The sequence below is a fragment of the Sinohyriopsis cumingii genome, chromosome 10 (assembly GCF_028554795.1).
Source record: "Sinohyriopsis cumingii isolate HCF-2022 chromosome 10, ASM2855479v2, whole genome shotgun sequence".
NCBI classification, from domain to species: Eukaryota; Metazoa; Mollusca; class Bivalvia; order Unionida; family Unionidae; genus Sinohyriopsis; species Sinohyriopsis cumingii.
Window position 1 is genome coordinate 52046683 of NC_142970.1, and position 144179 is coordinate 52190861.

General features: G+C 36.3%; 1 protein-coding gene and 1 long non-coding RNA gene across 4 annotated transcripts; one reads left to right on the forward strand and one right to left on the reverse strand.

Annotated features, from left to right (window-relative positions):
• Window positions 1-11155: 11155 nt before the first annotated feature.
• On the forward strand, window positions 11156-90397 carry LOC149790154 (ubiquitin carboxyl-terminal hydrolase 37-like). 3 transcript variants are annotated; one of them, XM_089972143.1, is made up of 23 exons: window positions 11156-11249; window positions 21311-21515; window positions 27662-27836; window positions 31220-31361; window positions 32126-32203; window positions 36052-36174; window positions 40383-40523; window positions 41385-41519; window positions 47221-47347; window positions 48468-48673; window positions 52766-52831; window positions 55982-56113; window positions 59842-60006; window positions 65697-65774; window positions 68625-68745; window positions 71148-71243; window positions 72574-72669; window positions 75646-75748; window positions 77952-78575; window positions 82544-82599; window positions 86005-86074; window positions 89186-89324; window positions 90214-90397. In XM_089972143.1, the coding sequence occupies exons 2-23, from the start codon at window positions 21336-21338 to the stop codon at window positions 90272-90274; spliced, it is 3114 nt and encodes a 1037-aa protein (XP_089828269.1). In that variant the 5' UTR covers window positions 11156-11249; window positions 21311-21335; the 3' UTR covers window positions 90275-90397. The 3 variants fall into 3 exon arrangements, with proteins under 3 accessions (XP_089828269.1, XP_089828272.1, XP_089828270.1); XM_089972144.1 differs by lacking the exon at window positions 11156-11249 and adding an exon at window positions 11398-11722; XM_089972146.1 differs by lacking the exon at window positions 77952-78575.
• Window positions 90398-128379: 37982 nt separating this feature from the next.
• Window positions 128380-130256, reverse strand: LOC149790155 (uncharacterized). The gene is made up of 2 exons (XR_016424024.1): window positions 128839-130256; window positions 128380-128632 (listed from the first exon to the last, which is right to left on the reverse strand). It is a non-coding gene; the product is annotated as an uncharacterized LOC149790155 (long non-coding RNA).
• Window positions 130257-144179: the final 13923 nt, after the last annotated feature.

Genomic DNA, 144179 nt, shown 5'->3' on the forward strand with positions numbered 1-144179 from the left:
TGTGAATCTAAATGGTTTAGTCACTAACTTGCATATCACATTCCGTTCGAAAGTTTCATCTTGAACTAAGTTTACATTGTGTAAAAGATTTTGGTAATGCTTTAATCTTCTTATGGAATCCATTGCAGGGTGTCTACCTTGTATTGAAAAGAATGAGTCACAACAAACCAATCCTTCTCACCTACGTCCAGTTTAACAATGTCTAACCACTGGAAAACTTTCATATGACTCAGTCCTGTTATATCATTTAGGTACCAATGGTTTAAACATCGGTGACGTAACGGATGCAATTGCTATTTGCGTTTCAGTTGTTTTCTGACCAACTCTCGGTGAATGCGTTCTCTCAACTTCACAGGCAAACCAAGAATGTTCTCTTGTACAGTATCCATTCAGGATCCTCCAAGAATCAGGAATCGCTGTGTCGTTGCCAATAGCTTCGTTTATATTTGTGACGGAAGTAGTGTCCTCCCATAATCAATCTTCGTTTACTTTGCAAAAGACCAAAGTTTAAAAATGGAGAAATGATTTTGAGTTTGTGTTTCACTTGTATTTTGACCAACTCTCGATAAATGCGTTTTTCAAGCTCCACAGGCAAACCACGAATGTTCTCTTGTAAAGTGTCCCTCCACAGATTACTGGTGTCGTCCTACTAAAGGAAGGTAGTGAAAGTTTGGAGACCATCGAGCACGTTCCAGGTAAGCCGAATCTTTCTGCTCCTATTCGTGAAGTGACATACTACAACTGAAGCACTTGACTTTCTCCCCTATGACCAAGTAGATAAATCCGGCCCTGTCTAATGTTTCGGGGGAGGGGGGTAGGTCCTCCCACATATTTAGGCCATCTTCCTATGAAGGTTTGGAATCGACTTTCAAAGTTGCAGTATGTAGGCAAACACACAGGGTACGTTGAAATCCGTAGGAGTTTACTCGGGGTTTGGATGACATCCGTAGGGGGGTCGCTGCATGGTTTCACGTGGAGGATGACATTGACAATGAAAACCAGTAAAGTGTCCACGATAACGAGTGGAATGGCTTTCGCATCCGACAGGTTTGACACACACATGATCACTTTCCATGGTAGGTGTTGTGGTGGTATTCATATCAAAGTTTCCATGATGTCCTACTGAAGTATTCATAGCAGAATTCCCATGATGTGATATTGTATCCCTAAGGTCATCGCATATGGCATCCCTGCAATCGCCAGGGACAGCATCGTACTCCGCTTGAGAGTCCCCGAATTTGAATGATGGGTAGAATGAACTATCGGTCTTGGACATTGTCCCTTTTACTAAGCTGACTAATATCGATATGACCGTACGGTAAAGTGAAGTGATTGGGAAGCCGCACTCGTTTCTGGTACACAATTTTCTAAAAGGCGACTGACAATTTCTTGTGTGGGTAAACGTACAATCTTGTGCGGCTCGTACGTGGTCAATTTAAAGTTTCCATCCTGTCCTAACTGCAAAGCTTCTTTCAGCACGCCAAAGTTCACCACTCGACTGGTGCGATAATTGAAAGTCAATCCTTTTACTTTACACTCCGAGTGCACTTTTTCTTGTTGGTCCCGGTATTCGTAGCCGTAATATTTGGGACCGCCAATAGCAAAACTGAGAATCTTGTCTTTGGGGTGCTCGTCCGTCCAGGCTTCTAAACGGTCTCCTTCGATTTTAGGGTAACAGTGACCCAGACGATCGATGTAGATTCAACTGTCCGTGTCAAAATTTAACACACCATCTCCTAGCAGTTCAAAAGCTTCGTACAATTTTAAGCGAGCATGGGCTTTCACGTAAGCCGCAATGATGACATTTCCAAACTCGCCGGTTTCTACAAAGTCCAATTCGTCTTCGTAATTGACTAAGATTAAGTCCTCAAGAAGGATGTCTACGTGTTTCATGTATTTGATTTGTCGTGAATCATTTCGAAGTAGCGGGAAGGATCGGGTAAATACTCCGTCTTGGGTAAACACGGTCGTTGTGCCATTTTGCCCCACAAGCAATTCAACATCATTTTGGCAAACGATCGTCTTCCTTCGTTTTTCTCGATGTGGTCTAAAGCGATGCCTTTCTGCTCCCAGTATTTCTCTTTAAATTTATTTTGGTCTTCGGGAGTCTGGCACCATGAAGGATATCCGCTGACGTCTTGCTTCAGTATCAAAAAGGTATTCACGTAGTTTTGTCACCCTTGTGGTATTTTTCTGTCTTGGGAAAGTGGTAAATTTCGTACACTTCTAACAGTTGGTATCCCAGGTCCTGCGCTTTGAACAATACCACGCTGACCCGCGATCCTGTCAGGGCGCGATCCTGTCAGTTCGCGTTCTTCCTGGGTGTGTTAACAAGGCTGGTCTTGGTTACACGTTTCTGCACAAGTACGGCACAAGGAAACACCAGTTTCCTTGGCAATCTTGAGGTAAAACGTGATGGTACAAGTCAGTGGAAGGCAAGACTTTGCACTTGATCAATCCTTCGTATTGTCAAATATTGTCCTGGTCGATGTGTTCCGTCATCAATCATGGAAAAGTGACAACAATATTTCCACACGTAAGGATACAGCGAACATATGTCCAATTATTTGATTTCTTTCCTTTGTCTTCGTCGGCGTGGTACAGCAAACAGGTGGCATTTGTCTGTCCTCCGTGCAAACTGTGTCTCGGGTTCAGTGGGTCCACCAACTTGTAACTTTCCAATATTAGTTTAAACTCGCAATCGGTTTTCAAACGGTGATTGTACTCGTGTTCCCACATTTCCACCACTTGGTTTCCTTGCTGTTCTAACTTCCAGCAATTCTTCCATGGTACGTTGAAAAACAGATTTGTAGTATGACGTTGAGGGTAGAAGATGGGACATCCGTGAAATCATCATCCTTTAAACTCGTACACGTTCTTGGGATTTTCTATGTCCCAGCCTTCCACCGAATATGTTCCGATGGTCTTTTAATCTCCTCTGTTGGATCCCTATTTCTTCCTTGTCACACAAGTAATGTAGGCAGCTAGGGCTTTGACCGAGTATTCACGTTCACAAAGTTTGACAACTTTCCCTTGTCCGTAAAACAGGACCAATATTCCCCATGCTAAATTCCCATTGTCTGTAAACGTGCCCAGGTGTGCCGAAAAGGCTTGTCGGTAAGCGTGCCGGGGGGGGGGGGGCTTTAATGTATTTGTCTATTGTTCGCAAAAAGCCCACATTAACTACTCATGTCACAGAGACTATCGAATTTAAGGTTATTGAAGAACTATTTTTATCTTTGTATAGTCTTCATGGATGATAGTATCTCATGCCGTACAAAATACGTTTATATCGTGCTCTGTAATCGCATTGATATTATTTCGCATGCAAGTTTTTGTTGCCATTATCATTATTTCAGACACCATCCTAAATGATATTTTGGCTTGGCAGGTGGGTATTTTGTTATATGCACAAATCTCTAATCACTGTCTAAAAGCAACATATGGTCGAAATACATCTTTGCCATGAAAACACAAACAAAAACACCTAAAAAAAAACCCCATTCACAGCTGAGTTTTATCTAGGTACTGATGAATGGGAAACACGACGATGTTTCTTCTTTCCGGGTCACACTATGTACGTCTGGCTTCTTTTATTTCTCTCACACATCATGCTCTCCTTTGGCAAGAAACAACTCATTATTCCTCAGGTCGTTCCAGAAATGTGTACAAGCTTAACTTATTACTGAGGTAGGAAAAAATGTTCTCTATAAAATGTTTTTCATTGAGAAGTAAATACTAAAGTGTAGGTTGCATTTAATACTTGGAAAGGCCACTTCCCTTGGTCTATGTCTAATAAAATAACACTGGAGCACTGTCAGATAATCATCACTATATTAAAATATGTGAATATTTCTCGATCCACTCCGTTTCTGCAAAGGATAACTGAACTTCAAAGTCACTGTATCAGTGCGACTGGATGAAGATGTCTAATCTGTATAGTTAGTTGTGCAGCCATGTTGGTAAGATCTCCATGTTTGTCCCTCTCATACCTTCAGATTAGGGGGAAAAAAGCCGATAAGCATTATAATTTTATGTTTTTCACTGGGAGTTTTTCTTTCAGATTAGTCTAATTATGACTCAAAATACAAATTTAATAGTACTTTTTTAATTAATGTCATTAATAACCGCTTTTCATTAAGCATACATTACACCAATTTAATAATTCTTTCGTAATTAAATTAATTAATAGTCTTTAGAATTATGCATACATTACACCAATTTAATAATTATATTCTAATTTTCATGAACGAACTTTTTCGTTAAGCATACATGACACCAGTTGCATAGTTCTACTGAAAATAATTTCATGAATGACTTTCTTCGTTAAGCATACATTACACCAGTTTCGACGGTTGAAATACTATATATTCAAGTCTCGGTGACACCAATAATTACTTATGTCATTTCTTTTTTCAGCATATTACACCTTGGTCTTCCACGTTAAAATGTTCATGTGTGCTTCAAAGCTTTGTTTCACTGGAACATCTTAAGATAGTATTGGCCTATTGCAAGTTTTCAAAGTTCATTACTTCACTACCACGACCACTTTTACTAACATTCTACTCACACCAAAAAGTAAAAAGAACAGCAAAAAAGCAGATTTGCGAATGAAAAATATTGTGGTCTGTAATGCGTATGTATGTATGTTTACGTTACCCCAGTACACTGCTAGCTAATTAGTTCATATGACAATTTAAGTATAAAAAAATAATTATACATCACACATATTTGAAAGTGGAAATCGATACACTCGACAGCAGTTGGTACTACAATGGTAACGCTTTTAGACGGACTACATTAGTGAGTAAAGATTACGGAGAATATTGTACAAATCTTGGTCCCTTCATTACCGTTACAACTATCATATACTTTTTACTTACAAAATTAACATATGGAATGCCCAATGAAATATTTTGTAAAACTATGACAGTGCAATTTACTGAAAATTAACAAACTATCTAGCCATATAAATATTTGATGAAAGGAAAACTTTAATCTAAGGGAAATATTAAATGATATAAACTTAAGATTCCATTTTCAATCGAACGGCGTGATATCAATCTAAAATACAGTTATCAGTATCGTTTATATTTTTATGAAATTATATTTGGAATAAATGTTCATGACAAAGTGTTGTAATATGTTGTTGTGAGTTTAATACCATTTTCCAGGCTTTACATGGCGACCTGAATATGTGGAGGAGGAAGAACCCGGCGAAACCTCGGAAGAACCACAACTACTGGCAAACTCACTCACGACCAAACGCTAGCCGAACCTAAGACACGAACCAACGCAGACAGGAAAGATGATGATCTGTGAAGGCGAGCGCTTTACACCACTCTGTCACGAGCGGGACCCGGCCGCGCCCCCGCCCCCGCAGTAATATGTCATTTACCCTATGAATATTAAAATTCTAACGTTGCTTTTATTAAATATAGGAAATGAATTGAATATTACCTCACACACCCAACTATCTCTATTAGTCCTGTAACAATTTAATGATGTGTTATTTCACGAAAAACCTACTCCGTTGGGAATGATAGCATTAATTTTGTTTTATTTTTTATTTGACGATATATACAAAACTGTACTCTTACCCATGCTTTTGAGATCGTTTTAAGAAACAAGAGAGAGAGAGAGAGAGAGAGAGAGAGAGAGAGAGAGAGAGAGAGAGAATAATCTGTCGAAATGTCTCTTTAAATCTTTAAATCTGGCCTCTTTCATTGTGATGTGAGATCTTTGCAGTATGAAGACCTCAAGCAAAACAACATAGGCCCTCTCCTGTTTAGCCAAAAGAAACCTCAGATTTGTAAAGTGGATTGATTCCATAGGTTTTGATATAAAAAAAGAATCAGCACAAAATTCCTACGGAACAAAGTAGTACTTGTGTCAATTAAAAATACACAACCTAAAATATGCTGTTTGTTAAAAGTAACATATTTATATTACGAAAAAAAAATTTATTCATATACAGAGTGGCTTAGTATTTCGTTGCGTGATAGATTCTATCTTATATGGTTCTGCTCAAGAGGTTTGCCTTTGTACATTATTTACTCAGGTTTTCAGAATTAAAAAATAAGATATACCCCCGAATTTTCCCGTTGGTAATCATTCATATAAACAAGAGTCCCCCAACAGGACTGACTGGCTGAAATAATTTTCAGGAATCTGAGATCCGTTTGTTCTTTTTAAATGCTGAAGCCATCTGTTTTGAGAAATATCCAAAGTTTGTTAAAGAAAACATTATCTTGCATGTATCACTTAACCTGTTCACCAAATACATGTAAATGTAGGACAAATTTCATCACATGGCTATTGACCTTGACCTAGATATATTGGATATAAAATCATTTTTAAAAAAAAATTCTTTGTGTATTCATGTGCTAAGTTTGGATAATTGTATAAATTAATATTTGCTTGAAAATAAATCCCACTGATTTAAGTGACTGCATTCATTGTACTCATCAGGTGTGTGTGTGTGTGTGTGTGTATATAATAATAATAATAATAATGAGGACTTTGTATGGCGCCTAATCTTTAGAAGCTCTAAGCGCTTTACAACATTAAACAACACCTAAAAGATAAAAAAACATATAATAAAATTATTACAAAAACAAACACCATAAAATTAGAAAAACATACAAAAATAAAAAAAAAACATGCTGAGAATATTTCAGGTAGGAAACATTACTAGGTCTTTAACTTTGTTCTTGCAGTCGAAATAAGTGAGTTTTGAGAGCCCTCTTGAATGTGATCACTGTGTCTTTGTGTCCAAGTTCAGTGGGCAATTCATTCCACGTTGCTGGGCCCTGGTATGCAAAAGAACGCTGTCCATATGACTTTGTTTTCATAGTGGGAATAATGAGTATACACTTGTCAGAAGAGGAGCGTAAGTATCTTGCTGGTGTGTACACCTGGGTGAGGTCAGATAGGTATGTTGGACTAGAGTCCGACAGTGAAACGTAGCACAGAGAACAAATTTTGTGTTTGATTCTGGATACATTGGATAGTCAGTGTAGGGTACAGAGCAGAGGGGAGGTGTGCTCTGATCGTGGTACTCTAAGTATGATCCGAGCAGCTGTGTTTTGAACTTTTTGAAGTTTCTGGAGTAGATATTGAGATGAACCAGACAGAATTAAGTTACAATAGTCCAGTCTTGAAAGTACTAATGATCACACAGGTGTTTTACTGGCATCAACTGAAAGATATTTGCGAATTGAGCTGATGCGTGTCAGCTCAAGATATGCAGCCTTGCATATGTTCATGACATGTTGGTGCAATGTGAGAGTACTGTCCAGAGTAACACCTAGGTTTCGTACTGATTGTGTGAATTTAATGTTGGCGTTGCTGATATTTACTGTTTGAGGTAAAGGATGTGAATGAGAAAGTCTTTGTGTTGTGATCAGAATATATATATATATATATATATATATATATATATATATATATATATATATATATATATAAATATATATATATAATAAGAGAAATAAGAATGGCTCTAAAACGGTAATGACTCCAACTGCTTTGTCAGTTCCTTGTGAACGCATTCTATTACGGCTATATTTCAGAATGTACCCATCTTGACAGATCTAACTACTCAATTTATCTCGAATTGCCTATTAATGTGATCAAGCGCAAACAAAAAGAAATTACTTATTTTTTCTAGAACTGTCCAAACTCCATCTGCGAATAAGAAATTAATCCAAAGTCATTATCAAGTCTTATTATTAAGATTATTATTAGTACTTGTCGACAAATGCATCAGTATCTGTTTATAGATCGTTTGTAATTTTACGCTCTTAAGATTCCTAAAACAGACCCTAGTCAGGCAGGCAAAATCCAACTAAAGATAATTTGTACAATTTACTGCCATGAATAAAAGACTGATATATATATATATATATATATATATATATATATATATATATATATATATATATATATATATATATATATATATATATATATATATATATATATATATATATATAACTCATTGATATCGATACATAATGGAATACAATCATTTATATCGCAATATATCGGAGTAAGAGGTCGACTGGCAATAATCGCCCCTAGGCTGAAGTGTCAGCCATACTAGATGTTAGATCAGCACCATCTTCATTTCGGAGCAACTCGATATCACAATAAGTTTTTTGGCGAGAGTCCCATATCGATCTTATCATCCATTCTGAGTGGGCATCGATTGCAAGACAGAAGGATTTTCAAAATGACCGCAATGGTAAATACTGAGGGCAAAAAAGCTACAATGTCCTCATGAGCAAAGCGAATACGTTTTTGGCCAATGAGTATAAGAACAAGTTCTAATGAGCATGTTAACTGGCGTTAGCTTTCTTTATAAAATAAATATAGAACTTCACAATGTAACCAATTGTATACACTAGATTTTAAACGAAATTGAATATAAAGGATTATTTCAACATTCGTGTACAACTAGGCTTTATATGGACCACATTATTTATTAAAATGATCATTCATTAATGTGAAATCATTGCCTGCTTACTGACATAAAATTGTATTAAAATCAAAATATTACTTAGTCATGGCTTTTGATTAATTAGTATAGTTTTGTGCATTTATTTAGCTTCACTCCCGACTTTAGATACGATATTAAAATGTCCGTAGTCACTAGCATAGGATTCTACATTTCGAGTGTGCATGTGATGGCGAGGTGGTAGAATAGTGAATGGTGGGAGAGCTTACCCACTACTTAACGTTTTTGGTTCTCGTTATCTACGAGATTATCGACCACCGTTTAAATGCCCGGATCGAGCAATTAATAACATAAAATATGAAATTAAGGGATGAAATAACACAGATCTGAACAGAGATATATAATAGAATAACAGGAGCACCCTTATACAAAATATACAACAATTTAATTAATTACATAAACAAACAACAACAAAATGAGACGAGAATAATTCGCTTTCTCTCAGAAACAGAGTTAAACATTATGCGAAGTTCATTTATCCAGTCTGATGCTGATAGAACAAATTTCATCATAATGATCGAGTAACAGATCGAGATGAAATTGCTGGCATGACAGCAGTACTTGGTGTTTCCGGTCGTTCCTAAATCACTGCTAATGATCTCTCTCTCTCTCTCTCTCTCTCTCTCATTTTCCTAACTACGTTACTTACTAATTATCGATTCATTGACACATACTTTCAGACATAAAATATTAATCGTCAGCATAAATGATACAAATCATTTAAGACAGATAGTTTACATATTTACGCAATTTACTTCAGAAGAAATAAATGGAATCTTATACTACATGATTCGTATTACATACCAAGCCCCTAAATCTGAACTCACTGATATCAGCGAAATATGGTATGACATCTTACACATATAAACCATAAAACATGCACTTATTTTTTTCTGAACTCAAGGCAAATTGAAGCATGAATTTAAAATAACTAAATTCATCAATAATTACAAACAAACATAAATTAGCACACATTCCATGCAGTCGATACTAACCTTGTGCTTTATCCGAGCTCTCGCTGTTTAATCATCACAGAATTCCCCGTTCTTCTCTAGATACAGGTCTTAAAAATATTCCGGACCCTCTTGTCGTTTCGACAATTTTTTTAACGAAAGAAATTACTTATAAATTTTCTTGGAGTCCCTCGGGTTACCATAACACTCTCCTCTGGTTCGAACCGTTAAACAAACGAGCCGTAATTAAAAATCAATTAAAACCCAAACAGACCCGATTAATTATTACATGATGTCAAGCTATAGCCATCATAACCAATGCAATCAGTTCTAATGATTACGTGTCGCGCTGACCCCAACAAAATGCTCTACGAAATCTCTACCAAATATTTTGCACAATTACAATGCATACTATTTTATTTTTTAAAGATTGTGTTTTCTCCCCATCTGTTACTTTGATTTGTAATCGAGTTGATAATGGGGATTCCTACATGTGCTACAGGGTAGTCCTTATGATGATCATAAAGTTGTACTGCAACTTCGAAATCAGCTTCTAAAATTCCAATCAATTATCATCGTCTTCCGAATGCGTTATATTTTCCTCATAAGAAAAAGAACAAAAGTATTTTTTTTTACAATAAGAAAGGCATAAAAATAGAAAACAAATACAACCATTTCGTGCTCTGGAGACCATATTTTACTCCTTTCGAAGTTTAAATGTGATTCAATGCAACAAAACAGACTTGTTATATATATATATATATATATATATATATATATATATATATATATATATATATATATATATATATATATATATATATATATATATATATATATACCACATACATTAAAAATAACGTTGCATTTAAAGTGTTGGTTTAAAGCATTTTGATATACCAAATTGTGATCCGCCCATGGCGCAATAATACGCATACATGAACATTATTGCGACCGTGTGCAATTGATTCTAGATCAATGATCAATCTGCACACATTAATCATTGGTGACGTATGAAAATAACGATAAAACGTATTAATAATACAAGTTTTCTAAATAAACTTAATATGGAACACATTTTCATTGCGATCTTTTTTGCTTTCTGTTCCTCCTCCCCTCTCATGTGGAATGAGAAAGAAAATGAGTTTGGGATGGATTAAAATCTTGAAATAGAAATTACACCAAGTAACCTACAAGAATACGGTTCGTCATAACGATATGTGTGTGCTTTCTTTGGGATTTATCTACAGTGTTTTTCAATGATACAAACCATGTCGTCATTATACAGTAAATTTATCGGTTACGTGGTACACATATTATGATGTATTTAATGTTTTCTTCTTGTTGTTGTTTCTTAAACATATAATGTTCTAAAAATCGATTATTATTAATTAAATATGACAATGTTCAAAGCCCCCCCCCCCCGTCTCTCTCTATCTCTACCATCGAAGCAACACTGGCTAAAATATGTTAAATGACGGGCGTAGAGGATTTTCGTTTGTGTCATCGCACGATGAGAGAGAGAGAGAGAGAGAGAGAGAGAGAGAGAGAGAGACAGAGACAGAGACAGAGAGGGAGAGAGAGAGAGAGAGAGATAGTTGACTTATATCGATTTTTAACAAATTCTTTGTACATCGAGCACGGGCACCGGCACGGTATCGGCATTTGTTATCCATTGTCTGAAAGTTCCGGTTGTTTTCGCGCGAAATCGACCATTTAATATATCTGGTTCAGGGCGGTGGAGATATGTTCGACTGCCAGAATTATTTTGTGTGGTTAGCATTTTATCTTCGTTTAGTATAGATATAATATGCACATTTCTTTTAATTTATTTATTTATTTTTGTTATTAGAATAACGTATCGCTGATGTAGTGATTTAACTATTTTTAAAAGTAGACTACAAGGGAAGTGGGTGGGTGTGTTGTGTACGAACTGATTATATTCTGCAGACGACGAAGAATCAAGAACATAGCTTGAATGGGATGATTTTTTTCCAGAACTTATTATTAAATTTCAGCATCGCTATATTTAATTAGTATAAATTATACATTGCAGATATGATAATTTGTGTAAGGGGTTTTTGTGTAACACGTATTTTCGCGAGTTGGATTTTTTTTTTTAAAATCTAGGGAACAGGGAGCGCTAATTATTTTCCTTCTACCGGAATAATAGGTTTATTATTAAGGACATACATTTTTCAGGACATAATTTAATGATGGATGAGTGAAGATAAAGGGATTTGTAAAGGTAGGAATGCTGCATGGAAACGTATATCAAGATGTATAAAGTATGTACATATATCATAATAATTGGTCAGTTTCAAACATGTTATCCTGATTCCTTGCTGTATGTTTTTATTTTAAAGGAAGATAATTTGATGTTTTAAGCCTTGTTAAAATGTTCATGATTTCTGTATCCCACTTTTTTTAAGGTGTTTATTATGATGGAAAATATTACAGTAATAATGAATGAAAACCAGTCAGTGTGTTGTCAGTTAATTGAAAAAGGTAGGAGTTGTATATTTCGTTCAATGCAGAGATTTTTAAATATGTATGCATTTTTAGCTTCCTTCCCAAGACATTGACTGATAACCACACTTGAAATTTTCTGCGATTTAAGTTGGTGTCACTCTGGCAAAGTTTTTCAGGCTCCAGGCTTCAATTCCAAGTTCACATCTTAAAATTAATTTGCTAGAATTTTTTTCTTAATTTGTAACTTTGACTTTTACATAAAAATAGACAGCTGATGGGAACCTCTCAGGTTGATTTGGCCCAAAATGTTGCTTGAACTACATCATTTACTTCTAAAGAAACACTTAAAGTAAGATTTAAAATTTATGCAAGTAGCACAGTTCTGTTGTCAGTTAAGAGCCTACAAAAACATAATTGTGCATGTCCAGGAAGCAGTGTATCCCCCAGGGGTGTAAAATTGAGGGTACAAAAAACCCCTTGGTGTCAAAACTAGGGGTCAAATACAGAATGTGGGGGTCAAAAATGTATTGACAAATTTTCATACGACTCATACTTTTTCAGCTCGAAATAGGATATTGCAACTTGCACAACATACTCTCTCTCTCTCTCTAAACATACAAATACACCAACATGCACAATTAACAAACAAATGCATTGTCCATTCAAAGAATAATTTTATTAGTTCATTTTTCTTTTAAAGTTGTACTTTTTTAACAGTCTCCTCAAGCAATATTATAGCCAACACATTACATATAAGCCAATACAAAAACCCAAATAAATCTTTTTAACCAAATGGGAGTTAATGTACTGTCTTTCATCAAATGTGTACTATCATAGGTTTCATTGTACTTCGTCTTAGAACACATTTATCCAAATATCAAGGAGGATACTGATTCATCTTCTTTCTAATAAGTTACACTTGAACTTTAAGGTCTTTCTTTTATTGCAACCAACAAAATCTGCACTGACCCGCTGATGTTGTAATCCAAATAGCGCATTTGTCTCTGCAAGTTTACTGATTTCTTTGTTGTGAAATAATGTCTTAGGTTATGTGTTTTCCAGATATGGCGAACGAGGGCAGGTTTAAAAAAATTCTAAAATCTGTCACAAAAGATTATTCACTTTTGCAGTCTTTGCAATCACGCGATCAGAAGTCACACCGGTAATCATAATGAATGTGCCTTATTCCAGTCAAGGGAATTATTTTCTGCATTTTTCATTAAAGTTAGATCCACAGTTACTATTTTGTGTTCTGCTTCTTTCACTTTCTTCGCTAATGCTTTTGAGTGCATGACGTTTTAATCTGGAGATCACTTTCTAGTGCAGCATGCCTTGAGGTTAAACATCTAGATGACAGCTTGCTGAACTTGATGGAAATCGCGAGATATGGGGAAGCTACTCCGTCATAACATTGCCTATGCTAGTCTGGTTCATTGTTTTGTATGTTCCCTGCATTGCACTTTGCTATATGAATAGAGGAGCGCAAGGCAGGGAGCAAACAAAGCAGGGAACCAGTCAGTGCCTATACTCGAAGTATATACGATGCCATCCATCGTCCAATGCATTGGGTATTAAATAAATCCTGATCATATTATGAAAATCCTTTGCATCAAAAAAACACACGGCAACAAAATGTGTATGTCAATTTTCTCCAGTGTGCATCCCTGATGCACAAATGTGTGTAAAGGGAAACACTGCCAGGAAGATAATCCAGTCATATTATCCTTTTTTTGGTGTCTGATTTAGATTTGTAATGTAGCTTTAACAATTGTTCAGTCGTATCCCTACGACATCTGTAGTGTTGCAGTTTATTGTGATGTTTAACATTGGGGCATAATGTCTCAGACATGTAACATCATGTCCCACTCAGTCACATTGTCCTGACATCGGGTCAACCTCTTAATGTTGAGTGCCAAGCAAGGCAGCTTATAGTACCATTCTTATAAGTCTTTGACAACGATTCGAACCCGTGACCTGCATCAGAGGTGGTCTTTCTAACCATTTAGGTCACTGGAATGGTCATCCATTTTTTCATCAGGTATACAGGGATCACACTAGAAGCCATCCATTTAGTACATATGCATGGAGGGGGGATAACTCAAATGCATATGCTTACGTATGGCATAGCTGCCAACCCTCACGAATTTGGTGTGAATTTCACAACTTTTTCAGCGATTCACGGACTCGCGCCGTAAGCCAAAAATTCACGAATTTTCCAATCCTCAATTATTTTAAATCTTTGATAAAATAACCGATTTCCCGTTAAACGCTAGTCATGATATTCGCAGTTGCCGAAACGGTCCGGTACTGCTGGTCACGATATTAGTAGATCTACAGCCGATTAGTACAGTTGGCCCGGTAGCAAGCATTTTAGCCTATTTTAATCTATATGTATAAGAATAGTTTTACAAATGCTTTTGAGAGAAACTGGGGCCTAACCGGAAATTTGCTCCGTGCATGCGTCAAAACACTGATTTGAGTTACTGTTCAGCATCGCATGTAACATCTTGAAAATGTCTTCACCACCAAGGAAAAAGAATGTATTACTCAAAAAGTGAACTTTAATTTGGAATATATCAAATATTGGCCGTGCATTCTGCCATTAAACATTGATATTCGTTCATGCTTTTTGCACTCAGTGTGCCATCGCAGAGACAATGTGAGGAAGAATGTCGGTTGCAAAAAACATGTAGAAGTTGGGAAAATTAAGAATTCGCAGATTTCAGCACTGGAAAATTTTAAACCATTGGCAGAAGACCTGCAGGCTACCAACGCTGAAGCATTATTTGTGAGTTTTCTTGTCGAACACAATCTACCTTTATCAGCTGGAGACCATGTTAAACATTTGTTCTGACAAATGTTCCCGGACTTAAAAATCGCTTCCAAATTTTCCTGTGGAAGAACCAAAAATGCTGCAGCTCCTGTGCATTCCTCACAGCAACCGAAAGAGTATTTTCTTTAGTGAGGAAAAATAAGACAGACTTTAGGGCCTCCTTAGCTGCAGAAAATTTGTCAGCAATTTTAGTCCCCAAGATCAGCCAGCAGGCAAAAAGTCGGAACTGTTTAGAAAACAAATTTACGATCAAGCAGTTGAGGAAGTTCAAGTCTGCCACAGTATCATGTCTTGATAAATAAATATTTCTGCATATATGTAGTGTTTTATTTTTATTTTGCGAACTTGATACAGTGTAGTATTGACAGTCGGAGTGGATGGAGTTATTGTCATGGTATTTTTCATGAATTCATGTCCAAATTCACGACTTTTTATCCCTATTTTCACTAATTGTGAGCCTGGAAGGTTGGCAGCAAATGGTATGGGGGGTCTATTGATTATGTATGCATAGGAAACGGGTGGGTGGTGAAATACCAATAATAATTTGACTAATACGTAACCTGTTCGACTGGGTTCAGTCTGCATTTGTATTTTAGCAGACAATAGACAAACTCTTTAAAGTTGCACAGCTTATTTCTTTGATGCAGCCATACATTCGGTGTCAGTTGACTATTTGTTTTACGAAACATGTTAATATTATTAATCCTTTATGGTTTTTGCGTGGATTAAATATATGCTGTCTTATAGAATTGTTGGGTGCATCAAACGTACAAACGCAAGTGGAGGGTGTGAAAAACAGTATGCATGTGTATGGGCGGGGGGGGGGAGTGATCAAGCTTTGCCAGAGTTTTTGCATACCAATTGAATGGATGGCCCCCTACCAGGCAAAGTGGGTGACTAAGTTGCCTAAAAAAATGTAAATATACAGACTTGTTTTGATACTTTAACAATAGTATGTAAATAGTGACTGGCGTTTTAAGAACAGAATTGGTGATCTGGATATTTTAATGTGCAAGTTTTTTGTTTGTCAGTGTAATTGATAAATAGATTTTGCTATAACACAGCACTAGAACTAACCTGACTACGGCGAGGGAGCATCTCCAAAAGTATGGTCGGTCAGTGTACCTCCAAAAAAAAGTTGTTCTCGCTTTCCTAACAGAAGGCAAAGTTTACATTTTTTGTATGACTTTGTTGTCCAGTTGGCATGGTAGCATGACCCCTGCAGTAGTTTATGAAAAAAAGGAATCTTGTTTGGTGGTATAGTTAGTCTGCTTCCCTGCTTGGTAGACTCACTGCTTTGCACTAAACTATTACATATCTCTCTGAGAACCAGACTAATCAACAAAACAAAAAGCAGTGATTTACTATGCAAATGTTTTCTTGATGGTTATTGAAACCAGTTGGAATAATGTTGGCTTTCTTTCAGTTGTTGAACATTTTGAACTTCATTAGAATAAGAGCTTTATTGACAATTATTATCGACATGATTGTAAAACGAGGATTCAGCCATTATACAAATCTCTCTCTCCCCTTCCCCAATGGTTTTCTCAAGGATTTTTGTGAGGTCCCTCTGTAACTTGTGCAGTTACTTGTAGTGTAGTCTATGTATTTTGGACTCTGTGTACATTAAATAATGAATTGATTACTAGCAATAGTGTTGAAGAAATTTCAGCAGCATCCTGCTGATACACATTTCTTATGTGTTGTCGATCCAAAGCTGATCTTAACTTACATGTGCCAGTCTGTGCAGGTCCAATTTACTCCAATTGCCTTTACTGGAATTGTAATTGTTGCAACAGTGCTCAAAGATTATTTTTTTTTAAACACAGGCCCAGGGCTGGTGACGTAAAGCATTTTATCACAAGCTCTAGCTTTTACAAGCCTGGACTCCAATTTCCATGTGCCCTAAATTTCCCATTTTTTAATATTATTTGTCTCGCAGTGTTGCAATTGCTACAATTCAAATATAAATTCAGATGGGGATTTGACGGTAATGCAGCTGTCATTAGTGTTTGTCACTGCATTCACTAGAGACTGGATCGTCCTGGTGTTCAAACTTTGCTGGATTCTGTGAGCGAATCTGGGTCAGAACCAAGTTGACATATGTTGATATGTTTGCAGTTTGTGCAAACAATTATCTCTTCTTTTGTTTTTTGCTGGTAAAACTCCTATGACCAAGAGTTCTGTACTTATTGTTAATGGGTTTGCTGATAGCGAATTGCTGCCTAAATTGGCTTCAAAATGGTTTCACACTTAAACGTTACTCTGACAATTTAAATGACCATGCTTTGCATTTTATATAAGCTGTATATATATTTTATATAAGTTGTAAAATCTGACTTCAACTGAACATTGCTGCTGTTCACACTTGTCAAAAAACTACAATACATATGGCTTAAACATTCTCATGACCACTCCAGTGGCCTTGTGGTTAGAGCGTCCGCCACGGATGAGGGAGGTTGCAGGATCGAACCCTGGTAGAGTCATACCAAAGACTTTTCAAAGTGGTACTAACAGCTTCCTTGCTTAAAGAGCATAAAGAGGTTAGTGTTAGGACTGGTCAGCTTCGTGTCAGGATAATGTGACTGGGTATGACATCGTGCTGCATGTCTTTGGCATGATGCTCCATTGCTAGACATCACTATAAACTGCCACACTACATACATCATAGCGATATGACTGATTTTTTTTTAAAGCTACGTTAAAAATCCAAATCACACATACACACACACTAAACATTATCATTCCTAGCAATGATTTCTGGTAACTTTTGTTCTCCTACACTTATCTAGCATCTCTTTGATTTATGTGTATTGGGTTGTTCCACATCCAGATCATACCTATTGGGGGTCAAGGTAGACTTGAATTTAGGGGAGAAGTGACTTCTCCTTGTGTACAGAACAGGGAGAAGTGAGAGCTGAACAAGGAGAAGTGGGAGCAAAGCAAGACAATTTTTATATATAGTATCTTATCATTGTCCTATATATTTCTGACCTGCATAATAGCATTTAAAGCTAAATTTTCAATAACGTAATATTTAGACTGCTTTCTATGAATCATATTTTCCTAATAGATTTGCCCAATGTTTTGCAAAAAGAAACAATCTAATAAAGTGGTACTTCCCAGACACAGTGATGTTTGCCATTATTTCTCCATGACAGTTTCCCTTACAGTTCCAAACTGATTTTTATCAAGAAAATAATGTACATGCAGCAGTTAAAATATTAGTGTTACCAATTCTATTTGTAAAGCACAAATTGCCATTTAAATAAGCTTACGTTTTGAAACACAAATTGGTATATTTTTATCGTCAATGGATAACTGCAAAAATTCAGCAGTAATAATAGCTAACCTACTCTGGAATGGCCAATCAGCTAACAAAGCACTTGTCTCTGACTGCCAGTTTCTTTATCGGTACAGTTGATATCAACATCTATTTGATGGCTTGAAGCCTACATTTTGCGTTGAGCTATTTAATATGAACTGGAACTAACCTGGTCAAGGCAAGGGAGCATCTCAAAAAGGACGGTCATTCATTATTACTCAAAAATATCATAGTGTGAAGTCGTCTACTTTGCCTTGTATCATGACCCCTGACTTATGCAAATTAGCATGGTGATCTCACCCAATGGTCTTTTTAAAAAAAAAGTGGACTAAGCCTGACCGTTTTTTCTTTTAATTCCCGCTATTTAAAGGATAGTTTTACATGAGCTACAATCATTAGTGTTTACCATTTATAAATCCAACATGTAACAGGCATATATTGAAGTGGTACGCTTTTTTCTATTTTCGAAGATTACAGAAAAATGTGTTATCACAAAACACAACTGTGTCTGGGGACTTGGGAGTATTACAAAATCGTGTGGGCTCCAAGTGGCAGTGATCTTAAGTGCTCTCCGTTATCAATCACTGTCATCTCACCTCTGTGTGGGTTTGAGTCAAGGATTCGGTCAATGTGGGTATGTGAGAAAGCTTGCCAGTAGCTTCTCGTGGGTCGGTGGTTCTTCCCAGGGTTCTTCCTCTACCATAAATACTGGCCGCCATGCATAGCCTATCTTGTGCTGAAAAATGGCGTTAAACCCGACTACAACAAAACCAACAAAATCGTGTTTTAGCTAGACACCTCATGTTACAATTTGAATTAAAATCACATCTTCGCTTCATGTAGGATAGTGGTGATCTGATTTTAATTAGAGTGTGCCTTATAATGGCAAGTATGTCAACATCTTGAAAATACATTTACCCATTTCATCAGTGCAAAGTTTTCTCGGGCAAATTCGATTATTTTTTTTTTCCAAGCCCAACAGGCACCTCTCTCAGAATATTGGACGGGCCTGATTTGAAATTAATGGGGCTTCTAGCATCGATTGATTAGATTTTTTAAGTACTATTCAAGAAGTTTCAATTATGGGTCATGGTGTGCTAAATAGTAATTCAGTCTTTTTATCTTGGCACAATATTAGCAAGAAGAGGTCATCAGCATTTTGTAGATTGAGTAAATTGGTAAAAAGAATTGCAAGGGACTTGAAAAGCCATAAGGTCTTTCCATGCCAAATTATACAGAGATCCCTAGGTGACCATTTCCAAAAAGCTAAATTAACTTCAGTATGAGATTCAAATTTTTTGTTTAGATTTCACTAGTTTGAAAATGCCCTTTTGAATGATTATTTTTTATGGTCCCTTTTTGCAAGTTCTTTATGTCTGTTGCAGAGATCTCGGAAACTCTTAATTATGCGTATTTGGATGCCAATTTTTGATCTGGGACACAGAAAATCACTGAGGCGGGAGTCCTCCGTATGCATGTAATAGGTGTGCAGTAAAATTCAAAGACTTGCCAGTCCTGCTTCAGCCACCTGCTTTGTGGGAAAATGTGTTGATCAGTTAGATGTGCTGTTATTTACAATGACAGAATTCAGTGACTGAAAGACCTCTTGATACATACATGTTGCCATTTTATAAGAGTACATAAAAAGAACATGATGCAATAGCTGGGCGGCAAGTTCAAAGGCTTTGACTGGTGGCCGGGTGGGAAAATGTGCTGATATTTACAGTGATTGAATTCGAAGGCAGAAAGACCCAGAGATGTACATGTGGTCATTTATAAAAGTACATCAAATAAACAACTTTAGCTTTCGTTATTGTGTTTATTTCCGAAAGTAGCGCAATAAGCAGTGCACGTGGCCTCGGTATCAAGACATGTTGAGACTTAGACAAAATGCCATTCATAAGTGGGTGACAAGTTGCCTAAAATGTAAACTTCGCCTTCCTTCTTTTAGGAAAGCTAAAACAACTTCCCCCTGTGATTATTTAAAAGGTACATTGACTGACCATGCCACATTTTTTTTAAAATGCCCCTTGCCTTAGCCCGGTTATTTCTAGTGTCGTAGCAAAATGTAATCAAGGCATCAGTAGCTAGGCCTAGTTTATATATCAGTAATGTTGACAAACTCTTGCTCATTCATAAGCATTATGTTTTGATAGCTGATTGACCATTAACCCTTTTCTGAGTAAGGTAGCAAGTATCAATTTCCTGCATGTTGTCCTTTGATGATAAAACATACAAACTTTTGTTTTAAGATCAGAATCGGTGATCTGGATATATATTAACTGCCTTTTAAACACTATTTCGTCATAAAATTAGTTTGAAACTGTAAGTGAACCATTAGGCCTAACGGGAAATAATGGCGGACTTCGCTAAGTCTGGGATGTACCAGTTTATTAGATTGTCTGTTTTCTTTAATCATCGGGCAAGTATATTCAGAAAAAAATATACAGATCATTGAAACCAAAGCCTAGGTATTATTTTATTAAAGATTTAACTTTAAAATGCAAAATTATGTAGGTCAGAAACGTATAGAACAATGCTGTGTTGTGGAATTCGCGAGATGCGCTTTAAGGTCTAAGCTGTTTTCTGTCTTGACAAGTGTTTGCGAAAATATGGGGAAAAACAGCAAATCAGATACTATTTACTTGCATAAAATTACTACAAGTACATATACAAATAAATAAGCCATAAATTTGATCCTGTCAGTGGACTGTTGTAATGAAGCTATATTATAGTGAGTGATTACATTATGAAAACCTATCCATCGAAAAACAGATGCACTCACTTCTGTGTTGATTCTTTAGGAAAGAAGGGACTGCATCTTTTGATGGTGGGACTCCCATTTTTACCAAAATGGGAGTCCTGGACTACTAGTTTTAAAATCCTAGCGAGACCTCTGTGTTGATTGTGCTGATATTTCAAACCTAGAAACAGTACAAAAAGAATTTGGGGTCTAGGACAGGGGTTGGCAACCCATGGCATGTGTGCCACAAGGTGACAGGTCGAGAGGTTTTGTGTGGCACATGAATGGCAGCCAAAAATCTCGATTTTAACAGTGTTACTCTCTTACTGGCGGCACACACTCATTCATTTGGTAATTAATACAGGAAAGAGTGGCACACTATGTAAAATAGGTTGCTGACCCGTGGTCTAGTATCTTTGGATAATTGAGCTTCTTATGTAATATAAAAGTTTTATTATTTCAGATCCAGAGGCGGATGTAAGCAGAAGATGCTTTTAGATAGTGAGTCCAACCAACGACCTCGTGTTCTGGGGAGTTTTAAATATTCTGGCACAATTATTGGCACAGTAAAATGGAGAAGTGGCAAGGTGCAAGCAAGAGAAATGAATGGATCATGGATCTTGGAGTTTGTCCTTGACACCAGTGACAAAACTGTTTTGACTGTCCCTGTAAGTCGTTTGTGTATCAAGCTTCGGTCTTTAATGCAAAAAATGTTACATGAGTGTTGTATGTTTGCAATGATTACAGGTTTTGTTTGCATCTAGGGGCTTCAGTACAGTTGCAGTTGAAGTGCCTCCACCATCCAGTTCATTGGGGCCGGCTTAAGTGGGTGGGTCACAGGGGACATCAGCCATCCTAGTAATGGACCCCTTCCCCCATCCACCCCAGATAAAATTGTGTGTTTAAGTAAACCAAGTTTAGACCTAGACAGACTAATACTTAATCTAACGTAGCTATAATAATTATACGCATACAAAGGAGTGCTATTGAGGTGGATTTGTAGATCTATAACACCCCATCCTTAGCCCCTCCACCCAACCTTATTTTGGTACCGCAGTGCATTGTTCATAATGGCAGTCTGTTTAAAGTAAGTTTGTATCACAGGAGTGCCAGCTGAAATCATATTGCAAGATAAAATGCAGGATTGAAGTGTTTTTAATTAGACTTCCCAAAGTAAAGCTCATATGTTGCTATTTTTTAAAACCAGTCAATGCAAATGATGGATGAATTATAGTGAACATTGACTTTGTCACCTGGAGGTTTTTTGTTTGTTTTTTTTTTTTGCTTAACGGTTCCATCATTTTTGTATCGAGACCACTCTTTATTCCAAATGCCCACCGTATCCTGCTTTTTGCAATGATTCACCTGTCTGTGAGCAGTTCAGACGGGTCTGTCTGTCTTAGATCTGTGTCCAAAAAGTCTAAAATACGGACACAAAATCGGTTTCCAACCACTAATAGGAGTTCCAGTTAAATTGTCCATTAATCAGCCACAACTTTGTTGTATAGAGCATAACAAGCAGTGAGTTTTATAAATGTTGATAAGTAAGATAACCGATTTCTTTTTGGTAAGATCAAATGCTAATGTTGTTACTATAGAACGCTATCATGTTCCAACCCAACTAAAGATGTCGCACAAACCGGTGGCATGGAAATAATCAATAACATATCCACAGCATGTGGAACAGGAGGTTAGGCAACAAAATTCAGACTCCAGCTGTACATAGCAGACAATACAAAAAAAACCCCCCAGTTTTACTAAGGAATTACTCAGTTTTGTGTACATGTATATGCACTCTTTGAAATAAAGATAGGCTATACATGGCAGCCAGTATAAATGGTGGAGGAAGAACCCTGGAAAGAACCACCGACCTATAAGAAGCTACTTGCAAGCTTTATCACATGCCCACATTGGCTTAACCTGAGACTTGAACCCACGCAGACAGGTGAGATGTCAATGATCCGTAGTGGTTAGCGCTTTCTGCCACTCTGGGGCCCCCTGGCCAGATTTCCTTATTTTTTTACATACATGCCAACCATTACGCTTTTGGTGTAGTCATTACGTTTGTTTTCACTAAATTACCATGTAAATGTATTCAGATTACACGTTTTTGGTATATCCCCCTCCAAAAATATTATTAATTTTTCTCATTTTTATGAACATCCCATTAATCCCACAGACCATATTCTAGAACAGGCGGCTTCTATGTAACTACAACATAAGAATACGCTTATCTGTAGACTTGCGTGCACTTTCCTAACAGTGTTATGTTCTTTTTATAGCAGCTGCCCTATTCCCAAGAAACATGCTGGTTTCTACTTTCAAACTTTTGAACTCTGTTTCTGTTTATAGCAGCTGTATGTCTTAGTTAGGAGAGAACAGACTGGTTTTCTAACTTTTAATCTTTGCTCACAGAATCTTTGTTCTAATTCATATCTGGTATAGAACCAGTCTGTATGTGTTTGGTGCTAAAGTCAAGTAAGATTTATTCTAGTTATGCAAGTGCTAGAGCAAAAATGGTTTTCAAATAATTTCACAGATGGATTAGGAAAAGGCGAAAAACTAATTCAGAGATGAATTACACAATACAGCATTCCATTCTAGGGCAGCTTCATGCCCCTTGCAGGCTGTGTGGAAAGGATTTTAATATTGGTTATGGTGGTAAAACATAGAAACCTTGAATTGGCTCATTTTACAACTCCAACACTAAGGTAACTTCTTTTTCACAGCAGAAGTAAATTGTGAAAACGAAGTTTATAAATGCAGTGGCATTATGTACCGAGTTCTTAATAGAACATGGAATACCTCTAGCAGTAGAAGACTACATTGGTCCTTTCTTCAAATCGATGTTTCCTGATTCCAAACTTGCAGAAAATATGCATGTGCAAGAGCAAAATCATCTAATATTTTTAGGTGTTTAGCAGTAGATACTTCACTTAAAATTGCAGAAGCCATGAAAATTGGGCCGTTTAGTATTGCAACAGACAGGATCAGTGATTATGATGACAAAAGGTTGTAACCAATCTATGTTAAGAGACTGACAATGAAAAGGGCATAGTCAGAGTGCTCTTCTTTCATTACCAGAATTAACAGTACATTCCACTGGAGAAAACATTTTCCTATTTGCTTGATAATGCTTTGAATAAAAGTAAGTTGGCAGAACTGTGTGGGGTTTTCAGCTGATACTGCATCAGTGATGACTGGAATTCATAAAGGAGTTGCATTCTATATTTTGAAAAATGTCTCCATCATTGTACATATCTGGTTGTCTCTGTCATATGATGCGCCATGCTGCAGGAAAGGCTGCTGATAATTTAGAAGGAGAAATGAAGTATCAAGTTGGCACTCTACCTGACAGTGTACTTCATGCGGACCGAGTTGGATTTTTTTTATCTTATTCCTCAGCTAAAAGACCCAATAACTGTAAGATATAAATTTCCTCTTCTTTGTCAGGTTATGAAAAGAAATATTGGTTCTTTACCATTCTGATGCTGACTGTGAGAGATTGTTTAGTATAGTTAACACAAAAAAACCTGAATTCAGATCTAGGCTATGTAACCCAGCACTTAGTGCTCTACTGCAAAACATTCAGTCTCAGCTGGTACAAAGTGTTTTGAAATGGGATATGAGTGTCTGTTGCTTTTTAAAGCTCTATATATGAAAACTTGCAGCAGTAATTGATGCTAAAAGTCCAGAGAGATGGATATATATAAATACATATATATATATATATATATATATATACATATATATATATATATATATATATATATATATATATATATATATATATATATATATAATTTTGTTCATATACTCATTTAATTTTTATCATGTTATATGTGGACTCCTATTTTTCTGCTCGTATTACTCTATTTGTCCACTTGGATTACACTTTTTCCTCGCCAGGGGCTGGCATGTATGCTCACATGCCATTGACACACAAATTGACACCAAGTGATGTGGTTCATAATATTGCCCCCTGCCATTTCAAGGGTAACTAGTTTATTGCCCTGTCATTTCCAGGGTAACTAGTTTATTGCCCCGTCATTTCCAGGGTAACTATTTTATTGCAACAACTTGTTTTACTTAAAGTTGTTCCAGTTTATTCTTACCACAACAACCTTATTTTTGATATTTGGATATTTAAATTGGGGTTAGAGTAAATTGCCTATCGAAAAGTTGTGAAGTACATTAGATTATTGAAACTAGGAAAAGTGTGTGTGAAGACGCCATAGGGTGATTTTGAGACTGTTAATGGTATTAAATATGAATACAATGTACGTGCTGGATGGACCAAAAAATAGAAAACCAAACCAAATTAAAATAGAGACAATTCAAAAGTTGAATGCAATTTTCATTTTTTTTTCGCAAACAATTTTGTGCTGTGGGATCATGTGCTACAAAACTATATTTTCAATCAGGTTTGAGATAAACTGAGTAAATAAGAATGAAAAAATTGAAATTAAGAAGTAAAGATGTTTATTTGATCAAAAACATGCTACATGTCTGCGGCATGATGCTCCAGTGCTAGACATCACTATAAACTGCCACACTGCAGACATCGTAGCGATATGGCTAAAAAATTGTTAAAGCTACGTTAATAACCAAAATCACACATCACATATTTGATCAAATGTTTGGCATGGTGGCTAAAGTGAATCCTGTGCCTTGTCAAATAGAGCATCCTTGTATGTTAAATGTTTAATACAAATCACTGACAACTAACCGGTAATCTGTTTGAAAGTATTTTATCTTGTTATGGGTGAGAATGGCATATAAATAGATGCTAAGTTTATGTCTGTCTGTAATCTGCACACTGGAAATGCATCCAGTAAATCACATAATAGGGCACCACCTACCACTGAAAGACACTTTAAAGATGGAAAGACCATCAAGTTAATATGTGTATTGATAATGTATCGAATGTAAGGGCATGTATCATGAATTGTATGGATACATGGAACATGTGCCGCTGTAGTCAGAATTTACAGGCTGAAAATGGTCAGAATAAAAGAACGTTAATAAACATCCGATTTCACCTAATACATTGTAATGGCTAAAAGAAATTATCATTTATTTTTTTCTTCAAATGGCTATTGAGGTGAACATGTGTGCTGTTAATAATTTATTGTTAAGCTCTTTTAATTGCAAAATCCACTGTACTTAATTTGGACATGACCAGAAAGTGTTTTAAAGTCATAGTTTAGCTCTAATTAACCATTGTTGTATTTAGGTATGGTTAGGATATTGTATTTATAACAGGCTATTGAACATATGAAATTGCCCTTGTCTCTGATAAGCCGTAATTGTCATTGGTCCGTGTCAACTATTGTATTTGGGTAAAGTACACCTGACTGTCTAATTTGCTTTTAGCACTAAAGTCATCCCAGCAGATAAGTGACTGGTTCTCTGTAAATACGCTCACTTTATAATACAGAAGACAACTTATTGTCAGCTATTGTTTATTGATAAATGGAAACAGATCACAGAAAGGATTAACATCAGAATGTCTTCAGAACTTGCGTATGTTTCTCTAATCTACAGAAGTGCAGCCCAGAAGAGATAGATATTCATTTGCATAATATAGTTACAGTACAAAGTTTATTCAAGCAATTAAGCGTCCCTTTCCAGTGAAATCAGATTTGAAAGTGAGTTTAGTCTTTAAGTATTTACAAGTGAAGACATTTAATCCTGCAGTGGAGACATCCAGGATGTGATGTGATTTTTATTTTTAACGTAGCATTAACAATTTTTCAGTCATATCGCTACGATGTCTGCAATGTGGCAGTTTATAGTGATGTCTAACACTGGGGCATCATGCCGCAGACATGTAGCATGATGTCCCACCCAGTCACATTATCCTGACACCAGGCCGACCAGTCCTAACACTGACCTCTAAATGCTGAACGCCAAGCGAGGCAGCTGTTAGTACCATTTTTTAAGTCTCTGGTATGACTCGGCCGGGGATCGAACCCACGACCTCCCGCATCCGAGGTGGATGCTCTAACCACTAGGCCACCGGAGCAGTGAGACATCCAGGAAAAGGATAGCTTACTTTGTCAATTAGTTTGTGATTTTAAAGGATCTGAGGAGGATGTTGAAGATGCTAAAATTTGACGATGTTCAGCACTGAATCAAAATTTTTGATGGCTGTCCCACTGTTGAATGCAAGACTGATACTGACATTGTCCAGTTCTATCTAGGCCCTAAATGAGAAAATTTAAAGTTTAATGTATTTTCTTTTGTTAGGGTTGACTTGTGACTTGTAGCAAATCGGAACTGACCAAAATTGTGCATGAAAATTGATCACTTTTGCGGGTCGTTTCTTGTAAAACTTCTCTGAGATGGACATTAAAAGTTGCATTGAAGAAATTTACCAGAATTTATTGCATGTAAAGGTCCATAAAGTTTCTGATCTAGGATGTTGCTCCTGTGTGTGTGTCGGTATTAGATTGCAAGTGGTGGTCAAAAGTTGGTGGGTAAAATGTTTGAATCTTTGCAATGGCATCAACTGCATTTTGATTCAAGACAAATACTAGACATTTGAATGAAGTGTTGGGCGTTTATCAATGAGACCAAGTGTCTACTGTAATTGATATCTTCAGTCTTCATTTTTAAGAAGCTGAATGATGAGATAAATTGTGTAATAAAATTTTTAAAAACCTGTATGAGACGGATTATGTAATAAGATTTTTAAAAACCTATTTGATGAGACGAATTGTGTGATTTTTAAGAACTTGTTTCCATTTTAAAGCTCAGATGAAAAATGCTGTAAAGTTTTGTATTTTGAGTTCTGCATTTTTTATTTCAGCTATCTGCCCAGACAGTGGAAAAAGTTGTTTGTAAATCCAATCACTTGATGTTAGAGGCATGTACAAAGCAGCATGGACAGTTCCTTGTTCAGTTCAAGCCTCAGGGTGACAGGGCAGAGACGGAGCTGAATAAGATTTATACCATCATAATGCAGGCTCAAAAACCATTCTCGTGTAAGTTTATAAAGTCATTAATTTTCTTTTATTTACAGGAAACAATATAAATAAAACAAATTCACCTTTAGTTGACTGATCATATTGCTTTGCTTACAAACGTTATCTATCCTCAACAGGAATGTACATGAGGAATCATTCCTTGGACAGTTTTCGTCTCATTGCTTTGACTGGCATCTGCATTGTCAAAAATATTATTTATTAGTTAATCACAATTGCAATTAAACAGATTGGTCAGCAAAGCAGAATAGTCAAGGATTCATTTTGATTAGCAGTAATTGATTATCAATTATAATAGTACAGTATAGTTGTTTTGACAATTTTAATTTGAACATTTTCATGGCATCACAACACAGCTTGTTTGTTAGAGGGATGGTCCATTTTAGACAGGTACTCAAATTGGTTGCTGATCATTGGTGCTTGGTCGTATTTTGTAAGATAACCAGTAGGGAGTAAAAATTATGTGAATTCACTGACACAGAAATATTTTCTAGTTTCATAAATGATATTGTCATGAGATAGAAAATATCTCTAACTGATCAAATTTGATGGTTGCTGATAAAGTGATCTTCAGTTCTTGAACCGATTCCCAACTCGTTCATGGAGACCTATTATACTTGGAGGGTAGCAGAAGGGAAATGGCCCATTAATATTTATCCCCCTTGACCCTGCCCAGTATTCTCCTCAGATTATTACCCTACATGCAGTAGTTGCAAGTCAGCCCTGATACAGCTTATCAGCAGGCCCTGCAACAGCTTATTAATGGGCCCTGGTACAGCTTATTAATGGGCCTTGATATAGGTTATTAATCAGTGCAGCCCTGATACAGCTTATCAACAGGCCCTACAACAGATCATTAATGGACCCTGGTGCAGCTTATTAATGGGCCTTGATATAGGTTATTAATCAGTGCAGCCCTGATACAGCTTATTAATGGACCCTGGTACGGCTTATTAATGGGCCTTGATATAGGTTATTAATCAGTGCAGCCCTGATACAGCTTATTAATGGGCACTGGACAGCTAAAGTTAAATTGCATAACAACTCTAGCATCAATAAATTTCCATGAAATTGGATAAATGATAGATATTATGGATCCTAGTCCTATCAAACACATTTGCATAAAACAAACAATCAAAAATAGAAGATTGTGTAATTCAAATTGCCTACCTTAATGCTGTTCTCTTTCAGAAATTGTGTGTCCTAGCACTAAAACTTGTCTTTTCGTACAAGACAGCCACCTGGTCCCCTTTTCTTGTTTAATGAGGAAAGCACTATTCTTTTTAGGCTTCCTTAGAGCCAAACTTCTCTCAGGAATTTTCAGACTAAAGAATTTCGACCAAGGTCGTCACTTAAAATTCACATTACTTCCAAAGTGTCCACCTTAATTTACTCTGCCTAATCGTAAGCAGTGGTTCCTAACTTTTTCCCAAGATAATCATTTCTTTTGTCAGATTTTGGATGGTCTAGAATCTCAGAACTAGGTTGGATATCAACTTCCCTTTGAAAATTACTATTTGACATGGGTTCCTATCAAGCGGTTATAGTTGATAGCTTCAATGTTTACTTTCTCAGGACAGCGTTGCGATGCCCCAGTCAAATCTCAATGAGTCGTAGATGCTGGCCTTTCTACTTTAACAATGACATGGAGGGAGAAAAGAAGAAAAATCGAAGTGACCCTGCACAAAGACATTTCTGGCTTAATTTTGATAAAATTTAATGCTCAATGCGTTCAACTTTAAGGTTCAATACTTATTCAAAATTCAACACTTTACAAGGATTATTAACCTAGTGCTGTTTTCAGTCAATACAGTAGGATTTTTAACCTAGTGCTGTTCATTAGCAGTCTGTACAGCAGGATTGTTAACATAGTATCTTTATCATGTCTGTAGAGTATGGTTGTTGACATAGTGCCATTCATTAGCAGTCTGTACAGTTTGATTATTAACCTAGTGCCATTCATTAGCAGTCTGTACAGTTTGATTATTAACCTAGTGCCATTCATAAGCAGTCTGTACAGTTTGATTATTAACCTAGTGCCATTCATAAGCAGTCTGTACAGTAGGATTATTAACCTAGTGCCATTCATAAGCAGTCTGTACAGTAGGATTATTAACCTAGTGCTAGCCCAAGACTACATGACACTAACTTTATTGTATGCACGATGAATATGCTCTTAAATAGTACAGGAGAAATGGCCTTCCCTTTACATAAATATTGAGAAAGATGATTCATATTCATTTAGAAACAAAAACTTCTAATGTTGGCCTTAATTTGGTTTGGTTATAATGTAACAAGTTATACCTAGAGTGTGTTTAACAACAAGTATTTGTTGGATGATCCCCAAATTGTGACTGCTGTGCATCCCCCTGTGTGTGCTATTTTAGCAGAAAAGAGTGAAACATACACTATCCATCAACATCTGTTGTTGCTTACAAGGGCCAGAGTCACCACAGGAGGAAATAACTCCTGACAGTTAATCTCCATTTTAAACGTGTTTGGCAATCTAAACTTTCCAAGTTAGTTGTAATTTGGCGGGTTGTAATGTAAAGTCTTCGATTGCCACTAGTTTAACATACTTTTGAGGTTTAAGGCGCACTTTAAGATTTAATTTATTTAGAGGTTGAAGTGGTTACAAAGGGACATAATTAATGAAAGTATGCATTTTATCAGGTATTGAATGAACGGTTTTAATTTGTGTGATGACAAGAGTTATTAGGTATTAATTTGTCATAACAAGAGTTATTAGGTATTAATTTGTCATAACAAGAGTTATTAGGTATTCATTTGTCATGACAAGAGTTGTTAGGTATTAATTTGCATCATGACAAGAGTTAATATCACTATTTTAGAGTAGGTGCATATTCACTGAGAGATCTAATTTTGCTTTGGCATTGATTATTGTGTTGAGAAATATTGTTCATGTAACGTGTACTGAGGTCAGTTATATTACAGATGCATGAACAAAGGGAGATCAGTATATTTTGGTGTTTGGCATTGCAGTAACAGGAGTAGGTTATTTAAAACCCAACCGATTGAAGTAAAGTATCTTTAACGAGGATATGCCATGATAGCAGACCCAGGCTTTTTTGAACCCACACTTTTGGTTGCAAACCTGGTGTCTTAACACTGAGCCACTGCAGTTGCTTGCATACTAAGAGAGATAACCTGTATTTGTAATTCCATAACTCTTAAATCTTAAGTTCCTTCACATTGGTAGGGTACCTTTGTTGTACTGATGCTATAATTTAGTCACATTTCAGAATTGTCTCAAAATCATTTAGGTGGAAAGTGAGACATTGTGGCAATTTTTATGGTTTTCTTGTTTGCAGGTCCGCGCCATGTTCTAATTTTAAGTGCTTTTACAATTTCATTCACTGTAGCTGGTACATCAAAAGCAGAAGTAGGCCTTGGTCTGTTAAACAAGAGTCAGCCGCAGGCAGCAAAGCCACTTTTCTCATCATATGGTGGAAATTCATCCAGAAACATTACGACTTCATCCTCATCACCCCCGAGGTTCACAAGGTAAATGTTACACTAGAATTTCAGATCGTTCTGATTAGACCCAGAACAATCGTCCAGAACCTTGTATAAACTTACGATGTTCAAGAAACTTTCAGGACATGTTAGTTAATGATGACTGCATTCTGCTGATGATTGATGTTTGTTATATTTAATACAGAATCAGTAATTATGAAATAAATGCAATTTTATCTTCATTTCACCCAAAACAAATTAAAATAAATTTTTTTTATATTGGATTTTCTATTTAGAAAACAGCAAAATCCAAAAAGGGATCACCTGCTGAAATTCTTGGACTGCTTTTCTGCAAAAAGTTTCATTTAGCAATTTTTTATATTGATAGGTCATTGATGTTTTTTTTTAAACATCTATTCTTAGTTCTTTAGTTTCTTTCTTTTGTCTGTTATAAAAATGGATTCTGCTGCACCTCCTGTATCCTGCTATATGCACAGTATCTTGGAGACAGTTTTTGTCTGCAGTTAGTATGTATTAATTCCTTCCACACTTTGTGGGTTTCTGTTACATTGAACATTCATAATTGATGAAGATTTATTTTCCATAGTTTCTTTATTTTCTTTCGATGTACACATCTGTTATTTTCCATTTCCCCTTTCATTCAAGGTATCGCTTGACAACAAGCTTGTTGGCCTCATTCCTAGTACAGCAAATGAAGCTAATAGGTCATCGTCTATACTTGCAGAGAAATTGTTTTAAATGCAGAGAAATTTAAATGGTACCTGTTACTAAACACATGCCATCTTTTTTAGCATGAAAGAAAACAGGAAGCTGGCAGAAAGGCATAATGATGCAAAGGATGAAGAAAGTAAAGAAAACCGAAATACAATGTATGTATTTTATCATTGAGCTTTGGCAGTGTTTCTATTCTTATTAAGGTTTGTAGTAAGAAGAGGTTAACTGATGTGTGGTTTTATTAGTGTCAGTGTTAATTAAAGTCTGTTATATTTATTATTACTTTAAACCTTTTCTGTTGTGAATATTGAATGTTCATGAGCCCCCCATGTGTTTCCTATTTCGCTGTTTTTAAAATTAGTGTAGGCAGGTTTAAAAATATTTTTTTTTAAACATTGTGTATATTATAATGATTACTATATGTAATGTACTAAGTGCTTCAGGTACTGGGCAAAACCGTCGATTTCAAGAATTCAGAAACTAAATGCCCCCCTCCTTTATGGTTAGCATCACAAAGTACATCTCTGTCAACCAGGACTTCAGAAATTTGGTTTCTGAAAAGATTTATTTTTGCATGACATGCTAGAATAACTGTACGGTATTAATTAAATTTATTCAATGACTAATTGAATTCTTTGGAAATCTTTCTGTATATTTGAAATGTCAACACAGAAGGGACATTTTTTGTTGGAACGTGTTCGGATTTCATGGAACTATTGGATATGAAAAGACTTTTAGGAAATAGGAATTCATTCACCATGCTGTAAGTTAATTGAATTCTTTCACTTCTGTATTTTGAGAAGTGAATTATTTTCGATCATGCAAAACTTGTTTTTTTTGTTGTTGCTATTTCTTGTTGCATAATTTAAGTCCCTGGATTCGTAACACGGGATAGGTGGCAAAAGTAAAAGATCAATGAGCAAAATTAACATATATTACTTACCCCACCTGGATTCATGTTTGGTGACACACTACTTCAATATATCACAGCCAGTTATAAATGAATTGACGACTTGTGCCTTGATACATAAAACACAGAACATCTGCTTTATCATATCGCAACCATGGAAGCCCAAGTTTCCAGCTGCCGAGAAATTTTAGGGAACTTTTGACCTGTTCATCATGATGTGATGTTGGACTGTCAGGTATAACATCAGGTTCAGGGACTGCGTTTGATGAATTTTTCAGGTTTAGGGACTGTGTTTGATGAATTTTCACCAAGTCCTAATGCTGTTAATTTTGTTAACTTACTCTTAGGATGAGATGATGAACATGCAACGGTATGCTTTCATTTACCCATGATAAAGTTTCACTGTTGATCGTATATAATTCTGAATGTGATTGTTTACCGTTAGCTTTGTATTTATACACAGCAATTGGTACTTCAGAAATGATCAGTTTTCTCTGAAATTTCAGCAGAACTATTTTATTGGTACATTTAAGAAAAACAACAGAAGGATTAGCCATCATTCAATTAATTGTAGCTGTTTCTGTTTGTGTCTTCAGAGGTTGGTCGATTGTAGGTATAGTCCGGTAGCATGACTGAGTGTATCAGTGATCAGCATACATTACTCAGGTCAGATGTTAACATAAGCAAATTATGATGTAACAATGCACTATAAAGATGGGGTTGTCAATACGAACAAAGGATTTGTTTGTATAACAGTTAGATTCCATTGCATTGTGTATCCAAGTTTGTGGCTTCCTTTTGTGGTCCCTTTGAATGGCTCCACTCCAGATCGATGACTGTATGTACAAATTAAACATCCAAAAGGGTTATCACCAAAAAAATCATCAGTTGGTATAATTTGTCGCCAGTAAGGGGAAAAATTGAAATTTGAAACATTGGCGAGGCCCAGGACGATCCCTTTATTTATTATGACTGTTCTACTGAAGAATTGCAGTCAAAAAAGTGTTGTCATTAAAGTTAAAACAAGGAACTTAATATTTCTTTTTTGTTTATTTAATTTTGTTTGAAAATAAAAACTTCTAGAAGTTAGTCAACTGGAACAAAACCCCTCTTTCAGACACTGAAGTGGTAACTGAGTTGATCATAAGGGGAAAATCTCATCTGTTCTTGCCACTCAAAAAGGCAAGGATATTTCAACGCAGGCTCTTATGTCCTGGTTCCATTTGATTAAGCCTAAAAGGAAGTAACTCGAGACATAAATTACTTATGCATGTCTTGTCTTCAGGTCTTCTGACCTGACAATATCATCATTAATGCTGTGGAGTGGGGTTCCCATGTAGGTCTGGAACAACATTCTCCGGCTTTCATCTTAAATCGCTGGGTTTGACCTGGTGGACCTGTATCACCAGAGCAACAATCCTTGTCAGGTCACTCAGCAGACAGTAGCTTAATAACGACTTGGGTTACTCTGTTTGCAAGTACAAAATCATATTCAGTAATTAGTGCGGTTCCTACTATGAGTCTGCGTTGTGTACATTAGGAGACTATTATTAGGGCCAACTCTGAAGTAAGGGGATGTTATTCCTTCCAGCTCTTGCTTGTTCTCTTTAGACTGCTCCGGTGGTCTAGTGGTTAGAGCGTCCATCTCGGATGCAGGAGGTTGTAGGTTCGAACCCGTGCCAAGTCATTCCAAAGACTTATAAAAACGGTATTAACAGCTGCCTCGCTTGGTGCTCAGCATTAAGAGGTTAGTGTTAGGACTGGTCGGCCTGGTGTCAGACTAATGTGACTGGGTGGGACATGATGCTACATGTCTGCAGCATGATGCCCCAGCGCTAGACATCACTATAAACTGCCACACTGCAAACATTGTGGATGTATGACTGATTTTTTTAAAAAAAAATCCAAATCACACATGTACACTTGTTCTCTTTATGTATTATGATGGGTAATGTATTTGAATAAGAAACCACATTTTGGTATATGTAATAATACTTACCTGATCCCTTCCTGGTTTTATATTCTACAAAGAATACACATTTCTGTTCAAAATAATAAATGGTGAATGATGTTTGGATTTTGTACAAATCCCTGCATCTGAGGGGAGACAACTCTCACATGACTTAGCACTTTATTACTGCAAGAAGCCAAAAAGACATAATAATGTCTTGTGTTTTGCATGGGAGAGCTATATATGTGAGGTAGTGAAGGTTTTCCCAATCTGCCTATGTATAATGATTAGGCAAGAATTAATACAAAAAATATTATTTACTCCCCAAAAGAAATCTTGGTTCTATTTTCTTTCACAAACCAATAGTAGCCCTTTCTCATGTACCTACTGCCAATAGGTCCAGATGTGTGCATATGTACATGGTCGGATTAGATATCAATCCATTACAGTAATTTTTCTATCTTTCACATATTTAGAGGAGTTTTAACATTTTTGTAAGTGAACATTACTAAAGACTATGGAAACCACATTAGGTAGACAATTGTAATTTGCGTTGAAACCACATTAGGCAGACAATTGTAATTTGCGTTGCATGTTTGTATAGATGACCTAATTAGATTTAAATGCCATTTTTTTAAAAACATCCCAGGTTTTGGAAATTTTTGAATTTGTTGGTCTGCAAAACACTCTAACAACACTGCAGCTGTGTGGTCATACATGCATTTCAACAGTAACTGCTAGCTAAATATTATGGTGTGGTTTGAATTTTTTTCTTCACTATAGCTTTTTAAAAAAATTCAATAATATCGCTACAATTTCTGCAGTGTGCAGTTTATAGTGATGTCTAGCACTGGGGCATTATGCTGCAGACATGTATCACTGACCTCTTGATGCTGAGCGCGAAGTGAGGCAGCTGCTTGTACCATTTTGACAAGGCTTTGGAATGACTTGGTCGGGGTACGAACCCGATGCCTCCTGAGGTGGACACTCTAACCACTAGGCCACCAGAGCAGTCTGGGTATTATGGCAGAGAAATACAAAATTAATAGTTATGATGTAGAAACAGAATTTATGAGGTTATCAATATCATGTTCAAACATTTAAAAATGATTATAAATTTCTATATTTTGATTGATGTGTAGGTCTGCATCCCCCAGCGACAAGTTCCTTCAGAGAGGCACTGAAAAAAGCAGAGAGATTTTATCATCATTTGGGACCTCTGGTTTTTACAGTAGTACACCATCTAAGCCTACAGTGCTTTTCACGTAAGTATGTAAGGTTTGAATTATAGCTATATTGTAATTTACCTTGGGGCTGTTCCAGTTTTAAAAAATACTTGGGACACAGGGAAGGTACTTTTAATGTGAAGTAGTCACTCACTGATGTAGTTTGGAATTTTATATCACTTTTGTATGAACTCTTAGAGTAATTGGAGTACCCAGGCATATATTTGTTAGAAACTGACTTTCCTTACATTTTTAAATGGAGCAGTCTATAAGAATTTGGAAATCTGGCCAATATATTGTGATTTGACTTCATTGTTTGTATGTCTACCTGTTCTGTTTGCAAACTGGTCTCAAGCTACCTTGATTGAAGGGGCCACGAGTGGCCGAGTGGTCTAAAGTGCTCACCTCTGTCTGCATGGGTTCGAGTCTCAGGCTCTGCCAGTGTGGGTATGTGAGAAAGCTTGCCAGTAGCTTCTCATGGGTTGTTGTTTCTTTCCGGGTTTTCTCGGGTTCTTCTTTCACCATTAATACAGGCTGCCATGTATAGCCTATCTTGTGCTGAAAAATGGCGTTAAACCCAATAACAATAACAACTTTGAATGGATGTAAATTTTTATGAGAATGATTAAGATGACAATTAAAGTTTTGAATGGGGATGCAGCCTGGGGCAACAGTGCTTGGGAGTCAGAAGTAACATTTATTTATATGGGAATATGGACTCTGAGTTGGTAATATGAACTCCATTAACAACAATGACAGATGCATGATGTTTAATTAGGATGAAGAGACAAAGTCTTTTGGATTAATGCCACGGGCAGATGTGGTTAAGAAGTCACATCTACTTAAGAAATGTGTACTCTTCTTTGTAACCTGAACTTGATCTACACTGATTGAGGGAGGGTGATCTTACAATCAAACCAATTTATCTCAACCTTGGTTATCTTGAGAACCTGTGTATGTTGAGCATTTTCGTCAGGTCCTGAAAAAATCTTTCTTTGTTATGCTACGTTTTCGCTGCTTATATCGACCACCGTTAAGTCAATAAAGCCATTATGTCGGGCATAAGTTTTTTGGTCTTGAGTAACCTGGACCTGCTTATTTAGATGAAATGCAACTTTTAATGTCCACCTTGGAGAAATTTTACAAAATTGATCAGCGGAACAATCAATGTTTGTGCATCGTTTTGGTCAGTTATGTTTTGCTGATAGTCAAAAGTCAATACTAACAAAAGAAAATATGTAAATTTTCTTATTTGGCCCCTAGGATGAACCGGACAAATTCAGCATCAGTCTTGCATTCAGCAGTGGGGCAGTGCTGATAAATTTTGATCCAGTGCTGAACTTTCTCATACGAGTTAAAATGTCCCCATAACACAGTTTTAGCCTCTTCAACATCCTACTCCTAAAATACTTAAATATCACAATTCTATTGACAAAATAAGCTTTCCTTTTCCAGGATGTTTCCATTGCAAGATTAAATGTTTAAATACATTCATAAATATTGATAAGACCCAACTCAGTTTTGAATATGATTACATTGAAAAGTGACAACTGTTTGAATAGTCTTTGTACTTTAGGTACATTATGTAAGCGAACATTTCTTCTAGGCTGCACTGCAAAAGATTACAGAAAGCAGTGGCAAGTTCAAAAGACGTGGCTGCTAATCCTTTATGTAATTTTGTTCCGTGTATCAATAAAGAATGGTCAACAGTAATCTGCTCTTCTGTATAATCAAAAAAGTCACCAATCTGCTGAGGTCGCTTTCGTGATAAGGACAGTTAGTCACATGTACTTCAGCCATATACGATAGTTGATACGGACCAGTGACAATTATGCTTGTTAGAGACATGGATAATTTTGGGTGTTCAGTAGCCTGTAGGGTCTACAGTATCTTACCTGAATACAGAAGTGGTTAATTAGAGCTAAATGATGACCATAAAACACATTCTGGTAATGTACAAATTAAGTACGGTGGTTGTTTAAAAACTCTTAATAATAATACAGATTATTTACAGCACATGTGCTTATCTTAAAGCCATTTGAATTTTTTTTATATATGGTGAGGTCAGATGCTTTTTGATGTTTTTGTTATAAATTCTGATTTTGTCTTCAGCCTGTAAAATTTGATTATAGTGACTCATTACAGTTTATCAATTTCCATTAATCTTCAGGAGGTAAGATTATTTTATTTACTGAGGAATGTTAAAACTAGAAAATATGCATTGACTAGGGGATTAAAAGAAAAATTAGATTACATGTTGTTCCTTTATTTCAGATGTGTACGTATACACATAATTTATGAACAACATTTCATTTTGTATTGTCAGCTTTGAACAGCTAGAGTCTGAATTTTCACTCCCCTGACATAATCAAGATAACCTGGTTTAACTATTTGGTATGATTTTAATTAGGATGAGCAGATGACAGTAAAAGTTTTGGATCAATGACACAGACCCTGAGGGGAGGAGTGGGCGGGAGTTAAAAGTCAAGGTTATGTGCACTCTTACATGTAACTAGAAGTTGATATTGAGTGTAGGAGAGTGATCATATTTTGTATGATATCTCACGGGATGACAAGAGATTTCAGATTCTGAATGGACCCTAGAGTTAGAAATAAGATAGGGTGCAGTCAGAATGTTTTTAAAATGTGCAAATATCTGCAATTGGTTTCACTTGGAGTTTTTTCTTGGAGCTTGTTTTGGTAGAAGCTTGATATAGTGATCACTTTGTCATCTCCTTGGATATCCATATGTCCACATTAGCCTTGATCAAGCTCAGTGTTGGGACACCTGGGTGGCCAAGTTGTTGTTGGGACACCTGGGTGGCCAAGTTGTGTCTGCATTTACAGATCACTAACATGTCTCACCTTGCCTGTAGCTTTCCATTCATCTGGGTTTTTTCCTATAGTCTTGCTGGGTTGTTCCTCAACCAGATGTACTGGCTCCTTTGTATAGTCTAGCATGTGTTAAACCTAACACTAACCTTAGTATTAATGTGTATTATTTTTCTTTTTATTACAATTTTACTACCTCCCCACAGACCAACCCCTTCCAATGGTTTGGTGGAGTTCAACACATGGGCCATCTCCAGCTTGTTTTTTTAATAAAAAATTGTGAGGAAACAAGGGTCCAGTGGTAAGCTGTGTATTGCCTCTCAACCATGCTATAATGCATTTCTACTATATATCTGACAAACAAAAACTTAGCCAAAAAATTCAAACACTTCATCGCCAATGTTGATGGAATTAAACACAGACCTAAGTATTTAATATAGAAGGTGAAACAACAATATTGTTGAAGTTCAAGATGTGTGTAAAACTGACTACAGGAGACATCAGAACCTTGCTCATCCAAAACTTACCAAATTTATGCTGTATCTTAAAGTTAGCTCTGAATGAAGTGGAAGAACTTAAAGCCAAAAAGCTTCGTCTTGAAGCTGACATTGCCAGCCTGATTGCTTCCTCTGTTTAGAAGGCAGAAGAAGCAGAGTTCATTGAACTTAGTGTTCTTGTCACAGAGTCAAATGCTCTTAGAAGAAGAGCAGTGATAGAGAGGACAGTGATTGCTTGTCTTTCCAAAATAATTGAAGAGAAACAGCAGCAACTATAATGACGCATTTAAAGCAATGCTGATGATGTGATAAGAGAACAGTGTCTTCAGTTTATTTTGTATTATATTGGATGCTTAAATTACATATTCGTGAAATAATACTGATTCTTTACCTGCTTTTCAGATCATTATAAAACAGTTTAACAAATTTAATTATGTATAGTTTGAATTTCATTAAACAATATTTTGCATTCATGATTTTCTCATAAAACAAACCTTTTATACAAAATGTTACCTAAAATAGGTCTTGTAAATCTTTGTTCGTGGTCTTTGAAAGTTTGGGAAAAGTCTTTGAATTTGTTATTCATATTTCTGTATGAACCTGCCATCAGCTTCTTGTAGCCCACTAAGATCAATTTGTATTACATGTTCCATTGGACACAAAAGCTGAAAATGCTTTTGTCTAAAATTTAAATAAGACTTAAATCTTTCTGGTGGAAACAAACTTCAAAATTCCTCTATGGGTGATTATTGCTGCTGATTGATCCCACAAAAACCTATTAAACAAACAGATGTCTGTGTTTCCAGGTTTTTGTTATTTTGTTTCCCCTCCAAATAAAAGTATAATTTAATTACCAATTTGTATTTGTCACATTGAAATTACCTACATTGATGGATACATTATTTTTGGAATTTTCAGATACAGCAAGAAACGTACACCAGGACTGATGCCTGACCCCAAACCAAGCAAACCTCTCCTGTCAGAAAATATATCCTATAGCTGGAGTCAGCAGAAAACAAGTCAACAGTCAGAAAACAAGCCAATTCAGACTCTTCATGGGTAAGAAAATGACAGACAAATCATGTCAGGTACTTTAGATTAAAAAAAAGAACAGTGAGCCAATTCAGCCACTTTAGGGGTAAGAAATTGACAGACATGCAAGCCAGTTCTCACTTTTAGTAGTAATAAAATGACAGAAAGTTAGCCAGTTTAAATTTGTCACAGGTAAGAAAATGACAGTCACTAAGAAAGTTGGGACTCGAAATGGGTAAGAAAATGACTGACAAACCCAGTTATAGTTATTTGTCAGTTGGAGCCATTCAAGAGTAACCACATACCAAGTATGTCATAAGCATGTCAGTGTAGTAACCACATATCAAGTATGTCACAAGCATGTCCATGTAGTAACCACATACCAAGTATGTCACAAGCATGTCATTGTAGTAACCACATACCTTGTATGTCACAAGCATGTCAGTGTAGTAACCACATACCAAGTATGTCACAATCATGTCAGTGTAGTAACCACATACCAATTGTATCACAAGTATGTCAGTGTAGTAACCACATACCAAAAATGTCACAAGCATGTCAGTGTAGTAACCACATATCAAGTATGTCACAAGCATGTCAGTGTAGTAACCACATACCAATTATGTCACAAACATGTAAAGTGTAGTAACCTCATATCAAGTATGTCACAAGCATGTCATTGTAGTTACCACATACCAAGTATGTCACAAGCATGTCAGTGTCACATTAATGAATGTTGTACTGAAGAACACTAAACAAGGTACTTTTTCATCAGTAGAAAGTTCAAATCAGTTAAATGTAAAAAATAATTAATAAATTCAAGTAATGATAAAGGTAAAGTAAAGAGTTCATTATTTTCATTAATTTTAGTTTTCTTATTTGCTACAGCTTCTCCAATCTTGGAAATACATGTTACATGAATGCCATACTGCAGTCACTGTATGGGCTGGAAACGTTTGCCACAGATCTTCTGTATACCAACCACAAGTTGATGAAGAATTTCACACCACAGTCTTTGTACTAGTAAGTCTTTGCAATGTCATCTTAAAGATCTTCAGCATTAGGTCATAAGTGGATAGCCACTTTATGTGTCATTATTGGTTGAATTGGTTGTAATTTATATTTATAGCATGAAAGAAATATAGAATAAAATGGTACTTGCAAGTTTTAGTATTGCACAATTCCTCCATTTGCTTTTAGACTGAAGTTGCTTTGGTAGTTATCTTATAAAAGGCTTTGTTTAGCTTGACTGTTTGTCAGCCAGAAAAGCTAAATGAATGGCAGACATGCCAACCGTTACGATTTTGCAGCAGTCTTTAAGAAATGACCCTTAAAATACAGACTTGTGGAATAATAGCAAAAATTATGGAAATATGATTATTTGTGGTAAAACCCTATACTGGTTTGTCTGTGTTTGATTCAGATTTGGCTATCACATTAGGTTCATGGAGTTGATCAGGAAACCAGTCTAACTTACACAAGTACCTCAGATGCTTTAAACAGCATATAATTTTTCAAGCAAAATATCTGCATGATCAAGTTGTTGCTTATAGAATTTTACCATTGATGCATCAGTCTCTGATTACACTTCTTAATTTTTAAAAGCATGTTTTCCAGCTTGAAAATATCAGTACATGACATTTTATTGCACCTTACTGAAAATTGGTCTAACAGAAAAATATTTGTTTATCAAACCAGCATTCTGAACTCCAGATTTTAAACCAGAAATTCTGAATTCATACCATATCATGCAAGTTTAAATGAAAACAAAACATGATATGAAATTTGCATTAATTTTCATAGGTGTAGCCCTATTTACCATTAAATCTTGTTTGTTCTTGCTTAAAACAAAAAGTTCTTATATCTTATATCATGTGACTGGCACTTTGCATTGCACATTAGTAGCCAAACAACAATTTTCCATATCTTTAACTTGGATCAGGTTCTGACGATAATGTCGTAGGCAGATAATGTAACAAATGGGTCACTTGATATGAAGACTAAGAAGCATGTCAAGGATACAGTGAAGCAGAAATACCATGGTGAATAAACTGGTGTTTCTAGATTTCATAAGCAGTTCTTGATTAGGTGCAAGGTTGGATATATAGCCATATGTTGAGGAGTAGGAACTAATATCTCCAACAAACACTTATCCTAAAAATCTGAGGGGGGCCCCGAGTGGCTGAGTGGTCTTCAACGCTCTCTGTTACGGATCACTGCCATCTCACCTCTGCCTGCGTGGGTTCGAGTCTCGGATTCGGCTAATGTGGGTATGTGAGAAAGCTTGCCAGTAGCTTCTCGTGGGTTGGTGGTTCTTTCCGGGGTTTTCCCGGGTTCTTCCTCCACCATTAATACTGGGTGCCATGCATAGTTGCCAAGTGTCCCGTTTTTTTCCGTATTTGTCCTGTATTTTGGACCTGAATACGGGTGTACGTTATTTTGGCAAAATGTTTTTGATTTTTAAAAAAATATTTTAAAAATTCCTTGCAATTTTCAGTTTAGAACGGGCACTCGGTTCCATTCTGATAGAAATGTATCGCATGTATATAGGGATACAGTTCTACACTATGATTGGTTCATTCGAAATCGAGGCTACAATGCCTGTCTTTATCCGGTTTTTCGCAAACATTTACCGCTGTCACTGTGTCTCATTTTCGTAATATTCAGCTTCTAATTATGTTGAATAGGAAAGCAGAATATTCAGAATTTTCTCCAGGAGAGACAAGAAAACAGAACGAGAAGGACAATTGTGCCGTCTTGTTTAGATTTGTGAAACCATCTAGTAAAGGAGAAAACTTTACGTTTTGCAAATTGTGTAACATGATTTCGCTATTGGGCACCTATGAAATAAAGAGCACGAAAAAGCTAATAAACATCAGCTTGCTGCTTCATTATACACAACTCAGCCTGAACTTACGACGTATATAAATACCAGAGAGAACCTTGATGTAATTTGATCAAAATTCTGTTTATTAAATTTCTTTTGGAAATTAACCTTTTTCTTTCAGTTACTAGAGTTGCTGGTGATTTATTTCACACACATTTTCCAGACAGTAAAATCACAAGGGATTACTCATATACTAGAACGAAAACAGTTCAATAAGAAAATCACACAGAACTGAGATCATCAATGAAAGTTGGTACATTCAAATTGATAATGATTGGAAAAAATAAGGCGTGGAAAAAGCTACTATAAAAAGTCTGTGTCTGAGTCTCTTGCACCATCTGAATGGGCACCCGAATGGAATATGGTACAACACATGCATCTTTGACATTAAATAATTATGTAAAGCACTGTCCTACTTTACTGATGGTTGTATATGATGTAAATAGTTACATATCCATTAAAATTTTAAAAATCAGTATTTTTGTCACAAGAAATCAGTATTTTTTTATTCGGGGGTTGGCAGCTATGTGCCATGTATAGCCTATTGTGTGCTGAAAAATTGCGTTAAACCCACCACCAACAACAACAACAAATCTGAGTTGCGCATTATTACCGGTATTCCAGTTTACCACAGTAATTTTTTCCTGTGGTACATACCAGGTTGCTTTTTCACTGTATTGGTATGTTGGTAATGTCCATCAGTAAGGAATGTACAGAAATTTCAAAGTAACCTTGTTACAAATTTAATGGTATTAGCAGCATGTTTCCATTTTTATGATAAAATAATTTAATTTTTTATTTGCAAAACAGTTGTATTTGTTGCAGATTAATTTTAAACATTATAGATATCATTAGATTTATGTTTCACATGTGTCACATATGGCATTGTAGAGGCCAAATGAAATGTTGTGAAAGATGTTTGGGACCAGATAATATTTAAAAATTTACAAGTATATGTTTATGTGTTAAGCACATGCATTCCTTTGTAGGACTGCAAATTGTCCTAAGATTTTCAGGAGAGGACTTGTTTTTGGTTTGAATTTTTATTCAATTTCTGAAGCCCACTAAATATTTATATGTTCTGTTGATTGTTTTTGTTTACTGGATGTTTACTAGCTGTATCTGAGAAATATCTTGCCCAGGTTTTGGCATCTCAAAGTTTTCCTATTATATCAATAGTGTAGCTATTAAATTGTATTCTTCAATGTCAACACTTAATGTCAGCACAATGCATTTCAAAAGTTGTCAGCTATAGTACAAGTGTAACCATCCCACTTAGTTGGAATTTAAATTACAACAGCTATAGTACAAGTGTAATCATCCCATTTAGTTGGAATTTAAATTACAACAGCTATAGGACAAGTGTAATCATCCCACTTAGTTCAGTTTTAAATTACAACAGCTATAGTACGAGTGTAATCATCCCACTTAGTTGAATTTTAAATTACAATAGCTATAGTACAAGTGTAATCATCCCACTTAGTTGGATTTTAAATTACAATTTATGCAACTAATAACATACACTTAGCAAATTCATCTACTGTTAATATATTTAGGGGCATGGGGGCTAGGAAAATCTTATGAGCTGAGATTTTTTTAACCCATTATCTCATGCAAGTGCCTTTGGATGCCTCTATTCCATTGTCATGGAAGTGCCTTTTGATGCCTCTACCTGATTCGTATGGAAGCAGCTTTTGACTCTTTCAATGCCTTTCAACACCTGCTGTAAAAATCAGCCATTTGAAGCAGGTTTTCATAGCGCCACCTTTGGAGGAAAACCCTCTATTAGATGCTACATTCGTTGGTGTGAATGACCATTACGTCAGATCATGAGGTTGCTGTTTAAGATCTGCTATTTAAAGTAACTGGGTCTTATTCTTCTTTCCAAGATGGAGGCCGCAGAATTTGTACAGTGCTTACTTGAGTTTTCATGAAAGCTTCAATAACTTTATAAAAGGCTCTGATACTGATGTAGGCAGCAATGAAAATAAAAATATAAAAGATCAAATTCAGATGATTTAGTGATGTAGATGCAGACAGAGAACTTGTAAATTTCGAGAATGAGAAATGACAGCTACAGTTGGTCATGCGGCTTCACTGGTTGATGGTGAATGAGCTCTCAAGATTTTAAAGCACATAAAAAATTCTTTGTGAAAAATAACTATACAGCTATAACAATCAGATTTTACTCTTAAATCTTTCTGTACATACTATTTGTGTACTAAAAATGTAGAATGGTTAAAATTGATGTTAAACGTCACATACTGCACTGCTTAACAGTTGTTACAGGCAGGCCTATGTATATGGAGTCGAATAAGTAACAGGTGTTCTATTTATAGTGCTCTGTACTGTGTAACTTTACTACATATATATCGTAGGGTTAAAAAGCCATACACTCTATGAGGTAAAGGATTAAAATCACAATAATTTTTTTTTAAATGCAAAGAATATAATATGCTGTTATTTTGCTATAAATCTGTAAAATATTTGTTCAAGCTATTGATGTAATTTTTAAAATTAAAAATGTCATTCCCTAGCCCCAGAAAATTAAATTGTTGGTCTTAATATAATTGCCGTATACCATGATACATATCAGATATGTTCAGAAATACTGTTTTATATCTGGTACAGTTTTTGTGTTACGCAGCTCTGTTACAGAAAGGCAGTGGAGAGCAATGAGAAAATGACATTTTTCAGTGTTCCAAATGCTAACTTTGATTTCAGCTGGAGGTTTATTATCCATACATCACCCACTCGCACTTGTAAAGGTTGATCTTAATACAAGATTTAAGAAAAAGCCCAGATTTTAATCATCTATTGTACAGATCATTTGACACCCTCTTTGACAAGAAGCCTATCTCTTGTTTTGTATTTGTATTTGGATTGAGTTTTGGATGCAATGCTCAAGGTGATTAAGCTACATTTCTGATATTATTGTTTTAGATGAACAGAAAACCACCAATTGGAATCGAATGTAACATTGTTATCTGTGTGACATCCGAATATAGCCTTCACTTCAATCCAAGTAGACTGAATCTTTTGCATAAAAGTTGGTACTAAATGATCAGTAATTTAAATCATTCATGGTGGGGCCCTGAGTGGTTTAAAGTGTTCTCCATTATGGAACACTGCCATCTCACCTCTGTCTGTGTAGGTTCAAGTCTCGGATTTGGCCAATGTGGGTATGTGAGAAAGCTTGCCAGTAGCTTCTTGAGGGTTGGTGGTTCTTTCCGGGAATTTCCCTGGTTCTTCCTCCACCATTAATACTGGCCACCATGTATAGCCTGTCGTGTGCTGAAAAATGGCATTAAACCATAACAACATAAATCATTCATGAAGAAGTCTGGAATGTCTCCTTTATGTTGGTGGCTGAGCCTGCTGGGGGTGGGTTGGGGCAGATTTCAAACCATGTGAATCGGCCACCTTGTGCTAATTGTAGAAGGCAAGTGTCAGCATTTTTAAAAATCTGATAGAACTGACTACACATGCCAGTGACACCTGCCTCTGAATAATTCTCAGCTTTAAGAATAAAAGGCAAACTAATTATTCAGGACTTCTGAAGATTAAAGTAATTTGTATAGGGTATGTATCATTCTGTATCAGTTCTTCAACTCTTGTATCAGTAAGGGTATTGATATGGAAAAAGTATCGGTTAATCAATTGTTTTACCCTTCCATTGTAGATGCTATTCCATTATACGTTATGTTACCTGTTCTGTAGAAAAGTGAGGTGGATAAGTAAAGGCCCTTTATGTTTATGAGAGTAATTTTGATAACTATTGTTTTAAAGTTGCTGAGAAAATGTAACAAGATATTTATAATCACCAATTTCTTATAGTTCCCTGGCCAAGTTGTTGAACTCTCGGAGGACAAATATACCAGACACTATTCGCCGTGACTTGCTTAGGAATGTGAAGACTGCAATATCCAGCACAGCCAAGAGATTTTCCGGATATCAGCAGCATGTAATTATTAATATTGTTTAACTTTTCGTTACATTCTTAATTTTTTATAGTGTGCCTGTCATTGGAATGTCAATAAAAAAAGATCATGACAGCAGCATGGAATTAATGACATTTAGACATTGTAAACCAAAAAGGTTTGGAACCATTAAATCTCTGTTTGAGGAGAAATGGGTGGGTCTCTTTAAAGATTTTCTGGGTCCATTGGAAAATATAACTGAAAATTGGGGGTTTAATTAAAGTTGCTTGAATTTACATTACGTAAAGACACATTATGCTGTTTATAAATGCAACTTTTTATACTTTCAATGTTCAGAGCATGCGGACTCTTTTGTGCATAGATGAAGCTAAGATGATTCATTCTGTGACATGGTTGTTGAACCTATTGACCAAGGTCACAAAACTTAGAGCATTGCTTGAATCAAGGGCTTGACATGCTGACTCGGGGGTTTCTAGTTGTATAAAATATACTTTGTATAAAACTTTATCATCTGGAACATATTATGGAATGCCTCCCAGGGCAAAAAGTTTGCCTCCCCTTAAGTCTGCAGGAGGACACATGGAACCTTTACTACAGCCTTGAGGTTGCTGGGTGATTTAGTTATAACAATGTTAAGAAAGGCATAAAATGACTCATTCAGCAATCCCAGTGATTCTACTGTTGGGTTTGTAGGACAGTTTGTGGGATAACAATTGTAGAGTAGATTTTATCTTTACAGATTATGAATTTTGTTAATAAGCTCTCTAAGACCTTTAAATTTGGACTTTGATTTAACCAAGCTCAATCAGTGGAAGTAAACATTTCTTTTTACATGCATTGTCCATCCTGCACTGCCCATCTTTGATGGTATGTTTTTATTTATTGTCCAAAGCTCCTTGTAACTTTATACATTTCCCTGTTATGACACACTTGGAGATTCACATCTTCGTCTGTCTCTGTAAATATTTAAATAAGTGTAGTATGTGTGAGTCAGAATTATGGCATCTCTAGCCATTTATGCAACAGGGATTTTCCTTAGGTAAGCAGGAACACTAAAAAATTTCATCTGACAGGGGATGGTTAGATGAATTGGTATGTGAATGAATTTGTTGGTTATTATATTGTTATGTTTATCAATTTCAGGATGCCCATGAGTTTCTGTGTCAGGTATTGGACCAGTTGAAAGAGGAGGTCATTAAAGTGGGGAAGGCTACACCCAGTCCAAGTCCGGAGAGTTCAGAGACAGAGGGAGGTGCAGCAATGTCCAGCACCAATGTTAAACAGGATTATGTAAACCCAACTGTCACTAACTTTGAGTTTGAAGTCCGGCATTCTATAACTTGCTTCCAGTAAGAATTTCAGCTGAATTAACAAACACAATTGATCCACCTTTAGACATCTCTCTCAGTCCATCTGTCTTTGTTTTGTTCTCTTCTTTCTGTTCTTCTTCATGTGTCCCATTTAGGGGTTGAAATCGGCTGTATCACCTTCACAGTTTTTGAGACCCTTTCATACTTGAATTTGTACAGAATTAAATCAAAGACAAAATGAGACATCTGTTCATAAATCTCGGCTTAGTTTCGTTCTATTCGCATAGACCAGGAAAGCTTATAGGATAGTCATTTGTCTTTCGTCCATCTGGGGGCTAGAGTGCCAAAGTGGTCCAAGGTGCTTGCCTTTTCAAGTCATTGGCATCTCCTCTGTCTGCATGGTTTTGTGTCATAGGCTCAGCCAACATGAGTATGTGAAAAAGATTGCCAGTAGTTTCTCATGGGTTGGTTGTTGTTCTTGGGGCTTTTCCTTCACCAGATCTAATGGTCACCATGTATAGCTATCATGTGCTGAGAAATGGCGTTAAACCTGCAACAGCTACTGTCGTCCATCTGTCAGTTAACACAAGTATGTTATCGCTACTCGTTTTAAACTACTTGGAGGATTGCCATGAAATAGTACACACACATTCATCCCATGGTCTAATTGGTCCTAAATGAAAAGGGTACAGCATGGACATCCATTGTGCTCACTACAAGAACCATCTTGAAAATCTTGTGATTGTTCCTTCTTTTAAATGGATGGTCTTGTCAATGTAGGATTTTGCTGAAAGACTTCTTATGATGTCTAGTTGAGCCTCAATGTCAGTGGTGCTGATCTGACATCCAGTGTGGTAGTTATGTCAGCCATCTTGAAAATCTTCTTATTGGTAGTCCTTCTGAATGGGAGGTCAAAATGACATGGAGTTTTTGCCAAAAGACTTTTTATGATGTCTTTTTGGTTCTAAATGATCTTGTCCATCGTTCAATATGGCCATAGTGACCATCTGGAAAATCTTACTACTGCTACATTTCTAAGATGGCTGGTCAGATAGACATCATGCTTTCACCAGAAGACTCATTATAATGTCTAGCTGGTTCTAAGTGGATGTAATGGACATCTGATGTCCGATGTGACCACCGTGGTTGCAATCATGAAAATCTTGTTACTCCTTCAGATGGAAAGAAATATAAAAATGGGGTTTTTCACTAGATGACTTATAACGTCTTGTTGTACCTAAATTAAAATGGTTGCTGATTGATATCCTCTATTGCCATAAGGTTAAAGTATTCTTCTTAAATGGAAAGTTGTTTTGGAGTTTGATTGGAAGAATTCTTGTGGTTTTAAGTTGGAGTTTGATTGGAAGAGTTTTTGTGGTTTTAAGTTGGAGTTTGATTGGAAGAGTTCTTGTGGTTTTTAAGTTGGTTTTAAATTAAAATAATGCAAACTGACCCTGAATATGAACATTTACTGTTAATGAAAATGTTGTATCTTCTTCTATATGGATAGCTGTATTAACATGGGACTTTCACCAATAGACTTCAGGGCCCCGAGTTGCCGAGTGGTCTCAAGCGCTCTCTGTTACGGATCACTGCCATCTCACCTCTGTCTGTGTGGGTTCGAGTCTTGGATTCAGCCAATGTGGGTATGTGAGAAAGCTTGCCAGTAGCTTCTCGTGTGTCGGTGTTTCTTTCCAGGGTTTTTCCGGGTTCTTCTTCCACCATTAATACTGGCCGCCATGTATAGCCTATCGTGTGCTGAAAAATGGCATTAAACCCTACAACAACAACAACCAATAGACTTCTTATAATATCTAGTTGGAATGAAGATGGTGTCTGTTGTACATCCAGTTTGGCTTGCACAATAATAATCTTGGTGTCACTGATACGGCTGGACATATCGACATGGGCTTTTCACCAAAAGACTTTTCATGATGTCTACTTTGTCCTAAATGAAAATGGTGCCAATCTGAAATCCATTATGTCCACAGGGCTCGAATTTAACACAAATTTCTTTGTAGCCAGGACTAGTATATTGAGAAATTTACTACTGCTGCCAAATCTTTACTAGTCCTGTTCAGAAAACAATGTCACACAGCTTTTATGTACGTTTTCCGATTCAGTTTTAAAGATCGTACGACCCGCAACAAAACTGGATGTTTTCTGTGTGTTTGTTTTTGCAAATTGCATACACCAGTTACACCACATATCATTCCTTTCCTCATCATAATTCAGCCATTCCCTGTCGTTTGACTAAGTCATCTGAAATTTTCCATTACACTTTTCCCTTTCATAAGAATTATTCCTCATCATTCTCATTCAACTTTTGCTTTTTTTCCAGTGGCTGAACACCTTCTATCAAATGCCACATTTTGCCTGTCTTATAAGGAGGGAATTGTGCCTTGTTTTGAAATACGAGATGTTATAGCTGATGTGAATTATTTAAAGCAAGAAAAGGAATGGCACAGTGTCCTTTATAAAAAAAAGTCAGAGCAAGAAACACGTTTCAAAACGTGTCTTTGACCCCTACCACAATTAAATGGCCTCTCCCTAACAAAGACTTAACTTCAGCGGATGTTCTGCATGATCAAAGCAGTGGCTATTGTAAACACTGTTATAAAATAGTAGCATCAGAAGATAGTGTTAGTTTTAGCTTGGAAAAGGTGTGTTAACATCAAATGAAGCCATCTGACACTTGGCACATTGTATTTAACAGCTCCAATTACGGTATCATAAGTCGTAAGTTTGGTAATTGTTCCTAATTAATCGAACCTCAGCGTATTGTTGAAATTAATAATAAGGCGGAAAATTTTCAAATCTTAGATGCCCATGCGCAGAGATTTTAATTTCCAACAAATGTATGGCATTCTCTTGGATATCTCCACGTGTATTCAATTATTTGTTCATTCTTGTAAGGGAAAAATATAAAAACTGTTCTTATCATCATAGAAAAAGTAGTTGTATGGAAAGGATGTGTCAATAACGTAATCATAATAAATTGATCTAATTCTTATAATTATTTTGATGGAAATGTAAATTACATAGTTTCCTGTTTGTGACTGTTGGAGTGTTTGGGTAACGAGCAACAAAAATAAAAAAAAAAGATCCTTAAACAGAAAAACTTGCAAACTAATTTCTTTGAACAATTTTTGCCGTGTTCTTTTGTGTGGTATATCGCTTTGTAGTTTGTTACTGTGGTCGAGTAAATAAAGTGTGATACCACGTCATTTTTTCATTTAATTCGTTATCGGATTAATTAGGATAAATTACCAAACTTCAGTTGTTAATGACGGGACCATAATTTGCGCTATTAAGTGAAATGAACAAAATCGGATGGATTCTTGTTTTAGAAATGCACCTTTCCGAGTCAGACTTCATCTTCTCATGCTAATATTTTATGACTGTGTTTACAATGGCCACTGCTTTGATTCTATAGAACATCTGCTAAGTCAAGTCTTTTTTAGGGAATGGCGTAAACAAACGCTGACTATTGATAACCGAAACTTACTAGCCCATTGGACTATTAACATTATGAAAGTTACTAGTCTGACAGGAAATCTGCTAGCCTCGGGCTAGTGGACTACCACTAATTTCGAGCCTTGTGTCCACCACAGCGATTAATTTGAACACTCGGCAGATAAAAGAAAAAAACAGTCTTGACTTGAATTCCTGGAAATTCTTTTCACTGAGTGGCAGATTAGTCTTTTTGATTAATTCTGACTTGTTCTTGTACTGAGAGTAAATTATGTATTTGTTTTTGTATGAAAATATTACTGACCAAAAATATATCTGTAATATTGATAAATCTTGGTTTTGTTTATTTTTCATTGTTAACATTCAGATTTGTACATTATATATTTATATATTTTGTTTTATTTAAATTATGTAGTTTACTGTTTGGGCCTAAGTTTAAACAAAGGTCACGTTTATTATTAGATATTCAGATTGTCACATCTTGAAAGCATTTTGAAAATTATGAAAATAATCTTATGTCCTCGTCTGCAGTATATTAATCAAGTTTCGTCATATTTTTTATTGCATACCTAGGTTTGCAAAACTGAAATTATCTTCTCATTGTTATGAATTTCTTGTAAAAGTCAGAATTAAGTTTAAATTCTTTGTATAATTTAGGTGTGGAGAAGAGGTTAACAAGACAGAACAGTATAATGACATTTCAGTGGATCTACTGAAAACAAGGTTAGTAGTGGAAAAAGTGAGCATGATTTTGTGTAATCTGTAATAAGTGTTGTCAGAGTAAGGCACATTAGTGACATTAGTACCTGGCATTAAAGTTTGGTTCAAAGTTTGCAAGAGTGTTTGTTAGTTTACATTCTGAGCAGAGGCTGGATATGAGTATTGGACAGAATCATCATGGTTATAGTTTTGCATTTAGCTCCATTCTCTGAAAAGGCTTTATGTCGTCAAAAAACTTTATCCGTACATAAATATTTATGGATAAATAGGCATTACTTGCAAATGTTGATCATAGTAAACTGTTCTTTAGGCTGCAGTGACTAAAAAGTTATTTTGCAGTTAACCTCGCATCCATTGCATGAATAGTCTTCAAATTTAATTAGTCCCATCATATATATCTTTAACAATGGTTATTAAAGGAACTTGGTTATGACTTTAACCATCTTTCACTAATGAGAATTGAAATAGTTACTGGTGTGCCAACATTTTATTAACATGTCAGAGTAATTTGGACAAAAATGTAAAGTGCAAAGGACTTGAAATTTATATTCTTGTTTGATTTCTATCATTTGACATTTTATTAGGGTTGTGAATTCTCAGCATATTTATTCATCCTTAGGGTCATTTTTGAGATCAGCAAAAATTTTAGGAGAAAGTTTTCAGTATAGGTCATTGATCCACAAAGAAGACAATGACATAATCATCTGTCAGTTTATTACCTGGCCAAAAAAGACTGAAATATCTGGTTGCAATTATTCACCAAGTGTGTTTAGTAACATTCCACAAATCAAGCAACGCTTTGTATTTGTCTTTGGGAGAAAAACAAAGAAGCAGAAAAGATGGCAGCTGCAGTGAATATACAGTGAAGGTAATTTAAGAATAAATTTTCCTTCAAATGGTTTGAAAATTGTGTAGAATTGGTGATGGGTTCAGATGAACTGGTATCGGTTAAAGTGTGACTTACTTAGGCGTTATTTAGTTTGTGTACAAAGCAAATAAATCACAGCAAACATGGCTCTAGATGATGATGTCAGATCAACAAAATGTCACTTATAAAATAAATGCTGACACTACATTATTGACAAGTTGTTTAAACAATTAAGTGATGAACCATTACCTCTGGCAACTGTTCCATTCCTACATATTAATCCAATGTGTGATAGGATAGCAAATGCTGAGGTATGTTTTTTTTTTTTTTTTTATACAATGAATTTCTCACAGATGTCCAACAATTATTTTGCCCTGGACCTATGATCCCCTTGACCCCTGGCATACATTTGTCCACTTTTTTCTTTTCATAAAGCTGTTTGTGGTCCAGTTTTATTATTTAGTAGACATATATCTTGTTTTGGGTTGTCAAACTTGTTCTTTTAACCCAAGTTATCGCAGTGCCACAAGTGTATATCAGGAATTCTGAAGCATTGGTTTGATTGCAGTTATCAGCATCAAGAAAGCTGTTACCAGGGTTGTGACAGTCACTTTTGACCTCTTTTCATGGGCCATATCTGATCTACATATTTTGAAAGGCAGGTTCAGATTTTCATTTATGGAGAGTTTTGACTATTACGTTTCTGTGTATGTGGTAAAGAAAGGGTTACTTGATTATTTTCTTGCCTGTGAAAGGTGAGATTATTTGAATCCATCAAATGTAGGAGAATCCAAGGCAAGAGTCAGAATTTGCTGGCAGGAACTTTGCATCATTCTTCGCTACAGAAGGTGGGATTTCCTTATCCAATACCAATGCATCTGATGGATTGTTCTGCTCTGGTTTCTAAACAGATAAATATAGATGTGAGATTATCATTACAGAAGTAGCTGTTGTGTTATTGGAGGGAGCTTCAGAAGTACGGTTTACAACTGAAAACTTTATTTTAAATTTTAAACCAGAATTTATATTCTTTCAGCTGAAATGTGTTTTTTATTTTAGTAATGCAAATGTTATAAATCATGATGTCTTGAGGACAACAATGTTATCTACTCTATAGTGTCACTGAGTTCATTTATGTATCCCACATGACTTTCTCATATGAGCAAACTTGGTCAAACATCTGTAGGATTTCATCGGCAGTATTTGTCTTTTTTCAGTGCTTTGCGTACATGCCAACCATTAATGCTTTTGGCATAATCTTTACTTTTTTTCTCTCAGCAAATTACATTTTCAGCGAGACTACACATGGACTATGCTTTTTGCTACATTAAAATTTAAAGTAAAGCAATAAAAATTGTTTTTTTCATTTTATTATTATCTGTTTAATTCCACTATTATGACTTTGAGAATATTCTCTAAAAGGTTACTGCTGGATAGGAATAGTATAAGACTTTCCTTATTTGCTATTTATTGCAACTGTATTTGACCCCATTTCCAAGAAAATAGACAGGTTTCTTCAAAAGTGCACTTTGCATAACAGATTCATTTTATTGATAAGCTAGTTAGGTAGTGAACCAGTATAAATTTGTACAGAAAATGGTGCTGGATGTTATTTGAAATGCTTTACAGTGTGACTTGTGGATGTTATATGACTGAAAATGTTAGAGTACATAGATTTTTTCAAACTTCAAAACATGTCAGATCAGAAAGTGAAAAATCAACACCACTTTGCAAACATTAAAAGAAGAATTTGCAAGTAATTTAATAAGCACTCTGAACACTCAACCAGAATTCCAGTTAATGATCATTCAGCAAAAGTTGCACATGTAGACTAGTTGAAGTGAGTGCTGAATGTAAATAATTTTTCATTATATTTTGTGTCTGTATTCTGGTTCTAATCCATATGGATTTTGCCCTTTGTGACAAGAATTTTGACCAGCTGCTGAATTCTGGCATGTAATATCTAGATTACACTTTTTATGCCCAAATTACTTTTTTTGCCACTTATAATAGCAGCAGTTATGCTTGTACCTCTTGGGTGGGGTTGGCATGTGTGGCTGAGATTTTTTCTTACAATTTTTTCAGTAGTTTATATATTTCTACATCAGTTGCTGTTGCTGTTTTAAACTTTGATTTTATTTTATTGCTTGTCTCAAGTCTATACCTGATATAATATAAAGTGTTGTGTGTTGTCTGCAAAACTTATATGATGACATTGTTAGGCAAGATGCCACATTCTGCGATTCTTTTGTTGTAATTTCATGCATTTTAATTTGTTGTTACAGAGACCCTCAGCATCCCCCAAACCTACAGCAGGCTTTGGATAAATTCTTTAGAAAAGAGTGTATTGAATACACATGTGAGAAATGTGGACACACAAAGTCTGAAGTAGCCCATAAGTTTGTCAGGTTGCCAAGGTATGTTGTAGTTTTGTATTTGTTATTTGCCTGCTATAAGGCAGAGTGTTCTGATGTTGTCCATCAGTCGGTCAGTTTGTTACTGATTTCATTTCTGCACAATAGACTGCTCTGGTGGCCTAGTGGTTAGAGCATCCACCTTGGATGTGGGAGGTCGCAGGTTCGAACCCCGGCTGTCATACCAGATACTTATAAAAATGGTACTAGCAGATAACTCTTGTGGTGCTCAGCATTAAGAGATTAGTGCTAGGACTGGTTGGCCTGGTGTCAGGATGTGACTAGGTGGGACATTATCTTACATGTCTGCAGCACTATGCCCCAGTACTAGACATAACTATAAACTCTCAAACTGCAGACATAGCGATAGGACTGAAAAATAGTTGAAGCTATGTTAAAAAACCATCATATACACACACATTTCTGCATAACAACTTGAGTTGGCTCATCTACAATATCAAACCTTGCATATGACTCAATCTTGGGGTGGGGCCCCTAGTGGCCGAGTGGTCTAAAGCGCTCTCCGTTACAGATCACTGCCATCTCACCTCTGTCTGTGTGGGTTAGAGTCTTGGATTCGGCCAGTGTGGGTTAGTGACAAAGCTTGCCAGTAGCTTCTCATGGGTTGGTGGTTCTTTCCGGGGTTTTCCGGGGTTCTTCCTCAACCATTATTACTGGCCGCCATGTATAGCCTATCATGTGCTGAAAAATGGCATTAAACCCTACAACAACAACAGTCTTGGGGTAGGGAAGTTCCCTATAATTTTTTTGGGTTGAAAGGTGATATGTCAAGGTCACTGACTGAAAAAAGACATGGTTCATGCACAGTAGCTCAAGTTCTCCTACACTTGCCAACATTTTTGGCTGTTTTCACTTGGGGTACAGAAGAACCCTCTTAGTTTTGGGCTGAAAATATCGAATGTCAAAATATTTTCTGCGCATTAATGTTTAGACCTGAACCAGACTTTGTGGATTGCTTGCACTTGGGGTAAGGAAAAACCCTGTTAATTTCTGGCTCAAAATGTCAAAGGTCAGCTCACTGCTCTGCACTGTAACATTTGTTTTACATTACAAACAGTGGGGATGACATGCATTTGGGGTAAGAAAGAAACCTGTCGATTGAGGGTCAAAGGTTAGATATTGTGACAGGAAGAAAAAATGATTTCTGCACAAAAATGTCACTTATTGACAATGTACCTTAGTAAAAGTGGGTGGATGATTGACTAACTCATGGGTAACCATGATGCCTATTGATTTGCAATCAAAAGATCAATGGTCAGGTCAAGGACACTGGCCAGAGAAGACATTTTTTGTTTGCATAGCTTTAGTACTTGATTATGTACTTTAAAGTTTGTGTAGGGCTTGCATTTTTAGAGCCCTTTTGATTTTGGGGTCAAAATATCAATGGTCAGAGTTATTGGGTATCAAAGAAAAATGCATTTTACAGAATTACTTTTGTTTTTGAACAAGTTCCTTGACTTTACTTTGTGGATGTGGATGACTTAAACCTTGGGATAGAAAAGAAGCCTATAGATTCTGGGGTCTAAATGTCAGTGGCCCTTATTAGAAAATAATGGTTTCTGAACATTATATTTAGTGTGTCTATTACCTGGATAGTAGACTGTTATGTTCATGATAACCTTGTTGCATTTTTATTACTTCACAAATTGTCCATGAGTAACTGAATTTCAGGATAGGGCCATTGGAAATAATCCTGCATCATTAATAATACTATAATTCACTCATTGTTAATTTCACTGTCTTTGTCATAGGATAATCTTAAATAACTGCACAAATCAATGCATTGAATAAAAAAATTGGATTTAAATGCAATGGATACATTGTTATGGGCTGTTCTATTAAAACAAATAAGGGACCCAGGAAAGGCACTTTTAAAGTGGGCTACTCACCTATAGATGCAGTTTAGAATTTTGTAATCATTTTAATATGAGCTCTGTGAAATGAAAGGACCCTGGCATATATTTTTTAAAGTAACTGCCTTCCCTGGGTACCATATATATTTAAATGGAACAACCCTAAATATGAAAGTGTGATATTGCTGAATATACTTTTTATTTATATGTACTTATTGTGATGCTGTCAGTTGATGCTCACACAAGCTAACCAGTAACGTTTATCATTGTGCAATCATACCTGCTTGATATAATGTTAGTTTGTGACCTTGTAATTTGTCATAGTTAAAGAGATAGCAAGGGTGGGAAGTAAGGTTGAGTTGGAACAAATAATCAGGCTTATGGTATGTCACTATAACTTTGTGACATCCAGTTTCATTGCTTCATTCAGGTGGAAATATAAAATGGAAGATGGGCGATGATGGCTTTAAAGCAGTTTGATAATCATTGGGTGCTTCAGTGGACACTTACTTGCTTCTTTTATATATTTTTTTTGGTTGTAAAACTGAAAAATGTTATGCTATTGTTTCTTCAAATAAACAAAAAGAATAATTTATAGATGTAGAATGTCAAATTTGATAATTGAATGTACTGCGGAAAGAATAGTGATTTGAGCCGATGTGCAACTTATTCCAGGGTATTGACCGGATAAGTGATTTTTTACGCCACACCCTATGAATATGTAATAACAAGGCCTGGTAAATCCAAACATAGTAATATTATTCCTTAAAATTGGTCAAAATACATTGAGCATAGCTAGTAGCAATAATAAATGTTGTTTCCACCTAAGTTGACTTTCAGTACTAGAGTGTGCATGATGGTTGGAAAGGGACAGTGACATTTTCTTCTGTGCAATGCAAGTAGAAAGTATGTGAGGCATAAAGTAGAGGAATACAGGGCTCTTGAAAGGCAGAAGCTTTTGGCACTTGAAAATTCCATATAAAGAAAATGTATTGGGCCTGAGATAGGATATTGTCAATAGTGTACAGTGTATTGTGTATTAACTGTGTATAAAACTGCAGGCTTAAATATGACATTAGCTAAATGTTTACATTTCTTTAATGGATTGCAGAAAGTCATTTTAGTGGAAATTTCTTAAAAAACTTTTAAGTATTTGTATATTTGTTTTTTAATTATTTATTAATTTTGACTTTTTCATTAGTTTCATTTTGTTTGGAAATATTTAGAAAAAAAATCGAAAGCATACTTTATTACATTTTTAATAAATGTTATGCTCACGATGGAGTGTAAGCTTTTAATTGCTTTGTGTCTTGAACCTCATGAAAACTGTAAAACCTTGGTAAAAAAAACCCCATATTTTAAAATTTGGTTTCACTTCTAACCCTGAAAATAGTTAAATCATAGTTTATCCAGATTGTTGAATACTTAGCAGCTTAAATGTCATCAAAATAGTTTCAGACAAAAGATATTGATTTTTACAATGACAGGTTTTAAACTGGGCCAAGAGGAGACGTCATGCCTATCACAACAAAAAACATGGTAATGGGAATTAGTTTTTAACACATGCTGATTTCATTGTGACATTACAGCAGGTGACATTCAGTGCTGTTTGTTCTACTAGATTACAACTTTAGGTTGAGCATGTTCAAAATATCCAGGTAATTTAACATTGATTTTGCTGTATGTACTTCTTGGGGCATGTAAATTGTGACCTTCCAAACAAATATGGATCTATGAGTATCCAAGTTACTGAAATAATTAGTTCTGAATGCCTACATGACCGTTATCACTTTTAATATATCAGCGACTTACTTTATCAATTAAGATAAACCTTATGTTATTTGAAAACTTTTATAGAGTGTTTATTCTGCACCTGAAGAGATACAGCTATAACTCCCAAATATCGCAAAACATGAAACGGGGACAGAGCATTGGTATCCCGATATACTTGACGTTAAAGCCTCACTGTGAAGAGTTGACCATACCACCCCTACCTCCACAGCTGCAGCTAGTTCATGCAAGGTAAGCCATAATGTGAGAAAACATGACTTTTTTTCTCTCTCTCCCTCTTTTTTCTTCTCCATCCACTTTTTCCTTTTTTGAACCATCATGATAGGCATCACTTGTTTGTCCAACTGTCCTTTTCAGGTTCTGGTGGATTGTTCATGTTCAGTGAACATATATTTCTGGTTATTGAGATTTATTTTCCTTTGGACTTTCACTGATAGCTTGAAACATCAATATATCATAGCAACAATGGCCTTGGATCAAACAGTTGGTGTAGATGGAGTATTATTGGCTAATATAGCAGTGCCCAAAAGTAGTGTCTTTTAATAGCAAATGTAGAACAAGATTACCAAACCACTTGTCCAATCACATATGAACCTGTTGTTTATTTTTCCCTTCAAATTTTTCAGTCAAATAAACACCCACCCACCCAAGCTAACTAGGGGCTGACACAGTCAATAAATGAATGCTCTTTATTTTAATCCCATACATGTAATTTTTCATTTAACAAGTGATTGTTGTTGTTGTAGGGTTTAACGGCATTTTTCAGCACACGATAGGCTATACATGGCGGCCAGTATTAATGGTGGAGGAAGAACCTGGAAAACCCCAGAAAGAACCACCGACTTACGAGAAGCTACTGGCAAGCTTTCTCACATACCCACATTAGCCGAATCCGAGACTCGAACCAACACAGACAGAGGTGAGATAGCAGTGATCCGTAATGCTTTAGACCACTCGGCCACTCGGGGCCCCCCAAAAAGATGTGCCAAAATCACTCACAACTATTAAAATATGTGGTTTCGTGGTATTAGTTTGTTGGTTTAAAAAAAAAATACACATTTTTTCACCTATAAAATAACTATCGAGTACATTTTGTTTTTCAATTTCCTTATTTGACAACTGTTGTCATGGTTAGTGTTTTCCATTCGACAAAAGGGATCGACTTAACGACACCAAAAAATGTTAATCAAACAAGGACAATATTCTCACTTGACACGATAGAAGGGGCCATGCATATTAATGAGGTCATCTTGCATCTGATTGGCTGATCTTGTTGCAGATCTTTTTTATGCTATATATTTTTATTTGATTTGATCAGACATCAAGTACAGGCCATAGTATCTTGCATTTTTGATTAGATGAACTTGTTACCTGTCTGGAACTAGAGACCATTATTCTCATCTAGTATCTGTTAATCTTGGTAACAGGATTTATTTATATCTTAAGCATAATGAGCAAAACATTGTGCATATTAACAGAGATAAGCAATTTGCGCAAAATTCGTACAAATTCGCACACTTCGAAAGTGGTGATGCATGAGAAATATTCCTAAATTTGGAATTGCTGAGATTACTCCTTCAAATTAGTTTTCCTGGATGTCTCACCGCTCCGGTGGCCTAGTGGTTAGAGCGTCTGCCTCGGATGCGGGAGGTCGTGGGTTCGATCCCCGGCCGAGTCATACCAGAGACTTAAAAAATGGTACTAACAGCTGCCTCGCTTGGCGTTCAGCATTAAGAGGTTAGTGTTAGGACTGGTCGGCCTGGTGTCAGGATAATGTGACTGGGTGGGACATCATGCTACATGTCTGCGGCATGATGCCCCAGTGCTAGACATCACTATAAACTGCCACATTGCAGACATCGTAGCGATATGACTGAAAAATTGTTAAAGCTATGTTAAAAATCAAAATCACATCACCTTCAAATTAGTTTCATTTCACGCATAGAAAATGTACTCGGCACAGTATACAGCTTAATTCGACTGTTTGCCCTTAAATTGCTTTTTGCAACTTAAGTCGTTATGGTAAAAATATTTTAGGTTCTTTTATTTTGTAATTGTTTTCACATCTGGTTTCTTCGGCTTGCTATGAATGGTGAAATTAAATTTGATTGGCACATTGGGCCCTGTAACAAGCATTCTGTCATAGTTGGATTGGCATATTGTACCTCGTAACAAGCATTTTGTCATAGTTTGTCACAATGGGCCTCATAACAAGCATTCTGTCATAGTTTGAATGGCACATTGGGCCCCATAACAAGCATTCTGTCTTAGTTTTGATTGGCACATCGGGCCCTGAAGCAAGCATTCTGTCATAGTTTTGGACTTTGCATCATGAGATTCTTGTTCGGCAAATGCTGGTTAATCATGGTGATGAAGGCAGTTTATTTTTAAAGTTGGTAAGTAGTGTCAGATTATTGAAGCAGGGAAGGTGTTAATGGGAATAACAGTGAATTATTATATACTCGAAAATGGTGTTAAATAGGAGTCTGATGTACATGCTGGATAGACAGAAACAAACGGTATGCTGGTAAAGCCTCATTTCAGACAGAAACAGACAGTATACTGGTAAAGCCTCGTTTTAGACAGAAACAGACGTTATGCTGGTAAAGCCTCATTTCAGTGGTACTTTGAAATTAAAACGGACGGTATGCTGGTAAAGCCTTATTTCAGACAGACTGTATGCTGGTAAAGCCTTATTTCAGTGGTACTTAGAAATTAAAAGTAGAAAAGGCAAACAAACAAGCCAAATGCCAAATTAAATTTCAGACCATTTAGACGTAAAGTGCAATTTGTTTCTTATCGCAGTTGAGCCCAGCTTGATTATGTGCTACAAAACGATATAGCCCTAGGTTCATATAAATCTTATACATGAGAATAAATATCTAAAAATGAAATTAAGAAGTAAAGATATTTATTTGGTTAAAATACTTTTGTCTGAACAGGTAGACTAAAACATTAATGGACTTGAATCCTATTACATCATTATGGAATAGTAAATCTTACAAAGTAGTCAGTAAAGGGCTAATTCAAGAAAGTTAAACTTTGGCAGAGCTTATCAGTGTATCCCCTAGGGGTACAAGACTGAGAGTCAAAACTCCTTGGTGTCAAAACTAGGGGGTCAGACTAAGTAAAAACCAAATGTTGGTATCAGAACTGGGGGTCAGATTAAAAATTTGGAGGTCTCTGAAGCACAAATGAGGGTAAAGGGAACACTGGCTTATGTTGGCAAAAAATCTTATTTTGAAACAAAAGTATCCAAAAGATAATACATGTCAGCTGTGAAAAATCATACACAAGAACCATAAAGAACAGTTTTTGAACTTGTTCCAGCTGGCAAAGCTAGATGTGTATATATGACCCGTCAGCAGACTGTAAAAGGGGATTCCCAAGTACAGTATTCATACACATATTCAAGTACATTATTCATACATATATTCAAGTACACATATTCAAGTACAGTATTCATACACATATTCAAGTACAGTATTCATACACATAAGGGACAGATTAAGCTCAAGAAAAAAATCTTAAGATTAATGATTATACAACTACAGGTAACATCTTTAAAAGATTTTGTTTTCAGTAGGGTCTTACAGAGCAGAGCAAAAAGAAACTCATTGGCCTTCATGAAAATCTTATCGCAAATGGATGGATGTATCAAAGTGGAGTTTTCTCTACAAGACTCTTGATGTTCCTTAATAAACATGCTGCCGATCCATACAACTGTTATTGCTGCTCAGAAAATCATATTGACATGGGGTTTTCACCAGAAGACCTGTGTGATGTGTAGTTGGTCCCAAATGAAAATGGTGCCAGTATGATATCCAGTATGGCAAGCAGAGGAGCCATCCTAAAATCTTGTTATTGCTACTTATCCTGAATGAATAGTCACATTTTAACGAAGACTTATTATGATGTCTAGTTAGTCCTTTTTTAGCTAAGTTGTTGCAAACATATGAAATGGACAAAGGTACTTCTCAACATTTCAGTGCACTTTGTTGTAAGACCACTTGAGCTTATGGTATGACCTTGCACCAATTTTAATCTGACTTGGCACAGAGTATACTGGCATAAAAGCCTTTAAAGTTTTGGCCACTATTACTACAAATTAAAACCCCTGTAAACAACCTCTTCATAACCACTGACTTGTATTTTTATTGAATTTGATAACATCCTGACATGCGTCCTTCCAGATTTATGCAAATGATCATCAGATGTGGTCATGGTTACTAAAAATATAAAAATCTTGACAACTTCTCAAAATCAGCTTTACAGAATTGGAGCAGATATTGTTGCTGTTGCTTAAAATAGACCAAATTTTGGCAGAGACAGCTTTCAGATTTATACAACTGATGTTAATTTTTTATCAAATATGGCCATTGTTTAAACCTTTGTGACTTTTCTAGAACTGTTGGATAGATTTTGTGCATCCTGGCATGAGGACCTTTCCGGTGGCCTAGTGGTTTGAGCATCTGCTTCAGATGTGAGAGGGCATGGGTTCGATCCCTGGACGAGTCATACCAAAGATTTACAAAAATGGTACTTACAGCTGCCTCGCTTGGCGCTTAGCATTAAGAGGTTAGTTTTAGGACTGGTCGGCCTGCTGTCAGGATAATGTGATTGCGGCATGATGCCCCAGTACTGGACATCACTATTAACTATCACACTGCAGACATCGTAGCGATATGACTGAAATTTTTTTAAAGCTACGCTAAAAATCCAGATCACACACACACACACACACACACACACACACCCCTGGCATGAGGTCTCTTTAAACTTTGTTACAAATGATACAAATTTGACTTCCCTAAATATGTTTACTAGAATTTGACCAAATTTGACTAAAGCATCATGGCACAAAGATTGTTCAAATGATACCACTTTGCCATTACTAAGAACAAAAAATAAACTTCTTCAGAAAAACTTCTCAATAGAATTAGACCAAATTTGACAGAAAGCATTTGAATGTTGAGGTGTTTCAGATTTGAACAAATGATGCCAATCAGCAGTTATAGAAGAACCTTGCAACTTATTCTTCAGAAAAATCATAAGACAGATTTAGACCAAATTTGATCCTGGCATAGAAGGGTCTTAATATTTTGCAAAAGATGCCAGACTGCCATCCAATATGGCCACCGTGGTAAAAGATAGGAAAACAATTAAATGACTTATGAAAAACTGTTCAACAGAATTTAACTACTTTGTAGGAAGCATCATGCTGTAAAGCACTCTCAGATTTGTGCATATGATAATCAATCTGCCATCTGATATGGCTGCCAATACCAAACATTTGTGAAAAAATCGTTTCAGCAACTTCTTAAAAAGAAAGAACACTCAACAGAAATGACTACATGTTTTTACAGAAGGGCTTTCAATTTGTATAAATGATACAGTTGTAAAGTATGGCAGCTGTTACTAAAAATAGAAAAACCTTTATTGACTTCTTGAAACTGCTATAATGGACTGTATGAGATATGAGAGAAAGTGTTGTCTTACTCACATTCCAGATTTATACAAACTGTGCTGTTTTGCCATTAAATATGGCTATCATTACTCAAAGTAAAAAGAATGGTTGTATGATTATATCTAAATATACAACTGAATGGAATTTGATTAACATTGACACAAAGAATCGTGACATAAGAAACTTTCAATATTGGACAAAATGCAGTTTTTCCATCAAATATGGAGGAACAAAAACCAGAGAAACCTTGCAGCAACTCTTTCAATAACATGCAATCAACAGCAGTGGGAAAAAATTCAACAGGAAGCATCCTATTTATCCAGATTTGTTGTCCAACTAGTCTTGTGTTTGGCTATTCGGCAGAGACCAGGCAGGTGATCAATCTCAGGCAGAATGAGGCTTCTTGTTTCTCTGTTGGTTAATTTGCACACTTCTTTGCATTTTTCTTCTTCAGCCCTTTGAAGTCATGCAGTTTCTTTGAAAACAGAACAGACGATACAGCAAGGAGAAAATTGGATTACCAGACCTCAGGGTAAATCAAATTTAAGATCTGCCCCTGTCAGATGGTCCGAAAATAATGGGATCATCTTAGATTTATGCTTGTTTATAAGCACATCTGGCCATTAGGCCAGTTGAGCTTATGGTATGACCCAGTGTGTTGTAATCAGTTATTGTAATGCATCGTCCAACACGCTTCAGCGGCAGCTGCTGTTTTCAACTCAACAACTACTTGACCAATTTCATTCAATCTTGGCAGGAAGATTCTTCACATAAAGGCCTCTCAGGTATGTACAAATGATGCCAATCCGCTGTCAATCATGGCTATGTTTGCTAAAACAAATAAAACCCAGAACTTTAAATGATAATCTCAAAACTACTCATTAGAATTTGACCAAATTTGAAAGAAAGCAACCTGGTATAATGGGTTTTCAGATTTTCTAAGATGAAGTTGATCCACTGTTAAGTAGGGCAGCTGTTACTAAAAATAGAACATTTAATAACTTGCTCTGAAATAAATAAACATAATTTGATAGCATCCGAACATAGTGATTTCAGTTCTCCACCATCTACCAACATTAAAGTATATTGTATTTGGGCCAAGGAAGAAACCGATTTTGGTACCAAAGATCAAGGTCAAGATCACATAGTCTGAAAGCAGGACACATTTTCCCCAAAATAATACTCAGTATGTATTCCAAACATGTTGATGGCTTACATTTGATGCAAGGAAGACAATGATTTTGGGGTAAAACACTTAAAAGGTCAAGGTCAGAGTACTTGAGTGGAAAACGGCTTCCACAAAAGAATTCAAGTCCTATGCCACAAGCTGTGACAAAGCTTTGTAGGTGGCTCACATGTGAGACAGTAAAGACAACTATATATTTTGGAGGTGATAGGTCAGAGTTCAAGGTCACAATGACTAAAATAATTGTTTCTGCAAAGTATCTTTAGTTCTCTGTATTTGACCAGGGACAGATATTTTACATGGCTTGTGTTTGAGACTAGGAAGACATCTGTTGACATTAGTTCTACATCGCATAGCTGGACATTTTGTTTGCTTGTGTAAGAAAGAAGTCTAGCAGTTTTGGGGTCAAAAGGTGAAAAATCAAAGATCAGTGTGAATGAACAAAGAAAAATGATTTCTGGACTGTAACATTAGTTATTACATCACGCACTGGACCAAACTTTGTGGATGGGCTTGGGAAAGGAGTAATTGACTTTGGGATCAGAAGGACAAAGGATGAGGTCACTGACTGAGAGAAGAAAAAGGATTTTTGCTTAGCAACTTAAGAATTAAGTTACAAGTTTGTACCAGAATTTATGTAGAGCTTTTATTTAAACTATGGAAAAAGCATTTTTGATTTTGAGGGTCCAGAAGTCATGTTATGGCTGTTGTGACCTAAAGAAAAATGGATTTTGAAGAATATCTTTGTTCTAGTGTACATTCCTTATCAAACTTTGTGGATGACCTGCACTTAAGATACAAAGGAAGGCCATAGAATTTGTTTGAGGCTGTGTGAAGCAGTTTGCTTTGTACTTCATTGGTTCAGACTTTTGGAAGAATTATCACATGGGTGTTACTCTGTACATCTATCAGCACATCGAGATGTAGTCTATTGATTTATTGTTATATTATCATTGTAAAGACAAGATTGTACTCTGTTTATATATTTGTGTTATTATTACTGCAAGCACAGTATTGTAGTCTTGATATATTGCAGTATTATTATTGTAAAGATGGTATTGTAGACTATTGATATATTGCAGTATTATCATTCAGGGTTCCCACGCTACCGGGATATTGGGAAAAAGTTGGGAGAAATGACAATTTTTTATTGACCATGAAAAGTCCTTGAATTTCGCAAATATTGATGAAAGTCGGGGAAAAACCCGGGAATTTTCTGCCATCACTTGACGTCCGAAACAATCACGTAATTGAGTCTGATCATGAGTTCAATTTGTTGATTTCTATCAGAATATTTGTAAAGACATTATTGTAGTTGATTGAGATATTGCAGTATTATCATTATAAAGACAGTATTGTAGTCTATTGATAGATTGCATCATTATCATTTTAAAGACAGTATTGTAGTCTATTGATAGGTTGCATCATTATCATTGGAAAGACAGTATTTTAGTCTGTTGATATATTACAGTATTATCATTATAAAGTTTTGATGATTTGTTCTTAAATGAACATGTCTGCGTGAGTTCGAGTCTCAACCTCGGCTAACGTTGGTACGTGAGAAAGCCTGCCAGTAGCTTCTCGTGGGTCGGTGGTTCTTCTCTGGGTTTTCCAGGGTTCTTCCTCCACCAATTATACTGGCCGCCATGTATAGCCTATCTTGTGCTGAAAAATGGCGTTAAACCCTACAACAACAACAACGACTTAAATGAACAGAACAGTCTTAGCTGATTTAACACATTTGATTTTTTTGTCAACATCAGCATTTGATTTTGTGAGATCATCTGTACTCAAACATTGGCATTTAATTTTGTGATTTCAGCTTTACTTAAACATTAACATTTGAATTTTTGTTCTTAGCTGTTCATTTGATTTTGTGATTTCAGCTGTACTCGAAGATCTAGATTTAAACACTCTGATATTTAATGTTAACTTTATATGATTCTTTAATTATAACAGTTGTCTAGATTTCCCAGTACAAAATTTTGCTGATAAGACTCTTAAGAAAATTCTTTGAAACAGCAGGGGTCATCCTTTGAAGTAAACAGGGGTCATTGTTTGAAGTAAACAGGTATCATTACTTGAATTAAACGGGTCAGATTTTAAAGTAAACAAGGGTAATTGTTTGAAGTAAACAGGGGTCATTGTTTAAAGTAAACAAGCTGCATTATTCCTAATATTCTTTCTTGTGCTTAGGTTTAAATTCAAGAGAATAAGATCTTCTCTAGACAGTGATGAGGAGAGTAAACATAGCCCAAGCAAGAAGCTGACTCTTGAGCATGCTGTGAAAGACGGAACATTGAACAAGATTCCCAAGGTAATCCACGATTCTCAAAAGCCATTCATTTTTATAAAAAAATTATTTTTAAGGCTGTACTTTCTTTGACTTGAGGTTATCTAAGCTTTGTTCCATTATTTCTTTGAATTAGTTTGTGACGATCTTGATTGGATCCCACTTTCTTTCCCCCCATAACTGTAAAGCTGTGTTGCTTGAGTAATTGAGTAATTGATGTCTTGGACTTACAGCCAAGAGTGCAGATTCAGATTCTGGCATCGGGTGTGCTCCATATTGGTTGCCATGGTATCTGCTCATAGCACTTTTCGTGAGTCATATAACATTAAGGTGCTGTGGTGGTGTAAAACACCAAAAACCACCCCCATCCCCATTCCCCTGAGCAGCTCGTTAGATTTCATCTTGAATTACGCACAAGAAATCAGATTTTTCATAATAGTAGATTGCATTTGCATCACTGCTAGATCATTGTTATTGTGATGGCGGTACTTTATAATGGTGGATATGTGAGAAAGCTTGCCAGTAGCTTCTCGTGGGTCGGTGGTTCTTTCTGGGGTTTTCCTGGGTTCTTCCTCCACCATTAATACTGGCCACCATGTATAGCCTATCGTGTGCTGAAAAATGGCATTATGCCCTACAACAACAACAACAACAACAACAACTTTATAATGCAACTGACCATGTGCACCATCTCAGCAGAAAACTAATTGTGGGCTAAAATGTGTGTGTGTGTGTGTCTTGATCTGGTCCTGTCTGTCCATCCTGAGAAGCATGTTAACTTTATAAATAAATGTAGTCAGTTTAGACATGTCAAATGTAATTTGTTAGGCATGCGTATCTGTACATGTTATTGAGCTTAGGAATTAGATATGTGGACTGAATAAAGGGACACTCACAGCTTTGACTTTCACCTAGTAATGTGTGACTCATAATAACTTAAAGCAGATTTTAAGAACAATATTTAAAAAACCCCAATAAAAACCCAGAAAGACTTATGACTGTTATTCCATGGTTTATATGAGACTGTTATGCATGTTATTCCATAGTTTATATGAGACTGATATGACTGTTATTCCGTGGTTTGTGACTGTTATTCCATGGTTTATATGAGACTGTTATGACTGTTATTCCATGGTTTGTAACTGTTATTCCATGGTTTATGACTGTTATTCCATGGTTTATATGAGACTGTTATGAATGTTATTCCATGGTCTATATGAGACTGTTATGACAGTTATTCCATGGTTTATGACTGTTATTCCATGGTTTATATGAACTTATTTTTGTCCTCATCTTTAAGTCATTTCCATAAGGAAACCACTATATCATTTTGATAGTTCAAATGGACCAATTTCCAGTGTAAAATTATAGAAAGCAATGGGCCATCTGAAAATTAAGGGTCCATACAAAATTTTGATGTACTGAGGATCTTATAGTATTGATTTTGGAGCAAAACAAGTACTACATATTGATTGGTCATATTGGAGGCTGATTAAAAACTGAATAGTTTAACTATAGCTGAACTTTTCTCGCAGATTGATCCTGTTTCATCCCAGGGAGATCATTGTACTTTGATATAATGGAACCCAATTTTTTTTTCTCTTGCTTTTTTGTGTCTTTTATTATGCCCTGTAACCTTAGATGTATGTGTGTATGTACACGATTGATTGGCAGGACACCTCAGTACTGGCTGTATAGTTCCGATTGTATGTATGCGATTGTCTGGCATGACACTACAATACTGGCTGTATAGTTCAGATTGTAAGTTAACATTCTAAAATATCAGGAATGAAAGAACAAAATATAAGGAAACAAACTTGAAATGGTACCAGTATTTTGTTGCCAAGATCACTTTGATCTGAAATTTCTGCCTGATAATTAATATTTACTATGACTACTGGAGACTACGTTAAACTTTGTAGAGGTGAACTATGTAATCATTGGCATAAGAAAAACTAATTTCTGAAGATATATAATTGTAGTAGTGAAAGTTTTATGTATTAAAGGTTGAATTTGACTTCACTCTAATAAGTGTTACTGTATTCTCATAATATAATAAGTACTATCCCATAAAGAGGAGGTTTGAAAATTAAACTGTAGTTTATAAATTACAGTTTTGCCATTACGTCTTGAATCAAGATTTCTTCAACTGTACCATATTGTTGGGTTCAGGTTTTGTAGTTTAGTTTACTATACCACAAGACCAAATTAGCTAATGGCATGGTCCTGTGTTCAGCAAACATTATCTGTAAACAATTACTGATCCACTGTTCATTATAGCTATTGTTTTGTCAGTTACCCTTGAATTTGGCTTTTAGGTGTAGATGTCAGTCATAAGAGTGGTCTTGGGTCAACTTGGGTCTCTTGTTTTAAGTTGTTTTCTTCAGTTCAGGGTATTCATTCCCCTTAATTTACTTTTCATTCAGTTATCTGAGAAGCCTTTAGACATCATTACAGATGAAGATTCAGAATTGGAAAAGGTTCTCGAGCTGAGCCGAAGAGAAGCAGAAGAGAGAAAACAGGTCAGTTTTTATTCATCAATTTGGCTATTGTCATCAGTCATGTTTTGATTATATATGTGTCTGTCTGTGGATTGATTGATGGTTTGATATACGGATAAAAAATATACATGTATGTTTGCTATTTATCAGTTAGAGCTTTTATTACATCAATCATCTCATAAGTTGTGTCTTATAGGCATCCTTGTATTTCTCCAATCTTATGTCTGTACATCAAGTTTCACTATTTCTTAATTTCTTGAGGTTTATATTTATCTCACCTGATCAGTAGTCAGCTGAGCTTGTTGCATGGCCCTTGGTCCATCATTCATCGTGTGCTGTTTGACATCCATTCATCAACAACTGCTTGTTACCATTTGACCGCTTCGTTGACCTAGTAGTTAGAGCATCTGTCTTTGATGTGGGAGGTTGCAGGTTCGAACCCCTGCCAAGTCATACCAAAGACTTATAAAAATGGCACTAACAACTGCCTTGCTAAGCGCTCAGCATTAAGAGGTTAGTGTTAGGACTGGTTGGCTGGCACTCATGATAATGTGACTGGGTGGGACATCATGCTACATGTCTTTGGCAAGATGCCCCAATGCTAGATATCACTAAAAACTGGCATACTGCTGACTTCATAGTGATATGACCGAAAAATTGTTAAAGCTACGTTGAAAATCCAAATCACACCCACCCACTGTTCTGGGGTTGTATTTCTCTTTTGAGTTTGATTAACATAGTTATATCATCATCATTTCCAGTGAGTTAGGTAATCATTGAGACACACATCATTATCTTTTATTATTACTTAATATTTAGGTCTGTGATCTTATTCTTTCATCTTATATGCATTTTACAGAATTTTAACATTACTTTTTTTTCTCAAGTACTTTTTGCGTAGATCTGTTTTAGTAACATTTAGGGTTTATTTTAGTAACATTTGTTTGTGCAGGTCATTTCACATTTTTAAACTGTATAGCCATTACTGTGCTGAGGTGTTACTAAATGATAATACATCCATATAACACTGTGCTGAGGTGTTACTAAATGATGTAAATAACTTATATCATACTTGGATTTTGATTGAACTTGGTAAATAGCTGATATCATACTTGGATTTTGATTGAACTTGATAGATAGTTTATATCATCAGGATCAGTTGTGTATAGTTATAAGCAAGATCCATGCAGATCAATGAAGTGATCCTGCATCTTACTGGCTGAGCATGTGAACACTTTTGGGACCATATTTCAGAACAGAGTTTGGTCATACTTGCCATCTAATCTTGGGCCTCTTGTTTAAATGTCTTCAGTCCAAAGTATTCATTCCCTTTTATCTGTTTTTCATCCAGTTATCTGAAAAGACTTCAGGAATTACAGACGAAGATGATACAGAACTGGAAAACATTCTTGAGTTGAGTCGAAGAGAGGCAGAAGAGAGAAAACAGGTCAGTCGTTATTTATCTATTTGGATCTTGTCAGCAATCGTTTTTTGCTTATAAATAGTCTCTCTGTCTGCTTATCTATCTGTCAGTATTGTGGGATCATTTGATATACAGGTAGAAATATACATGTATATGTGTTAGGATAGTTAGAACTTTTATTATGCTGTTTATATAGATTGTCCTATAAGCACCATTTTTGTAACGACACGTCGTGCATCTTTAAATGAAGTTTTAATATCAGTAAATATCATACCTGTCACTGATTTTGTTGCATTGACTTGTGTTTTTGTGTGTTCTTTACTACTTATTTGTACTAAAAAAACCAAAATGTCGTAGTTTTTTTCATGGCATTCCACAAGTGAATTATAACTACAAGAACATACAGTCTGCATGGGATGTACTAAAATTAAACATTAGGAGACCTTGTGTTGTGATCACGTTATGGCATTAATAACAATAATCACAATAATATTGGAATCCCCATCAACTTGTAAACACTTTTTTGTAAACTATGAATGGACAAATTTTGATAACCCTTAATAATTACATATTCCTACCACAATGTCTCGTTTTTACACAGGAGCACGAGGGGTGGGTGTCTTGTCATGCAAAATGCTAATTTAATTACCGATTAAAAATTATTAGTTATCAAACAATACAAATTTTTATACAGATATGGATTGTGGATAATTTCACTAAAAGAATTATTAATCTCTCACCCTGGTATTTAGAAAAAACCGTCACTTGTAAATATTTTGTCTCTTCATTGTGTATTCCATGAGCTGACTCTGTGTCATCCAGAAAAGAATGACGATTCATAATAGCGCATGGGCCAATGACATATATCGGACTTGGTTGATGTATATGTTCTAAAAAAAATTCTGCAACAGGGAGTTGGTGAAGCTTACATGGATGAGGTATTTCCATTGTGGAAAATCCAAGAACTGTTTGTATCCCAAACTGTCCCACTCTTGGCATTTTAAATAGGGAAACAGAACTAAAATGATTGCCAGCTTAGAACCACTTTCCTCCAGCCCTCCTCATGACTTGGTATCTGGAAGTGTCCAAGAAGGAAGACTCTTGACCCTCTCACCTGCCGTAAGAAGAGAGACAATCACCCCAAGGGAGCCACACCCTTTCCTGTCAAATCTCCGTCTTCCCATTGTTCCTTTACATGCCAGATTGAGAATTTTTGGCAGAAGCTTGGTTGGACTTCCTGGACAATGCATAGGCACTTTCTAAAGTAAGGGAGGGTCATTTATCTATGATTCTCAAAACCTTTACCCTTTCTAAAGAACACTGATTTTGTTACGCGAGTCTGAACCGGTATGCCTGTGGGAAGAGGTGGACTCCATGCTAATGAAAAGTGCAGTAGAAAGGGTGGATTATATAAGTCTGGGAGTTTATTCCCTGATTTTCCTTAGTTTCAAAGATATTGGGAAATTTTTTACTATAGATCTTTACTGTTGCAACAAATTCATTTTGGAAGTGCAGTTCAAGATAAATCTAATGTGGGTTCATCCATCCATCAGATCTTTTTCACCTTAGAGGTGTTTGTTTGATGACCAGTCACCAGGTGCTGGTTCACTGGTTGTCCACTAGTCATGGAGCTTCGTACACCAGTCACTGGTCACTGTAGTTTGATTATGTGTTTGGGACATGGATTTGGTTGATACTACCCTGTTTTTATGTGACCTCCTAAGCCTCCCCACCCCACCTCTGAAACTCTGGTCACTGGGGCAGCACAGGTGGGTATATTGGCTGGGGTCTTGACTCACTTTCTGGTTAAACCTTGGAGCTGAAGGCGTGTTATTGTCTCGCATGCTGATCTCTTTTCAGTGGACTCCTTCAGTCTGTTTATGGAGGAATGATTGATTGCAGGCTGCTTGAGACTATTGAAGATGTCACAACATACTCTCATGCTCAGAATAATCGACAATGTGTGTTCAGTCTACTTAAAGGATAACTAACAGTTTCGTTTCCAGGAACGTCCACTATCTCTGACCTTGATCTAATTTCTCCAGTCCAATCTGCTCAATTATAACACCCTTGTGCAGATGGATACTCACTTGGTCTTGTCATAGCAATAAAAACCATTTCTTTAAGTTCACAGATAATTAAGGGATGTACCTACCTGTTCACAGCTTGTTTCCGGTTTCCATTCCAGTTTTGCACCTGTGATCCTATGGAATAGGGACATTGTGTTCCCCAGCTCATCAGTTTTGAGGGACACAGCTTCAGAGGGACAAATAATTTTGTGAATTAGAAGATTTTGTAAACAAAAAAAACCCCCACTCCTTTGGGGGTACACAGGGGTTGGGATTTGGGGGACATAGAAACTCACAGTTCTGTGCCGAGTATTCTGCACTGACATTCTCACAGTCCTCTGATAATTATTAGTGCAACGACATAATACATACACATGTTGGTTGTTTTAGGGTTTAATGCCATTTTTCAGGGGCCATTGAGTGGTTGAGTGGTCTAAAGCGCTCTCCATTACGGATCACTGCCATCTCACCTCTGTCTGCGTGGGTTTGAGTCTAGGATTCGGCCTATGTGGGTATGTGAGAAAGCTTGCCAGTAGCTTCTCATAGGTCAGTGGTTCTTCCCGTGGTTTTCCCTGGTTCTTCCTCCACCATTAATACCAGCCTCCATGCATAGCCTATTGTGTGGTGAAAAATGGCGTTAAAACCCCACAACAACAACAACATAATGCCGTTTTTCACCACAAGATAGGTTATACATGGCGGCCAGTATAAATGGTGGAGGAAGATTTTAGAAAGACCTCGGAAAGAACTTCTGACCCATGAGAAGCTTGCAAGGTTTCTCATGGACCCACATTGGCTGAGCCTGAGATGCGAACCCATGCAGCACATGGTAAAATTCCCCTTTGGACTTGAGAATCAGCTCATCTGAGTGAATTACTTTTGTGTGTGCTTGTAAGATATGATTATCTTTACTTTTATTTGCTATTTATAGATGAATGATAACTTCAATACAGACAGAGGCGATGATGAAGACTTCAAAAAAGTTGTAGCAACAAGTAAACCGGACAAAGGAAAAAATACCGGAAATGACCACGGTATCAGACACTTGTTTCTTTTGTAACATTTAAAGCATTAATGGAACCCTCGCTGGGGAGCCATGAAGTATGTTTAAATTAGGATAGAAAGCATTACTTTTTCTAAAATATGAACTTGAGTTAGAACTTTACAATAATGTGAAAATTTTTAGGGACTAACTTGTTTTAAACAGATTTGATTGTTTCTTAATCATAGTAAGAAATGGAATAACATAATAAGTACAGATTGGAGATGGAACCCATCACAAACATCCACACTTTTATTTTCATCTGGGGTGCCACATCCAGGATCTGAAACCTTCAAAAGACCCCATCAAATGAATTAAAGAAGCAGTTATTTTTAATCCATAGAGTAAAGTACTTAATTTATTAAATCCTTATCAGACAGTATGTTATTTCTTTTCTCTTACGTATTCAGTTAACCACAAATTGATGGTAGGGTCAGAGGTCAGATGGAAGTCCTAATTTGTACATTTAGGTTTGGATTGAGACCATTATTCCTTGAAAAGTCATTTGTATGCTCTTGTACAAAAATAATTCCTGAACAAACTGGTTTGTATGGCTGTTTGCTCATTATTTATACAGTTGTGCAGCTAAAATCAAAATCTGCAATCAGCAAGCCAGAATAAAATCCTTAGGTGTCAAAATTGACAAAATAGATTATTGAATGTTATGTGTATGCAGTATAATTTTTGTCTTTTCTGCTTTTGCACTGGGGAGACAGGTCACTCACTTCAACAGTAGCAGGATCAACATTGGTTAAGGTTTTGATTTTAAAAAATTCTGCTTGGATGCAAATTCATAACCCATTTTGAGGGATTGCTTTCATTCTTGGACTGTAGAACTTTGATTATGAACTTGCTGAAACTCAGTCTCGTAGTCATTATAAATATTGGTCAAGTTTTGGGTTGAATTTTTTTGTATGGGCACAAGTTTCAAAGCCTCTGAGGATTAGCTTTTAAACTTTGACTGTAGAGTCAGGAGCAGTACTGTTACAACTCGGTATTTGCCAAACCATGTTTTTTTTTCATTCAAAGTCGAGGTCATTTGAAATTTTTGGTTTAGTTCTTACTATGTTTCTGTATGTCCCAATAAAATTGGAAGCACATTTTCTTAAATATCCATTAAACCATTTGTCCATACATTTATTACCATTTGTTTCTGCAACGTTACTTTCGTTTGAAACTATCTGTATTTATAAAACTTTGGATGACTTGCGGCTTTAATTGTATGTAGACTAATGACATTGTCACTAAAATCACAGACCGGGACCAAACTCAATAGATGGCATGCAGTTGGGGTAAAGCAGAGACCTTTTGATGTAGAGGTCAAAAGGTCAAACATCAGGGTCATTGTGACTGAAACTAGATGAATGGTTTCCACACAGTCATACTAATTGTTCATTGAAGATCTTTTTCCACACGCACGCACCCATTGGACTTGGGTATTTAGAATTGGCCTTTGTCATGTCATAAGAGTTGATGAATGGAGTAAACCTTTTTGCCATGATATGAATTCTGTGATGATGCTTAAAAAGTATTGGACTTATTTAAGATCATTGAACAAAATTGTTAGTATGGACATCCACAAAATTGGTACCACTGGAATAAAAGTGATTTTTCAGTTTTTATTCATAGTATAATACCTTGTGCTTTGATTGGCAATTGCACATGCATAGTCATGGCAATTACATACGCATATGCTATAAGATGTGACAGATGCATAGTCTATAAGACGTGGCAATTACATATGCATACGCTATAAGATGTGACAGATGCATACACTATAAGACATGGCAATTACATACCCATACACTATAAGATGTGACAGATGCATACACTATAAGACCTGGCAGTTACACATGCATACACATGGCAGTTACACATGCATTCTGTAAGACATGGTAATAACACATGCATACACTATACAACACGACAATTATACCTGCATACACTACAAGACATATCAGTTACACATGTATACACTATAAGACAGCAATTGCATATGCATACATTAAGAAATGTCAATTTCATATGCTTACACTATAAGACATGGCAATTACACACGCATACACTATATGACATGGCAATTTCACATGAATACACTTTAAGATTTGACAATTACAAATGTATACACTACAAGACATGGCAGTTACATGTGCACACACTGTAAGCCTTCATCTGATGAGTTTATTTACCTTCAGATTCAATAGTTTCTGGCATGACGGAAGAGGAACAGATCAACTTAGCCATTCAGCAGAGTCTAATGGAGCCAGGTTTTGCAAACTTCAATGAATTCTGCGATATCCAACCCTCTAAGAATGGCATAGGACATAGTGATCATGACTCTTACATTGTTGGCAGGAAAACAGAAAAAGTAGGATCCATAAATGGCAAAGAACAATTCCATGAAAGTGGTATCAGTGATGTTAAAAACAGACTTACCAAGCTTACCCCCAAGTCTGTCAAAGATGGTATCTGTCTTGATTATGTCAGTGACGATCATGATAAACTGTTGTACCCAATCTCAAATGCAATTCCTAATGGAAATATGGTAAAAAATGAATCTGTTAAGAGTAATTCTGAAAGGAGCCAAAGTTGTATTGAAAATCAACCTCGTTTAGAAGTGGATAAGGAAGTTACCATTCAGTGTGAACAAGAGAAAGAGAATGGTACACATTCAGTGGAATTTAACTGCAAGTCAGAACAAGTGGATGTGAAGAAAGAGAATGCAACCCAGTCAGTAGAGTTAATGTGCACAGAAGGAAAACTAGATAAAATAGATGGTGGAATTCCAGATATTGATCTCACTTGTCAAGAAGTTGATGGTATGTTCTGCACATGATCCTAATATTGTCTTGTACTCTGTTTGTTCATCCATCCATTGGTCTGTCCCTTCAGCAGACTTGATAACAGTTGTCATCACCTTAACCATGAGCAAGGGGTTCCCACACAGTAAGGAGTTCAAAGGTCAGATGTAGTTATAAATAAATTGTTGAAACACTAAAATTTAATTCCTCAAACCTGACATATATATTCGTTGTAGGATTGTCCTAATGGATTCTGAATTTTTTATTATGATGACTGGGTCCTTGTTTTGGTACAGGGGTTCAGGAGTTGAAAATCCACTTTCCCAGCTCAAAATGGGAACAAAAAATATTGTTGATGGTCAGGTGAATTTTCGAATTACTTGCCTGGTAGTGCTAAAGCAGGGTTGACCAATGTTACCTCTTACTGAAAAGGAAGTTAAGAATATTGCAGACTTTTTTGGAGGTTTGTTTTCCATCGCTTTAATCAAGCTTATACAAGTGCTTGCTGAGTTCTATAGTGCTTGTCAATATGGTCATTTAGGGGCATTTCCACATCTTCAATATTAATTAGTGTTCTAAAATTGAACACTAATATAGTTTAACCAAAGTCTATTCAATCGGATGATCCTTTGCTCTGCACCTTAATTATCATCAGTAAACTTCCAGATGAAAATTTGTATCACTATGGACTTTTACAGAGGTGGCCTGGTATTTAATTATGGCGAGAAAAGAGCCTAATCATCATATTTTAGGGTGGTACTTATCTTTTTCAACATGCATACCTTTTATTGTGACATCATCGCACACAACATTGAATTTAGTTTGTGTTGGATTACACCTTTATGTTGGATTACACCTTTATGTTGGATTACACCTTTTTGCTGGATTACACCTTTATGTTGGATTACACCTTTATGCTGGATTACACCTTTTTGCTGGATTACACCTTCACTGCATCCAAAATGTTCACATACATTAACATTGAATTTATGCCATATGCATTAGTTGGGAGATATAACTAATTACCTTTCAGAGGAATGTGACTATTAGGATCCAAATAAAGTTAATAATCGCGATTTAAAGGTATGTGTAAACAAATTCTAAAAATAACCCCCATTATTGAAATTGAATTGAATGTACGCATGACCTGTATGACTTTTTACTATAATATAATAGAGGAAGATAAGACTGATCTTGATTTGTAATTATAACTGGTCTATCTTTGGTTAGATTAAATTGAAAGTATAGTTTAGTGCAATGAGGCTTTTGTAGAATTTTTTAATCAGAAAATTTAGTCTTTTTTATACAAAATTATATAATTTATACAGGTTTTTTGCCAAAATTTAAAGCAATAATTTTCTTTCAAACTGTCCATGTACCAAATATGCCATTAAGCAGAGTAAAGTTGATATTTTTATTCTGTAAATTGAAATGACTTTCATGTAAATTTACATTATTTTCATTTTGTTATTTTATTAATATTAATTTTAATTTTTTCTTCTCCAGAGATGCATCCTGTGGTTTAGTATGTCAAATTCAGATGCTGATGGAGAGTCAAAATTTAAATATGTTTTGATTTCATAAATGAGAGTCATAAACGAACCTTGAAGAATGTTTTTGTTGTTGTTGTTGTAGGGTTTAATGCTATTTTTCAGCACACGATAGGCTATACTTGGCGGCCAGTATTAATGGTGAAGGAAGAACCCGGGAAAACCCCGTAAAGAACCACCACCCATGAGAAGCTACTGGCATGCTTTCTCACATACCCACATTGGCTGAATCCGAGACTTGAACCCACGCAGACAGAGGTGAGATGGCAGTGATTCGTAACGGAGAGCGCTTTAGACCACTTGGCCACTCGGGGCCCCACTTGAAAAATGTAATTTCATCAGGAAAAAAATCTGGCAAAGACCTTGACATTTTAGTTTCAGAAAGTGGAGAAACCTGGTCTCGCAAAAGGGACAAGACTAAATTCAACAATTGAACCCTTGAACCAATCTCGTTTTTGGTTGTTAACATTGTCAACTTTTATATTTATGGCTTCTAGTTGTGCAAAAATGTTAATCTGGGCAAGTAATTTTGTTTACTACTTTCTGAATCGGAAAGTGGATTTCAAGATATTTGTTAACCCATGGGGTGTTGGTGGTAATAAACTGATGTATGGAAGTAATATAACATTTCTTTTATGGGAGATGTGTACAACAGTACCTTCAATTGGATAGTCAAGTCGCAGAAAGATTGCACTATGTTATTGTAAATCATATATGAACAGAAGTTTTAAGACAGTTATTTTGTTTAAAACTTGCTGTATAAAAGCTGGGATACAGAGTTATCATAATTTTTTATGCACTGTAGGTTTTGGGACACACTAGAATACTTTTGCCCAAATTGATGAAAATGTCAAAAGAATTTTTGCCAAAGAGGGTTTTTCAGTTTTTTTCCCCACAAGTGGAGTCCATTTTGAAAATGCAGCATTGTTTTTCTGAAGATAAATAGAGCTTTTGTTGTATCTGTATTGTGAATGAATGAAAGAGCAATCCATTTATTTAAGTATCTGAAATATCTAAAACACTTAACATCAGATGGTCTCTTCATTCAGAATAGTATCTGTGGTTCATACAATCTTGAAATATTCTTGAATTTTGGATGGTTGCCAGTATTTGCAAAAAATGTTGTATTTTTACCCAAGAAAGGTCCATAATTTTGTTGTAAAACTCCCAAGAATCATGTCAAAATCTCCTGGAATTTATTTTCTGGAATACAAAAATTAAACCTGAACAAAATGTCACATTTAAATAAAGAATTTTTATAATTTGCATTTTAAAATATTTTGTGGGTGTAATGATAGGCTATAAAGAGCAGCCAGTTTATCTGATGGAGGAAGAAGAACCTACCCATGTGAGGCTTTCTCACATGTACATGATGGTTGTGCCCCGAAATTGAACCCATATGGATGTAGGTGATCTGTAAAGATGGGCATCTAAGACCACTTGCCCAATGGGGCCCCTGAACAAATACGTTAAATGGGATTAAAGTTGGGGATGAAATGGCACAAGACTGGTAGCGAACAAAACATGGAGAATACTTTTTCTTAACTTTTAAGTCCTTGAACAGTCTTTGAACTAGGACTCAGATTGATGTATCTCAGTCGCTTTGGTTGTCATTGGTTGTACTTGGTTCACTGTAGCTGAAATTGAGATATATTTGCTATTGTACTTGTAGCAATGAATTTAAACCTTGTTTGTAAATTTCTGTTTAAACATATCTCCTTAGTTTTAAGTGGAATCTTTGACAGATCATTATATCAAAGTGTGTACAGTCAGCTTTATCTTTCATCCTTTCAACTCGGCATAGAATTAACAGGATTGTGATTGAGAAAGGGCATAGGACTTTGGAATTTAATTGTCTTTTAAATTGTCCAAGGCATGGTCTGGATAATTTAAAAAAAAAATGCCACAACCTTTGATTGAAACAAGTGGATAAAACCAGATCATGGGCCATAGTTTGAACATTCCTGTTTTAAACAATAAATGATGTTTGCATACAATTACCATCCCTTGATTCTCCCTTCCTTTGAAACTTGTTTTAAAGGATTTTTAGTCACAAGCATTAGTGGAAAGGCAATATTTAAATAAATACTTGAAAGATATATGTTTTTATCTGCACATTTGTTGATATATTACTATATTATTATTGGCCATATCCATTTGTGGATATTTTATTATATTATTATTGGCCAGGCCGTATCCATTTGTTTTTCAGACTTTATGTTCTAGCATCTGTTCTGAGGTTTGGGATGGTATGAGAGGGGATCAGCAATTAGGAAGTGTGAATATTTGTCATGGTGTCTGTCTCCAGTTTAAAAATATTGTGAAAATTACAGGCTGTTTAATCATTATTAAAACAAATCAACACAAACAAATTCCCAAAATACAATGCATTTTTGGGATAAATCATAATTTAATTAATGACCTTTTTTCTTTTAGTTTATCCACCTGATGATGATGATGAAGAACTTCTTCCTGAAGTCATCAATAATGAGGTAATGATAGTTATGACACAGCCTGATTTAGGGGGCATATCTCATTAGTGAGGTAATGATAGTTATGACACAGCCTGATTTGAGGGCATATCTCATTAGTGAGGTAATGATAGTTATGACACAGCCTGATTTGAGGGCATATCTCATTAGTGAGGTAATGATAGTTATGACACAGCCTGATTTGAGGGCATATCTCATTAGTGAGGTAATGATAGTTATTATATGCTAATTTTTTTCACTGTTAACTTTACATTGTCAGAATCGTTCAGTATTACCCGATACTGAACTCGCGCGACAATACACATATAGCATTCACATGCATAAAGGAACTACTTCCTATTGTAAACAAACAATGGACGCAGACGCCAGCACTTTTGATTTGTACACAAATCATGTACACTCGTGTAGGAGGCTCTTTATGTCGTGGTTGTTTAAATTTGTTTCTGAATGAACTAAAACAGATGTTTCGTGGACTGCCACATACCAGCTGCTTTGGCACATTCCGTGTTGATACAATGTTACGGATTTAGGCTAGCTACATTATATAACAGACAGAAGATAAGGTCCTTAATAACATACAAGTGACAAGTCATATCCTCTCTTCTTTAGCTGGTGATAAGAATGGCAAAATAAAATATACTTACAGTTTTACATCCTGAATTTCCTCAAAATGTATTTTCTTAATTCTGCAAATCTGAATTACATGAGTCATGTCATAGGTTTTCAATCTGGATTACACATTTTGAAATTGTGCTCTAATTTCGATAAGTGCAATTGCATCCTCCTTACTGTGCTCAAAATGAAATAAGCATTAAATTCCATAGTGTTTTTTTGATAATTGCAATTGAAAGACTTCATATTTTTCCCACATTATGATTTCAAACATTCAATGACAGAAAGAGAAACACAGTTGCAGATGTAAACACACTTTTCCCACGCCACTTCAATTTGATATATTTCATGTATAATTTACACAGATGAATCCAGTCCAAAATCACAAACTTATCGAATTGAAACAAAATACAAAAATATATTCATTCCAGATCAAATGTAAAAGTTGTTGCAATGCGCATTCATTCACAATATGATTGAAAATTTCAATTTTAACTCGACCATTTTCTTTTGAAAGTTATGTCGAGTGCGCGACTAAGTTCAAATTTATCTGGGCAGAGTTATGTGTGCATTAATAATGATGTCATTGTGTAATGATAAATCTGCGCTTGTGTATTTAGTTTGGAATATGGCATTCATTCATTTACGTTGTTTCTTGTAGTGTATTTTGTTTTTATAATTAAACCTTAGGTAGAATAAGAAAATGAGCATATAATAAAAAGGTTACTGCATTTGTATGGGAGAATATGAACTCGTTTTGTCAGAAGGATATACTGCACTCCCAAGGTCGTGCAGTATTCCATCCCAAAACTCATTCATATTTTCCCATACAAATGCAGTAACCTGTAACTACAACACATTCTCTTATAAGGGTATTCCTCAACAGAGATTCAATGACCATTACAACATAGCCTCATTGAGGAATACTTCAGAAATGAGGTAATTAGTTACAAATGTCCTGTTGTGGCACATATCTCAGTAATGAGGTAGTTACATTTACAACAGTCCTGTTGTGGCACATATATCAGTAATGAGGTAATTAGTTACAAACGTCCTGTTGTGGCACATATCTCAGTAATGAGGTAATTACAGTTATAAAGGTACTGTTGTGGCACATATCTCAGTAATGAGGTAATTACAGGTATAAAGGTACTGTTGTGGCACATATCTCAGTAATGAGGTAATTACAGTTATGACAGACCTTTTTGGGGCACACATATCAGTAATGAGGTAATTGCAGTTGTGACACGGTCCTGTTGGAACAGACAGGTATCTCAGTAATAAGGTAATTGTAGTTATGACACAGTCCTGTTGGGGCACATATCCCAGGAAGAAGGTATTCACAGTTATGACACAATCATGTTGGGGCATGGCTTAGGGCTGTTCCACTTACACATACATGGTACCCAGGGAAAGCACTTTAAAAAAAATACATGCTGGGTTACTCAGAGTTTATATGAAAATGATAAAAAGTTATAAATTTGTATCTATGGGTGACTACTCCACATTAAAGTGCCTTAAGTTTCATTCTTTTTTAGGAGATGTTGTAGAGTGGCCTTAAGAATTTATTTGATTATGCTTGTGATCTTGATATTATACCCACAGTAGCAGGAAAGTATGAAAAATGATGCATCAGTGAATGTTGTTGGTTACTGTTAAGTCCGATGCAGGGTCTATTCTAGCTGAACATTTGTGAGCAAAATTTCTCATGATTTTGAGAAGGGGATGGCGATTTTCTGAAATTTATGAGGGATTTAAAGAAGAAATATGTCAGAGCTTCATTATATTTTTGTTCATGTGATTTATTTTTTTTAGAAATAAGCTTAAATCCTGAAATTTTGTGTGCTTTAAAATACCTTGCAAGTGTATCTTAACTCCTAATAGAAATTGTAATGCACTTGTCTTAATTTATGGATTGTTATATGAGGGATGTACTCTGCCCTGCAAAATTACATGACTGTTGGGTCTGTTCATCATCCCATTTAGCAAGCATAGTGGTTCCTCTCTTGTAAGGCCACACTTCACATATGAAGCCACTTTCAAAAAGCCACCACTCATAATAGGTCATGTTCAAAAGACTAAATTTTGTATAAGGTCACTTCAGAAATTGGACACTCGTACAAGCTTGATTTCAATAGGCCACCTCGTACAAAGCCACTTTCAGGAGGCCATTTCTTGTACGAGGGGATTTTCAGGAGGTCACCTCTTGTACTGTGTTACTTTGAAAATGCCACCTTGTACTGGACCATTTTCAAAAGACCACTCCTGGTATGAAGCCACATTCAAGAGACCACTCTTTATAACTTGTATGAAAGTAGTATACTTCTACCTTTTGGTACCCCTTATGAGATGCTTCCCATCAGACAAGTCCACTTTGAATTATGATAGGGATCACCTTTGTAAGAGGGTGATCACTGTAATTACATAGACACATGTTTAACTGCTTGTACCACACCCACCCGTCTCTCTCTCTCTCTCTCTCTATATATATATATATATATATATATATATATATATATATATATATATATATATATATATATATATAAATGCATTATCTTTCATTACATATCATTAACTAAATATAGGTCGTTTTGACCTGCTTTTATGTACCAGCAACATAATACAGAGTTAGTAACTTATAATAGTGTAGTTGAACCTGTCTTTCACTATAGTGTAATTTGTCTTGTAGCGTTGTTCATGATTTGAAGGCAGAATGTATTTACCTTGTTGATGCTTGTAGCATATTGTTTTGAACTTGGTTAATTAAATATGTACAAATTTCTTTTTCAGAAAGGTGACCTGCCTTACTCCTACCGACTGATCAGCATTGTTAACCATGTTGGAACATCCTCTGTCATTGGTAAGTGTGTATGTGTGTGTGTAGATAGTGTGTGTACACATGCACACATACACACACACACACACACAGAGTAAAACTTTAATGACTAAAGCATCAGTCATTTGCCTGCTTTGTGTAGTCAATGCACTAAATGTTATCCTGTCTCCAGTATTCAATTTTAGTAAATGCAAAATAGATAAAATGTAACACTGAAATCTTACATGTTCCCTTGGGTTCATAATTTCCAGCTTCAAGTTGATTCAAGTGGCAAATTCTGCAATAAAATGTGCATTTTTATGCAGTCAGTAGATGGGTTGATTCTTCTTGCATGGGGTGTTAGAATGTTCATTAGATGGGTTTATGGGAACAATATTGATGTATAGCTGTTGCAGTAAATGTAATGAGTAAAAGTTAAAATGTACAACTTTTTATACCCATTATCACTATAGTAACATCACGTTTTGACCATATCAGTTAGAACACGTTTTTTATGGCATATCAACGGCATTATATCATCAGTATAGAATGTGTTACAGCAGTTTGTCATATCAAAGCATGTTTGTTTTTTATATATAAAAATTTCATTTAGAACATGTTCCAGCAGTGTCATTATGTCATATCAGTCTAGAATGTGTTACTGCAGTGGTATTATATTGTATCAATGCATGTTATGACCCTGACGTTATGGGATCAGAACATGTTGTGATGGTGACATTAGGCCAGATCAATTAGAACTTGTTGAACAGCGACACAATGTTCTATCAGTTAGAACACGAAATGGATGGCATTATGCTGTGTCAGTTAGAACATGTTATCATTGTGACATAATGCCATTTCAGTAGGAAAACGGTACAGCATTGTTATTATGTTATTTGGATTAGAACATATTAGGACAGAAGGGCTTTGGTGGCTTAGTGGTTAGAGCATCTGTCTTGGATGGGGGAGTTTGCAGGTTCAAACCCCAGCCAAATCATACCAAAGATTTATAAAAATGGTGCTAACAGCTGCCTCGCTAGGCACTTGGCATTATGAGGTCAGTGTTACGACTGGTTGGCCTGGTGTCTGTTTGATTTGACTGGTTGGAACATGATGCTACATGTCTGTGGCATCATGCCCCAGTGCTAGACATCACTATAAACTGCCACACCGCATACGTTGTAGCAATATGACTTGAAAAATGTTAAAGCTACATTAAAAATCAAAATTGCACACACACATACATGAAAGTGGCATTGAGTCCTGTTGAATAGAACATGTTATGCCATGTGAGTAAGAAGATATTTCATCAGTAGCATTGTGTCATATTATTTAGAACATGTTCCAGCAGTGACATGTGAAATCAGTTTAGAATGTGTTACAGTAGTGGCATTATGTCAGATCAGTTCAAAATGTGTCATGACGGGGGCATTATGTCATATCAATAGAACATGTTATGATGGAGGCATTATATCATATCAGTAGAACATGTTATGATGGGGGCGTTGTATCAGTAGAACATGTTATGTTTCTGCACAAAAACTCCATTATGTCAAGACCTGAACTTACAAATGTGAGATACAAAAAACAAAAATTACTTAATATATCAGCAGGCAGATACATAGATATTACATATTTACAAGGAAACAATACACATCAAAAACATTACAAATGAAAACAATGACAGCAGATTAAAAGATAAGACATGCTAAGATACATTTATTTATTTTTAAAACTTTAACCACTGAACATCTAAAACACATCACACAAAGGCATCCATTTAAAATTTTAGATAAGAAATGACGATTTTATTGTTAAAAGCATACACAAGGGCCATATTTATTTAGATGCCAGGAAATATTTGTGCGACAGGTTAAACTTAAAGCTAAAAAAACAATACAATAAGGGATGATAAGATTTCAGGCCATAACTGCATATCTTGTGTTTGGTCGATCATTTTTTAGATTTGTGAAGCATTATTTGTACAAAAGCAATTTTTTTCTTCCATTTTTTAAATGACCTCTATATGGCGGAACATATTGTATAATGATTAAATCGGTCCATTTTTTTTACCGGTTTTGTTTCTGCACAAATACTCCACTATCTACAGTTACCAAACTTTCTGAATTGCTTGCACATTGGTTAGGGAAGAATCTTTTCAATTTCAAGGTCGAATGTAGAGGTCACCTTGTCTTAAGGAAGTATATTGATTTCAGTACAAGAAGTCAAATATGCCATTTTTGACAGTTACCATACTTTCTGGATGGCATACATTTGGGGTTAAAGAAAAGCCATGTTGATTTTAGGATGAAATGGTTAAGGATATTGTGAATAAAAGAAGAAAAATGGTTGTTAAGCAATAACTTCCCTATATCTATGGGTACCAAACTTTGTGGACAGCTAGCAAGTTAAGGTAAGAAAGAAGTTTATCATTTTTTTAGATCAAAAGGTCAGTCAGGGTAACTGACAGAGGTTGTTATATACATTCAGGAGTATTAAACACAAGGTGTGCGTGTAAAAAAAGCTGTTCATGGTACTCTTGGTTTAATACGAATTTGGTCCTGAAATAATTTTGATAATTTGTTTTAAACATGACTAAAAATGTAACTCTTTAGGCTTATATGTAGATAAAATGATTAGATTTTCAGGTTATTCCAGCAGTTTTTAAAATTTTTACGCAGATTCGGACTTGGACATTTTCAGGATGAGAAACCTTATGACATAATTAAGTTAAAACCTTTTCGCATGAATAAATGAATTTATTAAAATTGGTTGGATTTTGACACTTAGTCTGTATGACTGCAGTTGGGGCATACGTGTTTTCTTTTTCCAAGTTTACTGACAGCTGCCTTGCTTGGTGCTCAGTATTAAGCACTTTGTGTTAGGACTGGTCGGCCTGGTGTCAGGATAATATGACTGGTTGGAACATGATGCTACATGTCTGCGGCATGATACCCCAGTGCTAGATGTCGCAATAAGCTGATAAACGGCAGACATCATAGCGAGATGACTGACCAGTTGTTAAAGCTACATTCAAAATCCAAAATCACACACACACACTTTTTCCAATTTAACTTAGAAAATCAATGTAATTTTTGGAATCTTACTGCATAGAAATATGATACAAGAGGTGTAAATTCTGTTCTTATTTTTCAGGGCATTACATTAGTGATGTATATGATATAAAGAAGAGGTCATGGTTTAGTTTTGATGATTCTCATGTTACCCGCACTACTGAGCAGGAGGTCCAAAGTAAACGAGAACGTACAGGATACATTTTCTTTTACATCTGCAAGTAAGTAATTTATTCAAGTCCATGCATCATCAAACTGATGGCAGTACTTAAGGGTAAGTAAAAATGTAACATTGTTTGACAGATAGGAAATGTTTTTGTGGCATTCCGTGTACATGTTTGTTTAGGCCAGTGGAACATTTTTCTGGTTTGCTTGCCATGCATTTGCCAGACACATGTGCTTTTATATAAACATGTTAAATGTTCTGCACAAATCATAAACTGTATTGTCAGATTTATGCAGTCCATAAATGACTTATTTAGCTGAGCAAATTGTTACATGTTTTTTGTCTAATGACTTGTATCCTAATACCAATACAAATGCGACTGTCCATGTCTTTTTTTGGTTTGCATTAAATTGCATAGTATTGTCCTGTCTCCAGGATCCAGGATGCATCGTTGCAGGGTTTGACTTAGCAAAACAATCGTGCTTTCTATTTGCAACTCCTATCATACCATATGACCAACATAATGCAAAGCAATCATGCTTCGTATTTGCAACTCATGCCATCAATTTTTCATCGAATCCCTCCTTCATTTAGAGACATTATGCCACTTTTTTTTATTTTAACTTGGGTGTGGATTGCATGTATAATATTTCCTTTTGAAAAGAGACCCTGCACTCAAATGAGACTTGTCCTTTATCTGCAGTTTTGCATAATTTTTGCCAACAGATCAAGTTCTGCATAGATTGTTATGCTTTTAATTTAAAGTAAACAGCATTTACCGTAATCTTTTGGTGTGCTATGCTTTTGGTGTGCTGACTTATGTCTCTTCTGTTCACAGATGGGTATCTATAGTAAATTCTGCAGTTATTGTCTGTTTTAGTAACTTCTGTCTTGGATTTTTTGACTTGGTGATACTTTGTAATATGAACTATTTTATTTTCCAGAGACATATTTAACGATCTGCAGGAGCACCATAAGCTAACGGTTGCAACAAAAGTCTGCTGAATATACGTCCTGATTTTACGTTTGGAATAGGTTTACATGAAATGTAGATTTTGTTTATATTAGTGAGTAGATCAGATTTTGATGTATGCATTGGTTATGGAATAAATATGTATTTTATCTGAATTTCTTTTTCTTTTTTTGTGTTTTTGAACATACTTTCTAGATCTGAATCATTCTAGTTTTATATTTTAGTAAATGTTGTTTTTTTTTGCATGAAAAAATAGGTCAGTTTTGAACAAATGGAAAGAACTTAAGCAAATGGTTTTGTAGAAATATCCAAACTCTCCCAGCTCTATAATTGTGGGAAGCACTTATGGTAATGTAATAAATGTTACAATTTTACTATCTCTTTACTGATAGGATGAAATAATTTGATGCAGGTGAGTTGTAAATAAATAAATTAAAGAGACCATTGCTGAGTTTGTCAGCAGCTGTGTAATTGTTAAGCAGAGTTAGGGGAGTTTGACAGCCCGTGCATTTCATTTAATTGGGTTATTGTCTCTGATTGTTGGACCCATTTATTTCAGTTTGTGAAGAAATCTCAACTCCCTTCAATACTTTGAATGTTAGTAAAATTTGGTATTTGCTTTGATTTTCGTGACACCATGACTGAAGTCGATTGTCAGTGATCACCATCTTTATTCAGTTTTGTTTTCTCACAGTAATCGCATAATTCGTCTTAGATTTGAAGTGAAATTTTTATGTAGCTCAGTATTATTAAAAATTCTGTGGAATTATAAGCTTCCTACATCTTGTTTTAATGGAGCTGTGGCTGTTGAATGATGGACCCGCATGTGGGGCCCCTGGTGGCTGGGTGGTCTAAGGCACTGCACCACATTTCATGTGGGTTTTAGTTTTTGCTTAGCCGACATGAGCGTGTGAGAAAGCTTGGCAGTATCTTCCCATGGGTTGGTGGTTCTTCATGGGGTTTTCTCAGGTTCTTCCTCCACCGTATGTCTTGGCACTGCTCTGGTGGTCAGGTGGTTAGAGCATCAGCCTTGGGACTGGGATGTCTCAGGTTTGAACCCTGGCCAAGTGATGCATAATACCTAAAAAATGGTACTAACAGCTGCCTCACTTAGTTCCCAGCATTAAGAGGTTAGTGTTAGGACTGGCTACCATGGTGTCAGAATAATGTGACTGGGTGGGACAAGATACTACATGTCGGTGGCCTGATGCCCCAGTGCAGAACATAGCCAGAAAACTGCTATACTGCAGACATTGTAGTGATAGGCAATATGACGAAAATTTCTAAAGCTTCTTTAAAAATCCAAATTAGACACACTCAAATGTACTGTCCGCCATGTGAAGCCTATTTTGTGCAGAGAAATGGCATTAAACTAACAAAACCAAGGAAACCCACATTTTGCATACTGCTATATATTGAAATCTTGCGAGTCAGTGTTCTACATCATCAGTAGTATCTTCCATTACCAATATACCGTAACTTGTTTCCTGTATTTCCATTGCCAGTTGTCAATGTTCTTCATCCAGGGTCTCGAGCTTGAATCGCCACAAGGGCCACGTGAGTATTACACTGGTCAAAGGGCCGCCTCTCAGAAACCTTTACAACACCAAAAGTTTCTTGTACAGAAGGTAGGCAGTTGCAATGGTGGAAATGAGAAGTAAATGTTAGCATTACAATTTTTTTCAAAACTGACTGGCTGTGAAGAAAAAATTTGCATTATTTTACAAATTCCAGGTGTCATTGCGGGCAGCAGGAAATAACCCCACAGGCCGTGTGAATAATTATACTGGCCACAAGTTTGAGATCTCTGTTCTACATCATCAGTACAATCTACCATCACAAACACACCTCCTTTAGAAGAATATACTCCTCTTATTGAGAATAAAACTAGGCAGATCAATTCCTGGAATTTTCTTGTGTAATAATTTCCTCCTTCCTCACCACTCACCCTCCTATCTATCTATCTATATATATATATATATATATATATATATATATATATATATATATATATATATATATATATCCACCATTTGGATTTGGTGATGAACATTTGTCAATGTCAGTTTATTGTTATTCTTTTATGTAAATACTGATGGTAAAAAACTAGTCATATTACAATGGGGAAATAAGTTTTAGAACTATCGGGGTTTGATTTTGTTTGTTAGGTCTTCGTAACGAAATAAGGTTGTAACACAGCATAAAACATGGCCAAATTTAATATTGATTTTAAAAGTCACTGCAGTTTTAGCATCACAGTTGTTTTCTTCTGGTTATGAAAGATAGTTTGGTTCACAAGGTTAGAAGGCCAAATGGTTTTATGGTGCAGCCTTGTATGCACCATACAAAATTGCTTGTCTGATGTCAGAAAATTTCACCGACGATGAGTGCCAAAAAATGATTAGTTCATCTGGCCATTTGGATTTTTAGGCATATGGAATCAATGTATTCCACAAATTATATATTTTTTATGATATTAAAAGAAATATTAAAACACAAGGGAAAATAAATGATAGGGAAATGAGAAGATAAAGAACTTGTGTCTAATCTGCATTTACTAGATATTTGTGACTCCAATTAAATACTCTTCTACATCCATGTGATGTCTGATTAATACCTGCTACTTATTATCCTCAAAGTCAATATGAGGGGTATTGAAATGCCGGGAAGTTGCCAGAGGCTGAATAACCAATCATAGCCAAGGGAAAAAATAAGAACTCGTCAAAAGGAATACAAGATTTTCAAATGAAAATGATAGTTGGTTAACATAATTGGCTTGAAATATGGAAACATGCATCTAAGACATGATAGTGCTGTTACAGTTAGTCCAGTTCAGCTGGAACGATATCCAAGATTGTAGCTCAGTGAATTTTGTGAGCCTCTTGTAATATAGCTAAAGTTGAAGAATATTTTGCACTCAAATAATTTCAACATTTTGTGTTTTTCTTAATATTTCGTTATATAAATAACCATACAAATGGCTTATATTCATGGCTTCCTCTGTTTACCATTGAGTCATTGACTACGTTTTATTTTGTATGATGAAATGTCGGACCAGCTTGTTATGAAACGGACCAGTGGTATTTTTCAGGTTACAGGTGCAGTGGGCTTGCAGGTTTTTTTAGGCAAGTTACACACTGCTGTGTGCATTGACTTTGTCCTTTTGTTTACATAGGCTTGTTACACCTGTTGTGGCCTTATATATATCTGATCTGATTCTGATTTAATATATGCTTACATCATCAAGTTAATGGATGAGTTTGATAATGAACATAAATCATGCATGATAATGTGGTTATACTGCATCATATTGAAATTGTTACCACTTCAGAAGTCATGTTTATGAGCCAAAATTTGATAAAACCTTGTTGATTGATTATATCTTGCCAGTTTAGCTCATTAACTCTCCACTTATTTTAAAAAGTTTGATTCAAGTTTGATCAGGTGAGTGAAAAAGTCTTATAAAGATCTTGGATGAATTTGATTTTGAGCAAGATGTAATCTTAAATCTGATTGGCTAAAAATTGGATACATTCTAGTTTTATTGTTTAATCCAAATTAGACGCTTTTTTATATGAAAAAAGATCAACTCTTTTCAAGAAACAGGGACGATCGAACGATAGATAGATTTGATTGCGATAGAAGTAAAATGGAAAACAAAAAACAAGGGTTAATCAGTACTAACATGAATTTATTGGGTCTACAAATTTTAAACAACGTAAATTAGAACAAGTTAATACTTGCCGTTTGTACCATGCTTGACAAATATCAATTCAATTTTTGAAAAAATCAGTTAATTATTTTTTTGGTGTTACTCCTTGGTTTCTCTGCCGCCGAGCAAAGTCCCTCAGATTTCTCAACTGCATGAGCTTTACATAGTCAACATTTTGGGTCTCCAGCCACCTTATGGCAATATCAAACGATCTGATTGCTTCCTGTGCAGAGGGGGTAAGTGGTGCAACATCTGTGTCTGCATCACGTTCAGCACTTGTGGTACTCCAGTTAGAATCATCTTCTGCTGCAAATTTGTTCGTTATATAATTAAATATTGTTTCATCTGACATGTATTCGGCTGTGGGGCAATGATTGTCAGCACAAATCCACTCCTCCATATCATCAAGAGAAACGCCCATCTCAGGACCATGAGTCTGTACGAATATCTCCCAAACAGCCTAGGCATTAATGACATCAGTTTCACTGAAACCTTCAAAGTCAGTCATCGTCGCTGTCTCTGTTACTGTTTTGCTTTACGTCAAAGGCAGCTCCAAGACCCTTAATCCAGCACCCCTGGTCTCTTGTAATCGATTTTTTAATGCAACAAACACTTCCCAAAGTTGTTGATCAAAACAAAGCTGGCATGTAATTAGGTTCTCACAGAAGTACTCACGGGTTTCGATGTGACGGTCGATTGACTCTTTTCATGTTTTCAATGAATATAATATGTTGCGATTATAATGTTTACACTGAAACGGAATTAAAGGATTAGAACGTGACTGTCACACAGGAAGACGTTTAATTGGTGTTTATTTCATTCTCTGTTGCCACCTGTTAGCATTTACCAGAAGTTTTCATTGATCGCTATTTCACCAGACTGTTTATTTTCAGTATACTTACAAGTATTTATCATAAAAACTTACATAATATATGATATCTTTAAACAGAGGTCTCGCTAGAATTTTAAAACTGCGTCTTTCTGCCTCTGAATTCAGTCACTAAATATCAGTACATTTTCTCACCCGGCCGCCAGTCAAAGCCTTTGAACTAGCCGCCTAGCTATTGCATCATATTCTTTTTTTTATGTATTCTTATAAAATGGCAACATGTATGTACATCAAGGAGTCATTCAGTCACTGAAATTCTGTCATTGTAAATATCAGCACAGCTAACTGATCAACACATTTTCCCACAAAGCAGGTGGCTGAAACAGAACGGGCAAATCTTTGAATTTTTCCCGCGCACCTATTACATGCGTACGGAGGACTCCCGCCTCAGTGATTTTCTGCATCCCAGGTCAAAAATTGGCATCCAAATATGCGTAATTAAGCGTTTTTCGAGATCTCTGAAATTAATTCTTATTTAGAACTTGCAAATTTCAAAATATGGATTCTATTTTTACGAGAATTAATCACCATTTTCGATGATAAAACGAGCAATGTATAAAGTTTTAATTTACCAATTCTTATCGTAATTTTTTCATGTTCAGCATATTTTAAAGATATTTTAAATACATTTTCTCTAGAAAAAATCGGGAGCCAAGACGGACACCGTGTTATAAGCGGGATCACGACTTATCTGGGCGCAAGTTATCGAGGGAGCAATGTACTTGAATGGGTAAAGTGAACATGATACATAGGTATTTATTTTGGTTGTGTATTTCACTGAAGTATTTGTGATAAGGACTGACCATTTCTACAGTGGAATAATTGAGAAGGAGCTGTCCATTATCTGGAGATATCTTTTATTGTTGGCATGATTGTAAATGCGTAAAGTCACAAGTAAGATTAGGCTAAAAATCGTGGTTCAGCTGACTCTGGGATAGATAGGAACATAGTCCTTGTATTGGGTGTTTGAGTTGTATTTGTATTTTCATGTTGTGAGGTACTGGCACTACGTTATGGAATCCTATCAGGGAAAAGCCATGCAATTGTGAAGTTGTGATCCAGATAAGTTGGGATATTTGTGGTTATTGATTGATTAGAGGAAAATCGTGTATATTCTTGGCACATTATAAGGACATCCAGTTGACAATGACTATTGTTTAGAAGTCCGTGGAATAGGGCAAACACAAGGGGTTTCGAGCAAGTGAGTGTTTGATTCGCTTGGTAAAGAGACCCCATGAGTATAGCAATACATTAATTAGATATATCACAGATGAATATGAAAGTTCAAAACTATATACTCTTTCAACAAAAAATGCTGTCTTTTACTAGAACTGAAGCAGTTCTAAAAATGACGGCAGATATTTCCCAGAATATTACATGGTCTCCATACAGAACCTGAAATTTAGTTAATCGTGCATTGGCAACATAGCAGTTAGTGGTCATGAACGGATAGATTACTTTCTATTAAAGTCATTCCTATCTATTCTGAACACTCCAGTGGCCTATATGTGTTCAGAGCATCCGCCTTGGATGCAGGAGGTTGTGGGTTGGAACACCGGCCAAGTCATACCAAAGATTTGTAAAGAAAAAAGTAGCTGCCTCACTTGGTGTACAGCATTAAGAGGTTAGTGTTAGGACCGGTCAGCCTGGTGTCGGGATAATGTGACTAGGTAGGGCATGATGCTACAGTGCTAGACATCACTTTAAACTGCCACACTGGAGACATCATTGATATGACTGAAAAATTGCTCAGGTTATGTAAAAATTCAAATCACACACAAACATGCGCCTATTAGTTCTATTCATGTCTCATTTATTCCACATAGTCTCAGCCATGTTCTGTTTCCTTGTAAGGTTGACAACGTGCACAGGGTGTCTTCCACGAGTCTCGTGTAGCTGACTGAAGATTTTTATTTCAACATTATGCAGTGGATGAAGCGGCATATTGCATATGTAGGAGTACTGAGAAAGTATACCACAAGAAGCAACAAACTTTGTAAAATAAAAGTGTTTCCGTGAATACAAAGTGAAAATGTACAAAAAAAAACGTATGGTTTTGTGAATTAAATTCCAAATAATCCTAGAATTACAGACACAAATCCTAATGATTGAAGTTCTGAATAAACTTTAGTGCAAATCTAAATTGAATCCCATGCTGAAAGTGTTGATGAGCTGTGGTGGCCCGTGTTGTGGTGATGTATCAACACCCTTTTGTTAAATCCCACTAATACAATCCAAGAATATATCCTTATTAGAAATTTCACCATAAATTAGTATCTATTTCCAAGAATGTTATTTTTGAGGATTCAATGTAGTATAGTCACCTTGTAAGTAGTAGGATGAGTAGCCTGCAAAGTCTTCTGGTCATTGTCCAGTTCAAAAATGTCTGACCTGTGGAACGCTTTCAAATGAATCAGTCCTTTTTTACCATTCAGGTACCAGTTGTTCCAACATTGGTGACATAACAGATGCAATTGTTCTTTGCGTTGTTCTTGTATTTTGAGCAACTCTCTGTAAATTCGTTCTGTTATTTCCAGAGGTAGATTCTGAATGTCCTATACTAAACTAGACATTCACAGCCATGTCTTTCTTTTGAAAGGTAATAATTGTACGTTTTGCACAGAACTGATCGAACCTCAGTTTTGAATCGAAATATTTAGTCACTAGTTCACACACTACACATAGCACAGAAGTTTCCTCTACAGGCAAAGTTTGATAGCGTAAAATATTTTAGTAATCCTTTAACTTTTCCTCTGGAATTCGTTTTAGTATAGTCACTATGTAAATAGTAGGATGAGTAGCCACCAAATTATTCTGGTCCTCGTCCGGTTGAACAACCTCTGACGATTGGAACGCTTTCAAATGAGTCAGTCTTCTTATAGCATTCAGCTACCAGTGGTTTAAACATTGATGACTTAACGATGCAGTTGTTCTTTCTGTTGATCTTGTATTTTGACCAATTCTCTGTAAATTCGTTCTCTCAACTCCACAGGCAAACCACGAATGTTCTTTTGTAAGGTATCCATCCAGAGATCATTAAGTCCCCAGTAAAGGCAGGTAGTGACAGTCTGGAGATCATTGAACATGTTCTAGGTAAGCGGTAAGCGGAATCTTTCTGTTCCAACTGGTGAAGTGACACACTGCAACTACAACACTTGATTTTATCCCCATCGCCCAAGGAGAAAAATCCCACTCTGGCTAATTCTTTGGGGGTAGGTCCTCCCAGATATTTAGGCCATTTTCCTTGGAACGTTTCGAATCGACTTTCAAAGTCACAATATTCAGGCAAATGTACAGGGAACGAATATTCGTCTTTCACAGGTTCATCTCGACGACGGTATGGTGCAGTCCGCAGGTAGTTTGCTCAGGGTTGGATGACATCAGTAGAGTGGTAGCATAGCTTCAAGTGGAGGTTGACATCCAGCATGAAAACCAGTAAAGAGTTCACGATGACGAGTGGCATCGCTTTTGCATCCATCAGGTTTGACACGTACAGCATCACTTTCCATAGTAGGTGTAGTGGTAGTAGTAGTAGTCATAGCAAAGTTCCCATTATGTCCTGCTGAAGTAGTCATATCAGAGTTCCCATGCTGTGGTACTGAATCGCTGGGGTCACAGCGTATGGCATCCCTGAAATTGCAAGATACAGCATCGCACTCCACTTGAGAATCCCAGAACTTGAATGAGGTCTGTTTAAAAGTATTCATCTTTCTCGCCTGGTCTTTGTAATTACAATGAACCATAGGTCTTGGACGTTGTCCCTTTTTATAGTAGTCGTAATAGAGTCTCGAGCTTGTACATCGTTCCTTTTTATGCCTAGTTTTGGAAGTGTTCTTTTGTTTCTTCCTGGACTATCGGTACTACCTTCTCTAAGGTACCGTCATACCTGTACCATAGTGTAATAGGTGCAAAGGCCACATAAAGGTAAGGACAGTGTGGAGTCCATTGAGTATGTATCTGAATAGTTGAATCTTTATAGATACATTGATCCATTCGCAAATTCGGACCACAACTCAAACATTGTACATCGTATACCAATCCAGTCTCAGGTCCCAAGTAAACAAATCCTGTTCAAGCTAAAACATTCACAGTAGGTTATCCTTCCCTATTAGTTGGCCATTTTTTAAACGTTTCCAATTGTCTGGCTCAAGCACACTAGTCAGGCAAGACGACAAGAAATTGGTATGGTTTGAACTTGGATTTCTCAGTGGGTCTCTTACTCGATTCCTGCTGTGTCAACGTCATCCTTGTTGGTGGCTATCCTCTTGGAACCATTATTTTTATACATTCATGATTGTAAGGTAAAGTGTATTGATTGGGAAGCCGCACTCGCTTGTGGTACATGATTTGATAGACTTTTTCAAAAGGTCGACTGACGATTTGGTGTGTGGATAAACGTACACTCTTGTGCGGTTCGTTGGTGGTCACTCTAAAATTTAGATCCTCTCCAAACTGAAAAGCTTCTTTCAGCACGCCAAAGTTCACCACTTGACTGGTGCGATAATTGAGAGTCAATCCTTTCACTTTACACTCAGTGTGCACTTCTCCTTATTTGTCCCGTATTCTCAGACGTAAGTGTTAGGACCACCACTAGCAACACTTAGAATCTTGTCGTCCGTCCAGGAAACTGTCCGTGTCAAAATACAGCATACAATCTCGTAAGAGTTTTCATGCTTCGTACAATTATAAGCGAACATGGGCTGTCCCGTAAGCCGCAATTTCCAAATTCGTCGGCCTCTACAAAGTCCAGTTCTTCTTCGTAATTGCCTAAGATCAAGTCCTCACGAACGACGTCTACCTCTTTCATATATTTGGTTTTGTCGTTAATTAACTCGAAGTAGCGGGAAGGTTCTGTCAAAACCTCTGTCTTGAGTAAACATGACCGTTGTGCCATTTTGTCGCACAAGCAATTCAACATCACTTTGGCAAACGATCGCCTTCCTTCGTTTTTCTCAATGTGGTCAAAAGGGATGCCTTCCTGCTCAAAGTATTTCTCTTTGAATTTATTTTGGTCTTCGGGAGTGTGGCACCAGGAGGGATAGCTGCTGGCTTCTTGTTTCAGCTTCAAAAAGGCATCCACGTTGTCTGCAAAAATACCTTTCTGAAGTTTGGCCACCCTTGTGGTATTTTTCTGTGTCGGGAAAGTGGTAAATTTCGTACACTTTTAACAGTTGGTATCCCAGATCCAGAGCGTTGAACAATTCCACGCTGACCCACCTTCCCGTTAAAGCGCATTCTTCCTGTTTGTGCTGACAAGGTCTGTCTTGGTTGTACGCTTCGGCACAAGTACGGCACAAGGGAAACATCAGTTTTCATTGGCAATGGTCGGGTAAAACGGGATGGTACATATCCGTGGAAGGCAAAACGTTACATTTAATCAAGTCATTATATTGTTGCATGTTGTCCAGGTCTATGAGCTCCGTCATAAATTGCGGGTGACCTGCGGAAAAATGACAATATTTGCACACGTAAGGATACAGCGAACACATGTCCAAGTATTTACCTTTCTCCTCGTCGGCGTGGTACAGCATGCAGAAGGCATTTGTCCGTCTTTCGTACAAACTGTGCCGCGAGTTCAGTGGGTACATCAACTTGTAACTTTCCACGATGCGTTTAAACTTGGGATAGGTTTTCAGACGGTGATTGTACTTTTGTTCCCACATTTCCACCACTTGCTATCCTTGCTGTTCTAGTTTCAAGCGCCGCTGACAAGTGCCCTGGTACAAGACTTCCATGGTCCGTTGTAAAAACTGTTTTGGTGTCACGTTGAGGGAAGCAGATGAGACCACCGTGAAAAAGCACCCGTTAAACTCGTACACGATCTGAGGGTTTTCTAAGTCCCAGCCATCCACCGAATACGTTACGATGGTCTTTCTCCTCCTCCATTTCGGGCAAGTTGGATTCATTTGTCTTCCTTGTCGCACATGCAATGTAACCAGCGTAGGGCTTTGACCGAGTATTGCCTTTGGAAAAAATTGGTCGTTTGAGGGCTTATGACAGCCATAGTGTTTTCGGGTATGAATTGTTGGCGGTACACTAAGAAACGTGCTTTGGCAATGGTGAAGGTTTCTTTCACAGGATCGATCCCTCCGTATTCCGTGAATAATTCTCGAAGTTTTCCACAGGAACGCCGTAAAATTTCCATGTCGGAACGACATTACATTAGCATTTTCTTCCTGAAAGTCGAAGGGGTCTGAGACGTGAGTGCGGTACCAACCGTGGAAAGCTTATTGTTGTTCGGTGCGCATGTTGTCGGGGTTTTAGTGAGACTCAGACAAATGGGGTAGAACGGCGTGTTTATTGGCTTCGGTATTGAAAAAATGCGCAAGATATTCTTTGGTCATTTCTGTCATTCCAAACATTTTAGGCATTCGACTCAAAGGCATGGCCAAGTAACTCATCGAATCTTTAAACTGCACTTGTTCCATTTCATGGAAATGAGTTTGGCTCCGTTGAAAGTGACTTTAGGACATTGGGTACTTTGTTCCGTATAGTACCTGAGAAGACACTGCCGATCGTATCCCGAAAATTGTGAGCTATCACCGCGGCATGGCTATGACAATCTCCGTAATGTTCGATGTCCTCTAGGCTCCACGTGTCGTCGATGGGGTCAAAAATCCTTTGGGCGAAGTCGGCTAGCGTGTTCGGTCCTCAAAATATTTTTTCACGTTCTAATGAATCTTGCTACAGTGAGGACAATGACTAAAGATGGGCTCTTGGATGCGCTTCTCACATGTTCAATGAGCCACGTATACATTAGGAATGTCAATGCCAATCTGTTGCATGAATTCGAAATAAAAACAGATTAAATTGTCGTTCTTCTGGTCATCTTCCTCTTCATGCTTGAAATGGTATTTTTGAATGTAGCATTCGTGTTCCAAGTCCACGTTTGGTGACAAATGTGACAATGTTTCTTTCATGAACATACGTGAGTCTTGGTTTTATCGCTACGTATCAGTTACCTACAAGTATTGCACAATCTCAGGAGTTGAGAAGCACTTTTCTACTGTTAACCTTGCGTCTTCGGATGTTGGTAACAGCTAGGACTGACAAAATGTGCGATGACAAGCAAGGTAGTGCAATCTTTCTTGTCCTTCGTGGAGACAGGGTTTATACGCCAAAAATTCCCTCACATTTCGATCCACAATGCCTGTGTTGCTCTCGATTGTTATAGCCGTAGTCAAATTTCTCACGGCAATAAGTGTATCACAGGAATGCAGATATACTTGTAATAGTTCCAAAATGTGCATCGTGATGATAGACGTGAATGTAGTTTCCATCTTTGAGGGTGTACGATCAAGGTGTAGCGTAGAGCCATGATGTCTTGCAGTTTTTGCATTTCAGGAATGCCACAAGGTGTCTTTGGAAATCTCCGCTTGCTGTAACATGAGTTCTGCTTCTCTTCGTTGTTTAGTTCGGTCCGATTGTTCAATAGTTTTCCAGGCTCTTTTCCATTCTACCGTGTAGTTCATTTTAGCATACGTTCGTCCCACCACAATGGCACGGGCTAAACACACCTTGTCTTGAGGGTTATTAATTTGGATGAGGCTCTTTTTGGTGCTTCGAAGGTCGTCCACCAATAATACCTTTTTGCTTTCGGTCCCCAGTAGCTTCTCGTGGGTCGGTGGTTCTTTCCGGGGTTTTCCCGGGTTCTTCCTCCACCATTAATACTGGCCGCCATGTATAGCCTATCGTGTGCTGAAAAATGGCGTTAAGCCCCAAAACAACAACAACAACAAAAAAGCTTTCGGTCCCTTTGGGAAGAAATACGTGGGTCATGAACAGTGTCGCTTTTCCGTACATCACGTGAAAATTGTCGTTGGATTGTTGCACGTGTTCAATCTTGCCGATGCCTTTGGAAGGTGCTAATTCTGGTGGGCTGCTAAACTCGATGAAAACGGGGGACTTCAGACTATCATGATGAATGGAAAGTCTCAAGAGATCGTCTTTGGCTTGACATTGTCGTTTCAGTGTGGTTAACAAAGAATCCCACACATCGGTGATGAACCTGTCTGCTTTCTCCAACGGTTCGTCGGACTTGAAATCTTTAAACTTGACCGTGTACGTGTATGCCGTGGTTCTATACTTTCTAGAGGAGCGTTTTTACGTTTCTCAAATGTTGTAGTACTTTTCAGGGTTTAATAGTGGTGGTGGTTAACTTTGGTTTGGTGTAGAGTTTCTGGGTCTGGATTCGGGCTCACTCGTGTCATCGTCAAACTCGCTGTCATGAATTTGAACCATAACTACAGCTACAGTGTGAGGCGATAGGTCACATTTTTGTCTCTTTCTTTCTTGTCCTTTCCCCATCAAATGATGCGATCGTTTCATCTTGACTGCACAAATTCAAATGACTACATTTTAAACACTATGGGTCCCTATATCATTGTGAGGCCAGTTTCTTCCCTATATCAGTGTCTAACATCCCAGTATTCATTTCACTTTAAAATCTACCAGAACATTGGAAGAACCCACACAGGTTGAACTTCTGATCAGAACTCTGCGAGGTGTCATGCGAAAGTTTTCTTCAGAGAAGCCGACGGACTATTCCTTTCGATATAACAGTCAATATACTTGCTATATCTGCCAGAGGACATTGGGCTACAGAATATCCAGACCTCCTCCTTTAGAGATAAAAGTCAAGATACTTGCTATATCTGTCAGAAGAAAGGTTATTGGGCTACAGAATGTTGAGACCGTCAATAAAGCTAGATAGAGTGCCAGAAGAGACAAAAGTCAATATACCTGTTATCATTTTCAAGAGAAAAGACATTGGTCTTCAGACTGCCCTAAAAAACAATAGGTGCAAGAGGAAGAGAGGGGCTCCGAACAGGAAAAAGAAGAGGTACCCTCCCAAAGGGAAGTTTGTAACGCGTGTTAGGAATGGTGACAAAACTCTATCCGCTCTTCCGCTATAAATAACCGCGGTTCACTTCATTCCCTTCATCTGTTCTCGTCAGTAAATGTGGACTTACGTTGAATCATTTACTCTCGTATCGTCGATGCTGTTCCGTACGGTCTTACCCACGTATGTCAAATCATCATGGACAGTCATCCGGATCACCGATACGAGCGTTTAGAAAAGAAGGATCTATGGGGAGAGACAAGACTGCCTGAAGAGAGTCCTCATCTACGGTCCAGAAGTCAGACGAAGTTTGAGGAAGAGAAGAAGACCTATGCGATGCCCCTATGTTAACGGAATGGTGTTAACAAGAATAACAACGACCCTTTCAGGGCCACTCCATTGCCTCAAAAAGATTTGCTCTCTTGTCTAAACAATATTTTAGTCGATTTTATAGTTTAGGTGTGATAGATTGATGTTCATCAATGTATGTATGTATGTATGTATGTATGTATGTATGTATGTATGTATGTATGTATGTATGGTTGTATGTATGTATGGTTGTATGTATGTATGTATGTATGTATGTCGACGAGAAAGTACCGGGACACCTTTTTAAAATCTTGACGCCAAGTGCCGGGACACCTTTTTGACTGGATTTTCCATTGACGCTGAACACCCCCCCCACTACTATTCACTTAAGGAAAGTCCAAGAAACCAATAAATCCATCTTTTTTCAGAGTAGATTCAATGAAATCAGAACCTCTGCAAATTATGGTTTGCAGTTGCAACACCTGATGACACCATTTCCAATTGTTAAGAAGAGAAAACCTCCATTTCTACTGCATAAAACACAGCCATACGAAAAACATACAACCCCATCTCTCAAAAAATGGATTTTTAGCATGATTACGGACCAATTATCGCCACTAAAAGCCTAGCAAATCTGACAACTTTGTAGAATTTTAAATATTATAGGAGGGTATTTTCTCAATCTGGAATTTTTTTTTTATAATGTTGGCTACCTTATCTCATTGGAGTTAAGGGTAAAGAAGGGCAGATAAAACAAGCTAAATCATTTGCACACGAAAAGCCTTGCAAAACTTTAAATATGACAAAATGTTAATATCCCATATGGAAACAAAGCATTACACGAAATGGAAAATAGTATTCGGTAGTAATGGTTGCCCATTAACATTGGTGCGAAAGCATTCCAAAAGAAAATATAGATGCCAGAGTTACATTGCATTCACCCGTTTTTGAATGGAACATTCCATACTGACTTCAGATGTACAAATCTAATCCTTATGATATATTTGAAACCTCCACAAAGAAACTTCGAAACAGCAAATCCATATTCAATAAAATCTTTGAGATTGGATGGTATTGTGTCGGTCGCGTACGGCACACGTATTGTTGAGTTTGCATTCCTTCAGAACGGTATTCTTGACCTGTACGAATATCTTTTCAGTTTCGACAGACGATGGGTCGATCGTTGTCGAATGTTTAAATTTCCACTCGATAATATAGAAGTTCATTGATGTGGGAATTTACGAAGCACGATACATTACCACGAAAGAAAATTTTCAAATTTTTGAGAAAGTGCACTTTATAAATTAAATTTTGACCCCATAGTTGAAAGATTGTATACAGTTTACCTTGTTCATTAGTTTGACACACTTGAACATATTTGTAATATCCTTGTCTTTTATCTTGTAGCTTAGTTGATTTGGAGGTAATTATGTCTTCTTAAAGTTTTTTTTTTGAATGCTTTTATTTACATTGTTACTTTATTTGATCTATTTTGATAGTACCGCTTGCTTCTTTTTGTTCGGAAGGGATTCCTTTCCACAAGTGTTTTTAGTGGAATTTTTTTATATTTTCTAAAACATAGACTCTAATCGGTGCCAAATAGCTACTGTTTGTGATGAGATGCCGTTCAACTTAAGTACAGACGTACGTACAAAAATATATACAATCCATCATTTGGAATATGAATCTCTCTCCATCTATTAGCAGCAATAATCTGTCACGTAATTAGAGTAAATTTAGTAATTTTCAACCCACCATCATGGTTAATATTCGAACTTTGCAAAGTCATAATATCCTCCACATTTCCGAAGTAACTTCAATGAAATTTTCTGTCATACCCTTATGCATCAGTATACATCTCGCTCAAAATATGGAGACAAAGATGAATATACCGTTGCAACAACGCATGGTAACCTTTCTAGAAACTGTAGCCATGGTAAAAAATCTTTTGACCACTCAGCCTCCGAATTTCATCAGGTTTTCTACTGTACTTTTCTGAGCTGAAAGCCGTGAAAACATTAACAACCTGTGACTATCTCGGGTCATACAGAAACGTAATTTGCTCAGACAAGCTATAAAAGATGATTTGCAACGGTGGCTGCCTTGTTCCAATGGTGTTAAGGTTAATGAAGAGCATATAAAAGAACCACTGCCAAACGCGGTTGATAAAACATATGTTGGCCCCGTTTTGTAAGGCGTTGATTCTATATTCCTCATTTATTTGATATTACTTTTACATACTGTTAAAACTTAAACTTTTATCCTTTTGTAGTCGTTCATTTGTGATTATTTTAAAGGGTTTATCTTGCATGAGATATGGAGTAATCTAATGGTTTATGTGTCTTTTTTTATAAATTAACATTTATTGGGTACTATGTAACCAGCATTGTATTACTGAGTCCTTAAATCCGTACACATAAATGGAAACCGGCCATTTATGTCAAGTTAGCGTTTCTCAAAAAGCTTGGAGAAATATTGTTGCTTTGATTTATAGCAACTCCCTCTGTATTATTTGAATTGAATACAAATTTGGCGGTGAAAGAATAAAACGAAAACAAAATCAAAGCACTATAGGTTATATTATTACCCCGCAAATAATAAACTAGATAAATAAATACAAAAGAAAAGTAACAAATGGGAAAAAAATTAAAGAAAGGTTATCCATTATAATCATTAAAAATAAATCTCTGTTGGTGAAAAAAGGCCAAGAAAATAAAATCGTTGCTCAAAACGTTGTATAAATACCCCACAATAAATAAAAATAAAAAATAAAGAAAAGTGAATCAAATTAAAGGTTAATTCTCTTAAAATATACATTAAAGGTTAATTCTCTTAAAATATGCATTCTCCAATATTTCAATATAACAAATTTTGATCCTTAGTTCCTTCGCATAGTTTATCCCGGATGAATAGTGTGTGTCTCTACGTGTGGTTATGGCTTAATGTAGATGGCACAGCGATCGTCTAAAGTCATCATCGTTACTTGTTTATTCCATTTTATATAATTCCATATTATATATACATCAATATAAGTATGGAATAATGTTAATGTCTAAGCACATTAAAACATAGTCTGGTTCCCTGACCTCTGTCCACTCGTTACTCGTTATGAAGGTCAGGTAACGGCCTTCGCCATATTGAAATTGCGCGATGTACATGGAAGGGAGGTATGCACGCATTTTAATCATCAAGGCTCATAACATGAAATATTCTTGCATGTAAGTGTTAAAAAGTGTTCTATATAGGGAAATGATGCACTACAATGAGTTCTACTTGTTAGTGTTCTTTAAACTATGTCAAGTCTTCATATAACTTTGTGCAGCGTTTTAATTTACGAAGCATGGGTATGTCGGGGTGGGTGTAAATACCACTTTGCTCGACCCTGTACATAACTAGGCGCGGCTTAGTCTTTTTATACCGATTTTAGAACGGTACAGTTCGATAGTGTGAAATAAGTCCAGGCCTTAAGACATCCGTAATTCTTAAATTATCGCCAAGTTATTGATAAACAACATTAACACATTCAGGACAATTTTGACAAATGCATGATTAATATGTGTTGTTATGCAGAATGAGGTTTAACTTTTAAGTTCTATAAATAAAATACATGTTAAAGATGTTTGACCTCTTCTTTAATATTTACAGCGTATTTCCTGCAAACTGCATTTCCTTGATTTTACCCTATGGCCCCCACCTGTCACTCAGCCGCTTAAGTTTCTTGTACAAATATTTATTTTGCTTTTGTTATACTTGTACTATATATATATATATATATATATATATATATATATGCCCTTCACTTGTTATGATACTGATTTCATTTTCGGATGAGAGACTGATATCAGCTTTTCATTAAAATCGGCAATTTTCTGCTACCAAATTTCGCTGCACACATCGGTGTACATTTTATACACTTATTAGTATTTCTCGTTGCGGTGCAGCTACCATCGGCTGAAGGGTTCTTTTGGTGACATGTACATTATATTTCCGGAGCTAATCCTATGTTTGGTTACTTGTAAATCCACGTGAAATAACACAACCATCTGTCTTGTGACCATTTTCAATTTTACGCTTGATATATTGCTGTTACCAATTACTGGTATGTTTCTAAAGTGTACACGGGTTAGTTCCAGAAAGATTTGTATGCAGCAAAATTGCACATTTTAATGAACAGGTCATATCAGACCCACATATCGTCCATCCGGATCAACACAGATTGGGGGAGGGGGGTTGATTTATAGGAGATACTCGTGTGTAAATGCAGGTGGCCTGAAGATGGAGAGAATTCCAAAGTTCTTTCACACTTGTTCAAAGACACCTAATGTTCCAAAGGGAAAAAGATGAAGAGATTCCACACCGCCAACTGGAAAGACCCCTCAAAAGGGTCAAAGAAACAATTACTCTAGGTACCCAGTTCCTATGCTCATGAAATCAGTATATACATAAAATAAGTATAATCTTAAACTTGACTTCAAGACATGTCACTTTAGATTCATAACATGAATAAGAAGAGAAAGATGAAATTAAGAATAAAGATTTCATTTTCTTTATTACTGATAGCATTTGTTAAAAAAAAGTTTGGTTTTGGAGGATGACTCTTGAAAAATGATAAATAAGATGATCATTTTACAAAAAAAAAACATGGTAAAATTTTGAAAATCAGCATTACACTTTATTTTGTACTCTTCCAGTTGATAATAATATTGTGTACACATGCTAGTATTTGATTTTATTCAGGATCCTACCTTGTCAAGAATACAGTGGTCAGAGGAAGAAAAAGATTTTCTGAACACACGTTTTAGAAGCAGGAGGAATACCAACCACTATAGTGAATCCATTTTGGAATGATTGTGCTAACAAGCTAAACAAACACCGTTATATATATATATATATATATATATATATATATATATATATATATATATATATATATATATGTGTGTGTGTGTGTGTGTGTGTGTGGTATTCTAACATGTGTATTAAATAACTTTAAATAGATGTGAGTGGAGTATGGTTATGGTTCTATATGGTAGAACATGGAGATGTATTGTTTTATAATATTCAGACAGGTGTCTTAATAATGGTTCATTTTTCTGTAGTTTGGTACTTTTGTTGATGAAAGAATATTGGAAATCGGCGATTGACTAAAGTATGTTATTTTTAATAAGAGGTTTGAATGAAAATATTATCACAGCTTGTACAGACTACATGCAAATTATTGAACAGTAGTAATTTATTATTTAATTCATTACCATTATTCAGGTGGCGTGTGCCACAGCAGGTACCAAAAGCTAAAGAATCTTTTTCCAACTGGAACCATACAAGGAGTACAGAAACATTTTCCTTGACAAAGGATACACAGACTGATCCTACTCTCCCAGTTATTGAAAAGCAGTAAGATTTCAGTCAAAGCACTTTACCAAAATAAATATTTTTGCTGTAATTTTGGGGAAAAATGGCATAATTTGTATTTAGGAAAGATGCAATTATGTAATAGTTTGCTCTTGTTACTTGGTAAAAATATGGGGTCAGTTTTACCTACGTTGCGACTAACGGTTTATGGAAATTTCCAATTTTTGACAGTTCCACTATGAAATCGAAGTTTAACAGTGTCCCTAGTAGTCCGTCTGGGTGCAATATAAACAAAAATGTAATTAGCCTTACTGTTGTCCCCGACCTGACATTTAGAAATTCTTGCAGTATAGCGATTTACCAAGCGACTGTCTCCATGAATCTAATTAATTGTTCTCTGGTCTCAAAATAATGTGTTCTTCATAGATCGACAGAAATTTGCCCTCTCACATAGGCCCCTCCTTGAAGAGTAAAATTGGTATTTTTACTCTCCAACTTTTTGGGGATCTAATCTGTTTCATTTACATGTCCTCAGTTGAACCCGTCTTCTCTGGCGTCCCTAGTCTACTTAAGCAGTCGGCCCCTTCGTTCTCATTGCCCTTGATATACCGTACCTGGACTTGGTACTGTTGTAGAAATAATGACCATCTTATTAATCGTCCATTAGTTAGCTGAGCGTGAGATGAATAGGCGACTGGCTGGCGGTCAGTTTCTAGGATAAATTTTTGTCCATACAGGTAACGTATGAATTTAGATATCCCAAAAATGATTGCCAAGCATTCTTTTTCGGAGACGGAGTAATTATTGTGTTCTGCAGTTGACAATTTCCTGCTACTGTATGCAACTGGGAACAAGTTTACGTCGTACTCTTGTAATAACATTGCCCCATAACCTCTATCACAAGCGTCAGTAAGTAGGACGAAATTCACTACTGCTTCTGATGTCAGTCTGTCCTTCAACATCTGAAATGCTCGTTCACATGCGTCTGCCCATATAACTTTCGTCATAGCCATTTTTTCGAGTCAAGTCTGTCAATGGGCTCGCAATAGCGCTGAAGTTAGCAACATATCGTCGATAATACACTGCCAGTCCCAAGAAAGATCGAACTTCCGTCTTAGTGGTTGGTCGTACTGCGTCCCTAAGTTGGTCGACCTTTGAACTGTCTGTGGTTAACGTGCCTTCGCTGAGGGTAAGAACGAGGTAGGTTAGTTTCCCAAACCCTGTATGGCACTTGGACGGTCGTGCTCTCAGTCCTGTTTGTCGAAGTCGCTCTAAAACGTTTTTCAGCAAAATGATGTGATCGTCCTAAGTAGCTGTCGCTAAAAGTAAATCGTCCATGAAGTTCGAAACTCCAGTCCCCCTTAACGGTTCAAGTAATTTTCTTATCATTCGTGTGAAGACACTCGGCGCATTCTGGACCCCGAATGGCATGACTACCCACTCTTAGGTCCCATCAGGAGTTTTTCGAATTAAAGTTTGGCTCTGTCTTCACTTCGAACTGGAATTTGCCAGTATCCTTTGAACAGATCGATTTTCGAAAAATACTTCGCATTGGTCACCCCGGCAAATATGGACTCGGGGTCAGGTAAAAGTTCTACTTGGAATTCCGTGATCCTGTTCAACTTCCTTAAATTAACGCAAAATCTGTGTACCGTCTTTCTTCTGTACCAACAAAACAGGAGAGCTATACGCCGACTCAGTTGGTTCTTTGTATGGCTTTTTCTGAACACTGTGGACAAAATAGATTCACATTCCTGCTGACCTTCAAATGGAACATATTATTAGGAAAACAAGAAACTAGATAAAAATGTGTTTAACAACAACATTGGAACAATTTCAAGAAAATCAAGAGCTCTTGCTGTTATGTCCAGTGTTGCATAACATTATGACCGTGCTGCGGGTGTTATTGTTCAAACTCGGCTGCATAAGAAAACGAAGGCCTTTGAAGAAGAGATGATTATCAAAGACCTGAGAGATATTCGTCCATTTATGACACAAATAGGGAGAGTTTGTAAAAAAAATATTGAAAGGACACTTGCTCCTACAGATTAATCTTTATCCCAACAAGATTATGAAGCATGGATTCAGCACAATAACGTTATCTTTGATTATGAGACAGGAAAATAAATTGTCGTTCTTCTTCACGCAATGATGAAGTATCTGTGTAAGATGATTTGCGAGTCGCATGGATAAAAACGTGCTTTGCATTACTTTTTGAGTTACAGTGATAAAAGTGTACATTACATTGTGAGGAACATGGATAAAATCTTGCTTATATTACATATTGAGGAACAGTGACAAAACTGCATTACATTATATTGTCCAAACGAGTTTACATGGTGTTTGAACAGTAAAGCGTTTTATGTTGGACCAAGTGGTTATACCTTTAACCCTTATGAATATTAAAAAACTTAGCCATTTTGATAGCCCTTCTAAGTGTGTACCCCACTCCCCTTCTGATTCAAAATTGCAATTTCCTTGTATGGCAGTCAGTCAGAACAAAAACTCCTATTGTTAGAATAACAAGATTAAATTCATGGTGGTAGTGACTCCGTAAAGATTTCGTCAAAAGGTATATGGATCTGTATGTCTTATATTTTATTCGGTTAGTTAGGTCTGAACATAATTGGTGTATGCAATCATTTTAAATTACTTTATTATGGATAGTTATATGGCATGCACATTAAGTTCATTTTATGGATTGATTGCTTCTAATCGTGCAAATGTGTGGCATTGATTTTAATAATGATGTATATTATTTGACACTGGTGGCTCATTTTTAAAGTCAAGGTAACACTTTAGCCTATTTGTATGTTTAGGCTGGCACTCCAAGTGACCATATTCACACCCAAAAAAAAAAAAAAAAAATAAAAATACTCTGTCCAGTGACTGTATTTATTTTATAGTTGTTACTGTTAGGGTGAATATTACAAGTATAACACTGGAATTTTACATGTTAACTGTATATGGGCCATTTTCAAAAAAACGCGAAATTTCAGACTAGGCCGTGGACAAAAATAAATTATTTGATAAAGACTTTTTATTTTTTTCAATCAAACAAACCAACATCAAATACCACTAATAAAAAATATGCAACCTTAACTCAAACAGTAAATATATTTTTTTTCAAAATATTCAAATACAGGTTACAAAAAATGTCAATTGCATAACGATAACAAAAATCTTTATATTTTTTTTCTGAGTTAATATAGTAATCAAAACCATAAACCAAATAATGTGTTATACGATTACAAACATATCCCACCTATTTTATCCTCCATTTTTTCAACTAACTTATTATATTGTTGAAACATGTAGTTATTGTTAAAAAATGTTTAAAAAACAATCGAAAAAAATTATTTTACATGAACAACAAATAAACAATCCCCATTTGAAGAGATTGATGTTATACACATGATGAAAACAACATTAAATAATTAGATAACAAGCATTGAATGGTGTTAGAATTTGCAAAAAATGTTATATTAAGCATGTTATGCAATTGACATTACCGTTATACAATTGACACTCTCGTTATGCAGTTGACAATATCCTGTCAAGAATTAATATAAACTTTAAATTAAAAAGTCAAAACAGAAGAAACATATTTACTAAAAAAACATATTGGTATGGTCAATTAATATAAAGGCAAAAGTCTCTAAGTATCTTACTTGATGACCATTGAAACAAAATTTAAAATATGCAAATTTTAACTATCATAACTAACTTTTATCAAACTACACTAACATTTTACCCTAATTTTATCACGTCAAAAATCTTAACTACACAGAAATACAAATTCAAACAGTGTTTCTTTTCATCTTTACATCTTGATACACAGTTAAAATGTAAGTGCAGGTTTAGGGTCTTTTAGCATCTTCCCACTCAGACTGTTTTACCGCAAAGTGGTTTGTACCCTCAATAGGTTCTGGTTCAGAAATCATGCATCTAATCTCATCAAGTTCATACCAGTTCTTGTCGTGAATTTTCTTTGGCCAGAAAAAGCAGTTTTCGTTTTTGGATCCAATTCTGACCATACATTCGATAAACACCATTTGAGATTCAAAATCAATGTCATTAACCAATCCAGGATAATACTGGTCATTGTATGTTATTAAAACATACTTTCCTAGGTAACCATCTATACTCACTTCAGTAGATTTGGTTTGTTCGCAAAATTTATGATATAGTTCTTTGATTTCTGCATTAGTGTTTCTTTCTGTTTTTTTCTCAATCTCATTGACACTGGTGTTGCAGGTTTCTGGTAAAATGGGGACAAAATGGTTCGGTATCCAGTTTTGATTTTGCATGTCTGATCTAGTAGTTGTCCAAAAAATTTGTCCAACACATGACCTTTTCTCATTAATTCTTGGTTCAACTGTTCTATTCAAATGTCGTCTAACTACTGGATTTCCAAGTTCAGGGTAAATAGATCGAAGTGACATTCCTAGAACCGATGAAAGGGCATGGATTTGCCAGATTCCCATGTAAACTTTTTCTTTAGTTATCTTCAGAACTTCTCTTTCATAAATATCTCTGATTTTATCTGATGTTAGTTTCCCATCATGCATGTATTCTTCGGAATACATTGCATATGCTTTTATCAGTGATCCAACCTTTTCAGTGTTTGCTACCTCGCCTTTGATAAGATTAGTTTCATTTAGATAGTATTCCTCATTTAATGTCAGTTCTGCTACTATTCGTGTTCTCATCTCAAATACATGTAAGTCGTTCCCATATGCAAAAACACTTCCACACGCAGGAAGACAATCTCCGTCTGCTTTGACCTTCACTGCCGTGTCACCATTAACAGAAATGTTGTTTGGTAGAATTGATTGTGAAATAGGCTCAGCTTGAAAGTTATGATAAGACCTTGGTGTTCCATGTGTATACCCAATCTGATTTTTTATTATGGCACATTGCTTTTTCAGATTAATGAATGTGTCTCTAGCCTGTAATGACTTTAGAATTCTTCTAAATGTTCCTTCTTTTCTTCTGACTTCCTGTAGATCCTCATTCGTTCGACCGTTCAAGGTAGTCTGTTTCTTTTTCTCATCTGTAATCGGTATATCCTTGAAGCTGTTATCTTGTTTCTGATTTGTTTCACTTTTGCCTTTGCTGAACACCCTTTTTGATTCTTCTGCTTTTGTACCTGGTAACAATGAGAACGTTTGAAGTTGATGGTCCTTGCAACATTGTTTATAACATACACAACTAACATCTCTATATTTGATAACATCTGGTTTATCAATAAAAATCTGATGGAGTTTTGTTGTCCCTGGAACTGTTAACAGTGGGTTCTTGTATTTTGCCTCCATACTGTGAATATCAACATCTCTGACAAGATACACCTGTATCAAAGTGTTTGTAGTCTTCATTTCTTTTAAGAAGCTGTCAGCATTAAGAATATCTGCTCCATGTTTTACTTTCTGATCTGCAGATCTCTTAAGAGCTGCCCCTATTCCGTCTGGTATCCCTTTGCCATGCCCTGCAGCATGAAAATTCCATTGAGCTTGTGTAAAGCCGTAACTAAAAATTTCATTACTAAGAATGTGAAAGTTCAACTTCTGCTTATATTGTGTCGTTGGACCATCACTGTAAAAGTGTACAGTGTCTACCTCTGGATATTTCTCTCTAATTTCACTCAACACTGGATTCAAGTGAGCCCAAATAGAATATGGATCATGTTGGAGGCTATCTGAAATTCCACAAAAAGATTGAAGCTTGTTCATTGTTCCAGTGATATAATAACCTGTGTGTAGTGTTATTTGATTCTGTGAAGCTCCAAAGTGAACACTTTGAATCTCTTTTTCCATCTTTCCTACATAATTCTCTGCAAAATCCACGTGGAGAAGACATTCATTTGGGCCTAGTGATTCCTTAAGTTTTCTGTAGTGATTCATTTGGTTTTTAACAATGAAAAGGTGCTTTCTTCCTTTTATCCATAGGTCATCGTGAAATCTGTCCATAAGATGTCCAAGTGATCCATTTTCCTGGGTTTTTTTCGTGACAGTTACTTCTTTTATTTCTCCGTTTTTAAATGTTCTCTTTTCCTTCTCTGTTTTCCACTGATTCCAACTGATCTCAGTGTTGAAATCTTCGATGTTTGTTTCTACTTGTTTTTCCTTGCAACTACTACAATTCCCAAACATGCAGTCTTTGTTATTAGGATTGCAAACCACTTGTGTTACTAGGACTTCAATATTAAATGTTTTTATTGCCTTGTGTTTGTACAGGGCAGTGGCCATAAAAGTAAGATTTTCGCAAGTCTTACACAGACATGTCTCCCTCTCTTTTTCTGTCTTTTGTTTCACCCAAAATGGTTTGAGACGCCAAAATGTGGTAAAACTTATGGCTTCCTTAGCTTCCCTTCGATACTTTTCATAAAGATTCTCAATCGTATCTAGCAATAAACGTTTCTGCCTTTTATCCTTGAGTTTAGTTACAGTTTGACGAACTCCTGTTGTAATTCGGGAATTGTCATCTCTTTCAAAAAACTGCTGAACATCAACACGCAGACGCTTGATTTTAGTTCCTTTCTTCTTCTTCCTGTCATCTTTTGATGGATTCCTTATTCCAATTTCTGATCGAATATAGCTTAGGGCTTTATATTTTCGAATCACACTACCAATTACAGCATGACTAACCTTTTTCTTATTCTCTTTTAACTTGTATTTAAGTCTAAGTTGTTTGATTAAAGCATAGTGAAACTCTAGGGACCTTCTTACTTTATTGAGCGATGAGTTGTTGCCTGCCAGATGTCTCAGTAATTTCTTTGTTTTAGTTTTTGGTGAATCCTTACTTAGTGCATCTTTCATTCTTTGTATTCTCTTCCTGTACATAGCCAGCTTTTTGTTGGCACTATCAAGTTTCATTTGTAGGGAGTTCTTGTCTCTGTAGCACTTTGCATCCTTTCTTTTTCTTTCACGTTTACTTTGTTCCTTTTGTCTAGATGGTTGTGGTCTTGACGGTGCTGGAGGTTCTTGATCTTTACTTGCGGGTGTAGATGGCGAAGATGGCGGTGTAAGTTCTTTTTCCAAGTCTTTCTGTCTTGATCTCTGTTTCCTCTTCTGTTGTCTCCAATATTTTCTCTGACTTCTTTTATTTCTTTCGGATTTGGTGTCAATTAAGGTAATTTTGCCAGCTGCTTTCTGGTCATGATACCGTTGTCTCATTTTCTGTTTAAATTCTTCATATCTTTCTGGATCTTGTTTTAATCTTTCACGAAACCTCCTTTGTCTTTCTTTTGTTGTCAAAACCATGATATTTTAGGTTTATCTGTGGATAATAAAAAGAAGATATTTTTCAAATGGACATGTCGCCAAATATAGCCTTAAATTCACTTTTTTGTCATGTCTTGTTACAGGAATTAGTCAGATTTTTAACTAATGCACAGACTATTTTATCGTTGTTTTTTTCAATATAAAATCTACCACATTCTTAGATAAATGATGTGCCACTTTACTGCCATACTAAAATAAGCAATATATTTTTGTCCACTTCATCACGAGGACGTTTTGTATGATGCTGTGAGTCTACATGAACCTTGAAGGGCTTTGAATAAATGCAATAAAAACTGGTTTAATTCGCAAACACTTTAAAAATGTTTGTGAGGGTAGTGTATTATTTTGCTGAATGTTTTTATTTCATTGTTGCATGTTTTGTCAATTGCATAACGAATCATGTCCATCAGCTAACGGCATTTGTCAATTGCATAACGGACTATGTCCATTGCATAACGATATTCGGCGTTATATCATGGACTGTTATGCAATGGACATATTCACATGCTTTTCTATTTTTACTCGTCACTACTTAAAGGTCAATGATAATTTTCTGTTAATAACATCTGCACAGGAAATGCAATTATTAGAATAATTTCTTGTTTTCCAAAGATTGCAGCAAATGCTATTTGTATGAGTTACTTACTGGACATGTTTAAAATATATGCCACTAATCGGACTTACCTTATCAATGTTTTCTTTGTAAAATGTCTTTTGTTGTCTCAATCACCCCGCCATTTTAACTTTATGAAAGTAGAGTTAGTGACAAGTAGTACAAGGGGAAATAACACATAAAGGGGGGTAATGCAAAATAAAAAAAATGTGTATGCGTTATGCAATGGACATTTTTTCTGTGACAAAAGTGAAATTGAAAAAAAAAAAAAAATACTATAATATTTGAATGTTAGTGACAAAGAAGTAAAGAAATCATGTTAAAGTTTATAGTTGAGCTATAAAAAGTTAAAAATTGTATGTTTTAAGTAACATAGTTTTATCACAAATATTAAAATTTGTTTTTGTGACATGCAAAAATGTCAATTTTGAGGATATAAATCATGATCACGAGACAATAAGATATGTAGGTGTATAGTTTTTTTGTGTGCTCCTATTTAGAATATGTATTAACATACCTTGTAAACTATTTTTTTAATGCTCTAATTGTGTATCTTGAAAAAAAAATGAGTGTGACATAAATTTCGAGTTTTTTTGAAAATGTCCCATATAAGATTAAAACTCGTTCTGTAAATGGATGCAACTGGGTACTTAAATGTACATAAGATGGGAAATCAGGTAGACAGGTATGTTAAATGTTTGGAAGTTACTGTAAATATTGTTCTTAATAAAACATTGCTTGTTTTGATTAACCAAGATTGTACACTAAGCATAGATACAATAATTGTCAGTTGACAGATAAATGTCATGCATCTTATTGCAGTACTTGTGTGATGATACTTTGGACTGCTGAAGCCACTAATGGTGGTAAGTGAAAATTAAATTCAACTTCTTGAACCGTATTGCAGAACTCAAAAGTTTATGAAACTAAATATGTGATATGTTCATCAAAACATCCTGTACCATCTGCTGTCACATAGTCTTGAATTGCATCCATCATTTGGTTTCTTTGTTCAAGGGATGGAAATTGGATGATGGTGGGTCTCAGACTGTTGATAATTGGTACATGTCACAACATTCCTGAATAGTAGTCTGATAAAAACAAACTTCTGCACTTATTTGACTTAACAAAAATATTTGATGGCCTTGTCAATGTCTTTGTGCCAAGTCTGTAGCATTATAGTACAAAATGGCTTGGGCTCTGGAACCATCTCTACCTGCACAGCCAATCTCTGTGTGTAGACCTTGAAACATAAAGAAAAGATGCCAGTATTATTAAGTGATGTGATTTCACATTTTCTGCACATGCTCACACCAGAGTTATAGTTGTATTGTTATGAAATGTTTTGTTATATTACATTTGTTTGGAAATACTTAAGAAACAATTGATCCAGTAATAAAGCTCTTTTTGGCTTTAAATATTGATACAAGAAAACTGCATAATAAAAGGCAACTTTGAATATAAACAATTAAACATGTATATTCAGATACGTTTAATATACATGGCTTACATACGCATGCTGTTATTAGCTAGATATGGTACTCTGCCCCCCCCACCTCTGTCTGCGTGGGTTCGAGTCCAAGGCTCGGCTAGCGTGGGACGTGGGAAAGCCTGCCAGTAGCTTCTCGTGAGTCGGTGGTTCTTACCTGGGTTTTCCAGGGTTCTTCCTCCACCATTAATACTGGCCGCCATGTATAGCCTATCTTGTGCTGAAAAATGGCGTTAAACCCTAGAACAACAACAACTGCCCCCCCCAAAAAAAAAATGTTTTCGTAAATACAATAGTTTTGCTTTTCAGCCTTAAAAAATAAAAATACAACCAAGCCATGGTGTTGAATGGGCACATGAACTGACAGTCTGTCCCATGTCTTGTGTCACATTAGTTGCAGGGGACAAAATTAACAATTAAAATGTCAGGATCATAATCACTACTATACATTCAAGAGTTGATGAAGGACCTGCATAGATTACTCTCTTCACTTGCCTTAGGTAACATCCCATGCCAATGGCTATAGTTGAAAACACCAGTCGAATTAGGGTCACATCTTGGGATAATTTTTTCATGATTTCCTGATTAACCTATGGAATATATATATATATATATATATATATATATATATATATATATATATATATATATATATATATATATATATATAGTGCAAAACAATGTATTCAGTCTCCAAGTAAATAATTTCTATTTTGCCTTGTTTGCTTGTTTAATTTTACTGCATGGCAACCAAATGACTATTTAAAGTGGTCAAGTAAAAAATGTGCTTTCTCATTTACTTCCACCAGAAACATTGAAATCTGGTAATTAAAATATCACCTAAAAAAAAGAAGAGTAATTAAAACCTGTTCTTTTAGTGCAGGCTTTTAGTATGCATTAACATATGTAAATTTGTAATGGCAATTGGTTGTATACTGTATATTGTAGTAATTTACAGTAACTTGTGATGTTCATTTTTTGGTATAAATATTATGGATAGAACTTGACAATGTTTTATGAACTTGGATCTTTAAAACATGCCTGAGATTTTAATAAACATGTACTTTAATTAATATCTTGTATTATTAATTTTGGGCATTTTAACAGGTACTAGTCTTGATTCTTGATTCTTCCTATCTTGACCATTATTTGAAAAAGAATTTGCCATGGTGTCATGAAAAAGAAACGGATATAAAAACTGGTATTACTTGCAATATTTCAGTGTGTCTAACATAGGGACATCTGGAACCAGTTTAGATCCTGATTTGTTAACACATAATGGTAAATTTTTTTTTTATAACTACTGTCGTAATGCCTATTTTACAGAGTAATCCATAATATGCTTGGCTATAATTGCCAGAGTTCACAAATAGTCCAATGTGATGCACACAAAATACAGTATATATCTCTTTGGTTGAATTATAAATCATTTTGTGGGTTTTAAACATGGGTTTAAATAACACAATACACAGACTCAATAGACACTTCATTATACATATAAAATAATCTTTGGCATAACGCGGGCATGTCCTGTCACATCACACTGCACCAGCCTAGCTCTGAATTGTTTCTATAGGAATGACTCTGGGAGTTTGGAGGGTTGTGAAGTGTGTCCGACACCTGTATGTGGAGCCGCAAGGGGCTGATAGGAGGAATATAGGGACATTGATAACCGAAACTCGACAAGTCTGATTCTGAGGATGCCATGATAACAAACATCAGCCGATACTCCATACATGCACCTTAGGAAGGGGGTATGAAGTATATATGGGCATAATAGTTGAGTAGTAGACACAAACTGGGGGTTCAGAAGCAAAGTTGTGAATGTCTGAAACTTGGCAATGTCCCAAACGAAGTAAAGGGAGCGCTGTGACTATTGGACATTGTGACTGTAACGAAGGCCCCCAATTTAAAGTAAATGTAAGGATATATACGGATAATAATAATTGAAAATGCATGAAATAAGGTTGGAATTGCATGATACGCCTGTTTTGCATAAACTTAGAAATGTTAGATATATGTATTAGATAGCCAGTTTGGAATATACATGTCCACTAATAAATGCTACAGTAAAGAAACGAATATTGCATTTATTGACACGAGCGTAAACCAACTAGTGAAGCACATGCTGTGACATCTATCTCTGTGCAAAGTTAATTCTGTTCTGGTGCATCTGAATATATCTACAATATGTATTAGAGGACCATTGATGTAAGGTTTGGATAAGATGGTCTGGAATTCCATCCTTAGCTGCACTGGTAGCCGCCCCTATGCGGAAGGGGTGCTCATAATAGCGACGTGAATCGTAACCTAACCTGGACAAAACGTTCTTAATGGTAGTGATAAAGAAAGTTTTACTTATAGCGCGACCATTGTCCATGAGAAACATGATCAGAAGTCGAGCTCCAGCTAATATCCTAATACAATGGAATTTCTTCATCACACGGTATGGGCATATAAGGACATCACCGTTGATAGCATAAATACTGATATCCAGCCCTTGGCAGAAAACATCTGTCTTAGATGCCCTAAGATGCAGAATGAATAGGCGCTTATCCGTATGGAATATTATATCCGACAGACACAGATTGTTTGTTGCAGAAAAATGGGCGCCATTAATAGTAAATTCTCCACACCTCATAAAAGGATAAAAAGCAAGTGCACAGGCAGTCTGTAGTAAGAGTTTAGTGTACTCGCTCAGTTCATAGTTTTGCAAACACTGCCATATGTCACACAATATATCATATGTAATCGGAAGTCGTTTCTGTCTTAAGCCACATTGCACCTTTCTGACACATTTCAATATATTCTGTAATCTAAATAATAATGCCGAATACCGGCTAGATAAAGTTTTATAGTTTGATATGTCAGGTGCAGCATCTGCGTACAATGCGCAACAAAGTAAATCAAGGTGTCCTCATTCACAATGGGGGTGGGGGTGGGGACGGGCAAACTAGATCCTGGAACCCACAATCATACCATTAGCAAGAAAGACCTGAAAGTTTGGAAGTCTGTTGAATACGCACATCTGGTGTTCGTGGTCAAAGATGAGTCCCACAAGAAATTTATGGTAGACTCTAGGTGAGCAGTAGTTTTGCTGGAGGAGGGCACTCGCATGGTTGTTGTGCTGCTGTGGGCGCCAGCTGTCGGAATCGTGTAATCTGTAAACAAGATAAAGCATCAGCTATAGCATTTTCTTCCCTGGTACATGTTCAGCATATATGACAAAACCATTAGTAGCAGCTGTCCAAGTCAGACGGCGCATTAGTTTCATAATGTCAGGACTCTTAGATCTGCCTTTTTTATTATTGCAACTGTAGGCTCATTGTCACAGTGGAAGAGATTTTCTTTTGCTCCATTCCTGACCCCACAACACTGCTGCCACCACTATGGGATACAATTCACAGAAAGCTGTATACAGTTTATGGTCCGCTAAAGGACGTAGCTCATCTGGCCATGAATTGACCCTCATCGATGCCTATTGGATTGACGAGGTAAATGGGGTAAGGTGAAGAATCGAAAGGTCCTATCAGAAATCCCTTTTGTTTCTGCTGTTTTATAATATCTTGAACTATGTGTGGCTGAGATCTAGCAGACATTAAAGTTTTACATTTAAAGGTTGCTGAAGGTTCTCTCCGAATACCAGGATGAAAACCCTCACGTAAACTATTTATTAAATCTGTTACAAAATCAACATCAGGGTGAGCTCGGAACTCTTGAAGAAGCATTTATAGGAGTAGTGGCAGTTGTAGGCATAGAAGAAACATACTTTCCTTGTATCTTATCTAGCGCCACGCCAGGAACAGAAAAGAATTCTTATTATTTTCTTTAGCATGACTTAAAGTTTTAATGGGGTTCTCATTCTTGATTCTGTGATTACAAATGGCCTGAGGGTGGTCGTTCTTGCACAATTTACATGCATGTACTAAACTGCAGTTAGGCTTGCTACAAAAGGTTTCTTTGAAATTGTTACATTTATTTCCCATTGAACATAATTATGGGACGGCCACGCCGATCCATTGGAGTATGACTAGCTGAGTTGAAATTCAAATATTTGGTAGATCTCTTAGATTGTTGAGTATTCAAAGGCATTGTGAGGTGAGCCGGACAGAATCCACTTGAATGCAGAGTACTGAAGTCGTTCTACCAGAGAAAATAGTTAGAAACAACTCGGTATCCCTGGAAGACCAATCTACAACAACATTGTGTTGCAGTAAATACTGGGCAGCCTTGCGTGAAAATGCATTATGATACTCATAACAACCAGTTTTATTATATTTCTGAGGCAGTTCATCAATAAAGTCAGCATAAGAATCTAATTCAGGCCTCCTAAGCGGATAACCCCACATAGAACGTTTCTGTATTTAGAGAAGGCCTTACAAAATTCAGAAATAGTTAATGTACCTGCCAAACGTGGGTCATTCCCGTTCACTACAATTTGATTGTCTCCCTGGTCAGCAATTTTAGTCTCTGAGAAAGAGTCCATTCCCGGTAACAACAGTAATGCAAGATGAACATGCTTACCCTTGATTATATCCTTGCGTATATTGGCGGGCACAATGTCCACCGGCTGGGGTTTGTCAACAGGTACAGCATAATGCAGTGTTTGGGAGAATCTCATGTTGTCATCGCCTAGCAAGGGCCGATTGGAAGTTAAAGTCACTATGCGATTGACATGTATCTTCGGCAGCCGGACCCTATGAAGAATGTGAAGCTGTTGTACTTCGCGGTGATATGGTAGACGTTGTGGAGAATTGTGTCATTGCGGCTACATATGCTTGTAATGCGGCTAACTGTTGCTTACATCTGCTATGTCCGAGATGTTTTAATCACGTGGTGTAACAGCTGCTTGCAGGTCACGTGACGATGCTGGTGAAGACATGAAACATCCGTCTGGTCAAGTGATGATGCTCTTGAACACAAAGAAAAATCGCCCATCTGCTGTACATTATCTCTGTACAGTTGAAGAAGATGCTTCTTTCCAATTGAAACGGAGACCTTGATGTTCATCTCAAGTAACTTTTTAACCAATTTTGATGCAGTCCAATTTTCGGGAATGTGTGAAGTTGAATTTGTTGCAGTGACGGTGCTCTGGTTAAGTTCTATATTGCGAGCGCTGGTCAAACGATTGACAGTTCATCTTGATCTACGAGAAGCCATTGTGAGTTAATAAACATATGATCCTCAAAAGACGGAAAGTAACATATAGTATAGGTAAACAGAAGAAGGATTGTATCTTATTCCCGCAGATAATTTGTTTTAAAAGTTAAATGCAGCGTCGACAGTGAAAAGTACATATTTCCACAGGCATCCCAGTTGCTGACTAAATGCCTCATACAACAATGTTTCTTCACGTGCTCCAGCTCGGTCGTCTGATTGATTCTACATGAAAATATCTAAGTTTAGTTACTAGCTTATTAACATACTGGCTGCACTGACCTCATGTCTGGCAGAGTAACCATAGTATACAAAAAGGGGTCCAACAACGGGCCAGAGAATGGTGCACCGTGTGTTACTCAAGCTATATTGAATCAATTAAATTACAAATAAGTAATTACGTTCATGTTACTGGGAATTAAACTGTACCACACGTGCAGTCTCATCAGGTCTTTAACAATCCATCCAGAATAATGATCCTAGGAGTCTCTTCGCAAGTTCAATGCCATATGCGCACCATTGCAACTTGCAGTATACAATTATCAATGGAAACTTGTGCTTATTTCTGTTCAACTCCAAAAGTAAAGGCTTGTACACATAGTCATAATCGCCTTCTACAGTGTCTTCCCCCTGTTGATGATATATGAGACCTTATATTAATGGAAATATTTTCATTCAGAACTGGTGTGGTGCTTAAAATAGTAAACCTTTTCATTACTAGGCTTTTGTGAATGTCCATCTGGCTGTCTGATTTGCTGTTGCAGTAACTGCAAGGACTCTTGGGCAGTTTTGTAGCAGCAGAGAGGACGAACAGACCTTATGATAAAGCCTAACTTTGAAAAGTAAAAACCTCATACGAAAAAAAATTTAAAATAAGGTCACAGACGCTAAACCAAAGCCTCTGACTTACCGAGAGTTTCTCTTGGGTGTTAGTTTTGTTTGCTACTTTATTTTTGTCGTTTGTGTTTTTTAAAAAGTATATATGTTGTCGTTTACCCATATGACGTCTCATATGGAGGTCGTGGCCTCTCTGCTGCTATAATTAGATCATTATTTTATATAAATAATAACACCTGGTACAGAATCTTATACAGCTAGATTAGCTAGGAAAAGATTAGAAGCGATTAAAAAGATTTTACCCGTTCATGATGCTTTTAGACAGTTTCTTCAAGAACATCAAGAATTACGAATAGAATATGCAGAATGTACAGAACAATTATTTAAACCTATTACAAAGGTTACTGAAAGAGTTGCAGAAGCTACTGAAGGTCTTTCAACGTTAGAACAGATTGCTGCAGATACTAGAAAATTAGCAGAAAGAACTAAAAAAAAAGATTTTACAGAAACTTCCAACTTGTATTGCAGCACACAGTTGATTTTTGACGTAAAACTCTGATATCAACACAAAACTTGGCGATATTAAAACAGCTGTAGCAGATATTGAAACGATTAGAAAAAGACTAGAAGATGTTATCAGTTTAATTCATGATATAGTTAAAAATATTAATCTGATTAAAATTCCTCACAAGAAAATTAAAACAACATGGTATATACAGTAGCGTCTGACCAAGCATTATGGTCACCAGTCAATAAAACCATTAAACATCGCAGAAAATTCCATTCCTAAGCCCTCACCAAAGTGTAACAGAATTCCAAAACCTCGGTTCACTAAGGAATGTAAAGAAGCCATTAGACAGCGCCGAGAAGTACTGAAAAAATTTAACAATCGTCCGACGCCCGAAAATTTAGGTAAATATATTGTCCGGGCCAACGCTCGCCGGACAAAGAAAGTAAACGAGCATTATGGAGGAAATATATTTCTATTTTAAACTCTCGTTCTTCTATTAAGAAAGTTTGGGACACAAGCCGCAAAATAAACGGAAAGAGAAAACACAATTCTCTCCGACATCTGAAACTGAATAATAACAATTTTAGTTCAAGACGTGACATAGCAAATGTTCTTGCTGACACATTCTCTAAACATTCTTCATGATCTAATTATTTAGAAGCCTTCCAAAAATTGAAAACTCAAAAAGAAAAGTCATGTTTAAAATTAACATCCAACAACTCGGAAAGTTATAACCAACTGTTCTATCAGAGCTTATGGGATTTTAGACAACGCCCATGATACATCCGCTGGGCCTGACGAAATACATTACCAATTTTTCAAACAACTTTCAGTATTTTAAACAGCATCATCTTTTCCGACTCACTATCAGTACTTCAGTCACTACACAATAGAAAACTGGAGAATCCATTATTGAGAAACATACTCGTCAAAAATACCGAACTGAGCGTCTCCCACAATATAATATATTGCTGGTTACCTAGCCATATTGGTATTAAAGGTAACGAAAAAGTGGATCGCGCTGCTAAAATGGCCCTTACTCGAGAACCATCTGATTGTAAAATACCGTATACTGATTTTAAACCTTGTATCAGAAAGTCCTTTCGTCAGAAGTGGCAGGCATCATGGAATGATGTCGTGAATAACAAACTTCATGCAATCAAGCCAACTCTAGGAGAATGGACACCTTCCTACAGAACCGTGCGTAGGGAGGAGGTAGTCATTGCAAGAATCCGAATTGGTCATACTTATATCACCCACTCCTACATGCTGAAAGGTGAAGACTTACCAGAGTGCATTTCTTGCAAAGAGAACCATTCACTGTTAATCACTTTATGATAGTGTTTTGACCTGCAACCTACGCGCGATCATTATTACATTGTGCATGACATGAAAGAACTTTTCGATACTATGAACATACCCGTATTATAGAGTTCCTGAAAGCAGTAAATATTTACTCTAAACTCTGACTTTTATGCTATCACCTTGTGCAGTTTTATGCATTATATATACCGTCCCATTTTATTACATTTTCATCATTTTTCATTAACTTAGAACATTTACATCCCCCATTGATCGGGAAGCTTTATTTTGCACCGTTACCATCTTACCGTTTTAATTTCAACCAATTGTTCTTTTATATCGCTGGTCGATATAGGACCTTTTATAATTTTTAAAAGATTATACAAAATAACATTTTGTTTGGCGCTAAATAGCCTAACAGTGCTGATGCGCCGTTAAAAATAAAATCAATCAGTCAATCAATCAATCAGAATCGTCATTAACATCTCTTTTGAAAATCTTCAATGATTTATGGATTACTGGGAATCTAACTAAGATTTGGAAAGAAGCAACATTAATACCAGTTCCCAAACCTTGTAAAGATGGCGTAGATCCTACCAACTATCGACCTATTGCACTCAAAAGCTGTGTGTGGAAAACAATGGAACGAATGATCAATTCTCGGCTTGTATCGTACCATTAAAGTAATTTAATATCTTTCAAAGTGGCTTTCGATATGACCTGAGCACCGATGCTCATCTGGCTAGACTGGAAACATTTATTCATGATGCATTGATCAAGAAGGAACATTTAGTAGCGGTTTTCTTTGATTTAGAAAAGGCCAAAGACACGACATGGAAGTACGGGATACGAAATGACCTGCACGATCTGGGTCTAAAAGTTCGTCTGCCCTCTGTCATACCAAACTTTATTTGAGACACAATTCAAGGTACGAGTGGGCTCTACCGTCTCAGATCTACACGAGCAAGAGATGGGTGTGCCGCAGGGCAGTATTTTATCATTGACGCTTTTCAACATCAGAATTAATAGTATCACCAAGTGTTTGGCGCCTGGTGTGGATTGCTCGTTATATGTTGATGATTTTCTAATATGTTATCGCTCAAAGCACATTCATACAATTGAAAGACGACTACAGCAAAATATAAACAAAATTCAAAATTGGGTCAGTAATAACGGATTCAAATTCTCGATATGAAAAAAAACGGTATGCATGCATTTCTGTCAGTTACGAAGACATCACAATGAACCTAAACTCGCACTGGACTTTTTAGGGATTTGACAGAAAACTGACTTTTATTCCACACCTAAAGATCTTGAAAGTTAAATGCTTAAAAGCACTTGACCTACTTATAGTAGCGCACACTGCGGTGCTGATAGAAAAGTCATACTCAGTTTATATAGAAAGTTTATTCGATCCAAACTGGACTATGGTTGCGTTGTGTATGGTCCAGCCAGAAAGTCATATCTGAAAATGCTTGATCCAATTAATCATCAGGGAATAAGACTGGCTCTGGGAGCATAAAACATACCCGTGTGAAAGCCTTCTAGCTGAAGGGAAAGAACCACCATTATCATATCGCAGAGAAACGCTTTCCTCACAATATGCTCTCAAATTAAAATCAAACCCTCCGAATCCTGCTTATTCGGCTGTTTTCCAACCCAAATACATCACCTGAGAATATGAGTTTTATTACAATCATATAGTCACCTAGCAGTGTCATAAATGTTACTATGGAAAATAAAATAAAATTTTTCCAAACGAAAAGTGATACAAATTCTTTGTACAATTTATAATGTTTCTACTTCTTTTGCTGAAAGCAAAATAATGTATTTAAAAATAGAATTTACATTAAAAAAAACTGATACTAGTTTAAGACTGTACACGTTTTCAGAATTCTTAATAAGAAAAATGTCAACGTGATTTAACCTGTGTTATATTGCTTGCTATAATTCTGATTGATCTTTACTTGCTTTGCTACTGGATCACCCTTTCTAGCCTTGGGAAAAGAGATTTTGTATTGTGCTTTCCCATCCTTGGCTACAGCTGGAGCTCTTGATGAGTTTTCTTTGAAGTGTAATGCGGCGAGACAGAGTCTGGAAATACAAAAATCATAACCCTTAACTGTAACGGATGTTTACAGTCAGATGTACATTATCTTACTGTCACTGTTAAACTATATATTCCCGATACTTTTAATTTAATAATTTTATATGAGACTCTTTTATAGTAACTACATATCATATATTTCGAAAAGTGATATTAGATATTGCAATAAAAACATGAAGCTAGAAGTATTTACCTTGCTTTCATCTGATCATGAAAGTAATGTCTTGAATTCGAGGCAAAAAACAGATGGTGTTGTGGAAGGACTCTAGATGTCTGTTTTGCAGGTGGCAGCTTCTGTACATCTTTAGCACTAGTCTTCCACAGACAATTTTTTCTACTTCCCCATGAGCCTCGCTGCCTTCAAAGAAAGGTAAATTGCACACTGTCAGTGATTTATTGCATACTGTCTGCTGATATTGATGCACGATGAATAGAATGCTTCAGTATTGTATATTCTGTGTGTGTGATCTATGCAGCGAAATAGAATATATTTCAGTATCTTTAAAAGTTTGTTCTATTACATCCAAGTGAAAGTTATAAAAGCATTTTTAATTGTAATAAATTACAATTCAATAGGATTTAATAAATGGCATTTGTTAAGAAAATACTGACACAATAAAGAAAAAATTACAACAATACATGCTTTGAATTATCAAATACCCATTATATCAAGGAGAGATGGGTAGGCTACTCATATGCTCTAAACTGTAATATGTTTGCATCATTTAAAATTTAACATCCATACATTGTACAACATATTAACTAGCCTGACTTGATCCAGTTTCTTGACACATCGTCATGTAAACACTTGGGAAACAAGTCTCCATGACCCTTATGGACATCTGATATGTTGTTCAAGATGCTGGTCCGTTTCTGTCTCACCAATTCACCATTGCCCTGGCTGCTAGCGGCACACCAATACATGTGGTTGCTGATGGACCGTGCCCACTGTGAAACAATATTTGTGCCTTTTTCTCTCCCTCTCTGCTTCCAGCTTTTTGTAGACTCCTAAAAGAAAAGGGTCTAAATAAACATAGCTGAGAAATACTATTGCGTAACTGATACAACATTTTGTAATGATCACAAACATGATTATAATGCCCTAAACATGTTCAAAGCGACTTAGTGACGATGCCAAACTTGGGGTGAGCTTGATTATATGATTCTTGCAATGAGCAAACATGTATGGAATGCCATGAAATGATTGTATGGATATATACTGACTGAATGGAGCCTATTATAACGTGTGTACTTATTGCTGGGGAAATACTCTTATAACTTTAGACTAAATATGCAAAACTTTATTGTTTTACATCCATTAAGTGCATTACAAATAAAGTATGTATGCATTTGTAATTAGTTTGTCACAAAATATGTCTTGAATCACTGCATACCAGTTTACCAGATTCATTTTAGACTCGGGAGAGAGAAAAAAAAAATTGGCACATTAAATAACTCGCGAAGATCTTTGGAACATATTTACCTTGTGCCAAATGCCATACATCAAACCAGTGGTTGATCCCTTCCTGCTGTGTCTTCATGTGTTTCTTGACCTGACTATAGCGATCTGTTATCAGAACAGATATAGAAATTCCCTCTTCCCGCATGAACTGAAGACTGTGTCAAACCTTCCAACTCCATGGCATACGAATTCTTGACCTCATTGCACCGAAATATAGTATTCTGATTTGCATTTTTGTGAGTAATGTTGTTTACAAGGAGAAAACACTGTTATACAATACATATATCTCTGATTATGTACTCACTAATTTTTCTTAATTTACGAGTTTAAACAAGAGAATTCATTGAAAAAATGTATAACAAGATCACATACCTTTACAAGCTGGCATCTTAGGCAGTTTGGCCTGGGGTGGAACACCTGGCATCTCCACCCAGCCTCAACGACTGTTCTGTGACCCGCACCTCATATAGGTGGAGTTGCTGTCTATACTCCTATAGTGACGATGTTCCATTAGCATGACTGGATGGTATTGTAAGAGCTCGTACTCATCCCAACAATTCCAGTACGGCTCGGAAATTTAAATTTTCACTGGACTGTTGCCACTGAAAATACCGCTGCTGCAACAATTAAATTTCCCTATGTCATGGAATGATACTGTGGTTGACTTGTCCAACTTCTTTGAAAGCCACATAGAAATAAGTCTTAACACACAAACAACTTCCAATATTAAACTTCTGATGCTGCAAATTTGTATGTGTACACTTGGGGCAAACATCAAGCAGTTCCATCAATGACATTTCAAACACAATATGCTTCAAGGCCTTGTGTGGGTCTGTTGTAGATTCATCAGCTACATCATGAGTCCAGCTGGGATCATCACCAGAAACTGCTTCGTCTAAATTTTCCACACCTGACACATCCTCGTTAGAGCTGAGGTTGACGCCTGGTTGGGTCCTTGTTCTATGATTGTGCACGAGATGAGGTGGGCTGCATTCACAAATTTAAAAACATGATTATTTGATTCCAGTTGTGTTATTTTTATAACGAAAACAATGTTTAACATATGGATGAAAGTTCATTTGCACACAGGTTAAAGAGGAAATAATATTATAGATGTATATACGCAGTGAAGAAATGGAGAGTATCATTACTGGTGTTACAAGTACACATAAACTTATAATACTTGCAACTAAGTTGTATGATATTTGAGTGCTAACTGAAAATCTTTCCAAGGGTACATCTTGTTGTGCACACTTTTCTATCAAAGATATACAGGAGTCTGTCTGGGTCTCCATGTGAACCTGACCCTTAGGCAGCTGACTTGTGTTGGTGCTTTGGCTTCATCACTCACCCCATATTGTGACTGCAACACTTTTGTAAAGGTCTTATCCACACTCTCCATAGGGTTGACCTCAGCTGTAATCTCAGCCATGATCTCATTAGAAAAAAAAGAAATTTGGAGAAAAAAATTCCACCACTGTCCATATTTGGTTGACACACCAATTTAAATTGACAATGGAACACTGCATAAATTAAGTCCCATAAATTATAAATTCAGTCTTAAAATAAATGTAATCATAACTGCCATTGATATGACGTTAACCTAGAAAGTACAGTACACTAGCTGCCGTCAAGGACTTTATATTGAACTCCGTCGACTACCACAGACCCTAATGTAAGACACGTTTTAATATTGATATTTTTTGCCATATTGCCGTTTGGTCATTGTTAGCATCGGCATAGTCGTTGGCTGGCCGTTTTCTCATCTGCCAGATAAGCAGTAAAAAAATGCTTATTACATCAAGCTTTCTCCTCTTCTGTATAGCTCTGCTCCCTGACATGTGACAACTACAACTCGCCGGCGTGCTTTAAGTCTTCTGTTCTTGTTGTCGGAGTAGAAAAATCAAAGAGTCGGCACTGCATCAGGTTTCAAACGCAAACTTTTTGGTTCAAACCCAATACTTAACGCGTCTCGAGTCTTTTGAGAAACATTCAGGCTCGAAATGTCTCTGACACAACCTGATGTGTTGAGTTGGCATAAAGCCTTCTCTCTTTAATTTGATCGCCCATACAGATTTCCTTTTAGGGTCCTTTGGAAATGTGAAAAAAACCCCTAATATCCGGTGCTATTATTCACACAATTTAGAGCTGCAACACCCCATGACACTATTTCCAGTTGTTAAGAAGATAAAACCTCCATTTCTACTGCATTAAACACAGCCATACGAAGAACATACAACACCATGGACATCTCTCAAAAACAAATTTTCAGCATCATTCCGGACCAATTATCGTCACTAAAAGCCAACAAATCCGACAATTTTGTAGAATTTTAAATATTATAAGAGCATACTTTCTCAATCTGGAATTTTTTGTCTGTAATGTTGGCTACCTTGTCTCATTGGAGTTATGGGTAAAGAAGGGTAGATAAACAAGCAAAATCATTTGCACATTGAAAGCCTTGCAAAACCTTAAATATGATAATCTGTTAATATCCCAGATGTGCCTAAAACCTGAGACGATATGGAAAATAGTATTCGGTAGTTATGGTTGCCCAATTACATTGGTGCGAAATCAATCCAAAAGAAAATAAAGAGGCAAAAGTTGCATTTCAGTCACCCATTTCTGAATGGAACATTCCATACTGACTTCAAATGTACAAATCTTCTCCTTCTGATATATTTGAAACCTCCACAAAGAAGATTCGAAACATCAAATCAGTGATCAATAAAGTCTTTGTGATGAGATGGTATTGTGCCAGTCGTGTACGGGGCACGCATTCTTGACTCGTGCATGCCTCCAAAAACGTTATTTTTGACCTATGCGAATATATTTTGAGTTTCGACAGACAATGAGACGATCGTTGTCGAGTATTTAAATTTCCACTCGATAATGTAAAAGTTCATTGATATGGGAATTTACGATGCGTTACGACGAAAGAAAATTTTCAAATTTTTGAGAAAGTGCACTTTATAAATTAAATTTTGACCCCATAGTTGAAATATTGTATACAGTTTCCCTTGATCTTTAGATTGACACACTTTGAACAGAAATGTAACATCCTTGCCTTTTATCCTGTAGTCTAGTTGATTTGGAGGAAATTACATCTTAAAGTTTTCTTGGAATACTTTTTATTAGCATTTTACTTTATTTGATTTATTTTTGGTAGTGCCGCTTGCTTCTTCTTGTTTGGAAAGGTATACGTTCCTAAAGTGTTTTTAGTGACATTTTTTACATTTTGTTAAACATTGACTCTAGTCAGTGCCAAATAGCTACAGTTTGTGATGAAATGCTGTTCAGCTTAAGTACAGACGTACGTACAAGAATATATACAGTCCATCATTTGGTATATGAATCTCTCTCCACCTGTTAGCAGCAATAATCTATCTCGTAATTACAGTAAATTTAGTAATTTTTCAAGCCACTATCATGGTTAGTATATGAACTTTGCAAAGTCAAAACATCCTCCACATTTCCAAAGTAAATTAATTGAAATTGAAATTTCCTGTCGCCTTACGCACCAATATACATCGTGCTCAAAATATGGAGACAAAGATGGACATACATTTGCAACAACGTATGGTAACATTTCTAGAACCTTTAGTCATGGTAAAGTCTTTGGACTGCGTAGAAAGCACCCCAGCCCCCGAATTTCATCAGCTTTTCTTCTGTACTTTTCTGCGCTGAAAGCCATGAAAACGTAAAATATAACAACCTGTGATATCTCGGGTCATACAGAAACGTAATTCGGTCAGACAAGCTATAAAGATAATTTCTAATGTTGGGTTCCTTGTCCGAATGGTGTCAACATTAATGAAGAGCAGATAAAGCAGCCACAGCCAAACGCGGTTGATGAAGCAAATGTTGGTCCCGTTTTGTAAGGTGTTTATTCTGTTTCCTCATTTATTTGATATTACATTTACACACTGTTAAAAATTAAACGTGTCATTTTTTTAATCGTTCATTTGTGATTATTTTAAACGGTTTAACTTGCATGAGATATAGAATAATCTAATGGTTTATGTGTCTTTTATTATAAGTTAACATTTATTGGGTACTATATAACCAGCATTGTATTACCGAGTACTTAAATGCGTACACACAAATGGAAACCGGCCATTTAAGTTTCTTTGGCCTGTGTGGGTGGCCTGTCTGTTTTTTGTTTGTTTTAAGTTAGCTGTTCTCAAAAAGCTTGGAGAAATATTGTTGCTTTGATTTATAGCAACTTCCTCTCTATTATATGAATTGAATAAAAATTTGGCGTTGAAAGAATAAAACGAAAACAAAATCAAAGTACTAAAGGTTATATCAGTACCCCGCAAAAAGTGAGCTAGATAAATAAATACAAAAGAAAAGTAACAAATAAATATAAAGCATATTAAAGAAAGGTTATACGTTATACAACTCGTAAAAAAAGAAATATATGGTGGTGAAAGAAGGCCAAGAAAATAAAATCATAGGTCAAAAAGTTGTATAAATACCCCACAAAAAATATAGAAAAAGAAGACTAGAAAAAAAAATTTGAACAGATAAAGAAAAGTTCACAACGTTAAAGGTTATTTCTCTGAAAATATGCATTCTACAATGCATAAGATACAATGTTGACAATATTTTTATTCGTAGTTCTTTCGTATAGTTTATCCGGGATGTATAAATAGTAAGTACGTTTATGTGTGGTTAATGACTTAATGTAGGTGGCAGTGCCATCGTCAAAAGTCAATTATTTCGTTACAGGTTGTGTAGTTGATTTTTCTAGATTGTATACATATTCGTTTAAGTTTGGAAAATTTTAACTTCTAAGCACAGGAACCTAAAACGTATTAAGGGATAACGGGAAAAAGAAATATCTGGGAAAAATGAAGTTTTAGAACGCAGGGCTATGTCACAAGGCGTTACACGAAATTAATAGGTCTGTAGTAGAGCCTCAGGAAAACAGGCATGCTGGATAGAGGCTGTACAAGAAAACGGGGAATAGGATTTAAAACTATTTAACGCGAGACAGGAGAATCCTTACATCTACAATATAAATGCGAATAAAAGACACAATGTGGAAAAAAAACCACCGATTCGCAGCAGGACTCGAATGCACGCCATCTGGAGAGAGGTAAGAATACCTCAATCCATTATGGCTGCAAAAGTCAACACTCGTATCATCTGCTAAACTTCGATTGATGCGAACGATATAGCTCGCATAAATTGGCGGTGCTATACTACGTGGCCTAGTGCGTGGAAGGAAATTTTCTAAGTAAGAGACGCACGCCCAAATGAAGTTTACCTTCACATAGACGATGCATAGCCAAAATAAACATCATTGGGGGTGGGATGAGAGCTGATGTCGTTTCTCTCGGACTAGAGGAATACGCATCTGGCACACTCTCCCAGTGGTTAGTATCGCGAATAAGGCGGTGAATAACTGCACCAGATAATACCGCAGAAATTCACTATTGTACGGCCATTCTGAGGTAGATGTTTGAGATACCGTTCAAGACGGCATACAAGGCTGTGCTCGCAGATTAAGAGATGCATTGTAATATCCAATAAAGAAAATTGCGGCGCCTTGTAAAAGGCATATCGTTATTACTACCAGATTAATGCGAGAAAAATGAGAATCGACAAATCATACACAAACAGATTCAAAACTAGGTTTTAAGTTCATAACTCGAGGCACCTGTTAGTATTTCATCTTTGATAAATGCAGCTAAAGTTATGAAATTCAATTTTTAAAAAAATACATCTCTGAAGTAAAGAGGAACAATCAGAAAAACCTAAGGGGGATTGAAATTTGACATAGCTGCTGTTCTTAAACGTGTATATATAGTTATATACACAGCTAAGACAGGACGTAGTAGACCTCTGGGAAAGGTCACTTTCACCTTGGGGGAGAGATTTTGAACTAGGTGAATGCAGAAAACACTAGAGATAAGAAATACTCCAATTAAAAATTTAACTTTAAATAAATTTTAGATGTAAATTCTTTTGATAATAATAACAAAACAACATATGTATGAGTGAGACGATCACACATAAAACACCTTTCTCCTTTCTTTTCGGCAAGTGGGTGGGTGGGGTCATCCGCTTGGTGCCCCCTCCCGATAAAGTTTCACTCGCAACTGCTAGCGTGGAGAATTTCAATCCCAGCTCGCGGTAAAGCAGTGAGATGTTGCCATCTAACAAAGAACCCAAAGGAGTGAAATTTATTTTATCAAATGTCATCCTGATTCCTACGGACATTGTCTTATTAACCAAAAAACAAACAAACAAACAACAAACAAAAACACATCAGAACGAAATGGGAGCAGGGCCATCAAACAAAGACTCTGCAACTATGAATAAAACAAAAAGAACATAGACTTAATCTGCGACTATGAATAAAACAAAGAACATATATTTTACAAATAATGATAAACAGGACCAGGGCTTTCAAGATAAAAAAGCCACATAGTAGTACTCCAAAGAGACTGAGAGTATTGCAACTGCATAAGAAGATAGAGGTTTTGTTCACATTACTAATAAGTATACAAATATATGATGGTCTCTTCCCTTACATGATCTCAATCCTGACGCGACGCTAAACAGATGACAAAAATTCTGGTATACAACCAATGATCCCCTCTCGAGCTTGGTGAACACTATCACTCCCCATAAATAGTCGTCAGAATCGTCCAAGTTAGAAAATGCAACATGGTAGCAAAAGCTGGCCCCAACTCCTGATTAACACGGCGGGCGATGCCTGAATATTGGGAGGCACGCGTCCGACGAGGTTGAAACCGTTGAAGCATACAATACAAATGAGCGATACTCCATATTAAAGCAAAAAGTCACCCAATTGGATGAGGCGATTGACAGTTTGATGCGGAGTTAATATTCTAATATCATTATGTCCAAACTTTAGAAAAATGACATCAGGCATATGCTCCAGGCTAGGAGGACAAAAAGAAAAAGAATCGATACGGGCCCCTGGGCGTCAATCGAAAGCCACGTCTACATCAGGGCTTCTTACATACTCGAGATAAACTATGGTTGTCTCAGCAAATGAACGACAAAACTGACCACAAATAAGGTTGGCAAATGCTCGAACTAATGTGGGATGTTGATTTACGAATACATTGTGACGATTATTAAGGATCTTGTTTTATAGTCTACATTTTGACGTGATTGCAGGCTTAGCAGTCTTTCTAGACCGACGAAGTTCTGTCCATTCAGTTTCGTGTATTCTTTACATCAAATTTTCGATTTGTTAAAAAATGTATTTTTACCGGAATGTGTGTTTTATCAGATTAAGACGAGTTCTGAGTGGTGTACGCCTAGAAACGCTACTTTGAATCAATAATTCATTCTCAAAATCAGGTTTCCAAAATGCTACACGAGCCTATCATTGCTATCCCATTATTTGAGGTAATGTTTTGTCATTCTAAGAAATCTTACTTGGTCAATTCTTTTGTCATGTTGAAAACATCATGATCTGTTTCTGCTTAGTGTTGATACGATGTTATTAAACAGGGCAGATAGAAGTGTCTTTGTAGTCATTCAAGTTTGTGTTTCCATCTAATAAGGTGTGTCCGTCTGCTATTTAAATATAAAGATCATTAGTTTTCATCTTAATTTGTCATGCTTCAAACACTATCCTTGTTTATTTCTGCTAACTTAGGGTATGGACGGTGTTAATCGGTGCAGATATGTTATCCCAGTCACCCAGATTTGTTTAGATTTTAAAACCTATTACGGAACGGATGCCCGTCTGTTATTCAAATATTTTTCTCGTATGAACATTATTAGTTGCCATCTTCTAAGGTACGTGTCCCTTTTGTAAACCTGAATACATGTTATTGTATATCCATGACAACTTGCACCACTGCGTCCACCCTCCGTTAGACAACTGGCGACAGCCTCCCTTATAAAGTGCTTGGATATATTTGGCTTTTAATGTTGAGAGCGTTATTTCAGTAACATTCAAAGTTAACAGGACATTTTAAGATGTACTGCCTCGTATAAGTCCAACTTGTTTGATTGTCTACTGAGACTATGTCGTAAATGCCAATACGAACCCAAATGAACCGTGCCTATAGTAGACTTCGTTATGCGACTCGAAGGTCTGGCTCGTTAAATATAGTTAGTGACTTAAATATTTCCAACAAGTGCAGTACTGTCACATGCACTCTTTTCACTCTACAAGTGGCTCTGTTTATGAAAGGACCGAATTGGTAGCCTAAAATGAATGTCAAGTAATAATGATATGCAGTCCGACGTTTCCATGTTGTTTCAGTTCGGTTTTAAGGTATACCTGCGTCTTATTTCTCGCTGATTTGTATCTGTAAAATAAGCCTCATCCAGAAATGTTTTTGAAATCGTATATATTCTGTCGAAATCAATATAGTTACTTTAAAAATATCGCCCACGTCGACTTGTCATGTTTAGTGCAAAAATTTAAGACGAGTGTTGCATGTTCTCACGATACACACTTTGGTAATAACGTATGAAGAATTGGCTTTTTAAGTAAAGCTGAAGCGGATGCAAATTGAAGAAATCTGACGAGTTTAAATTGAGTTTTGCGAGTGTTGAATGATTTAAATTAATGCAAAGATAAATAGTCTGCTTGGTTGCCAAAATTACAATTATATAAATAAAATCTATAATGTGTACTATTTAGTCTTGTTAGGTCTTCGAGACGCAGGGTGTACATCAATAAAAACTGCTAGTGCAGTCCTTGAATATTGCCGATGGATAAGGAGTCTCACTCCTCAATAGCACTTGGTTTGTGCACGACGATGCTCAACAGTTAACTAATTGAAGCTTCTTTCCGCCGCGTTTATGCATACTACATGAACACGTGCTAGTTTACTTTTTTACATGAATGACTATAACCACCATCAAACTTGGCATTTGCAACCAGGTTCATACTGCGGACATGACTATCCATTCAAGCAGCATGCGTCTGAGTAACATTACTTCAGTTTTTGTTGTTGACTGTGTAGCACCAACTGTAGGTTTATCCGTGATAATTTTCTTTTTCTCGGCCGACTTGGTATTGGCAGTGGTATAGCTGTCATTGTCTTCGGAGATACCTTGAAGATATGTATACAGTAAAAAAGACTAATAATCTGTGTTCTTCTTATGGGTAAGACGACTTCGTTTGTGAATCCAGTGCGAGTGAACAAGAAGTACTAGTCCATAAAAGAGATAAATAAAGTCGGGATGTTTCGGAGTTGGATATGTAACGGAAAGTCTATCATTAATCGGTTCGTAGTTTTTCGCCATTTTTTAATATATACAATGAAATGTAAATTTATTTAAGCTGCCCAAGGGTATGTAATCTGCATGCTGATTTATACAATGAAAAGAAAATATAGTTCATTGGCCTTGGGTCATGCAAACTGCATTCTCACTTCAGCGTATGTGTATTTACCCGTGTTAATTTCCGCACAGGTATTAGCAGCGGTATAGCTGTCATTTTCTTCCTATATATCTCTAAGATTGTGATACAGTAAGAAGGACTAATCATCCACATTCTAACTGTGGATAAGACGAATTCGTGTGAATCCAGTAAGAGTGAACACGTACTAGTCCAGGTAGGGGTACATTGTAAGACAGGATGTTTTGTAGTTGATTCTAGAACGCAAATTAGATCAGCTAATCGGTCCATATACTTTCGCCTTTTTATAATGAAATGTTAACCTGCGCAAGGGCATGAAAACTGCATATGTTTGTTTTATTTTCGTGCCTAATGTCAGAGGATGTGATTGGTTCTATTGCTTTCTTCTTCTATAAAGTTTACTTATTTTGTAAAGTTCACCTTTGGTGTAGTGGCATCACCGTGACTGTTAGTCTGTAGTCTGTGTAGCATCAGCTATATGTTGTACCTTGATACCTGTTCGGCCGATTCTTGGCATTGCTAGTAGTACATGTCAGATGTTTCTACAATATTGTGATACAGCAAAGAAGTCTGGTCATCATTAAGATACACCGTGTACATTCCCAGTTAATCGGGAAGCTTTATTTATTGCCATTTTCATCTTGTCGTTTTACATTCAACTCTTTGGTTTTATATCGCAGATCTATACGAAACCTTTTACCACTTTTAAATAACCCTACATATAACCTTCTCTTTGGCGTTAAATAGCCCAGTCGTGCTGATCCGCCGTAAAAATATAATCAATCAATCAATCTTTGCATTACTAGTGGTATATGTCAGATGTTTCTCGAATATTGTGATACAGTGGAACCCCGCTATAACGCGATGATCGGGGTCCATAAAATCGGATCGCGTTAAAAGCGGGGTCGCGTTAATGCGGGGTTTTACAATATTTAACTTTTTTCCGAGAACATATACGTGTATACATGTACAATGGTCAAAAGTCGGCTTATCATCAGATGAATATTAACTGGAATGCATTAATTAAGATATATTCAAAATAATCGATGGCTAATATATTTATAGGTTATTACTGTGCATTAAAAACATTTACTAATTTTTATTTGTTTGAACGATAATACAGATTGACCGATAATACCAGACTATCGCTATATCATGAAAAGTGTGTCAACACCGTATGCTACCGTGCCGTCGTGGCATGCAGTTCATCCATAATGGATGTAATTTCATTGAAAAACGTACAGATTTAAAATATTCAATAATTTTGTAATAGTCTGAATTCGTCGTGTAAAATATAGGATGAACAAAATATTGAAACCATTTACTTGCCGTCTGATATCGTACGGTCATTGCATGCAGCTATTCCCGGGTCTACATACGGTGTCTGTACAAATTTCATACCGCTAAAATTTTATCATATGCGACAACTGCAAGAATAATTAACAATCAACGCATGATTTCAGCGTGCAAATAACTTTTATTTCAGATTTTGTGAACATCAAAAGAAACCTGTGAAAATTGCTAAATTAATCGTTGCGCAAAGTGCAAAGTCAGTGTGGTTCCAAATTTAAATTTCATCATTTCTTGAAAAATGTATCCAATGACGTTTGCTTCTTTGCCGCGAACTGTTGGGTGCTAGCAAAGTCAAGAATGTTTCTTAATTGAAGGACTTTGACGCTGTCAACATCTTGTGTTTCCAGCCACCTTAAACTTGCTTCTAAATGTACTACTCCTTCAGACACTTTTGGTGGGGGAGTTGGGGTGCCATCGTCATCGTTATCATTATCGTCACTGGTTTCAGGTTCTGATTGTGCAGCTTCATTCTTCCTGCTGACATTTGTAACAATTTCGTCATCTGATATGTGTTCGTATATAGGGCAGATGTCATCTACTGAATACCAGTTAAGGATATCATGATGACTGTGCTCGTATTTTTTGAGTGCTTCTTCTGCTAAACGTACGTCGTCTTCAGTGAATCCTGTAAATTCAAGCTCATCGTCACTATCATTTTGTGTCGAGGGCGTAAAAGCTGGCCCAAGACCCTTTATCCAGCATCGTTCAATGCAGCGTGCAGTGATAGCATCCCAGGCTTTACCTCCAAGGTGACATACTTCTTTTAAGTTGAGTAATGCCAATGATGTGTCGACGGATGCGTTATTATCTGCTACCATTCCCTTTATCATTTCACGGCGATAATTTTGTTTAAATACGGAAATTATGCCTTGGTCAAGTGGCTGGATTTCTGACGTAGTGTTTTTCGGGAGGTACGAAACTTTGATCTTGCCATCACTGCTGACAAGATTTTCCGCTGGGGGGTGGGCAGGGCAATTATCCAGCAGGAGGAGAGCTTTTTCCTCCAGCTTGAGTTTTCGTAAATGAGCCCGAACATCTGGAACGAATGTTTTGTGAAACCAGTCGTCAAATATGGAGCTATTCATCCAAGCATTCTTGCTGTTAGTGTACTGAAATGGAAGTGCCTTCATATTTACATGATGAAAACATCTGGGAGCTTTCGATTTTCCAATCATCAGAGGCTGCCAGACTTGTTAACACAAAATAAGAGAGTCACTCTGTCCTTCCTCTTCTTGAAACCTTCTCGTTCGTGACTGTCAGTCTTGGTTGCAAGGGTGCGATCGGGTAACATTTTATAACATAAACCAGTCTCATCGCAGTTGTAAACTTGGTCGGCTGTGTAGCAACCGTCCTCCAGCAACTGCCCAATCGGGTAGGAATTGGCAGCCTCTTTGTTAGCGGAGCGGATTTCCCCAGACACAAGAACTTGGCTGATAGCGTGCCTTTTCTTGAATCTGTCTAGCCAGCCATTACTCGCCTTAAATTTGGAATCATCTCCATTGATACGGCTATCAAATTTCTCTGCTTGGGCTTTCAGAATTGGGCCAGAAATTGGAACACCTTCTGAGCGAGCTTGTACAACCATTGGTACAAAGCTGAATCTAGGACATTGTCATTAGCTAACTTAACCCTTTTACGCTGTAAACCAGTTTCCTCTTCAAGAATGTTGGGTAGACTACGGAGCTTTCCTTCATCTGTTTTCCACCCTCGCAAAGTGGACTCGCTGATTCCTAGATCTCTGGCAAGCTGAGTTTGTTGTTTGCCCTTTAGTTGATCTAGGACATACAGTTTCTCTTTAGCAGAAAACGACTTGCTTTTTTGAACTTGCTTTTCCATAACAGTAAAATATTTTTTTATATAAGCAAACAACGTACACAGATAAAGCTCGACAACTAATTAATGAAGGCCTGCAATGGTTACGAATCACTTTTTATATAAAACAAAATTAAGCTGAACGGATGTACAATTTCATACCCTTTTAATTTACAGATAATAAAGTGGATATTATTTACTTTCAACTGTTTGTTGTTTGATCACACCGCCAAGCACAGCATACAAGTTGGCGGCTTTCGTCTTTTGATGTTTATTAAATTGTGCGACTCTTGTATCAACCACAGCTTTGTCTGCTGCTTGGCTGTGATTGCAGTTAAATAAGAAACCCATATCGGCTATTGTTTGAGCAACGACTGTATACAGAATTCATGGAAGACAATCACAAAGACGATTTACTGGCTTTACTCATGGATCCGTAATAAGTAACACTTCCGATAATGTTTACTTCGGCTTAACAATTCAAAAACCTGATGAAACCAGTTTTCTCTTCTAGAGTAGAATACGGAGCTTCACCACAACCTGTTCAAATTGATAAATTTCAGAAGCCAAGCGTTGTACACACTATTTCTTGTACGTTATATACATCGTAGTATTTTAGAATTCATACACGATCACTTCTCCAAAATCACTTAAAGAACCTGGATAAATTGTTAAGTTCCGATCGTTTATTATTAAAAGTCATACGCGAATTCTTTCACCAAATTATAATAAACGTTTTACACACTATTTCTCGTACGTTAAACAAATATTTTCACGGTCCGATAAAAATACACGTAAATGAATTTCAAATTTCAGGAACCATGCCACGATCATATTATTTTAAAAGTCACAACTAATCTCATGCCCAAATTGAATTTAATTTCTTGTTTTGTTGTTTTTACTTTTCTCCAATTTTTTTTTCTCCATGTGTGAATGAATATACGAAATTTCGGGAGCCATGCTACGACCGCGTTATGGCCGAATTGGCGGGGCGCGTTATAGCGGGGTTCCACTGTACAGCAAAGAAGTCTGGTTATCATCCGCGTTATTCTTGTGGGTAAGAAAGAATTCATGTGTGAATCCAGTGCGAGTGAAAAGGTTTCTCGGCTGGGAAGGAATAGTCCGTATTTCATTATTGTTTTGGAGAAAGACCTAGAACTGAAAGGTAATGAATAAGCCCATATCCCCTCCTTTTTATACAATGAAAAGAAAATATAGTTCACTTGCTTTGGCACATGCAAACTGCATTCTCCCGTCAACGGATGTGATTGGTTCTATTGCTTTCTTGCTCTATAAAGTTTACCTTTTGTGTAGTGGCATCTGTGTGACTGTTCGTCTGTAGTCTGTGTAGCATCAACTATATGTTGTACCTTGATACCTGATCGGCCGATTCTTGGCATTACTAGTGGTATATATCAGATGTTTCTTGAATATTGTGATACAGCTAAGAAATCCGATCATCATCCGCCTTATTCTTGTGGGTAAGACAGAATTCCTGTGTGAATCCAGTGCGAGTGAAACGGTTTCTCGGCTGGGA

Coding starts and splice junctions, on each gene's coding strand:
- LOC149790154 (XM_089972143.1), top strand. CDS start 21,336: ATGCTTTTAGATAGTGAGTCCAACCAACGACCTCGTGTTCTGGGGAGT. Junction 36,175..40,382: donor AAGCCTACAGTGCTTTTCAC/GTAAGTATGTAA, acceptor TGGAATTTTCAG/ATACAGCAAGAAACGTACAC. Junction 75,749..77,951: donor AAATACCGGAAATGACCACG/GTATCAGACACT, acceptor ATTTACCTTCAG/ATTCAATAGTTTCTGGCATG.